This window comes from Dipodomys merriami, unplaced genomic scaffold, assembly GCF_024711535.1.
Source record: "Dipodomys merriami isolate MVZ:Mamm:240054 unplaced genomic scaffold, mDipMer1.0.p SCAF_39, whole genome shotgun sequence".
Lineage (NCBI taxonomy): Eukaryota > Metazoa > Chordata > Mammalia > Rodentia > Heteromyidae > Dipodomys > Dipodomys merriami.
Window position 1 is genome coordinate 1,400,492 of NW_027205492.1, and position 107,421 is coordinate 1,507,912.

Consider the following 107,421-nt stretch of genomic DNA (forward strand, 5'->3'; position numbering starts at 1 on the left):
CACACACACACACACACACACACACACACACACACACACACACACACACACACACACACACACACACACACACACACACACAGAGCATGGTTTGTACTGAATATACCCCAGGATGTAGAGCACAGAAACAGAAAATGCAAATTAGGAGGCTCCTGCCATTAACCAGGTGGAAACAATGGAGATTCAGAATAATGTGGAAACAAAGAGAAGGTAAGAAATAGTTAGCATCTGGGTAGCTGAAGGTGGGATTCAGAGGATAGACTGAATACAAGGAGTGGGCAGGTGAGATAAAGAGTCAAGGATGATGCTAGGTTTCAGACTTAGCCATTATTAAAGCTATAATGGAGAAGATGAAAGGAGGAACAGGTCTGGGAGGAAAAGACAGAAATTTTATTTGAGGCCCATTATGTTGAAGAAGCCTCTTGGAAAACTAAATAGAGATGCTAGATTAGCAGCTGAGTGTGCAAGTCTGAGGCCTATGGGTGGGGTACTGGTTTCAGATAGAAACTTAAGACTTTTCAGTATATAATTGGCATCTAAACCTACAAGAGCAATCAGGTAGTGAACAAACTTAGGACTTCTCAGTATATAATTAGTATTTAAACCTATAAGAGTGAATAAGGTAGAAGAAGAAGAAGAGGAAGTCTGAAGTTCTCTCCAAATATCTAGTAATGTTGGCCTCCTGTGCTTTTGAGGGTACCAAGACTAAACCTGGACATTCTGAAAAGATTTGGGCAAATTATTTCCCAATGTTCTATCTCCCCACTCTGAACACAAATGCCCACTAAGGAATAGAAAAAGTCTGCAGAAAAATGTTTAAATAGATGTGTTGCCATTTTTCAAAAAATCATTACAATTAAAAAATAATTTTTTTAAGTCATGTGCAGAGTCTTTCAGGGTTGGTGTGAGGATTTTGGGTGTTAGCATTTTCTTCCTTCCATCAAGTCCTTCAGGCTGGATTCCATGGAAGAGTCTTCCTGGCTGCCTGACCATGAGAGCTCTCTCATAAAATTCCAGAACCCTATTGCAACAACTGAATTACTTTGTCTATCTCTTCCACACGCTTTAGCTGCCCACCCCCCTCCCCACCCCCAGGTGGAGGGAGACCATGCTGACATCATCAGAGTAATACTAGCCGGGCCTAGTGTGAATTAGGCATCAGGAAATGTTAGTAGAACTTAACTGTATTTCAGCAGCTGACAAGGAACAACTGTTTTCATGAGTTATGAGTATCTTTTTCCAGCTTTAACTCCAAAGCTGGTATCTGTGCTACCAGATCTCATTCTTGGTATTCACAGTTGAGTCCTGGAAAAGTAAAGACCTCCCCTGTTAGGCCTCTACACTTCCCTTGAAGGAGGAGGAGAGCCTAAGGGGTTTGAAGAATGAGCCATCCAGAAAAACTAGTTCTTTTGAGTCAGTCTTCAAGTGGTTTCCCATGGAAAAATGATCCAGAACCTTGAAAGTGAGAATGAAAGCAGCGTGTGGCCTCCGAGAAGCAAAAAAACAAAAACAAAAACAAAAAACATTGTCTCTACCAAAAGGACCTGTCTCTTTGTCCAACCCAGTCCATCAACAGTACTGGCAATTTTAAGGGCTTGAGGATAAACCAATAGCCCTGACATAGAAATCAATAGGGCCTCTTATTAGACATAAATGGGTCTTGTTCATCAGAAAGCAAAGACAAACCATCTCTTAGCCCCCAAACTACTCCAATTTCTATCATACATTCCCTTCCCTGTCCTTAGCTAAACATTCTGAACAACTTGTCTAAACCTGCCTCCTTCACTTCCTCATCTTCCATTCACTTCCTAACCCAGGGCTATCCCCCAAATAAGAATGTTCTTTATTACAGGCTTATGCCTGTAATCTTAGCTATTCAGGAGGCTGAGATCTGAGGAGCACTAGCTTGGGCAGGAAAGTCCACTAACTCTAACCACCAAAAAGCCAGAAGTAACTGAAGCTGTGGCTAAGAGTTAGAGCAACCAGCTAAAGGGCAGCAACCAGACCCTAAGTTCAAGCCCTAGTACTGGCACAATAAATAAATAAATAAATAAATAAATAAATAAATAAATAAATAAATAAGTAAGTAAGTAAGTAAAGCTCTTCTTTCAGGCTCCTCCAAATTACCTCAGCTAGTTAATTACTTCCAGTACCTACTACCTAAATGATCACAACTTCCAATCCTGCCGTGAATGTCAAAATCATATGCCCAGCTACCTACTTAGACATCCTGACTCAGCTAACCAATAGACACTTCAGACTCAACATAAGCAGAGTTGCGTTCATTATCTTTCTCCTTTGCCAGTTCAGCCCCCTATTTTTTTATTTATTAATTTTTTGTTGTTGTTGGTTGTAGGTCTTGGAACTCTGGTCCTGGGTGTTGTCCCTCAGCTCAAGGCTAGCATTCTATACCACTTTTGGTTTCCTGAGTGGTTTATTGGAGATAAGAGTCTCACAGACTTTCCTGCCTGGGCTGTTTTCGAACAGCGATCCTCAGATCTCAGCCTCCAGAGTAGCTAGGATTATAGGCATGAGCCACTGACATCCAGCCAGGTAATGTTTTCTAACATACATGTTGATATGTTCTTCCATTACTTAAAATTCACAGTGACTCCCCACTGCTCTGAGGGTAAATTTCAAACTCCCTGACTCATTTCAAGAGCTACTGCATGATTTGAGCTTTACTTACTCTGTCAGCCTTATCCATTTTTCTATGCTAATATAACTGGATACCAGAGACAGAGTCAGTTATAGGCCATCACAAAAGGGGCTGCCTCTGGTGATGTCTGATAGAGTCTAGATTATCATATAGCAAGGAATGGGAAGTGTATGGATATGGACATTTGTGTGTGTGTGTGTGTGTGTGCCTGTCCCATGTGGGTATGTCTTTGTGTGTGTGTGAGAGAGAAGAGCGAGGAGGGGGAAGGAAGGAGGGAGGGAGGGGGAGAGAATGTGTGCTGGGAGAAAATGAGGGAGGAGGTGACATTGTTCAAAAAAAAAATGTACTCATTACCTGACTTACGTAACTATAACCCCTCTGTACATCACTCTTAAAATAAAAATAAAAATAAAAATAAGTATGTATGTGTGTTGGGGGGGGAATTCCTCTGGTCTCTATTTCTTTTTATAAAGCCACAAAGATTTATGATTTTAATCCTAATCCTTTCCCAAAGACCACACCTCTGAACACCTTGATCAGATTAAATTTTCACTCTCTTTACACCTCACAGTAAGGATTGAGTTTCAACAAGTGAAGCCTGAGCCTCGAAGCCTTGACATGAAGCCTCAGGGACCTTCAAACCACAACCTTCAGCATACCTCATCTTTCATGACTCCTCTTCATGATACCCTCTCAACTACACCATACAGAGTTATCAGGAGTTCCTCTGTTCTGCCAGTCCTCTTGTCCTCTACTGCTCCTGCTCTCACTTGCTTCATCTTGTCTGCCCTTTCTGAGTTTTACCTGCTAACTTCTGGTTTCACCCTTAAGCTTGTGTTTATTTATTTATTGTCAGTCTTGGGGCTTGAACTCAGGGCCTAGGCACTGTCGCTGAGCTTCTTAGCAATTCTACCACTTGAGTGCCACTTCTGGCTTTTTCTGTGTATGTGGGTACTCACATACACAGAATGGAACCCAGGGCTTCATGCATGTTAGGTAAGCACTCTACTACTAAGCCACATTCCTAGCCCCTTGTATTTTTTAAAATTTTTATTCTTTTAATTAAATTTGTTTTATTATTTTTAAATAGTTGCACAAGGGGTTTCAGGTCAACATGTCAATTTATGACTACAACACATCTTGATTAGTGTCACCCTTATCAGGCTTGAGTTTAAATGTTGCTTCCACTGGGGAGAAAAGTGTTGCCTGACTGTAGTTCTAGATATCAGCTCATCTAATGGGCTCCTACAGTGAGCATATGTCATAGTCACTTATACCTTTGTCTCATCCACCAGGACTGAACTCTTGAGAACAGAGATCTCATCTAGCTCATAGCTAAATTCCTAGTTTGAGGTGAAGTACCTGGGTCATAAGGGCACACACACATGAACGTGTGTGTGTGTGTGTGTGTGTGTGTGTGTGTGTGTGTGTGTGTGTCTTTGTGAGAGAGAGAGAAAAATACATAAGGACAGATACATAGGAAAACTAGTGAAGAGGCAGAATGAAGTGAAAATCTGAGAAAGGTCTTGGATAGATTCCATGAGGCAGTAGCTGTTAATGGGATGTAGAGGACAGAATCAAGAATTTACCTAAAAGAATCCTAGATTTTGAGCTCAAATAACTAGAAGGGGTATTGCTTCACATTATACATGGCCCAGAGACGGGAAGGGAAAGTTTAGGGTGAAAGTTGAACTCAGGACCTAAGGACTGTGGGGAGTAAACTAGTGGACACATGTAGTAGGCACAGGATAAATATTTCAGTAGGCCTAAAAAGAAATCATCATCATCATCATCATCATCATCATCATCATCATCATCATCATCATCATCATCATCATCATCATTGTGAGTCATGGGGCTTGAACTCAGGGACTGGGCACTGTTCCTGAGCTCTTTTTGTTCCAGGATAGCACTCTACCACTTTATTTTTTTTTTCATTCTACCACTTTAAACCACAGCTTCAGTTCCCATTTTTAGACAGTTAATTGGAGATAAAAGTCTCATAAATTTTCTGGCCTAGGCTGACTTCAAACTGATCCTCAGATCTCAGCCTCCTAAATAGCTAGGATTACAGTAATGAGCCACTGGAGCCCAGCTTTTGGGTTGTGTTTTGTTTGTTTTTGTAGGTTGTGGGTCTTTTTTTTTTTTTTTTTTTTTTTTTTTTGTCGGCCGTGGGGCTTGAACTCTGGGCCTGGGCGCTGTCCCTCAGCTCTTCAGCTCAAGGCGAGCGCTCTACCACTTGAGCTACAGCGCCACTTCCGGTTTTCTGGTGGTTTATTGGAGATAGGAGTCTCACGGTCTCTCCTGCCCGGGCTGGCTTTGAACGGCGATCCTCAGCTCTCAGCCTCCTGAGTAGCTAGGATTACAGGCGTGAGCCACCAGCGCCCGGCAGGTTGTGGGTCTTGAACTCAGGGCTTAGGTGCTTTTCCTACACTCTTTTGCTCAAGGTTAGCACTATATCCCTTTGAACTGTGGCTCAAATTGGAAATAATTGGAAATAAGAGTCTTATGGGGACTTTTCTGCCCGATCTGGCCTTGAACCGCGATCCTCAGAGCTTACCCTCCTGAGTAGCTAGGATTACAGGCTTGAGTCACCAGTGCCTGGCAAAGTTATCATTACTACTATTATTACTATTATTAGTGTTGTTATTATTGTGAGAGGGTTGGGCTTTTTTTGCACTCGGGATTGAACTCAGGGCCTAATGCTTATTAGGCAAGTGCTTTATAAATAAGTCACAACCCAGTCCTTTTTTTATACTTTACTTTCCAGATGAGACATTCATGTTTTTATCCAAATCAGCTTCTGATAGTGATTCTCTTATCTCTGCCTCTCAATTAGTTGATGTTAAGGTATGTATAACCATGCTCTACCTGAGATTACTTTCAACAAGGTCAAAGAAAGCTGAAAGAGAGGAACGAGTGGAGAAGTTGTCTTGTAGAAAGGAGAGATGCTTGGAGGAGCCAGGCTCTTGAGAGATGGAAGGTATGGGGATGAGCAGACTGAGCTTTTCAAACCTTGACCTTGGCTAAGCTGTCACATGCTGGTTATTGAATGAGGCTGTTACTTCTGTTACATTTTCTTGGGGAGTGATGCTGAATCATCTTGGCATTTCTCTCACTCCTAGGATCTTCCAGTACTGAGAGCCCTGGTTTCTGGCTCTCCAGCTCTTACTACCTGCCAGTTCTTCAGCTGAAGACAGCTGGACTTAATCAGCAGCAAGATGCCCCAGTAGTACACCCTGTGTGTGAGAGTCAGAGACAGTGGCTGCCATAACTTCTCCTTGGGCTACACCTTAAATATGGTCCCCAAACTGCCATCTCTCTTCATAATTTACATTTCTAGTCATCCCAAATGAACTGCCTGGTTTAACAATGGTTACAAAATGCTGTGAATGATCTCAGTGGACTTCCTAGTTCACCTTCCTGGTTCCACCGAACCTGCCCCATTCTATTTTCTCTACTCTGCTGCCTATGGATGTTCTATCTGTTGAAAACAGTATCATAGCTCTCATCCCACAGTAGCTCCATCCTTCCTGGAAGGGCTTCCCAGACTTATTCTCTGGAATATCTTCCCATTTACCTTCTGCTTCATCCTGGCCAAAGTTATTCATGCTCGCAATCCTCTCCCTTTGCACATGATGCTCTTCTTGTTGTAGTTTCCCTTTTCTTCCACAAGCCTCTCTTCATCTTTCAAGAATGATGTGCAGCTGTGGCTCACACCTATATTCCTAGTTACTCAGGAGGTTGAGATTTAAGGATCAAGGTTCAAAGCCAGCCTGGGTGGATAAATCTGAGCACCTCCTATCTCCACTTAACCAGCAAAAAAAAATTGGACGTAGGGGTATGGCTTAAGTGGTAAGAGTGCCAGCCTTGAACAACAACAACAAAAATAAAAACAACAAAAGCACTAAACAAGAGTGAGGCCTTGAATTCAAGTCCCCATATGGGCATGAAAAAAAAAAGGCAGGCAATTAGAAGCCTCTCCTGGTATTGTTTTATCACCATCACTACCAGTAAGTTGGACATGCCTCTCTCATCCCGTAGTTCCCAATGTAGCTAGTAGCTGGCACTTCCATATTATTCCTTGTACCTTAAAGTAACAGTTAGAGAATATGCCTTGCATGCATGAGGCCCTGGGTTCGATTCCTCAGCACCACATAAGAAGAAAAGGCCGGAAATGGCACTGTGGCTCAAGTGGTAGAGTGCTAGCCTTGAGCTGAAGAGCTGAGGGACAGCGCCCAGGCATAGAGTTCAGGCCCCACGACCAAAAAAAAAAAAAAAAAAAAAAGAGAGAGTATGTCATTATTAGCTTAGGAATTCTCTCAAAAAGAAGATTAGGCCTTTTTTGTTTCTTTTTTAGCTTTTTTTTTTTTGTCAGCCATGGGGCCTGAACTCTATGCCTGGGCGCTGTCCCTCAGCTCTTCAGCTCAAGGCTAGCACTCTACCACTTGAGCCACAGTGCCACTTCCGGCTTTTTCTTCTTATGTGGTGCTGAGGAATTTAACCCAGGGCATCATACACAAGGCAAGCACTCTACCACTGAGCCACCTTCCCAGCTCAGTTGTATTTTTTGCGTTTTCTTTTTTGGTACTGGGGATCGAACCCAGGACATTGCACTTGCTAGGCAAGCACTTTGCTACATCCCAGCAATGATAGGTCTTATTAACATCTGTATTCATAGGGCTTGGCACTAGACTAGATCTTTGCACCTCATCCATATCTATTATACTCTCACTTCTCAGAGAATATTGGTTGAATGAATAACTACCCTCTGTCTTTCTGGCCAGAGGACAATGAAGGTACAAAGTTGATTCCCTTCCTCACACTGAGCCACTTAGCCAGGGTTTCAGGGCTTACAGAGGTTTTGAAGACACATCATACCATGTCCCTCAGAAGCCAGATATGGCTTATGCCTGTAATCCTATTCAAAAGGCTGAGATCAAGAGGATCCTGGTTGCAGAGGAGCCCAGGCAAAATGTTTTTGAGATCTCTTTTCAACCAGTAGCTGTGCACAGTGATGTAAATTTTTTTTTCTGGTTCTGGGGCTTGAACTGTGGGCCTGTGCACTATCCCTGAGTTTCTTTTGCTTGAGGCAAGCACTCAACCACTTAAGCCACACTCCCAGCTTTTCTGAGTTTATTAGAGATAAGAATCTCTTGGACCTGGTGCAGTGGCTCACACCTGTAATCCTAGCTACTCAGGAGGCTGAGATCTGAGGATTCTGGTTCAAAGCCAGCCTAGGCAGGGAAGTCTGTAAGATTCTTATCTCCAATTAGCAACCAAAAAACTGGAAGTGGCACTGTAGCTCAAGTGGGAAAGCACTAGCCTTGAGCTGAAGAATTGAGGGACATTGCCCAGGCCCAAAATTCAATCCCCATGACTGACCAAAAAAATAAATAAAGAAAGAAAGAAACTCATGGAGTTTTCTTCCTGGGCTGGCTTTGAACCACGGTTCTCTGATCTCAGCCTCCTGAGTAGCTAGGATTACAGGCGTGAGCCATCAGTGCCCAGCTTTGATGTAATCTTTAATTAAAGTGATATTCAAGGCTGAGGAGGATCTCAGGTCCAGGACAACTGGAACAAAAATGTTTATAAGACTCTATCTCAACAGGAAGATGCTAGGACTGATGGTTCATGTTTGTAATCCTAGTTTTAGCAGGAAATGTGAAATAGGAGAATCACAGTTCAGTCATGAGGATGAGCAAAAATTGAAAAAAGACTCTATCTCAAAATAACCAGGGCAGAAAAAGAGATGGAGATGTAGCTCAGTCCTAGAGTGCCTGCCTAGCATATACATGGTCCCAAGCCAAAAAGAAAAAAAAAGTGTCACAAGTATTAGCATACTAAAAACTTCAAACAGTTCTCTGGGAAAAGACCAGTTTAACTTTAAATCATAATGATATATTTATTACTGGAGCATCTATAAATCAATCACCTTTTACAAAGCATGCTTTGGAGGTAGGCCTTCACCAGCTTCAGCAGCTGGTTATTTTTATGGAGGCTGGGATGGTCCATGAGGCAGCAGTCTTGACTTAATACAGTGTCCCCAAACCAAATTCATTGCCTTTGCCCTTCCTGGAGCATGTCTTTTGTTTCCTCTCTGTGCTATTTCTGGCTGTTTTAACTTAAACCAATCATCATGGTTTTTTTTTTTTAATAGCCACATTCTAAATAGTTATAAGCACAGATTTGATATGGTGGTTAAATTTTTTTCATGTAAATTAAAATATGTAACTTGAAATTCAAAGCTTTGTCCACCTATTACCAATATTTCTCTCAGGTTCTAGGACCTTATGTTTAATCTTTGGCTTGAAGTGCCATACATAAGTCAAGAGAGCTTCTGTGTAGGTTTGCATACACCAATCAACCCCTAAGCACTGTCAGCCATACATGCTGACAGAGAGGTTCAGTCAGAGATGAGATGTTTAGATAGCTGAGTGTGTGCACCTGGGGACCACTCTTGATTTGCTATTCTGGGGTTGGAGCTCTGTTTCTATACTTACCTGATCTTTCCTGGAAGAACTTGGAAGGTAAATGTAGATTATCTCCGGCTACCAGGAGTTAGGGGTAAAGTAATAATAAGCAGCACCATTATTCTTGAAGTAGAATTATCTTGGCCCAAGTGCAGCATTTTAGATGGGTGCCCATTGTTTCACAGGTCAGCCTGGTATTGCTAAGAGCCAGGCAAAACTGACTGGTTGGGGCCGGGCGCTGGTGGCTCACGCCTGTAATCCTAGCTACTCAGGAGGCTGAGATCTGAGGATCGCGGTTCAAAGCCAGCCCGGGCAGGAGAGACCGTGAGACTCCTATCTCCAATAAACCACCAGAAAACCGGAAGTGGCGCTGTAGCTCAAGTGGTAGAGCGCTCGCCTTGAGCTGAAGAGCTGAGGGACAGCGCCCAGGCCCAGAGTTCAAGCCCCACGACCGACAAAAAAAAAAAAAAACTGACTGGTTGGGGAGCTTCAGAAAAACAGCATAGCTTTGAGGTCAGACAAACCTGAATTTGAATACATGACTCCCCATTACTAGCTGCATGCCTTGAACAACTCTTTTTTTTTTTTTTTGGTCCAGTTGTGGGGCCTGAACTCTGGGCCTAGGCGCTGCCCCTCAGCTCTTCAGCTCAAGGCTAGCACTCTACCACTTGAGCCACAGCGCCACTTCCGGCTTTTTTCTCTTTGCTTATGTGGTGCTGAGGAATCGAACCCAGGGCCTCAGGCATGCAAGGCAAGCGCTCTACCACTGAGCCACCTTCCCAGCCCTCTTTTATTTTTTTTTGGTAGTATACTAAGGATTGAGTGCTAAACAAGATGATTGAGTTCTGGCTCTCAAGAGATCTTGCTTCCTTATAGAGGAGATAGATGTTAAACGACCGATTTATCCTGTTAGTAACTCAACACTTGTGATTACGGTTAAACAGGAGAAAGGCAGCCTATGAAGGGCACTGGATTTGCTGTGAAAGTAAGGTCAGAGTGAGTGCGCGCGTGTGTGCGTGCACGTGTGTGTGTTGGGGGGGGCATGCCCACTTTGACAAAGTGGTATTTTAATTCTCTGGTGGCTCACACCTGCAAGCCACACTTCTCAAGAGGTTTTGAGATCTGAGGATTGAGGTTCAAGCCAGCTGGAACTTAAATCTCTAGGGCACCATGTCTTGTCTTCTCCAACTAACCAGCAAAAAAAGCAGTGGCTGAAGTGGTAGAGCGCCAACATTAAGTAAAGAAATAAGGTAACGGGCAGCGTCCAGGCCATGGGGTTCAAGCCCCAGGAACAGCCCTCTCCCCCCAAATAAAAAAGAAGTGGGTGCGAATAACCCATTAGTGAGGGGCTTGGACAAAGGCAGTGGAGGTGACCTCCCGAGCCCCAAGCCTCAGGGCTGGCACGTTAGAGATGCAGGTGAGAACTGTAAAGTTAGGATCGTGGGGTTATTTGCAGCTTCCAGCATCCCCAGTACCGCCAGGATGCGGAAGTGGGACTCTACGCCGGCCTAGGCCAGGCCGGGTCCCGCCGCGGCCTTTAAAGGCCCACCACGTGGCCGCGCTGGCTGCGCTGGTCCGGAGGAGGCGTCCTGGCTGCGCCTGCGCGACGCCCAGCACGCGAGTTCTGGATTCCGAGAAAAGTCGCCCGGCTGAGAGGATCGGAAGGTCCTGGGGGTGGGTGGCAGGGGAGGAGTTGGCTCTTTATGCAAATCGCAGAGGTGCGCGTGGGACGGGGGGGCGGGGCTTACGATGCAAAGCCGGCTCAGCCATCAGAGCCCGGAGGGGACGGGCCGCAACCTTCGCTCTTTTCCGCGAGCTCTGACGTCACCGACGTCCCATTTAAAAGCGGCCGCGCAGGCGCAGTGAGCCGAAATGCGAACTTAGGCTGTTACACAACTGCTGTGGTCTGTTCTCGTCGCCCGCCCGGCAGTCTGTCAGCGTCGCCTTCGCCGCCGCCGCCGCCGCCGCCGTCGCCGTCTCAGCTGTTTCAGGAGTCTCAGGCTCGTGGCTGCAGCTGTCGCCGCTTACCCGCGTCTCCGGGAGCCGCTGGGATTCCCGGACTGCCCGAGGAGGCCGACCTGACCGTCCGCGTCTCCCCTGCGCCGCCTCGCCGCCCGCAGCGCTCGCCGCCTCGGCCGACATGAGCGGGGACCATCTCCACAACGATTCCCAGGTACGGCCCGCTCGCCCCGGCGCCCGCCCGCGTCCTCCCGCCCCCGGCCCGGCCCCGCGGCCCCGGCCCGGCTGCTTTGACAGACCGCTGTCCCCGGCGTGGGGCCGCCCTCCGGCGGAGGTCAGCCTGCCAGGCCCCCGGGGCCCAGACGCCGAGGTGGAGCTCAGGAGTGGGGAGGTGGCAGCTCCAGGAGGCCGTTCTCGGGGTCCCTGATTCAGGGGGCGCGGGGTGGGACCGGGCCCCGGCCCCGGCACGCTCGCTCACCCGCCCGCCCGCCCGTCCGCCGCCCGGGGGCTTCGCGGGCCTGTTGTTTCATCTTCCTTCCTTTTCTTTCCCCAGATCGATGCGGATTTCCGATTGAATGGTGAGTGTGTCCCCCCCCCATCCTCCCCCCCCCCAGTCGCCGGTAGCCTCCCCCGCGCCCGCCCGGAGCCGGGCAGAGGACAGACATGGCGTCCCAGAGACTAAGTCCCAGCTCCTCGCTCACCGGCCCCATTGTTCCCATCGGGCCTCCTCTAGACCCCCTTTCCGGGGGACCCAGCTCCCCCAGACCGCGGTCTTTCCAAGAGGGGGTAACGGAGAGCCAGCATCACCTGCCTCCCGGCCTCGGGTGGCCTTTCCTGGCCTGGATTCCTCCCGGGAAAGTCGCCTTGTCGACGGTCGGGACTTAGTCTCTGCGCCATTTTCTTTTTCTCTTTCCTCTCCTTTCTGTGCCTGTCTGTGTCTTTCTCTCCCTCCCTAGGCTCCTTTCTTGAGCTGCCCAGAAAGAGCTTTCTGCCGTGCAAAGGCGTATAAATCACAGACCTCACCATTGAGAGAAAGCTTGGAGATGAAATTGTCTTTTTTTTTTTTCATTTCTCAATTGAACTTTATTTTGGAGGTTAATCGCTTTCTGTTACATGTTTGCTTCCTTTTCTGCTTCCAGAATGAAAGATTCCCTTAGGCAACTGTTGATTTTTTGTGTGTGTGTATGTGTGTGTGTTTTAGATGTTTGATATAGCAATCGTGGCTCCACAACTAAGGACATCTTTTGTGGAGTTCTTCTTATTTCAAGTTTGTTTTTCCCAAGTTGTGTTCTTTGCAGAAGTACCTCCCTTAAGAAAGTTTGCAAGTTCCCTGTGTCTCACCTAGTGTGAATGTTGGGAGTTACGGTATATTGATTAAAAAAATTAGTAATTTAAGTGACAGTGACAACTTTTCATTGTGGCTGAGGTTCCATAGGCAGGGTTTGTGGTGGTGTTGTGTTGTTTTGTTTTTAAAGAGACATGGTTCAGTGTACTTGTTGTCTGGGAAGATTGTTAGCATCTCAACTGGTTCTAGTGTATTGGCCTTTTCTGTGGGGCTGTAGGAAGTAAAAGAAGATTGTATTTATTGAAACAAAGAGCACCCACTTCAGCTTCCTGTTCATTCTTTTCAGGAATCATAAACTATCTAGCTTTTCCCACATCTTTCTGATTTTAAATTCTTTACAGCCAACCAGATCATTTTTGTATTTCCATTTCAGTTACCCAGGGAAGGGAAAGAAAAGGAGTTCCCCACAATGTAAAAGCTCACCTTGGAAGACTTTCAAACAATAATGGTGAAGAAGATAACCTCTGTAGTGTCCTAGGAATTCCCACTGGTAATCCTGCTCAATTTGAGTTTGAGTTCCAGGAATTTCTCCAATGAGAGTAGGTTTTCTGATGTTTTAATCACTATTCCATCGTTTTAGCCTGCTCTTCTGGGAGCAGCCCTAGGTTTAAATTCAGAAGAGGGTTATCCATAGAGATGGTGGTGAGCCAAAAGAGAATCTGGGGAAAACATTGTTTCTTGAGCACCTAATATGTGCCAAGCATTGTGCTTAGTGCTGGAACTGGCCCTGTGTCCACATAGCTGCTCTTGCTCTCGTTAGGGGGGGACATAGTTAATTATAAGGTAGATGCTGGGACGTATGTGTACCCAAAATGCTTTGGGAGCATGGAGGACTTAATTTTATCTGGGGGTGGGGAAATTTTTCAGCGGTGACTTTGAGCAGGGTGTTGTGCAAGACTAGATGCTGAGCATTGTCAGGAGTTGGATTGTTTAAGTACATTTGTGCTCTGTTGGGCTTCTCTGATAGGGAGATGAGGCCCCTACAGTAGAAAATTACCAAGAGATTAGGTTTTTGAGGGGGATAGGAGCAAAGGATGTAGCAGTTGAGGTGTAAAAAGTCACTTTGATCTCTCTTGAGGGAGTAAAGGATCTTACCAGAAAAAAATTCTTTTGGCTAGACTTCTAACAAAGTGTAACTCTTTTTCTTACAAGAAACTTAGCTACTATAGTTCTCACCTAAATTATACATTGTACAAAGGAACTATTGCATGTGTCAATGTTTGTGTGCTGGATAGGTTATGAGATCTAATAAATGTATATATGACTTTTAGAATGTATTCACATTTTCTTTCAATAATAGCTAATTTTTAAAAATTATTTCCTCTGATCAGTTAATCCTTGGAAGGACCCTTAGGAGTTAGTACTATTGTGTCTGTTTTGTAGATTGGGGAAACTGAGACTTCGATGTGTTTAATAGCTTGCCCAAAGGCAATGAATTGTGAACTCCAAAGCCCATAAGCTTAACCATTACATCTTCTGAATGATAGTGGGAAAAAAAGAGTTACACATGACTGTTACACAGTTAAAAATAAAAGAGTGGGAAGAGTTAGATAATTTGTCATTTGCTTTTTATCTAAGTCTTCAAGAGAAAAACACTTAACTGTATCATACAATCCAAGGCTAGAATAACTATGTAAATATTGTCCAGAAAAATGTAGTATTAGTATTAGTAATTCTTTTCTTGCTCTATCAAGTAATATACTGCTAACTAGTGATTGATTTATGTAATTGAAAGGTTTTTAAAAATAAAAATCTGTATTTAAACTCAGTCCTTTATTGATCTTTGTAGTTAGTTTTCTTAACTATGAGTTTAAGTAGGCTTGATCTGTCTTATAGATTATCTGTACAAGTACATAGCACATATATTAAAATCACGTTTCTAATGTTGCTTGCTCTCATCCCCTAAGATGAAAGACATTTTCTTCCCTTTGGAGTCTCATTCTTTACTTAAAGTTGTAGTTTTTAGGGAATTTCGAACATTCTGGGCCATTTGTGAAATTTTTTTTTGTTTAAATATTGACAATGAGCTAGAATGCTATATAACCTTTCTTTTACTTAATAGAAAAGGTTTTCTTCCTGTTACTATCACTAAGGTGAGATGAACCATTATTACAGTATTGTACAGGATGCCTAGGTGCCTGTAAAGTTGATAATGACATCAAGTTAGGTTGTTAGTGATGGTTTTTCTGCTTTAGGAACTCGAAGTTACTGTCTTACTACTCAAGTTGCAGGGTTCTTTCCCCTCCTTCTTCAGCAAGATAGAATACTTGATTATCTTGTGGCTTGATTTGTTGTGTTGATTTTGGGTAGCTTAATGAAATCAAATTGGATAGAGCAGTTAAATATGAAATATTTCTGATTTGAAGAGATAGGTGTACTTTTGGGCTATTTGGTTTGAGTTGAGGTGATAGGTTGATAATGTGGCTTTCTTTTAGAACTGATCATTGGGATTGAGGGCTTGACTCAAGTGAGAAAACGTTTGCCTAGTAAGTGCAAGGTCCTGAGTTTGGACTCCAGCATCACACCTATTCCCCTCTTGCAAAAAATCTAAAACTGACAGTGGATGGTATCTCAGATGAAATCTAGAACATCTTAGACTTAATCCCAATATACTTAAGTATTAGGCTCTGATGTTGTCTTTACTTAGGATGCAGCTAGACTCTTTGACGTGCCTTTTTAGAATTTGAAAACTGCTAAAATCTTGTGGCATATCACATCTCACAAATTTTAGGCTCCAGTGTTATAGTTAAACAGGAAAATACAAGACTAACAAATCACATTATTTGAAAAGCAAAAAAAAAGGGGCTGAGAAGGTGGCTCAGTGGTAGAGTGCTTGCCTTGCATGTATGAGGCCCTGGGTTTGATTCCCCAGCACTACATAAGCAAAAAGAAAAAAAGCCAGAAATGGCACTGTGGCTCAAGTGGTAGAGCGCTAGCCTTGAGCTGAGGAGTTGAGGGACAGCGCCCAGGCCCAGAGTCAGGCCCCACAACCTGACCCAAAAAAAAAAATTGCTATTTTTAACTGCTGTTTTTCTTTGGTAAGTAGATAGAATAAAATGGAAAATAACCCACAGTCAATCCCCAAATCTCATTTTGTCCAATAGCAGCAAAACAAGAGAGAACCAAGTCTGACTTTTCCTCATTTGTCTGCATAAAAATGTGAGAGGTAGAAATTTTATTGTAGGCCACAGTTAATTAATACTTATTTGTTTGAGTGTTAGGAGTTCTTAACATGCTTTAAAGCTTATATTTCAAAACTAGGTTGTATAATTTTTGTGTGTGGGGGACGGGCAAAAAGTTTGCCTTTCAGTCTGAAAGATGTTAGAAAAAACTTAGTGTCATATGCTATAGTAAATGTTGAATTCTGTTGTTGTAGTATGGTAATGATTTTGTCATCTTTCTGGATCCTTTTGGGAAACTTCAGAGTGTTTTGAAATTGTAATTTCATATTAGTTGGATATGAACCATCTTGAAAGAACAGTAAAATAAAGGGTCAGATGTCTCTAATCCCAGTTATTGGGAAGGTGGAGGCAAGAGGACTGAGAATTTGAAACTAGCCTGGGCAAAAACAGTACAGCTGGGCATCATGGTTCAATCCTGTAATCATGGCTACTTGGGAGGTGGAGATGTGGAGTGGGAGTACAGGGAGCCAGGAGAAGTTGTAGTTTGAGGTCAGCCTGGAAGGAAAAAAAAGGGACCCAACCAGTAGCTGGGGTAGCAAGCACAATAGCTAGGATTGGTGGTGCTTGCCGGTCATCCCAGAAATAAAAGGGAGGACAAATTGAAAGATCCAAGTCAGGCCAGTCAGGGCTTAAGTTGAAAGTAACCAACACACACACATGCACACATGCACATGCACACTCACACACGCAGCTGGAGGGAGTGGGTTTTGGGATATTTTTGGGTGGTGGGGGCTTGAGCTTAGGCCCTGTGCCCTGTCTTTGAGCTTTTTGTGTTCAATGCTAGTGCTCTACCACTTGAGCCACAGCTCCACTTCTGACTTTTTTGATGTTTAATTGGAGATAAGAGTCTTAACACAGTTTCCTTCCTTGGCTGGCTTCAAACTGTGACCTTCAAATCTCAGCCTCCTCAGTGGCTAGGATTACAGGCATGAGTTACTCTAGCTTTTTAAGTGCCTGCCTAACAAATTAGAGGCTCTGGGTTCAAACATTACCATTCTCCTGCTCCCTGTCTCCAAAACAGTAGGAACATAAGGTCTAGAGATGTGGTAAGACTGGCCTTGGATTAAATCCGAGTAGTTGTGTGCGTGTGCATGCGACAAAAAAAAAAAACCCAACTACATATTAAAAGTATGGTAGATTCATTGCATTTGCAAGTAGACAGGAGTCCCTGAGTGAATTGTTTGGGTCCATTAATTTTGAATAATAAAGAACATTTGGGTATGAAAGAATTCTGGGTCTTGGGGCTGGGAAGGTGGCTCAGTGGTAGAGCTCTTGCCTTGCATGCCTGAGGCCCTGGGTTCGATTCCTCAGCACCACATAAGCAAAAAGAAAAAAGCCAGAAGTGGCGCTGTGGCTCAAGTGGTAGAGCGCTAGCCTTGAGCTGAGGAGCTGAGGGACAGCGCCCAGGCCCAGAGTTCAGACCCCACGACCGGACCCCCCCCCCAAAAAAAAAGAATTCTGGGTCTTAGGGTGAAGAGTTTATTTAGATAAGAGGAGATACAAACTGGCCCATAGTAAATTTAGTATTGTATTTAGGGACATTTTCAAATAGTCTTTTAACTTGACAGTGGAGTGCCTGAAAAGTCTTTTCTCCTTATTTTCAGTGCTTTATAAATCTGAAGTTTGGAGAAGCAGCATTCCATTCCCATGGCTCCAGGCCAATAACAAAGTAGGAAATCTAAAATTCAGGCTATCAGTTTGGAGTAATTAGCAATTTCCCCCAAATTTCATGGTTTTCCATCACCTCTCTGTCTAGGTGCTGGCAATATGCCTTGGAAGGGGATGAAGGGTGGAGGGTAGCATGGTAGCTCAAGGCTTGATCAGGTAGGAAAAGCTTTACAGAATCCATTATAGATATTAGTAGTGTTTTGGTAGCATTGTGGGAAATGGACAATAGTTGGCTGAAATGATTTAATAGAAAATAGTTGAACATGATTTCTGTTCTCTATGTTTAAGAAAGCTCTTATACGTGTATTTTTCAAACAAGTGGCATTGTTGATACCTGCAATATTGATTGCAGTATATTCAACCATGAGTTTAAAGAAAATCTCTTAGGGAGATAGGCAACTTAAGTTTTAATTTCCTTTTGGTAGGTATTTTGTAATTTGTTGTGTAACATTTTAGTTCCACTTACCAATCTTAGTATATCTATCTACCAGATTTGAAGTTATGGGAGGAGTGCATCCCCAACTGTCCATTGTAAGTCCCCTAATTCTTTAAATCCACAGAAACAAAATTGTTTATTTAAAAGAACCCAGCAACTCAGTTGATTTGCATTTCTGAAGTACATCTAGATAAGCTCCAAGGAAAGTGTGAAAGCATGATCTGGGATTTTAATTGCCAGTCTTTGTTATGTATATGAATAATGGTGTTGAGAACAAATTTTACTGATCTTTAAAAATTCTGACATTTTCTCCTGCCTTAGGGCAAAATTTAGCTCTCAGTTGGTTACTACTCCAATTTCTTTTCCTACCACAGGTATTACTTATATTGTTTCTCTTAGCACAGGCTAGCAAAATGTGGTTAAGTTTTCTAATCAGAGCTGCTCTAGTGTCTTTAAAGCTTAAAGCTTCAGCTCTTTTAATTTTACCTCTACTTTGAGACAGTTCTCAAAAAAAAAAAATCTCTCAACTGCTGGGATTGAGTGTGTGCCTTCACACCTTGCCTACACTAGAAAAGTTTATCTTTTGCTACTTAGTACTAATAAGTGTGTTGTTGGTGGTGGTCGTTGTAGGGCTTCAATTCAGGGTCTGGGCATTATTCCCTGAGTTTTTTTGCTTAAGGCTAGCATTCTACCACTTTGAGCCACAGTTCTACTTCTGATTTTCTGGTGGTTAATTGGAGGTAAGAGTCTCAGACTTTTCCTGCCCAGTTGGCTTTGAACTGCAATCTTAAATCTCAGCCTCCTGAGGAGCTAGAATTACAGGCATGAGGCATCAGCTCCTGGTTATATGTGCAGATTTTGGTTTTTTTTTTTTTGGGTCCGGTAGTGGGGCCTGAACTCTGGGCCTGGGCGCTGTCCCTCAGCTCTTCAGCTCAAGGCTAGCGCTCTACCACTTGAGCCACAGTGCCACTTCCGGCTTTTTTTCTTTTTGCTTATGTGGTGCTGAGGAATCGAACCCAGGGCCTCAGGCATGCAAGGCAAGCACTCTACCACTGAGCCACCTTCCCAGCCCTATATGTGCAGATTTTAATATTGTTGCCATTTATTAATGCCCAGATTTACGGAAACTTTATTAGGTATATTACTGCTTGGTCGGGAAACTGAGCTAGCAGGTTTCAAGATCTGTGGAACCATTTGTGGATTTCATTGCCTATGATCCTTTAATTTACCCAACATATTTTTGGTAGCCCCTGTATAGCAAGCACTTTACTAGGGTTTGACAATAGGACAAATGAGAAGGGAATTAATTTTGAGACCTTATGAGTTAATGTTATTAACTAATTCTGAATTGAAATAGGGATAGCAGAAAGAGCATATGCTTTTTGGGGGAACCAGAGAACAGAAAAGGAAACTTTTTCTTTTTGTTTCCTCTTCTCATTTCACCGTTTTGGTATCAAATGGCTTTGATGCAGATTCCAGAAACTCCACTTAGGCTCTAATCTGTTAGAGATCTCTGTTACGGATATCACAGTCAGCACTTGATTATCTATGGGTACAGATAGCCTGGACCCTGTGTACCTAAAATGTTAGATCTATGAGTGATGCTTTGGTATTAAGGTTGGAACCAGAGTGATAGTGAAGGATACAGATAATGAAGAGGCGGGAAGCTGAGGTAAGCAGACTCCTAATTAAGCAGCTGTATGGAAATTAGAAACCAAGTGTGTTGGTTGGCACATGCCATTAATTCCATTCCTCAGGAAGCTGAGGAAAGATCTGTTTGAGGATTTTTCAAAACACATAGTCAAACCGTACCTCAATTTTAAAAAAAGAAGAGGAAAAAATGGAAATTGGAGTCAAATTCAGAAAAAAGTAAGTAAATACTTAGTACAAAATTTGGCCTGGTTCTTGAAACTTGTTTTCTCATCTTAAATTTTTTAAAAAAAATTATAAGTATTATTTATGGTTTTGGTGGTAACGTGTTTGAACTCAAGGCCTCCTCTGCTTGCTAAGTAGAACTACCATATACCCAGCACCTTTTTGTTATACTTATTTTGTGTGTGTCCTTGCTTGCTCTTACTAGGGCTTCGATCTTTTTTTTATTAGTTATGCAAAGGGGTTTCAATTCAACATGTCAGTTTATGAGTACAATGTGTCTTGTTGTCTCCCAGACTCACCCATTCCCTCGAGTTGTCTGGTTCCATTTTTTACATAATGTATATTGATTATTATGATGATTAATCCAACTTTTCTCTCTCCATAGTCTACCTTCTTGTCCCTTGACCCTCTCTCTGCCTCCCAACCATAGTTTCATGGTATCCATTTGGTTAAATTCTAAGTTGGTTCAACTGAGTTAACACCATTGGAATACTCCACTGCATATAGCATACTTTATATATAGCCTAAATTTGTTTGAGCATACAGTGTATGAATTTTAGAAAAACAGTTTTTAAGTTCCTTGATCAGGTAGATTGTCAGAGTGGACATATATGCTCACATTCTGTGCTAACTGAATTGCCAGAAATAAATAATTTGAAAGCACTATTTTTCACTAAAATCTTAGTGATTAGACTTAGTGTATTTACAGATTTGGAAAATTAACAACAAAATATTGTAAATATATTTACTGTTGCCTTCCTAATCCATAAAATACCTTTATATGAGTAGGCTCTAAAGTTGTTAAATTCCTCAGAAGATAGTGCAGAGAGCACAGCTATAACAGTAGTCTCCTTTGTATGGGATTTATTTTCTGTTGTTTCTTATTCACCACTTGAAAATGGAAAATTCCAGAAGTAACATGCATGTGAAGTAACTTTTATTACAGTATATTTTCTGTAATCTGTTTTTATTCTTAAATCACTCATGTGCCTAATTAATAAGTAAAACTTTTATCAAAGACATAAGAATTGGGACAACATCGTATATATTGGGTTTAGTTTCAGGCATCCCATGAACATCTTGGAAATACCCCATGCAGCTAAGGAAGAATCTCTATTCTTAAGTGTTTCACTGTACTTCAGAGATTTGAGTCTTAGGAAAGTTACTAAGACTGTTAGATTTACTATGTCTTTCTGGGGTGAGAAGAACAAGGGAGGTTGAACACAGGATCTGATACTAGCTAGGCAGACACTCCTAACACTTGAGGCATATATCTCTAGGCTCTCCCCTCCGTTTTTTGTTTTTTGCCAGTCCTGGGGCTTAAACTTTGGGTTTGGACGCTGTCCAGGGGAGCATTCTACCACTTGAGCTATAGCACAATCCCTAGCTTTTTTGAGTAGTTTATTAGAGATAAGTGTCTCATTGACTTTTCTGCCTGGGCTGGCTTTGAACCACAATCCTCAGATCTCAGCCTCCTTAGTAGCTAGGATTACAGGCGTGAGCCACCAACACCCTGCTCCTCTAGCCCTTTTGAGTAGTTTTGCTTTTGTGCAGACTGGGCTGTGGTCCTCCTGTTTGTTTCCCCAAGTAGCGGGGGTAATAGACATGTACCCCTGAGTAGCTAGCATTATAGGTGTGAACTACCACACTCAGCCTATGCCTTATTTATTTATTTATTTTGTCAGTTGTGGGGCTTGATCTCTGGAGGCCAGGGTGCTGTCCCTCAACTCTTCAGCTCAAGGCTAGCACGCTACCACTTGAGCGAGCCACAGTGTTACTTCCAGTTTTCTAGTGGTTAATTGGAGATAAGAGTCTTACAGACTTTCCTGCCCTGGCTGGAAAATCTGAGATCCTCAGATTTTGGCTTCCTGAGTAGCTAGGATTCTAGGCGGGAGCCACCAGTACCTGGCTTGCCTTTTTTGCCGTTGTACACAATATCTTGCTATTTAACATCAAAAGTAGAGAAATAACCTTCCTGGGTATTTTGTAGTTTTTCTTGCTTTTATTTAACCAGATGAGTGGAAACCAGTGGTCGGAAAAAAGCGTGAGTTCTGTGTGACTGCTAGCACACTTGGTTTTTCAAGCACAAAATTCTCCAGGGATGGCTCCAAGAATGTCTCTCTAAGAAGTACATTTTTTTGACGATTTGATTTTTTAGAAACAGGTCTTGTTCAGCACCTGTCTCTGTATTTTATATAAATGAGATACTTGTGCTCTCTTCTCCCTCAGCTCTTCATGTTAGGTCCTGTTGACATTTCCTTTTACCATGGAATATCTTTAGCCTTTAATTTAGAATTTGATAAGATTTTGATAGATAATTATGGCCAGTACTTCTCTTTTGTATTTTAAAAGACACTAAGTATTATAAACTTCTAAAAGGGTTAGGAACATCTTAGCCTGTTTCAGTTTTCAGGCATAGTCACAGATAACTGTGTTTCCTTTTCCAGAGAAGTCTGCCTGCATTCCCACCTTAACCTTGAGCCAAAAACAACTGCTTTTTTCTGGCCAAAGCTTTTTTCTGACTTAGACTCTGAGTTCTTGTTATCCTCAGTTCTAGTCTTTTGGAATTTGTAGCTTTTTTGTTGGTTTTGTTATTTTTGGAATTATGGGGCTGAATTTCACAAAGTAGCCCAGGAAGACCATGAATTTTCCATCCTTCTGCTGTGATCTCCCCACTGCTGGGATTATAGGTATGTTATATTACCCTATCACACCCAACTTGAAATTTGTTTTGCTTACTTAAAAGAAGTAGACTTGAGGGCTGGGAAGGTGGCTCAGTGGTAGAGCACTTGCCTTGCATGCATGAGGCCCTGGGTTCGATTCCTCAGCACCACATAAGCAAAAAGAAAAAAGCCAGAAGTGGCGCTGTGGCTCGAGTGGTAGAGTGCTAGCCTTGAGCTGAAGAGCTGAGGGACAGTGCCCAGGCCCAGAGTTTAGGCCCCCCAGTCCTCTCCCCCCCCAAAAAAAAGTAGACTTGAGCACTGTCTTGTATGGTAAATACAGATGATTTTAACAAATGTATAAGATGTGAAATACGAGTCCCTCTCTCCCCTAGCTTACCAGCTGGTTGACAATCAAGTGAGAAATATTGTAAGCTTTATGGTAAGTTTTAATTGTTGTTTTCAAGCTAATAATGTATAAGAATCACCTAGAAGCTCTTGATAGAAATACATAATTTTTATGCAAAGGTCTTATGAGCCAATAAAACTATCTCATAGTAAAAAAAAAAACGAATACATAATTTTATTCCTACATCTACATTTTGTATTGGAGTATACTGAGAATCTAGTTTCTAGTTTATATCCAACAGTTCCAAAATGATATGATTAATGCCGGTGACTCATAAATACCTTTGGAAAAACAGATTTTTCTGTGTGGACTTTACTACACTTGTTTAGCTTAGATGTGCATTTTACTTCATTCAGTTAATACTCAAGCTCTGAAACTTACGTGATCTCCCTTCTTCCTTTTTTTTTTTTTTTTTTTTTGTGCTATCCCTGGGGCTTATACTCAGTAGTTGGGTGCTGTTCCTAAGCTTTTTTGTTCAAGGCTTTATAGTGCTCTGCAGTTTGAGCTATAGCTTCACTTCCAGCTTTTTGGAGATGAAAGTCTAACAGACTTTCCTGCCCAGGCTAGATCCTCAGACCTTAGCCTCCTGAGTAGCTAGGATTATAGGCATGAGCTACCAGTGCCTGGCACTTATGCAATATTTTTATTTTTTTATGCAATATTTTTAAAGGACAACATAGTTGGTTTTGTTCGTTTGTTTTGCCCATTGTGAGGCTTGACCTCTGCCTGGCACTGTCCCTGAGCTTTTCAGCTCTAGGTGAGCACTCTACCACTTTAGCCACAGTACATACAGTGTCCAGTTTTCTGGTGGTTAATTGGAGATAAGAGTTTCTCAGCCTGGTGCTGGTGGCTCACATCTATAATCTAGCTACTCAGAAGGCTGAGATCTGAGGATGATGGTTCAAAGACAGCCTGGACTGGAAAGTCCATTAGACGTTTATCTCCAATTAACCACCAGAAAAATGGGAAATGCCACTGTGGCTTAAAGTGGTAGAGCACTGACCTTGAGCTGAAGAGCTAGACAGCACCCGGGCACAGAGTTCAACGCACAACTGACCAAAAAAAAAAAAACAAACAAACAAACTCACAGACTTTCCTGCCCAGGCTGGCTTTGAACTGTGATCCTCAGATCTCAATCTCCTGAGTAGCTAGGATTACAGGTGTGAGCACTGGCCCCAGCATTTGAAATAAATGTTCATGAAAGCTTGATGCTTATCTCATTTTAAACAGATACCTTCTACTTTTCAGTGAACACTTACACCTAAATAGCAGAGATAATTAGGTACCTCATCAGACATAGCTGCCTTGCTATGTCTGGTCCTTTCTCTTGCTTCCAAGTTTCACAAGCTCTTTAATTCTGATGTCATCTTTTTGGATGGGTGACCGTGGAGCTCTTTGAGTGAGAGATTGTTTTATTCAGTATTTTAGGATGGTTAAGGCAGGGCTTTCGAAGGTATTATAGTTAAGTGGAATTACTGAAGCTGCAGTCTGTGAATGTCACTACCTTTAGCTTAAATTAGTTGAGGTGTTTAGCTACTGACCGTGCTGATTGAAGTAGGAAATTATGAATAGAGAAATGGTTTTCAGAAGTGGTTTTTCTGATCAGCATCATCAGCATTGGCTGATAATTTGTTGGAAATAAAAATTCTTTACCTCACACAGTCCTATTGACTCTTTAAACTCTGATATAGGCTTAGCCCATTTCTTTGTTTTTTGTTAGTTCTGATAGGGCTTACACTAGGCTTTCTTGCTAGGCTTTTTCTCTATCACTTGAGCCACACTTCCAGTTTAGCATTTTAATGGGTAATTGGAAATGAAATCTCTCAGACTTTACTGTGTGGGCTGGCTTTGAACCATGATCCTCCAGGTCTCAGCCTCTTGAGTAGCTAGCATTATAAGCATGAGTCATGAGCATCCAGGCCCATTTCAGTTTTAAGGAGTTCTAGCAGGTGATTTTTTTTTTTTTTCTGGTCCTGAAGCTTGAATTCCGGGCCTGGGTGCTGTCCCTGAGCTGCTTTTGCTTAAGGCTATTATTGCTCTACCACTTGAGCCACAGCATCACCTCTGGCTTTTTCTGAGTAGTTTATTGGAGATAAGAGTCTCACACTTTGCTAGCTGGGCTGGCTTGGAATCATGACCTTCAGATCTCAGCTTCATGGGTAGCTAGGATTACAAGGATGAGCCACCGGTGCCCAGCTCCATCAGGTAATCTTAGTACACTGAAGTTCAAGAACCTACTGATCTACAGCAGGACTTGAAGTTCAATGTCTCTTGTTAACCTCACATTTTTAGGAAAAAAAAAAAGTTAACAAAACTCCACATGCTCCCCATGAAACAGACTTTGGAGTTGGATAAATTTAGGTCAGCTCTTGTTAGCTAAGTGGCCTTCAGCAAGTCACAACTGATACTAGTATAAAAGTTGCACCCTCAGAGTCATAAAGCACTTACACCTGTAATTACAGCATTTGGGAAATAGAGGCAGGAGGATAGCAAGTTTGAGCCCAACCTGGGCTATGTAACTAGACCCTGTCTCCAAAAACCCAAAATCACCTAATAATAATACCTAGTACTGCTTCTTCCTTTGTTATATTAAAAATAATTGATCCCAATACATTTTTGGTCAGTTTTTCCATAGTCATGACATTTGTATGAAGTGTAAAACTAGTTTTGTAGTAATTTAATCTCTTAGGCACTGTCTCTTGTTGGTTTTCAGTATCCTTCCCCACACACAGAGAAGGCACATGGCTCAACTCCTGACTTAACAGGAAACCTGTGATACCTTATAGTTGTAATATTGAAGTAGTTGATAATTGGTAGAGGGACCTCAGGGGAATAAAAGTTTTAGAAGCCTGTTACACCAGTGAAACTTTTTCCTGGGCACTGGTGGGTCATGCCTGTAATCCTAGCTACTCAGGAGGCTGAGAGCTAAGGATCGTGGTTCAAAGCCAGCCTGGGCAGGAAAATCCCTGAGACTCTTATCTCCAATTAACCACCATTTAAAAAAAAAAAAAAAAAAGGAAGTGGCACTGTGGCTCAAGTGGTGGAGGGCTAGCCTTGAATTGAGCTCAGGAACAGTGCCCAGGCCCAGAGATTTAAAAAAAAAAAAAAAAAAGAATATATATTAGCTCAATAGGAGAGATGGTGTTAAAGCTTAGTCTTTCTACAGCTAGTGGCCCAGATAATAGTCTTAGCATTTTAAGTAAGTAAATAGCAATACTTGGCCTTTTCCTTGAGTTGGTAGTAAAGGTATACTTGTAGCAATTCATGAACAAACCCAAGGTATAGACTTGGAAGCATTTTGAATGCCCTAACTATTGGGAACAAAGGTGGTTAAGGCTGAGCTATGGATTCCTCTGTAGGAAGACAGGATTGTAGTCACTCTTACAACTTGCCAGGCAATAAGTGTTCACTTAATGGAAGCAAAGGAGGACAAGCCTACAGGATTGGGCTTGTCCTAATTGAGCTACCCTGAGAAGAAACATTTTCAGGTTAGACAAGTCCCTTTTCCCTTTTAAGTTCTAGTTCTACCTCTTAGGAAGGAGAAGCATTTTCAGTTTATAGGAATGTTCTTGTGAAAATGTCTTACTGCAGAGAAGTATTGAGGGCCAAAGAAAACTTTTTAAGTTTTGTATTTAGAGGATTAAGTTGTTAGTAAAAAAAAAAAAAATGGGTTTCTTTGCCTTGCTCTTGAAATAGGTTAATATTTAAATTGCAATATTCTTTGTGCACACTCTTGAGCTGGTAAATGTGGGGGGAGGGAAGGTAAAGGGAAAATTGAATCTAGGGATTCTGTTATAAAGAGTTAACCATCAGACTAAGGGCGGTCTGTGATGGATCCTTAACAGATCAACACTGGACTCTGCTGCACTTGTAAAAGGGCAGTGATCCTATTCCTGTGAAGGAATAATTGCCTGCCTGTACAACAAAGACCTCTAAATAGATTTTAGAGAGAGTGTGTGTGTGTGTGTGTGTGTGTGTGTGTGTGTGTGTGTGTGTGTGTGTGTGTGTGTGTGTGTGTGTGTGTGTGTGTGTGTGTGTACATATATGCTGGTATCGGGACTTGAACTCAGGGCCTCTTCTCAGCTTTTTTGCTGATGACTGGTACTCTCCACAAGAGCCATGTCTCCTGCTGGCTTTTTGGTAGTTAACTGGAGACAAGAGACTCCTGGGGGACTGGGAAGGTGGTTCAGTGGTAGAGTGCTTGCCTTGCATGCATGAGGCCCTGGGTTCGATTCCTCAGCACCACATAAGCAAAAAAGAAAAAAGCCCGAAGTGGCGCTATGGCTCAAGTGGTAGAGCGTTAGCCTTGAGCTGAAGAGCTGAGGGACAGCGCCCAGGCCCAGAGTTCAGGCCCCAGGACTGGACCCCCCCACCTCCCCCCCCCCCAAAAAAAAAGACTCCTGGATCTGTCTGCCAGGACAGCTTGTAACAGTGGTGCTCAGATCTCAGTTAGAATTAACAATATGAGGCACTGATGTCTGGCATGATTTTTTTTTTCTAGCAGTTCATTTTGTATTTGATATTCCAGAAATGAATAAAACCTACTTACCAGAGTATTCAAGAAAAAGTTCTTTTTTTTTTTTTTTTTTGTTAATGAGGCTTAGCTAGAAACTTCTTTATTGCAGAAGCACCCCTGAAGTCAGCTTATTCACTAAGGAATTCATCTGAGATGTTTAACACGTGAGCAACTATGAGCTTCCTACTTCAAGGAGAAAAATAAAACAAATTTCACTATTTTGCTGCTTAAAAAGCAGAATTAACAGTGGGTCCACTGTGTGGCTCAGTGGTAAGAGCACTTGTCTACCAAGTTTGAGAACCTTAAGTTCAAACCCTAGAGCTGCCAAAAATAAAACAAAAAAACAGTAGGCCTGGCATTGGCCTTTTCTTCAGAGTTCTCATTCATATGACTTATTTTGTCTACTTTTTCACAGCAGGGTAGTTTTTAATAACTTTCAAATCAAGTTGATTAATGGCCATTCATACATTGTTTAAAGGAAAGAGAGCTGGGACAAGGCTTAGCATGACCATCAGTAGTTGTTAGTAAAGCATAGATGGGGAAATAGTTTGCATTTCTCACACACTGGGCTCAAGAAAGATATCTTTTCCGTGGATAGCATTGGGAGTTTCTAGACACTATTGTGCAGTGTCCCGCGTACTACATCTACTTTTATATGGCCACAAACCAAGATTTTTTTAATGTTTTTTAATAGTTGAAGAAAAAAGGAAAATATTTCAATGACAGAAGAAAATTATGTAAAAGTCAAATTTTGGGTTTTATTGGGATGTGGCCATATTTATTATGTGGCTATTTCTGTACTCTAATGGCACAGTTGAATACTTTCATCAGAAACCGAATAGGCCACAAGACTGAGTAACCTTACTAACTGGCCATGTCCAGAAGAGAGTTTTCTGAACTGAGTGTGCTGTGTGTACATATGGAGTTTCCAGGACTCTGTATAAGCTAAATGCCAAGAGTTTACTCTGATTTTGTAGCTTTGCAAGCCAGACATCCTCTTGTTCACCTCCCCAATACTGAGATTACAGGCCTGTACTATCATGGCCTGGCCTTCATTAAGTTTTAATCCATTTTTTTCCCCTAGTCATTGATTTTTCTCAACAGAGTCTCAATTTCTATCTTTCTCTAAGTTTGGTTTGTTCATGCTTGTCCAAACTTCAAAGTTTGTCTTTTGAAAGACTGATTATCACTTGCCCATGGGCAAGTTTTCAGGTACCAGAGCGAAGACACAGCTGATAAGAGGTGTCTAGATGATGTACACAAATTACTTGTGCATGTGACCCTGGGAGAGCCTGTGTATAGGATGAAAGACTTAATGGAGATGAGTCTTGCTGCTTAACCATTTTCATGTGTAAGAATGAAAGAATTTGGATTACATGATCTCTCCTTAACAGGATTATTTTTTTCATTGGTCCTAAAATCTAATGGTATTTATGAGTCAAACCATTTGTTGTGCCTGCTATTTATGAATTTTGACAGTGTTATAAAGTTGAACACTAAAATAAATTCATTTAAAATTTGCTTTAAAAAATCTGGACACAAGTGGATCACACTTTATAATCTCCAGATTATGTTTTGTAATCCTCCAGATTATGTTTTGTAATCTTAGCTACTGCTGAGACCCAGAGGATCTTGTTTTTGAAGCATGACCAAACAGGAAAGTCCATGAGATTCTATCTCCAATTAACCAGCAAAACAGCTTGACTACCCCCATCTTTTTATTTAAGTTAGGATATTGTTGTCACTCCTTAGGTAGCTCTTCTTTTTCTTGGATAGAAATTGTAAAGTAGTAGATGAGAACCTCTTTCTTCTCCAATTGTAGAGACTCAGTAGTCTTGGCTGTAAAAGAAAAGAAATCCCTAGGGACTGACTCATTTCCTTATGGCTGCCTTTTAAAGGGATAGAGGGACTCCATTAAAGCCAAAACAGAAAATACAATTGGTAGCATGTCCACTTTTACAATGGCTGTTATTTTGAAATTAATTATTGTTCAGAGGACTTGAAAAATAAGAAATAATAAGGTAGAAAATTTCAAAACATGACCTGGGCAATCTGTAACATAGTTACCTAGTCTGTGTTTAAATACATGTATCTGATAGTAAGTCCAGATTGCAGAGCTCATACACTGGAAGGTTGGAGAAATACTGCTTTCAAGCATCTATAATTTGGTTTTTGTTTTTAAATTTCATCTGTGTCCATTTGAACCCAAACAATTTTTGTTATGTTTCTGCTGATCCTGGGACTCTGGGCACTGTCCCTGAGCTTTAATATTCAAGACTAGTACTCTACCACTTGAGCCACAGCTCAATTTTTGGCATTTTTGGTAGTTTAGTGGAGATAAAAGAGTCACAAACCCAGGGCTGGCTTTGAACTGCAATCCTCAGATCTCAGCCTCCTGAGTAGCTAGGATTGTGTGTGAGCCATCAGCACCCAATTTTAGACCAAAATAATTTTTAAAATTAATAGTTTTTCCTTCTGGAAGTGTAAAGGATTAATAGTTTAGAAAACTGAGACCCAGAACCAAGAAATAAGTTACCTAAAACCCACCTCGACATTGCATTAAGGGACTCTTAGTTGCTCTAAGAGTGCCTTACTGTTAAATTTAGTAGGCTGAGGCAAGAGAATCTTCAGGGTTCAAGGCCAGCCTGGACTACATAGTGAGTTCATAGGCTGGACTGCATAGTGAGACCCTGTCTAAAAAAAAAGTCTTTTATTAGAAACTGGAATTGACTTTCTAAAATCTGTTAATGTAATTGTTGGCATAGTAATGGAACAGTGATATAACTGTTACAGTAATATAACTAGAATTTCAGTAATGAACAGGGGTGCAACAGAAGGTCTTTGTATTGAAAGACACACTTGATGAGAACAGCTGATATATGGACTTTTAAGAATTGGAAATGTTTTGCAATCTTTCATCCTTCTTAGGTTTTTAAGGGTATATATGTAAGGGTTGAACCCAGGGCCTCACCCCACATACTAGTAGGCAAGTCCTCTACCACTGAACCACATCTTCAGCTCAGGATTTTCTTCTTCTTCTTCTTCTTTTTTTTTTTGGGTCCGGTTGTGGGGCCTGAACTCTGGGCCTGGGCGCTGTCCCTTAGCTCTTCAGCTCAAGGCTAGCGCTCTACCACTTGAGCCACAGCACCACTTCTGGCTTTTTTCTCTTTGCTTATGTGGTGCTGAGGAATCGAACCCAGGGCCTCATACATGCAAGGCAAGTGCTCTACCACTGAGGCACTTTCCCAGCCCCCAGCTCAGGATTTTCTTAACAGCTGAATCCTTAAAGATTTTTCTCTCTTTAATCATAGAACTCTTTGAGCTTTTAGTCAGGAACTGCCTCTGACTTCTGGCTTTGATAGACTATTAATTGGGCCCTAGAATTTTGGAAATGTTATTATTGAGAATTGTTATAAAATAGTGATAAAGACACTTCTACATTCAGAGAAGTCAGAACCATTAGGCTGGATCACAGACTAGATTTCCTGGATGGGACTTGGAACAACATAGAAAAGTATGAATTTAGAGTCCCTTTGTGGCAGGGAAAATTGTTTTCTTGCTTTTCAACTTTTTTAACAGCAGCAAGCTTTCAATCTTCGCTTGACTGCTCTTAGTTTGGCCCTAAGTTCCTGGGGAGACATGCAGTATACCCCTGATACTGACCACACTCCAGATGACATTCTTTATCACCAGAGAGCAGCCTTTTATCTGTCCTAAACAAAACCAGTCTTCCTTAAAATATTAGAAAATACTGCTAAATATGTTCATTTGTTTCAGCTTCAGCCTTGGGGATGTAATGTCTAGGGATTATCTCACTAGAAGAATTTTAATAATGAAGCAATGAATACTTAATAATTATTGGAAATGGAGATGTGGCTCAAGTGATAGAGTGCTACCTTTGAGCAGAAAAGCTCAGGATAGCTCCCACTCCCTGAGTTGAAACCCCAGGACCAGCATCCCTTCCCCCTCCAAAAAATTAAAAAAAAAAATACACACTTTTGACTGCCTGCTATCTTCCCAACTGGAGATGGCTTTTGTTTTACTTGAATACCAGGTTGCAGGGAAACACTATTAATTTTAATAATGACAAAAGGTCTTTATTCAGACTACACTTAAGGAGAACAAAAACAGTAATTTGGATTTTTTTTTTTGGGGGGGGGGGTCCGGTCGTGGGGCCTGAACTCTGGGCCTGGGCGTTGTCCCTCAGCTCTTCAGCTCAAGGCTAGCGCTCTACCACTTGAGCCACCTTCCCAGCCCAGGAATTTGGATTTTTTTAAACTGGAAATTTTATTGGAGGAGTGGCTCAGCAGTACAGTGCCTGCTTGACAAGGACAAAGCCTTGATTTATAGTAACCACCCTCAAAAAAAAATAAATTGTTTCTACTTTCTTCCCTTACTCTTTGATTTTTAATAGCATTCATTCATTCAGCAATGTTGAGGATTGAATTTGGGGCATTGTGTATGCTAGGCAAGTGCTTTCCTACTATATTACATCCTCAGCTTTTGGGTTTATGAGTCAGGGTCTTGCTGTGTACCCCATCCTGGCCTAAAACTTGAAATCTGCCTTCCTACAACTTTCAAGTGCTGATTACAGATAGGTACCATCACATCCTAGTTCTAATGTTCACTTTGTTAGTAAACTGCTTATATATGTATTTGTATATCAGATAGGGCAGAGAATTATCTTTGACAAAAGTTGTACACTCAGTGGACCTTCTTGAGGAAGGTCAACTTTTGATTGTATAACTCCCCCACCTATACTTGATGACTTTTTAAGATAGGAGCCTTTTATATTATACCACCATTTTAATAAAATCTGCTAAAAACCTATCATTGTATATCAGTGTAAAAGATTCTGGCTCAAAACATTACAAGGAGCCCCCTTTCTACTCAAAAGCTTTCTGCCCCCCAACCCCATTTTTTTTAATTTTTATTTTTTGGTCAGTTGTGGGGCTTGAACTCTGGGTCTGGGCACTGTCCCTGAGCTCTTCAGTTCAAGGCAAGTACTCTACAACTTGAGACACAGCACCACTTCTGGTTTTCTAGTAGTTAGTTGGAGATAAGAATCTTACAGACAGACTTTCCTGATCAGGCTGCCTTTGAACCGTGATCCTCAGATCTCAGCCTTCTGAGCCTCTAGGACTACAGGTATGAGCCACTGCCGCCTGGCCTATTTGTTTTTTGTTTTGTTTTTTTCTTTTAAAATGGAAGCAAAGGACTCTTCTCTCATACCTTGATCTGATCATTACAATCTGCTATCATTTTTTAATAATGACTAGTATTCTTGTTGGATTCTTGAGCCCTTTTCTCCCTTCTCCATCTAGGGATCTAACCCAAACTCCAAGTACTATACCACTGAGCCTAGCCACATCCTCAATTTCTTGCTTAAGAAAATATAAATGTTTATGGTTGGGTTGGCCTTTGACTTCATTAGAGACCCTTAGTTTAATAATCTTTGCTATCTATTACTGACAGCAGCTAAGCTAACGTTAGAATGTACTCATCTGGGGATGTTTGCTACTATTATCAGTGCATTCTCTGAAAACCTGGAAATTCTTCAGGTTTTGGAGGATTGGGTTATTAGAGTACACTGAAGTTTTACTATTTTTGTTCCTAAGTTCTAGATCTGAGTATAAGAAAGAATTTTTTTTTTTTTTTTTGGGGTCCGGTCATGGGGCCTGAACTCTGGGCCTGAGCGCTGTCCCTCAGCTCTTCAGCTCAAGGCTAGCGCTCTACCACTTGAGCCACAGCACCACTTACGGCTTTTTTTTTTCTTTTTGCTTATGTGGTGCTGAGGAATCAAACCCAGGGCCTCTGGCATGCAAGGCATGCGCTCTACCACTGAGCCACCTTCCCAGCCCCATAAAAAAGAATTTTACAAGCTTTTATCACATTGTTTCCTGTTTGAAACAAGGTAAATGGGGTATGATTGATTGCTGTTTTGAAAACATAGACCCTAAACTCTTTAAGTTGTATGAAATGAGTAGGTAAATACAGTTATTCTGTATTAAATTAATTGTGAGAAGGTTAAGTAATGATTATCTCATTGACAGGTGTATGTAATTTCTTAGAAATTAACCAGGGATTCTATTAAAACTTATACACATGATTGACTTTAAAAATGAAAAAAATTGAAGATCTCTTCTGAGCCCCAGAGCTTTAATCTATACTTGGGAAAGGTTAATTCTGACAAGGACATAGGTATCAAGTAGATAATGAACAGAAATTTGAACGTTAAGACCTCAAGTATGCTACCTTCTTATAAATATAATGAATTTGCTTTTACCTAAGCTTACACATTAAGTGATAGAACAGGATTTGAATCAGATGTATCTTGTGAATTTGACTTCCTTTTCATTCAATTTGTATCTGTGTATGTATTTTTTTTTTTGTCTTTTGTCTGTCCGATTTGACACTACTTTATCTACTTGAGACTGACTACTTGGTTTCCAAATAGTTGGATTGAATTTTGCTGGACTAGATACTGAATTTTCTTATTTCTGGATATTTTATTAATGTACCTTTATGAGCATTTCTGTAATCTTTTATTCCTTTAAGAAACCACTTTGGGGAGATAAATTACATTAAATAACCTGGATTTAATTGAATTCATTACATAAGTAATTTATGGTACTGGAAATAGAATCTAGGGTCTTGGGCATAAAATTTTATTTTTGTTTATTGAGGCTTGGACTCAGGCCCTTGAACCCTCCCTTGACTTTAACTCTCCCACTTGAGCCATGCCTCCATTTTCTGGCCTTTTGCTGGTTAGTTGGAGATAAGAACATCAAAGATTTGTCTGCCTAGGCTAGCTTTGAACTAAAATCCTCAGGTTTCTGCCTCTTGAGAAACTAGGATTATAGGCATGAGCTACCAGCAGGCAACTAGATTTTACTTTTTATTGTGTTTTCTTTCTTCTTTCCCCTCCCCTCCCCTCCCCTCCCCTCTCCTCCCCTCCCCTCCCCTCCCCTCCTTCCCTCCCCTTGTCGTGGGGCCTGAACTCAGGGCCTGGGCCCTGTCCCTCAGCTCTTCAGCTCAAGGCTAGCACTTTACCACCTAAGTCACAGTGCCACTTCCAGCTTTTTCTGCTTAGGTGGTGCTGAGGAATCGAACCCAGGGCCTCAGGCATGCAAGGCAAGTGCTCTACCACTGAGCCACCTTCCCAGCCCCTCGTGCTTTCTTTTTTTTTTTTTAATTTTTATTTATTTATTTATTTTTGCTTATGTGGTGCTGGGGAATCGAACCCAGGGCCTCATGCATGCAAGGCAAGTGCTCTACCACTGAGCCACCTTCCCAGCCCCCCCTCGTGCTTTCTTGATAAGAATCAACCCTCCTATGTTCTGTCTTTCAGGAAGTATATCTCATTTAATTTTGTTTAATTGTTAGAGAATCTATTTTTCAGTAGTAGGTAAATTTATTGTTCCTTTTCCCTCCTCTCTCCCTTCTCTCCCCTCTCTCTCCCCTCTTTCCCCTCACTTCCCTCCTCTCTTAACTCTTCTCCTCCCCATCTCTCCCCCCTCCCCTCTTTTCTCTCTCTCCTCTCTTTTGGTGCAGGTCCTGGGGCTTGAATTAAGGACCTGGGCTCTGTCCCTAGCTTTTTTTTGCTCAAGGCTACCACTTTGAGCCATGGCTCTACTTCTGGCTTTTGGGTAGTTTATTGGTGTTAAGATTCTCAGACTTTCCTTCCTGGGCTGGCTTCAAACTTGAATTGTCAGATCTCAGACGCCTTCTGAGTAACTAGGCTTACAAGCATGAGCCACTGGCAGGCACCCAGCTTCTTTCTTTTGTTGGTACTAAGGTTTGAACTTGGCCTCGTGCTTGCTAGGTGGTCAGTCTAACCTGAGCCATGGTTCTTAGTCTTACTACTTTTTTACTGAAGCTCATTTACCAACAATGCCTTGAAGCTGACATCTGACTCCTTATTTTCTCTCATGGTCCAAAGTCTTTATTTCATCTTATTCTTTTGTGGAACCAAGTTTTTTCAATTTAAAGAAAGGAAGCGATAGTTAACATAGATCTTCTCTATATTATTCACAAGACTTTCTTTTGAAAAGGCCCCTAACATAAGCAATTTTAGTGTCTTACTCCATTGACTAAAAAATCATCAAGACATAAAGAAAAATAGGAAAACTGGCCATTATTTGAAAGTGAAATAGCCAGGTGCTGGTAGCTCACTCCTATAATCCTAGCAACTCAGGCGGCTAGGATCTGAGGATCACAGGTTGAAGCCAGCCCAGAAAGGAAAGTCTGTGAGACTCTTTAACTCTACTTTACCACCAAAACGCTGAAAGTGGAGCTGTACCTCAGTCAATTAGTCTAGTGTCAGACATTTGGCATTTGAGATTTTGAGTTAGGAAAGAAATTTTAATCTACTTCTGCAAGACTAAAATGGTTCTTCCCTGCTTTGTTTTCTTGATATATATATAATATTGTTTTGCTTGAGATGTACTCTGTGTATGTAGCCCAGGCTGGCCTTGAATTTGGGATGCTTCTGCCTCAGCTACCCAAGTATGGGATTACAGATGTATACCACTATGTCAGGCAGATTTCTACCTTTTTATTTTAAAGTAGTGCCTATTTAAGACCCTTTTCCAGTTAATACCATTAGAATAAGTAAGTGGAAAGTTGACAGAGAAATTGTTAGAATACTTCAAAATTATCTCTTTGCTTAAAACTTTTCCTCAGTCCTTTTGTTATTCTTTTAATCTGCCTTTTTGCCTTCTAACTTTTTTCTGTCACATATTTCCTCTTTGTCACCATCCATTTACTCCTCATAAATACCTTGAGGTATGTCTTTAGGCTAAGTCCCAGATGTGAGATTACTGGGTCAAAAGGGAGAGAACGGGTGAGTTAATGTTTCCAGACATTGCCAAATTCCCTCTCACAGAAAATACACCAGCTAGACACACTTTGTTTTCAGAGATGTTAAATGAGGCAGAATGTGTCTTAGAATTGATGAAATAGATACGTCCAGAGTTATGAGAATTTGAGTATGTGTGTGTGTACAGTAGCTGCTACTAGCTGGTGAAATGGAACGTTTTCCTTTTCATAAGACAGTAAAAAAATTGAACAAGACATTGTGGTAGAGCCAGACATTGTCGTACCCCCCATGGTGTTAGCAAGTGAAGTAGTTAGTGCCCCTCCTTTCTCACACACCTGGGGCTACAGCTGTTTGGATTCATATCTTAAGTAACTTATTGGGTTGTAAATTCTTTGAGGGCAGAGTTCTTAGCTGAGTGCTTTGGACTTACTTAAAAAACTGTTAGATGGTTGCAAATTGAATTATCCCTCAATCTTGAAGCTAAGTTGTAAAAGGATCCTTTTAGCACAGGATCATCTAATCCTTGTATAATTGCTAGCCAGCAACTATTCTTACAATGGGAAAAGAAACAGAGCCTTGCGGGGCACCAGTGGCTCACATCTGTAATCCTACCTACTCACGAGGTTGAGATCTGAGTATCGTGGATCAAAGCCAGCCCCTGCAGGAAAGACTGAGACTCTTACCTCCAATAAACGACCAGAAAACCAGAAGTGGTGCTGTGGCTCAGTTGGTAGAGAACACTTGCCTTGAGCTGAGCTGAAGAGTGCAGAGACAGTGTCCAAGCCCGGAGTTCAAGCCCCACTACCTACAAAACAAACAACCACGGAGCCTTTACTTTTGTCTTTGGAAGTGTTTTACTTAGAAGCTTTTTTTTTTTTTTTTTAAATCTCAGGGAATACTTTGGATATAGCAAAAATACCGATTCTTAGTAATTGTGTTTATTAGTTATCTCTCTGCAGAGAACTTGAGTTAGGTTATAGTAGAAGGAGGCGGTTACGAATTGTACATATTTTCAAGGCAGCTTCAGAGGTCTCCTCCCAGGTCTTTATCTAGAGTTTTCAAATGCAGGGAATTGAAACAGTTATTATCAAGAGCTATTAAATGACATGAATTCACAGTGACCTAGGTTTTCTTATGATTTAATATGCAGTAGTATATGGGGATTTTTTTGTCTTTGTTTTTCTTTTTCTTTTCTTATTGTATGTTTTATTAATCGGGCAGGTTCAACAATTCTTTTTGCATTTAACAGATGCTTGAATTGACAGCATTCTTTCTCCAAGTCATTGTAGCAGTTCTATACTTAGATAAATTCCAATTCAGGGCAGAGGATATGTACTACCTTTTATGTTCAAGGACATGAAAGTTCACAGTATGCTCTTTATAAACATATAGAACTTGGCTTTAGTTTTTCACTGTCTTCCTTTTCTCACCAGCATCTTCAGCCAGACATCCCACCATTACTTTAAATAACAAATGACTTCAGTAAGCACATTGTTCCTCTAATTTTTTTTCTTTTTCCACATCTTTATTTGTTCTGCATAGTTTTCTTGTTTTTTGTCAAGGCCTCTTGTCCCCCCAGTTACCAGGATTCAGAAATCTGCATTATCTTTGACTCTTCCCCTGCATTCATTGCACATAACAGTGAATTTCTGGAATTGGATTCAGTTTGTTTTCTTGAACATGCTTACACATTTTTTCCCTTAGTTCTTAGTCCCTTTGCTGTCACTGTCTTCTAGGTTGATTAAAGAACAGCTAGTATTTATTTTACTTGAACTCTTCTATGCACACTTTCAACAGATCTTTCTTAAATATGGCTTTTACTTTCCTCCTTTTTCTGCTTGAAGTGGCTCCTTATCTTTAGTAGAGAACCCTGACCTTGAGTTAATTTTATCTATTAAACTTCATCTCTGGGTGCTTGGTATGATGGGGCATGTCTGTAATCTCTCAACACTCAAGAGGTGGAGGCAGGAGGATTACATGTTCTACTTAGTTTGGAGATGGCTTGAAGCCACATAACAAGACCCTGACTCCAGAAAATAAGGCTTGACTATGTAGCCTCCCTGTAGAATGTTTACATGTGCAAGGCTCTGCCTGGTTTGATCCCTAGTACTTAGAAAAAAAAAACTTAACCGGGCACCAGTGGCTCACATCTGAAATCCTACCTACTCAGGAGGTTGAGATCTGAGGATCGAGGTTCAAAGCCAGCCCCAACAGGAAAGACTGTGAGACTCTTCAATAAACGACCAGAAAACTGGAAGTGGCGCTGTGGCTCAAGTGGTAGAGAGCACTGGCCTTGAGCTAAACAGCTGAGGGACAGCGCTCAGGCCCAGAGTTCAAGCCCCACGACTGACCAAAAAAAAAAAAAAAAAAGAAAAAGAAAAAAACTTGACAATTGCTGCTTTTAAATTTTTTCTTTTATTATCTATAAGTAGTTATACACAAGAGGTGCCATTTAACAAAGCTTTTATTGGGGAGGGAAGGGGTTGGTCATGGGGCTTGAACTCTAGGCCTGGGTGCTCTCTCTCAGCTCTTCAGCTTAAGGCTAGTGCTCTACCACTTGAGCCACAGCGCCACTTCCAGCTTTTTCTGCATATGTGGTGCTGAGGAATCAAACCCAGGGCCTCATGCATGCAAGGCAAGCACTCTACCACTGAGCCACCTTCCTTGAATACAATGCATCTTGATCGATGTTACCCTCTTGAACATTATCACCCCCACCCTCTTGACTCACCCCTTCCCTTACTTTTCTTAATTCTTGATATATACAATGAATTCTTGGCTGTTTTCTCCCCCCCCCCCCCACATACCCTTTTCTTAAATCATCACAGACCTAGCTTGTCTATTTATTTTGAAGCATTTCACGTGTATAGACAAGCATATAAGAGAGCAGAATATGTGTTCCCATGTATCTACCACCCAATTTCAATAACGAACACCTTTGTCAAAGTTATTTTGTCCATCCCTTTGTTTTCTGACTCCTTCCCCCACATTTTAAATCATATTAATAATCTGCACCTAATTTACTTTAGGGGGTCACTTAACTTGCATATCTACTTATCAACTTGAAAATCATCTATGTAGTTTAACCAATTGGCATTTTTTTTTTTTTTTTGGTTGGTCGTGGGGCTTGAACTCTGGGCCTGGGTGCTGTCCTTCAGCTCAAGGCTAGTGCTCTACCACTTTGAGCCACAGCGCCACTTCCAATTTTCTGGTGGTTAATTGGAGGTAAGAGTCTCATGGACTTTGCTGCCTGGGCTGGCTTTGAACCATGATCCTCAGATCTCAGCATCCTGAGTAGCTAGGATTACAGGCATGAGCCACCTGCTCCAGGGAGTCAATTTCTTTAAGTGCACTTGGCACTCAAAAGACACCCACTTTTGTAGTCATACTTTTGCACCAACTCCAATCTGTTTCCTTGTTACTTCTCTTCAGAAATCCAAGTCTACCATGCGGAATTATATTAAATAAATTTATATAATGACAATAGCCATTCAAATATCTTTTAAGAAAGTGCTATATGTTATACTTTTTGGTATCTGTCACAGCCTGCATAGCACAATTTGGACATATGGTAGACATGTAGTAACTTCTTTTTAAATTAGGGATACTTGAGATTCAGATCATTGACTGAAGTCTTAACTATGTTGGTGAGAGTATTCAGGTACAGCCCTAAGTTTTTCACCATACATTTACTTCTACATTTTAGAGCAATTTCTTTAAAAGGGTTAGAGACCTGGCTTTAAAATCAGTTTTGAAGTTTTATGCACTTAAAAAAAGAGTTTTTGGCTGATTACCTGAAACCTACTTGGAACTACTTTCAATTTGTCTTTTACCCAGTTTCTTATCACCCTAAAATAACTACATTGATTGACTAATTTTAATGAATGAATTGGTACATGTTTTGTAGGTGTTTATGGATTTGTGTTATCTACAGACCATGTTTTTGTTGTTTTAAATATTATACTCCTGCCATACTCTTGGGCAATAACAATAAATCTTGATATTCTGAAGCTTCTTTGTTAAAACCTTGGACTACAAATACAGTCAAACTACACAATCTTTATTTCAGGTTGTAGTGACTTGCATATATAGTCATTATGACTTAGGACAGATATAATGGGCAAGTTCCCTAGTGAAGAGAAGTCACCAACTTTTTGTTGGTTAACTCACCATTTTCAATGGTGGATTTCAGACTGTTAGAAGTTGGATGACTCTATATGCTGCATAGAAAATTGTATTGGAGCCCTACTTCTGAGACTGTATGTTTTATTTTTCTCATTTCTGAGATGGGAAATTCTCATAGCCAGGGGGTCAATTGTACAAGTTTCTCTTTCCTGGCATAGAATAGTTGCTCAGTGGATTATGCCAAATAACTTCCTTTGTTGTGAGCTAGCAATGGGCTGATCATATACATAGTCTGCAGGTTCATAATGTATTAATATTAAACATATTACCTCAGAATTCAGTAGTTTAAGCTGAATGTAGTCTCTTATAGTCCCAACTATTCAGAAACCAAGATGGGAGAATCCCAAGTTTGAGGCTAGTCTAGGTAACTAGTAAGACTGTTTAAAATATTTTGTTATACAGTAGCTTAAAACAATAAACGTTTTCTCTCATAATTCCTGTGAGTCCAAATCCAGGAGAATTTATCTGAGTAGTTTGGCACAGGATATCTCATACAATTGTTGTCAGCATGTCAGCCAGGGCTGAAGTGATCTGAAGGCTTAGTTGAGGCCAGAGAATCCACTTCCAAGATGGGTTATCCATGTGGCTGTTGGCAGAAAGCTTCAGTTCCCCACCACCTGGGCTTTTCTATGAGACCATTGAGTATTCTAATAGTGTGACAGCTGGTTTCTCCTAGAGCAAAGAGAGAGCAAGAAGGGAGATCTCTTTTATAACCTGGTGTTGGATGTTGCATTTTGACATTTCTATCCCCACCCCCACCCCATTAAGGGCTAGGGTTGTACCTCAGTGGAAGAGCACTTGTCTAGTGTACTGAAAGGCTTTGAGTTGGACCCTCCAGTGTAGCTTAAACAAAAAAGAAACTCAGACAAAAAGGAGTGGATCACCAAAGAGAAAGGAACTAGGCTATACTTCTTGAAATCGAGTATAAAAAAATCCATTGTACACATTTTGAAACCACCCTTAGTATGTTGGGCAAGGTATATTAGACACAGTTAATATCAAGGATCTGACAATTTTGATATCTACAAAAGTTTGAGATCTGTACCTATTCTTGTATCAAAAGATACAGTATCTTTTATTTATTGGTTTATATTAGTTATTCAGGGGAGAAGGGATTTCATTGTGACATTCCACAGGATTCAATATCATTTTACTGTCATTTTTATTTGTCCTATGAACACAAAACTCTTATCTGGCTGTTTTTGTTTGTTTGTTTGTTTTGCCACAGGGCTTCTAGTTGGCCTGGGCATTGTCCCTGAGCTTTTTTGCTCAAAGCTAGTGCTCTATCACACCACAGCACTACTTCTGGTATTCTGGTTTTTTTTTTGGCGGGGGGGGGGGGGGGGGAATCCGGTCGTGGGGCCTGAACTCTGGGCCTGGGCACCATCCCTCAGCTCTTCAGCTCAAGGCTAGCGCTCTACCACTTGAGCCACAGCGCCACTTCCAGCTTTTTTTCTTTTTGCTTATGTGGTGCTGAGGAATCGAACCCAGGGCCTCAGGCATGCAAGGCAAGCGTTCTACCACTGAGCCACCTTCCCAGCCCTACTTCTGGTATTCTGATGGTTAAGTGGAGATGAGTCTCCCTTGTTGCTTGGGCCGGCTTTGAATTACAATGCTCAGATCTCAGCTTCCTGAGTAGTTAGGATTACAGATGTAAGCTACTCCCAGCCCCCTTTTTAAAACTTCTTTTTGGGAGGGAAATTGACAAACAATATCTAAAATTCACCCAGAAATCCAAAACACATAAAAGGCCAAAATAAAACAACAAACTTAAGGTATTATATAATACTTACTTAAGACCTTACAGGGAAGCTACAGTAATCAAGATAATGTGTATGTAGGATTAGAATAGAAGGCCCAGAAATAGATTATATGGTTACTTGATATTTAGTAAAGAGGCCAAGGTAATTCAGTGGAGAAAGAACCAACTTTTCAAATATGGAGCTAGAATAGCTAGAAACCTTTTTTATTTTATTTTTTGTCAGTCGTGGGGCTTGAACTCTGGGCCTGGACGCTGTCCCTCAGCTCTTAAGCTCAAGGCGAGTGCTCTACCGCTTGAGCCACAGCACCACTTCTAGTAGTTTATTGGGGATAAGAGTCTCACAAACTTTCCTGTCGGGGCTGGCTTTGAACTGAGATCCTCAGATCTCAGCCTCCTAAGTAGCTAGGATTACAGGTGTGAGCCACCAGCCCCCGGCTAGAAATCTTTATTACCAAAAAAATGAACACTTAACTGGGCACCGGTGGCTCATGCCTGTAATCCTAGCTACTCAGGAGGTTGAGATCTGAGGAACACTGTTCAAAGCCAGCTCAGGCGGGAACATCTGTGAGACTCTTATCTCTAGTTAACCACCAGAAAACTGGAAGTGGCTCTGTGGCTTAAGTGGTAGAGCTGAGGGACAGCGCCCAGGCCCAGAGTTCAAGACCCACACCTACAACCAAAAAAACCCCATTTATATTCTGTGAATGGAAATGTAAATTAGTGCAGCCAACCATTACAATCACTAGGGGTTCCTCAGAAATCTAAAACTACCATATCATCCATCTGCACTTAGTATGTATTTGCGGTAAATGTAAGTACTAATTAATTAATTTTGTTGGTAGTGGGGCCTGAACTCTGGGCCTGGGTGCTGTCCCTCAGCTCTTCAGCTCAAGGCTGGTGCTCTACCACTTGAGCCACAGCGCCACTTCTGGCACATAAATATGAGTACATATTTAAAGGACTCAGGTGCACAGCTATCTTTATTCTTACACTGTTAACAATAGCCAAGTCATGGAATTAATCCAGGTTCCTATCAATTAATGAATGGGTTGTTTTAAAAGCATATGTACATAATGGAGTATTCAACCATTAAGAATGTATTGACTGCAGGACAATGGATAGAACTGGAGATTTTTAATAAGAAAACAAAAATTGGAGAAAAATTTGAGCAGATATTTGACCAAAAAGGGGGTGTGAAAAAGCTCATGAAAATGTTTTTCATTAAGCATTTATCATCAACTACAGTGAGGTACCACCACATATCTACTATAGTAGCTAAAATTATAGGCCAGATTTTGATGGGAATTAGAATACCAATCATATATAACAATGTAGCTATTTAAAATACAGTTTGGCAGTTTCCTGTAAATACATATTTTTATATGACCCAGCAATCTCCCGTCTAAATGGGTGCCAAGAGTAATAAGTATATAGAAGGATGTGCATATAAATGTTCACTGCAGACTTATTCGTGATAACCAATACCTGGAAACAAATGTCCATCAAAAAGTGAAGGTATAATTTTCAGTATATTTGTTTAAGGGGCTACCACTCAGGACTAAAATGGAACCAGAAAGATGGTCAATGTTCAATGGTAAAATACTTCCTTAGAATTCCTCAGGCAACCCCATCTCCGTCTACTCAATAAAGAAACCAGCTAAATGATGAATATTAAAGATGTATGGAACAGCCAGGTGCTCCACAGGTCAGCCTAGCTACTCAGGAGGCTGAGATAGGAGCATCGCAGTTTGAAACCAGCCCAGGCAGGAAACTCCATGAGACCTATCTCCAATAAACTATTTTTAAAAAGGGAAAAAGGCACTGTGGCACTTTTCAAGTGGTAGTTTTGAGACCTATCTCCAATAAACTATTTTTTTTAATTTAATTTAATTTAATTTGTGAACATACTGTACAGAGGAGTTACAATTACATGGGCAGGATAATGCGTACATTTCTTACCAAGCATTGCAGCCTCCTCCTTTGTTTACCCTTCACATCCCTTCCCAGCCTCCCCCCCAATCCCAATCCTTGTCCCCCCCCCCCCCCCCCCCCCCCGCACCGAGGTTGTAAAGCTCGTTTTGGACATGACAACTTGTACTTCTCATTGTTGCAACAGGTCCACCTGTATCCTTAAACAACTGGTTTTTCCCCATCTCCTCCACAAGTTATACTGACATCAAATATAGTGAAAGCAGGGGTTATACTGTGGGGGAGGGACATACAAAGCAACAAAGAGATAATCTTATAAATGCGTTAGAAACACATGCATGAAAGAAAAAAACATTAAAATACACATCTAAGGGTTCATTTTCCTGACATCACATTATCTGACCTTTTCCGCTTGACTCATACATATACTAGATATTGCAAATAAGGGAAACCATGGGACCTATGTTTCTTTGGGCCTGGCTTACTTCACTTAATATAATTTTTTCCAAGTTTTTCCATTTCCTAACAAATGGGGCAATGTCATTCTTTCTGATGGAGGCATAGAATTCCATTGTGTATATATACCACATTTTCTTGATCCATTCATCTATTGAGGGGCATCTGGGTTGGTTCCATATCTTTTTTTTTTTTTTGGGTCCGGTCGTGGGGCTGGGCCTGGGCGCTGTCCCTCAGCTCTTTTAGCTCAAGGCTAGCGCTCTACCACTTGAGCCACAGTGCCACTTCCTGCTTTTTTCGTTTTGCTTATGTGGTGCTGGGGAATCGAACCCAGAGCCTCATGCATGCAAGGCAAGCGCTCTACCACTGAGCCACCTCCCCAGCTCCTGGTTCCATATCTTAGCTATGGTAAATAATGCTGCAATAAACATAGTTGTGCTGGTAGCTTTAGTGTGGTCTTGTTTGTAAACATTTGGGTAAATGCCCAAAAGTAGGATTGCTGGGTCATAGGGGAGTTCTATGTGAAGTCTTTTGAGGAACCTCCATACTGCTTTTCAAAGTGGTTGAACAAGTTTACATTCCCACCAACAATGAAGTAAGGTTCCTTTCTGTCCACATCCCCTCCAGCATCTGTTGTTGTTAGAGTTCTTGATTTTTGCCGTTCTAACTGGAGTGAGGTGATATCTCAATGTTGTTTTGATTTGCATTTCTTTTATGGCTAGGGATGTTGAACATTTCTTCATGTGTCTAAAAAATGATGGTTAGATGCCACGAAGTAGGTGGCAATGCCTTAACCGTATGCGTGTTGTCAGGCCCAAGGCCTTTTCCATCCTTGTCAAGGGGAGTGCTAACCTTCTCTCCTTTCATACAACACTCCAATAAACTATTTTTATCTGTCCTTTTTTTTTGTTTGTTTGTTTGTCAGTCGTGAGGCTTGAACTCTGAGCCTAGGCACTGTCCCTGAGCTTTTCAGCTCAAGGCAAGCAAGCACTCTACCACTTGAGCACAGCGCCACTTCCCAATAAACTATTTTTTAAAAGGGGGGAAAAAGGCACTGTGGCTCAAGTGGTAGTTTGCTTGCCTTGAGCAAAAGAGGCTCCGGAACAGTGCCCAGGCCCAGAGTTCAAGTCTCAGGGCTGGCAAAAAACAACAAAGAAAGCACCTGTAGAGCAAAATAAGTGAGAGGCAAAAAGAATAAATCCTATATCATTTTCTTTATTCTTGTGAACTTTAGAACCTAATCTCCATAAATTGAATCCATAATCCTATCAGATCTGTACTTTATACTGAGGAATAGAAGGTGGAGATTTATCAGAAGAAGGAGGATTTATGGGAAAGTTTTTAGACTGATGGATTTGTTGTAAATCTTGTTTGTGATGGACATCATGTCTGTGTATATGTTAAGACTTATACTGAGTCTTTAAGAAAGCAAAAAATAGCTAGAACGTGGTTCAAGCCATAGAGGACCTACTTAAACTCAAACCCTATAAGAAGGAAACAAACATTTATGCTTTTATATCACTTAGCTGTTTAGCTTAAGTAGTACTTGATTTAGGAAGAAGAACGCTAACTCTTTTTTTTCTCAAAGTTAAATCCTTTTTCCTCACCTCCACCCCTCCCCACTGGTCTTGGTTTTGGAGGAAGGGTAAGGGGTGCCCGTCTTCCCTCCAGTGGCATATGCCATTTCGGCTACTTTGCCATTTTAACCCTGTACTTCTTAATGGCTTGACTTGTTATGGTAAGCAGGTAGAAGACAGCTCATGTTTCCTCTTAACTAACTCATCTCTTATGATTCTAGATTCGCATAAACACAAAGATAAACATAAAGATCGAGAGCACCGACATAAAGAGCACAAGAAGGACAAGGAAAAGGACAGGGAGAAATCCAAGCATAGCAACAGGTAAGGGTTGTACCAACAAATCTCTCATTTGGTGTGGTTTAGTTTTGCTGACCTCCCTGGAATAGGTACTGACTTGGTCCAAGGTTAATAACATGGGTAGCTAAAGTAAACAAAGACTGTTTTTGATTCTGGAATTGCTAAGAGGATGCCTTGATAACTCAAACCTCATTGGGGATGCCATTGTTGAAATCAAGATGTATAAGCAAATAAAGTAAACCTTCCATGTATACTTAATTTAAAACAGTGTTTTTTTTTTTAAACTAAATCAAGTATGGACTCATTGTAGCATAGGATTGCATTAATAATGCTGAAAATTTGCCTTGATTAAGAAGTGCTTGGATTTAGATTTTTTCCCCCCGTACCTTAAAAAGGGTGGGCATTAAAACCTTTTAATTAGTCTTTCCGTCCTCTAAGGAGGGCCAGCAGCCTTTATCTCTCAAGGTGTAGACCTCAGTCCTCAGAATGTTTTATCTGGTTCATTTGTTTCCTCTTTATTGACTTCACTCAAGGTGAAAAACAAAGGAGCAGATATTGAAGATCATTCTTTTGGTTTTCTCTTTGTGTGAGTAAGACTCTGAAGTCATGTGTGCAAAAGTCACACAGAAAGGTGTAGTAGCTGAATAAAGAGAGATTGGGCTTCTGAGTCTCCACTACATTATTCCTTCCAGGGGATAAAAACAAACCAAAACAAACTCTCAATAAGAAAAAGTGAATTGTGTGGCCAAACTATCTTTCCAGGTGTAAGTACTGCTCCCTTGTTTGTGTTGGAGGCATCTTAGGTTTTTAAAAATCAAATAAATGCTGGAGGCATATCTCTTGAGTCAAACCCCAGCATAGAAACAGATTTTAAAAAGCTGGGTGTGGAGGCTCGTGCCTTTTATCCCAACTACTTGGGTGGTAGAGATCAGGAAGATGTGGTTTGAGGCTAGCCTGAGCAAAAAAATTAGGGAGGCCCCCATCCTATCTCTACCAATAAGGTGAGTCTCCTGTAATCCCAGCTATGGAGGGAGGAGGCATAAGTGGGTAGATCAGGTCTGAAGTTGGCCCTGGCAAAACCTTAGATTCTATCTGGAAAAAAAAAAAAAAAGCTGGGCGCCACTGGCTCTCGCTACTAGCTACTCAGGAGGCTGAGATCTGAAGATTGCAGTTCAAAGCAGCCTGGGCAGAAAAGTCCATGAGACTCTTATCTCCAATAAACCACCAGGAAAACTGGCTCAAATGGTAGAGGGCTTGCCTTGAGCCGAAGAGCTCAGGGACAGTGCCCAAGCCCAGAGTTCAAGCCCCATGACTAACAAATAAATAAAGCAAAGAGGGCTGGTATATGAGTCTCAAATGGTAGAGCACCTAGTCTTACCTGCCTGCCTAGCAAGTGTGAGGTTCAGAGCTCAAATTCTTCTTCCTTCTGTGTATAAAAAAGCAATGGAAATAATTTGTCAGTCATATAGACATGGATCATTTATACAGTGAGTGTGAGAAAAATCTCAGTCAGGACACTTCTGCTTTACCTTCATAAGTTTCAGATCCTGAATTGAAAAAATGTAGAATTTTTGGATCATGCACTTCAACTAGGCATCCAGTTTTTTTTCTAAAGCAAATGTAAAGCAATATATTCTAAAGTAATGTAAAGGATGTTTACGAAATGAGAAAACTTGAAACTGCTGCAGGTCGTGTGGGAGTGAGATACTTGAAAGCAAGCATATTGAAATAGAAGTTGAAAGGCCAAATTCTGTCATTTACAACCTATTTCTTTGGGTCTCATTTTCTTTTTTGATTAACTGTTGATAACAATACCTGCCTTGGCAAGCTTTCAGATTTGTTTAGGTACATGATAGCTCATCAGAAACGGTAGCAGACCAGATAATTAAGATAATGATGGTGCTAATAATGATGATTACCACAAAACCTAATAGAACATTAAGTAGATAAATTGGACCTGTCAGTTTGGGTAGTTGAATCCAGTTTAATAGTTAATTATCCACTTTGGAACATTGATGTTTTCAGTTATTTCTAGTCTTTTTTGTAATGATTTACAGTCTTTTTTTTTGTTGTTGTTAAGATATAACATTTGAGCTAACCATTAAAAGTAGTTAAGAATTTGGCTGGGTGCTGCTTGGTTTATACCTGTAATTTGGCTACTTGAGAGGCTGATTGATAGGATCATAATTTGAGACCAGCTGGGGCAGAAAAGTTTATAAGACCTCTTCTCAGTGGAAAGCTGGACATAGTACCTTGAGCCTATGATCCCAGCTTTGATGGGAGGTCTAACATGGGTAGACTGTACCCAGGCTTATGACTAGGTAAGAAGTAAGAGCTTATCTTAAAATTACCCAGTAGAAAACAGGGCTTAAGGTGTGGCTCAGCAGTAAGAGGAATTTGTAAGGCTCTCAATTCAAACTCTTAATTCTACCCCCCCCCCCAAAAAAATACAAGTGAAGTGGTTATAATCTTGACAAGAGAAGATAATGACTATGAATAGGAGCACTACTGCTGGGGCATGGTGATACAAGTCTGTAATCCCATCACTTGGGAGGCCAAGACAGAAAGAAGATTAATAGTTGAAGGCTAGCTTGGGCTATATAGTGACCCTCTCCCAGAAACAGAACAAAAAAAGAAGGGCACACAGCTAGGAGCATAGCACAAGTGGGAGAACACTTGTCTAGCATATGCAAGGTTCTAGGTTCAATCCCTAGGTTTGCTTTAGGAGGAATCCAGCTAGATGGATGCCTGAATTACATAAAGCTGGTAGTGTGAAACATGAAGCCCCAAACAATGGATGGAGAGATACTAAAAGATGTTTAAAGAAGTTGAGATTTAGCCAGGGACCAGTGGCTCATCCCTATAATTCTAGCTACCTAGTAGGCTAAGATCTGAGGATCACAGTTCTAAGCCAGCCCGGGCCAGAAAGTCCATGAGTCTCTCCAATAAATTACTAAAAAAAAAAAAGCTGGAAGTGGTGCCATGGCTCAAGTGGTAGAGCACTTGCCTTGAGCAAAAGAAGCTCAGGGACAATGCCCAGGCCTAGAGTTCGAGCCTCAGATTGGCAAAAAAGGAGGAGAAAGAGGAGTGGGGAGGGAGAAGGGGGGGGGGGGGGAGGAGGTGAGGTTTGAATCTGAAGAGGGAAAGAGGCCATTGGAAATGGTTGAGAAAATCAATCACTTTTATATGGTACACAAATAGAATTCTTAGATAATTGGGTGGCTCTTTACCCTGTTAATAAAGACGAGGAACATAGAGCAGGTATGGGGTTGCTTTATGTGAATTTTTTTGTTTTGTTTTGTTTTGTTTTGGGTCCGGTTGTGGGGCCTGAACTCTGGGCCTGGGCGCTGTCCCTCAGCTCTTCAGCTCCAGGCTAGCACTCTACCACTTGAGCCACAGCGCCACTTCCGGCTTTTTTTCCCCTGCTTAAGTGCTGCTGAGGAATCGAACCAAGGGCCTCAGGCATGCAAGGCAAGCGCTCTACCATTGAGCCACCTTCCCAGCCCCTGTGAATTGTTTTCTCTGATACAACCGTTTATCCTCTCCAGCTTGAAAATAAGGATTAAATAATTTTTCAGATTCCAGTCTACTTGAAGTTCCAATAATTCTATATAGTGTTTCTTTTTATTCATAGTTTCCTCCTTTATCTGAAGCACAAAGTATATTAAATGGAAACTTCTAGAAATAAAAAAATAATGGGGTTTAAATTGTATGCCATTCTGAATCTCACAATGAAGTCTAGTGCCAGGACTTGGATCTAAGTCCTGGATCCATCCCATGTCATTTGTGTACACTGCCACCTGGTAGTCACTTAGTGGTGGCCACAGTCTTCCTCAGACCTCCGGTGACCATATCCCATGCATGCACTCATATAACCCTTACTTACTTGGTAATATCCTGAAATTTTTTTTTTGGTCAGTTGTGGTGCCTGAACTCTGAGCCTGGGCACTGTCCCTCTCAGCTCTTCAGCTGTAGACTAGTGCTCTACCACTTGAGCCTCAGCCCCACTTCCAGCTTTTTCTGCTTATGTGGTGCTGAGGAATCGAACCGAAGGCCTCCTGCATGCAAGGCAAGCACTCTACCACTGAGCCACCTTCCCAGCCCCCTGAAATCTTGAGAGTAGTGATGCTGGCCGTCAGGATATGCCAGAGGCACCATAAAGGTCTTGTAAAGAAAGGAAAAAATTTGGATGCTGGGATCTATAGTAAATTATTGTTAATCTCTTACCATATCTGATTTATAAATTAAACTTTGTCATAGATACCTTTTTTTGCTTTTGAGGCTTGAGCCTCAGGGCCTGGGCTCTGCCCCTGAGCTTCTTTTGCTCAAGGCTAAGCACTCTACCACTTGAGCCACAACACCACTTCCAGCTTTTTTCTGTTTATGTGGTACGGAGGAATCAAACCCAGGGCTTCATGCATGCATGTTAGGCAAGTACTCTACCTACCACTAAGCCACATTCCCAACCCTGTCATAGGTATTCTTATATATTAGATAGGAGAAAACATGGTCTATATAGGGTTCAGTACCGTCTCACATATCTACCAAGCTCCTGGAACATATCTAGGAGGGGACTACTTTAATTAAAACAGTCCTTGTAATTTTGTATAGTGACCGATAATGATGGAGGATGTTAAGAAACATTCATTTGGAAGGTTTTGGAAACTGGCTGTGGTACTTTGTCCAGAGACAACTTTGAAGGTACCTGGGATTTTTTTTCTTTTTTTAAAAAAATACTAAACTTTAGCCGGGTGCTGGTGGCTCACGCCTGTAATCCTAGCTACTCAGGAGGCTGAGATCTGAGGATCGCGGTTCAAAACCAGCCCGGGCAGGTTATCTCCAATAAACCACCAGAAAACCGGAAGTGGTGCTGTAGCTCAAGTGGTAGAGCGCTCGCCTTGAGCTGAAGAGCTGAGGGACAGCGCCCAGGCCCAGAGTTCAAGCCCCACGACCGAAAAAAAAAAAAAATACTAAACTTTATTCTGTTTCCTTGAAAGAGCCATTAATTTCCTTCCTAATGCAACTTTTGGAGTTCACTCAGCTATCTCCCAGGGATACCCTGTGATCCACTTGGCTTGACCTGAAAGGGTGTGCTGCCTTTGAGGAGTGGCAGTAGTTAAATCTTACTCTCAAAAGATAAAGAGGCTTTTGTTTCCCCTAATAATGCTTCAGTTTTACCTTGTTTGGGAAGTAATAGAACAGTCAAATACATGACTTAGGACTGCCTGAGTTTAAATCTTCATTTTTGGTTGGAAAGTATAGCCCAAGTAGTATAGCAGCTAGCTAGCAAAGTACAACCCCCGCCCCCCTTCCTTCCAAAAAAGAAAATATGGTGTCCCCTAAACATCATTCTTGGTTCCTAGAATATCAGATTTTTTCCTAAAGAATTACTTTTTTTTTTAATGCAGAAGAGAAATACTTTTCCTTCCTGTTTTTTTGCTTTTGTTTTTTAATATTGCTAAGCTCTATTTACTCTTTCTCCCACATTTCTCCTGCTTAAATTTAAGCCTTAGACAAATGCCTATCATCCTGCTGTCTGCTTGTCCAAGAGAGTCACTCCTTAGAGACAGACCAGCAGTCTCTCCATTGTCACTTTAAAATAGTGGAATACTTTTTCCTATTATTATTGTTAGTAGAATTTAGTTATTTAATGCATATGATGGATATGAACATTCTAGAGTGGTAACTTTGAATCTTCATTTGTTCTCTTTAGCACTGACTTACTTATCCAGTCTCTGTTGTGGAATATTATTCCTAAACAGACAGGATCCCTGAGCCAAGGGATCAGCACTCTGTGCTTAGCTAGTCATTAGATGTTTTGGGTTTCCCTCCCTCCCTCCCTCCCTCCCTCCCTCCCTCCCTCCCTCCCTTCCTTCCTTCCTTCCTTCCTTCCCCCACCCTACTCTCCTCCTTCCTCTTCTCCTTCCCTCCTCCTGTGGTTGATGTTAAATCTTTCTTCTGCTGCTTTCTATTTAGTCCCATGTAAGTTTGTTCAGTATATAGTCAACTTTTCTGTAGCCTTCAATTTTATTTGGAATTGGTTTTGGGACTTGGCTATATTGTACCTATTGTGTACGGGAAAAGTAGGATCTATATTGATTTATAAAGAAAAGATTGATATCACTTAAAACAGGCAATTAGCATGTGAACTTCTTCAACATTAGTCAGATTTTACTATTTTATGACCAGCAGACTGGTGTAGCTCTTCAAGTCACCATGAAAGACAATCTAGTCTCAAGCCTTTTGGAAAAAGATATCCATTTTTTGTTGTTCTTTGTTTTGTTTTTTAAAACTATTGTAGTATATGATTATAATCAAACCCAGCACTAGGGAGGCAGAGGTAGGAGGATTATGAATTCCAGACCAGCCTGGATTATACATAGCAGGTCCTGCCACCAAAAGATAAAAGGAAGTGGAGAAGGGAAGGAAGAAAGAAGTGTCAGCTTGATACTTTGTTGGCTTCACTTCCTACCACTTTCCAAATCCTACTTTTGACTTTGTGGCTAAGCCTTAGATGCACTTGTGTTTCATAGGATTTGGTTCCTCAGTGCTTTTGCTACTTATTTCAGATAGGTTCTTAGGAAAGAATAGTGCGGGGGTGGGGGGGTGAGTAGACACGTTTTGCCAGCATTCCTGTGACTGTGGATAGATAACCCACTGGTCATCTGGTAGATGGCCAGTTGAGCCCCTCAATATTTGGTCACTGTTCTGGAGGTAGGTAGGGACAGGACAGCATCTGAGAAGTAGAGGTAGAACTGAGTTCCAAGGCCTAGTAGAGCTAATTAATCACAAATTTCCAAAGCATTTTCCCAGTGGAGATGCCTTGTAACACAAGCTGTCCTTACCTAGATCATCTGAACTCAGCTAGTATGAATATTAAATTTGGGACTAGAAGAGATTAAGTTCCTTTGGAAATTCAGGTTGATTGTAGGTCTTTGTGATTATGACCAACAAAAGAAAGTCACTACTCTAGCAGATGTTAATACTCTAGAGGTATTCTTGAACCATGGATTTCCCTCTGGTTTATCAGACGAAGAATCAACTGACTTTTTGAGTTAGCTTGGCTGGTTTTCAGGACTGGCTTAGAAACTGTCTTTATTGCCTTGTAACTCATAGATTCCCTTTACTTGGCCACAATGAATAGTAATGCTGAAAACCAGAGGAATGTGTACATCTCAGAGGTGCCCATGTTCTGTTGCCAGTTTTCCAGTGACTCAGATTAATATTCTAAGAATTGCTTTCTAAAATGAAAGAGAATCAAGGCCTGATGTGATGGCCCATATCCTATACTTGGGATATTGTGGTAAGAAGATCACAAATGCTAAGCCAGTCTAGGCAGAATTAGTGAGACTTTATCTCAAAAGCAGTAATACAAATAAAAGGGCTGGGAACATGTCTCAACTGATAGAGCCTTTGCCTAGAGGCCCTGGGTTCTTTCTTAGTACTATATTCCACCTCCCCACCCCCATACACACAAAAGAAGAGAAAGGGGACAGAGGCAGGAGAGGGAATGTAAAAAAAGACGGAAGATCCTAGAGATAGATGTTTCTGAACTTAGTTATCTGAGTCAATTATTTATATTAAATATTTAAGACCTCTATAGGATTTGGTTTTGTGGGTTTTTTTTTTTTTTGTCCTGTCTTTTGCTTTGGTACTGGGGTTTGAACTCAGTCTTGTGCTTACTAGGTAAGCACTCTACCACTTAAACCATATGAAAATAGCATTAGGAATCTCAGTGAAAGCTGTTGATTAATTGAGGGGTGGGAAAAGAGAAAGCAATAGAAAGTTATTCTGAACAAAATGTAATGTATCCATGTCTGAAATATCATGGTGAAACCTCTTGGCACACTAAAACGTCCCAAAACAACAACAAAAATGAATGACAGGAAAGTAAAATAGACTCTGTAGGAGAGAGGAAGGTCTAGCCAAGAGATAAATGAGAATGGATATGAGAATAAAAACAGAATAGTGAAATCCGTCCAAATTGTTTTAAGGGGGAGTTAGGGTAAAGTAGAATAATAGAGTGGAGATAGTTTGTTGGATACATTGTATACATGTGTGGAAATGTGGGAAGGAAGCCCTCCTTATATAATTAATGAAACAACTATAGTGCTTTTATGATGACTAGTGAGCCCAAACATTGTTGGTATTATCAAAACACGGTGTATTTAGGATTGTATGTGTGTAAATACCTCAAGAATTAGTTCAGTTCTCAGAATTCTGGAGAAGTTCATAAAACTGTTAAGAATGGTGATTCAATGGGATTTATTTTTTTTAAACTAAGTATAGGAAATTTTTTTAAATAAAAAGTTCTACTTTAGCAAAACACTTGTTATAAGAACACATTCAGCTGGGTGCTAGTGGCTCATACCTGTAATCCTAGTTACTCTGTAGGCCTGAGATCTGAGAATCAAGGTCCAAAGCCAGCCCAGGCAAATAACCACCAGAAAAGTCAGAAGTGGAGCTGTGGCTCATATGGTAGTCTTGAGCAAAAGACTCTGAGGTATAGTGCCCAGCTCCTGAGTTCAAGCCCCCAGAACCAACATGCATGCTGCGCGTGTGCACATGTGCACGTGCACATACACACAAAACAAATTGAGTAGAATGCTTTACTGGTGCCATGAACAGTCTAGAAGAACCTTGGTTACCTCATGCCACCAGCACGCTGCCCGCCCAACCAAGAGGTAGAGAAGTTTGCTCTTGTAGATACTTATACCAATGTATGTCATCCACTACTAAGAGCAATAGAGGGAGGAGTGTGTGTACACAGGTAAGGGGACTAGTCTCCCTGCCTTCTAACTGCACATCATCATTTATTTGTCCTGTTTTGATCCTCTGGATAGACAAGTTTTTGTTTTTGTTTTTGTTTTTGTTTTTTCTGTTCTTAGGGCTAGGACACTGACTCTGAGCTGCTGCTTTTTTTTTTTTTTTCTTTTGTTGGTTGTGGGGCTTGAACTCTGGGCCTGAGTACTGTCCCTCAGCTCTTCAGCTCAAGACTAGCACTCTACCACTTGAGCTACAGTGCCACTTCGGTTTTTTGGTGGTTTATTGGAGATAAGAGTTTCACGGACTTTCCTGCCCAGGCTGGCTTTGAACCACGATCCTCAAATCTCAGGCTCCTAAATAGCTAGTATTACAGTATTACAGGTATGAGCCACCAAATACCCAGCTACTTGCATGTTTTTTTAAAGTTGCAATTGTTCTATATACTTTTTTCATTTTTGCCACAAATATTTTCCATGTATTTGAGGTACTCAAATTATAGCACAATAGTTACATAATTTGATTAAAAACACAGTTTCCCTTTATTAATCATTTAGGTTATATCCAATTCCTTAGAGTTTTATTTATGTGTTTATTTTCCCTTTTGGTTATTATAGTAAGTACCAGAACAAACATCTTTATATGTAATGTTGTTTCCCTAAGAGAAATTTTCAAACAATAAAACTTAGCATGAAAGGGTATATTTAATGGCTCTTGCCTTACATATTTTTTTTCCTAAGGGAGCAATGCTTTCTTTATACTGCTACTGGTATGACCAGATAACCTCCTTAAAAGCAAAACTTTCAACCTTTAATATAGAATTTGTCCTTGTTTCAGATGGATCTTTTCTTCTTCAAGCCCCTTCTAGAAGTGATTGACATTTCCCTCTTAAGGAGATTTGCTCTTTTTAAAGTTTGAAGGAAACATCAACTGTTGGATTGCTTACTTCACAAGGCCTGGCTTGTGTATATGTATCTCAAGATAGAGTCCCAAGTACATTTTTGTTGCGTTTTTAAGTCCCTTATATCAAATATGAATAACAAAAATGAAGCTTTCATTATGTTTTGTTTTGTTTTGTTTCCTGGTCTGGGTCTGGGAGCTGTCCCTCAGCTCTTCAGCTCAAGGCTAGCACTCTACCACTTGAGCATCAGTCCCACTTCTGGCTTTTTCTGCTTATGTGGTGCTGAGGAATCGAACCCAGGGCCTCATGCATGCAAGGCAAGCACTCTACCACTGAGCCACCTTCTCAGACCTCATTATGTTTTTTGTAGGTAGAATGTTGTAAAAATAATATGAAGCTTGATATATTCTTTTTTCCTTTTTTCTTATGATAGTACCAGAGTTTGAACTTAAGGGCTTTGTACTTAGTTGGTTTGCTTGCTTAACTTTTATTTACCACTTGAGCCATGACCTCAGCCAGAGTTTTTGTTGGTTATTTTGGAAATGAAGTCTTAGAACTTGTTGCCCTACCTGGTTTCAAATTAATTACAAGCACATAACACTGATGCCTGGCTTGCTATATATATACAGTATCCTAATGTGCTTAAAATGACTATTTTCTTTGGTTCCTTTGTCTCTTAATAAAAATAAAAATATTCAACAAGGTAAAGAGAATATGAGGTGGAAGGGAACAAGGAGGAGAGAAGGGAAGAAGTCTGACCCTTTACTTGAATCTTTTTAACAGAATTTTTTCTTTTTAAACACTTATTAAGGTATATGATAGAAACAGTTTTCACTGTGACATCTGTGTTCATGCACATAAGGCACTTTAATTATATTCATCCCTTAGATTACTCTTTATTTCCCCCCTCATTTTTTTTAGTTTTCAGTGGTTTTTTTACTGCATTTTCATACATATCTATAGTATATTTTGATCATATGTACCTACAAAAACTGTCCTTAAGTTTCCATAGTTAATGTTACCTTATGTATGTATGTCTAGGAGCTGAACTTGTGATCTTTAGGTTGACCAAATTTTGTGTCTTGTTTTCACAGTGAACATAAAGATTCTGAAAAGAAACACAAGGAGAAGGAGAAAACCAAACACAAAGATGGAAGTTCAGAAAAGCATAAAGACAAACACAAAGATAGAGACAAGGAAAAGCGAAAGGAGGAAAAGGTATAGAGTTTTCCAGTAGAGGAAAAAGGGATGTGACGTGTACTTTCATTTTTGCTTACTTTGTAAAGTGGGTGGTAGAATTACCTATGTTTCATAGGTAGAACTCTTGGCCTTAGAATGCATAAAGAGCCGGTTACCACAGGTTTTCTCACAGTACATATCTATCCAATGTTACTGTATTTATTTACTCTGTGTTACCAGTAGGTAAGTGGAGAATATAGGGAAAAATAAACTCTGGTTTTGGAAGATGATCTAAAGCTTTGTTAATTTTCACTTTTTGAAAAAGCAATGTTGGTAACAGCTAAATTCAGATGTTATGAAATAGGCAAAAAGATGAAGATATCTCCTCTTTTTATCCCTGATTTCCTGTCTCCCATCCTTCCCTGAAATAACTACTATATTATATTTTGAATCTTCCAAAAGTATGTGTATAGATTTTTGAAAGACCTAGAGTGTCTCACAAGACTAAAAATGGAGGTTTGGAGGAGAGGAAAAGTGCCTAACTCAAAGAAGGCAGGGAAGTAGATTATTATGTTTGATTTTAGCTTCCTTTCCTTTTTTTTCCTTTTTCCTTTTCCTCCTTTCCTTTCCTTTCCTTTCCTTTCCTTTCCTTTCCTTTCCTTTCCTTTCCTTTCCTTTCCTTTCCTTTCCTTTCCTTTCCTTTCCTTTCCTTTCCTTTCCTTTCCTTTCCTCTTTCCTCTTTCCTCTTTCCTCTTTCCTCTTTCCTCTTTCCTCTTTCCTCTTTCCTCTTTCCTCCTTCCCCTTCCCCTTCCCCTTCCCCTTCCCCTTCCCCTTCCCCTTCCCCTTCCCTTTCCTTTTTTTCCAGGGCCACAGGCAGATTCTTGGGGAATGTATCTGTTGAGGAAATGGGTGCTACTACTAAAGATAAAAAAATTGATATTTTGAAGAAAAGTATTTCTTAGTCAATTGGACAATTTTGCCTAAAAGAATTATCTAGCCAGGCATCTGAGGGTCACAGTTCAAAGCTAGCTCTTGTCAGGAAAGTTGGTAAGACTCTTATCTCCAATTAACCACCAGAAAACTGGAAGTGGCGCTGTGACTCAAAGTGGTAGAGTGCTAGTAGCTAGCTTTGAGTGAAAAAGCTCAGGGACAGAGTTCAAGCCCCACAACGGAATAATAATAATAATAATAATAATAATAATAATAATAATAATAATAAATGAGACTTAAAAAGATATTAAATTCCTTAGTTATTCATGTTTAATCATTTCTGAAATGTACTAATCAGTTTCTGTTGTTTCACCTTTCAGATTAGAGCCTCTGGGGATGCAAAAATAAAGAAGGAGAAGGAAAATGGCTTCTCTAGGTAACACTCTTCTGCTATGTTGGCTTTTCTCTGGGTACCCAGCAGGCCAGATGTCAATACAGCTGGTGTTTTCTGAGCTCAACCCAAATACTTAACCTGGTCAACTTAATGGTTCCTAGGAAGTCAGCAGTGTCAAGACTGAGTCTTGCTAGAATGCCAGTTAATGAGACGATCCAGCACTCCTTCTTTCCTTCCTTCCTTCCTTCCTTCCTTCCTTCCTTCCTTCCTTCCTTCCTTCCTTCCTTCCTTCCTTCCTTCCTCCCTCCCTCCCTCCCTCCCTCCCTCCCTCCTTCCTTCCCTTCCTTCCTTCCTTTCTGGCCAGTCGTGGGCCTGAACTCTGAGCCTGGGCGCTGTCCCTCAGCTCTTCACCTCAAGGCCACTTCTGGCTTTTTTTTTCCTGCTTAAGTGGTGCTGAGGAATCAAACCCAGGGCCTCAGGCATGCAAGGCAACGCTCTGCCACTGAGCCACCTTCCCAACCCTGTCCAGCACACTTTCTAGAGGATTATTTTTGAATTGGAAAAGGTTGACATTAAGAGAATTTTTTTCTTTTTTTTTTCTTTATTTTTTGCTGGTCCTGGGGCTTGAACTCTGGGCCTCGGTACTGACCCTGAGCTTCTTTTGATCACGGGGAATGCTCTACCACTTGAGCCACAGCACCACTTCTGGCTTTTTTGAGTAGTTTATTAGATATAAGAATCTCACATCACTGGCTCATACCTATAATCCTAGCTATTCAGGAGGCTGAGATCTGAGGATCACAGTTCAAAGACAGCCTGGGCAGGAAAGTCCATGAAACTGGAAGTGACTCATGTAGTAGAGCACTAGCCTTGAGGTAAAGAACTGAGGAACAGCACCCAGGCCCAGAGTTCAAGTCCTATAACTGACAAAAATAAAAACAATAATAATAAAAAATAATCTCATGGAGTTTCCTGCCCAGACTTTGAACTGTGATCCTCAGATCTCAGCCTCCTGAGTAGCTAGGATTACAGGTGTGAGTCACCAGTGCCTGGCTATGTAATATTCATACCACAAAATTTGCCCTTTTTTTCTCCTTAATGCTGGTACTGGGGCTTGAAGTCAGGGCTTACAGGCTCTGTCCTTAAGCTCTTTTGCTCAAGGCTAGCACTAATCCACTTGAACCACAACTCTACTTCTGGCTTTTTTGGTGGTTAATTGGACTTAAGAGTCTCAGTGGCTTTGAACCATGATCCTCAGATCTCAGTCTCCTGAGTAGCTAGGATTATAGGCATGGGCCACTGACGCATGCAAAAATAACCTTTTAAAGTATTTATTGTGCCAGGCACTGGTGGCTTGAAGATCTTAGTTCAAAGCCAGCTCAGTCAGAAAGTCCATTAAACTTCTCCAATTAACCAGCAAAATGCCAGACTGGAGATGAAGCTATAATGATAGAGTATCAGCCTTGAACAAACTTGAGCTGAGTGAGACTACCAAGGTTCTAAGTTCAAGCCCTAGAACTAGCAAAAAATAAAAGATTACACTGATTTTTAATATTTTCACAAGGCAGCTTTTTTACATTGGATTCCAGAATATTACCTAATCTGATTTCTTTCTTGTAGAACTTTTCTTGACTTAAAATTTAGGAATGGGTATAGATTTAGGTAGAAATATATAATGTCTGTTTTCTTGAAGTGGAAAATGCACACAATCCTAAGGCCACCTTTTCTGTATTAGTTTTACTTTATTTTCTTCATCAGCTCCCTAATAAGCCCTATCTATGTCCTTTTCTAGATTAAAAAACCCTACATTTTTTGCACCATATGTTCTCACTTCACTTTCTTACAGAATGGGAGTGGAGTTTTGCTAGGACTTATTGAAAATGTTTTCATTAGTGACTAGGGCTGAGTGTCTTGAGAGCTTTGCTTCCTTGAGACTTTGAACTTTCAGTTTTGCTTGATAAAATTTATGAAAATTGTTACCTGTCCTGCACGTCTTTCAGAGTAGGAGAAGCAGATGCCCTCTGCAGGCGTATTTTGTAATTGGTCTAGGAATGCAGAGAGATAAAATTCAGGAAGCATTCCAGCTGCAAACTACCCTAGGAATTCTGATTTCTTAGATAAAGTGACTAAGGTTCAGGACAGCTAATTTCTGCCAGGAGGCACCTAAGATGTTTGTTTCCTAAGTTAAGATATAAATATATTCTTTAGACTTAGGAATATACTCATGAGTTCATTTGCAGACTTGCTGGGTTAGAAGGTTAGGAAGCACCCTTCTTTTATGCATTGGTCTCTGATTCACTTTGTTATACTTCTTTGCTAGCTTGTGTATGTCTTTCTAGAGAATCCAGATGCTTCACTTCTGGTAAACTGTTATTTCTTCCTTTAGGCCTAGTAAGTAACTCTTTCTACACGTTTTTAACTTCACTTGTGACAATTCTAGGTCTAGGATTTACTTTAGTTGGATAAATGTCAGTGCTTATTTCTTTCTGGACCCTCATGGTTTTGTTAGTGATTTGAGGTGAGAGGAGGGGAAGCTGAAGAAGGACTTGGTTGTTTTTGTTTTTGTTTTTTAATTTGTTTTTGAATGGTACTGGGGGTTGAACTAATTTTACAGATAATTCTGTAATAGTATTCTGTAATATTAATAATTTTACAGATAAGTCTCATGCTTTTGCTTTAGGCAGACCTCAGACTTGTGATGTTCTTTACGAATCCCTGAGTGGCACCTGGGCCTGGTTTTTATTGTTGTTGAACTTGTTTGTTTCTTTCCTTTTATGTTCCAAGATAGTCATCTAGCTAGATCATCTTCTTATATTCAGAAGTTAAAAATCTAAAAAAAATAGTAAAGTGCTTTCTGTAAATAAGTAAGGAAACCTAATCAGGAAGATTACTTATGAAAGGCCGACTACATTAGACATAGAATAACTTCAGTTTGCTCTAGGCATTCTTATTTAGCATTTCACCTTGATTTTTGTTGCAACTTTGTTAGCTTGTCTACTTTTCTAAATAATTGAATATACATGTTCATTGTGGCCAGATTTTTAGAATTTTAAATTGATCAACTCCTTATTTGTTGTATTTTAGTTTTAGAGTATTAGAACTGTTAGATGAGACTATTTGTGAAGTTTACTATATAGTGGATCACTTCTCTAAGTCAAATTCAAGAAAATAATGCAGGCTTATCTCTCTGGTGGCTTGGGTTCTAAAATATAGTGGGAAAGATTTCTGACTTGGAATAAGGAGCTTTCATCCCTAGTTCTTACATTAACTGTTGATCTGTAAAGTAAGGACAGTATTACCTTCTTCAGAAGAAATGCTCATGGAAAAAAATATATTATGTACATATGATTATTTTGTATTTAATATAACTAGCTATTTGTTTTTCTTATTAGCCCACCACGAATTAAAGATGAACCTGAAGATGATGGCTATTTTGCTCCTCCTAAAGAGGATATTAAGCCATTAAAGAGACCTCGAGATGAGGATGAGTGAGTAATTATTCATATTTGACTTTTGAAAACAAAAAGTAATCCTTAAAGTATGCATGTGATGTATATCTCCATAGCATACAGAGAAATCACATTAATTGGAGTTCACATATTTGGTGTTTGTGATTAGTGGACTAGGTGTCTGATTTGATTTTTAATTATGAGAAATGGGATTTGCTAAGCAGATAAGTATTCCTGAAGTTTATGTGGAATCCAAGTTTTTTTCCTTTTTACAAGACAGTATTTATTGTAGAAATTTCAAATAATAAAGAATTCATGACAGATTTTTAAGTCACCCTAAATTCATTGTCACCTCCCTGCCACATACAAATTAAAGATTTCTTAGGATCTGTTTCATCCTAACTGAAATTTCAGTGTGTAAAGTTAATAATGCTCCTTCATTAAAGGATTGCATGTAACTTTCCCAGAATTACCTAGTGAAATTAAATTGTATTTGTTATATCAGTCTTGTATAGTTGGTTATACTCCAGGAATCGGCAATAGATTTATGACAGAAAGTAGGTGGAAAGGGAAAGGAGAATTTCTTTCCAGCAAATTACTTCTGGATGGTAGGCATTGTGCTGTGCCTTTGTTTCCCAGGCTTCCATTTGTGGAAATCTTTCATAGTGAGGTCTATTTTCTATTTGTGATGTACAAACCCATTTCCCTCCCAGGCCTGTGTTTGGGAGTACAAGTTGTTTTACTCTTATAGTTGAACTATTACTATTCCCTTTGTCTGGATTTTTTTTGCTTTCTTTTGTCCAGCCAAAAATAACAGCAGTCATACTTGACATGAAGGTTTCCAAGAGTTTGGAGATCCTGATCCTTTGGGTCAGAATTCTTGAGTCATAATTGCATTAACTCCATACTTATGTTCCTCTTTCTAGTGCTGATTATAAACCTAAGAAAATTAAAACAGAAGATATCAAGAAGGAGAAGAAACGAAAACTAGAGGGAGAAGAGGTTAGTAAAAAGACTTAGGTTTTGAGGTCTTAAGTTTGGAAGTAGGAGTTTCATATAAAACAACTTTTGAAGATAAATCCATTTTAAGAATATGGCTTAGTGAGAAAATACTGGTATTGTTTGTTTTGAGATCTCTTTGAGCTAGGTGCCAGTGACTCGTGTCTATAATCATAGCTACACAGGAGCCTGAGATCCAGAGGATTGAGCTTCAAAATTTTATATACAAGATAACAAGTAAAAACCCAAACAAGTTCATCTCAACCAGAAGTGATTCTGCTCTTTGCCTTTCTGGTGTAAGAAATGCCATAAAAGAGAAAATATTAACCACATTTTGGCTTATAACCATGACGATTTTTCTCTAATAATTTTTTTTAGTGTTTTCTTCTATATAGCAAAGGATATTCTTCATTGAGCAGCCATTCCTTTTTAATGAGTGCCTACTTAGACATAGAGGGAAATCCAAACTCTTAATCTTGTCTCCTTTCAATGTCTCCTTTCAATCTGGCCCTGTATCTTGGTGCTTCTCTTCATCTTGTTCCTCTTGAGCTCACCTTGTTCTAACACATTGGTCTCCTTTGTTTCCCATTACAAACTCTTCTGTGCTTCAGAGCTTGATGTAGCATATACTATTCTTTCTGAAACACACATTCTTCCCTCTCTTCTTTGTTTCTGGCTTATAAACTTCCTTAAAAGAATCTTAGTTTAGTTCAAATACTTTCCTAAGGATTCTGTTTGATGTTTGTATAGATTTAAAGTATAGAATAATATGATTATTCCATTTGATACTTTTGATTTCTTGTACTAATACATCAAGAGATTCAAGAAAAGACATCAGAAATGCAGTGCTGTGAATTCATAGGTACTTCTAAGAGAAGAAGGGTTTGGAGGTTAGCCATTGTTGTGATCAAAATGGGCTCACCAGTACAGCTTGAAGTACAAGCAGTGAAGATAGGGTTAGTAAGGGCAAGGAGTCTTTTATCAGTATAATTTAAGGTGGTTCATACCTACAAACTCACTGTTAGGGACTCTGAGATAGGATTGTGAGTTCAAGGACAGACAGCCTGGGTTACACATACAGATCCTGTCTTTAAAAAAAAAAAGTATCATTTATTATAGCAGTACTAAGAATAATATTAATATTTCCTGTGTTCTAAATACTGTTCTATATGTTTAATATATGTATCATTTTTAAATGAATATCCCTGTGACGTTCCTACTATTATCCTCATTTGGCAGATGCAAAAACAGTATAAAGAGATGACAATTTGTTCAATAGCTTGTCAGTCATAGAGCTGCCAAGTTGTATTGCCAGGATTTGGTCCTTTAAGTCCACAAGGGAAGAGAAAAAGGTTCACTAATGAAATACTAGTTAAAATGTTGATGAATAAAGTAACTCAGAGAGAAACAGAGATAATCAGATACTGAAGTTAGAAAATTGTGTAGTTTTTGATAATCTATTCTAAGCAGAAGTTCAAGTTAAGGAGAGCGAATCCATGGAGTTGAAAGTGAACTATTGAGTAGTGATTATGGTTCCTAGTCATTCCGCATTCATAAAGATCATCAGTACAGACCAGTAACAGTTTACATTTCAGCTCTTGATGTGTTTATTGCTTTTATGTTTTTAATGCATTTATGTAATAATACTACTTTTACTTTTGAATTCATTAAACCATTTGGAAAAGAGAACTGTTGAGTTTTGTTTTCCTATTTATCAACCTTAACCTCTTGGGTGATGGGAGGGATCAACAAAAAGACAATTAAAAGTCTGAACTAAGATAGTCTTACTGTGACAGGAACCCCAGATGGTAGAATATGTCATGAAACCTTGTTTGCTGGCTATGGTTTTTTTGTTTCTGGGAATGGTTCTGAAGACTCTCAGTGACTGATTATAACAGTTGGAGGCTTGGAAGCATACAGTATAATCTATAATTTCTTGATGGGACTATCTGTATGTCTGTTTACAAGCTGATGAGGGAATGTCTTAACTGGAAAACATTTCTCTTTGCTGTAGTATATTTCAGCCTAAATAGTAAACATTACCTGAATTAAAACAACCCTCTATTACCTTCTCCCCAGAGAAAGTACAAATGTATTATTTATTCCATTTAAATCAGTTTATAACTGATAATATAAAGATACGAAAATTGAAATAATTTGATATTTTGTTACATGTTCTTCTATTTACATGTTTATATTCTTCATTCCAATTTCTAAGTATGTGTGGCACTGTTAGCTTTCTCCTTCTACCCTAAGTCATTTGCTTATAGACTTTGAGTTTTTCTCTATTTTTATTGCCATAATATCATGTATTCCAAAAATGTTTGCCCAGTCATTCTCATGAGTCACATTCTGTGTGTGTGTGTGTGTGTGTGTGTGTGTGTGTGTGTGTGTGTGTGTGTGTGTGTGTGTGTCTGTGTGTGTCTGTGTGTGTCTGTGTGTGTCTGTGTGTGTGTGTCTGTGTGTGTGTGTCACATATAAGCTCTCATCATGGTCAGTACCAGCTATGTAACTAGCAATGTGACAAATATATTTCAGTGGTTTCTTGCTTGTAATCAGAAGAGTCCAAACCAAATTGTCCAGACAATTTTTTTCCAGTTCTATTATTTTGCATTTGATTTTAATGTAGTTCAAAACCACCTTCCATTGCTTCCATTTTTGAGTAGAGATTTGTTATTTTGCAGGACTGAAGGAAAAAAAATATAGTTCAGATGCTGTTGAGTGGAACTTCTTGTTGATTGTTAGATTTTTGTCAGGGTATATGTGTTGCAATTTATTTTTCTATACTGATAATTGTGCTTGTTTAGGTTTGATAGCCTTTTATTGTGCCTTCATGATCAGCTTATATATATATATTCACAGGAATCAGTATTTATTTTGGGGCCTCCTAAATATTTTTACCACTTTGTATCTTTATATATACAAACAGTGGTAGGAGTTCTCCCTCATTGACTAAGGAATTTACAGTTGAATTCTAAAGATCTAATGAGTGGCCTACTTGTGCCCATTATTTGATAATAATTGCAGTGATTTAAAGATTAGTAGACTTTAATGTAGGTAAGGAAAATATACTGGGATCACTTGCTATAGCAGTGCTTTTCACTCTTGTAGCACGTTCCTCACCCTTTGCCTGAATAATCATTCATCAGAATTGGGGGTGGGGGGAGATACTACTCTGTTGTAAAGTACCTGTAAATTTTTATTCATCTGTCAAATGAGAGGATTGCATATACTTAAGATTTTCTTTATTTCTAATATTTTTATGATTATATTTTTTCTTCTTAATTGCTCCCCCAAACTGCTTTGAGTGTGATCAGTCCTTATTTGTTTTTTCACCATGTTTCTTTGTAGGATGGTAAATTGAAAAAGCCCAAGAATAAAGATAAAGATAAAAAAGCTCCTGAGCCAGAAAACAAGAAAAAGAAGCCCAAGAAAGAAGAGGAGCAAAAGTGGAAATGGTAACATACCAGCACTGGGTTAAAATGTCTACACTTTGATTCCACAACTAATACAGCTAGAAAGTTGAATTGTCAAGATTAATAACCTGACATGTTAGGGAAAATTTCCAGGGTAGTATTTGAAATACAGTGTTCTCAGTCCTAATGAAATCATTTACTACTTCTATACCTATTGGATCTCAGTATTTGATTATATCCATTAAGCAAAATAAACTAGAGAAGTAGCATATTTATAAAAGGCAATTTAGCATATGAAGAAAGTGCAGATGTATTTATTTAACTTACTTTTAACTGATACACAGAGACATAAAAATTGTACCTGTTAGTGGGGTAATGTGATATTTTGGCTTATATATATATATTATATTTAAATCAAGTTAAACAGCTACCTCATCAATAATTTCTTTGTGATGAGAACTTCGATTATACTTTTAGCTTTTTTAAATGTACAGTTTGCATTTAATGTGACAAAAGGATTCTATAAGTCATATTGGGAAACTGCCTTTTATTAAAACAACAACAAAACTCTATAAGAACTTGGTAAATATCTATAAAATTGTAGACTAGTAAAGTGAGTTTTTGTTTTTTATTGTTGTTTGGTGTTTCTTTTCTACTTATTACTTGCCAGGCAGATGTTCTACCACTTGAACCACACACACCTTCAATCATAGTGAAGATCCTTTTTTGATACTGGGGTTTTCAAATTAGAGCCTTGTTCTTGTTAGGTCCTCTACCACTTGAGCCATGCCTCCATTATTTCTCAAGGAGTTTCTCATTTATTTTGCCCAAGCTAGCCTGGGCTATGGTCCTCCTATTTATGCTTCCTTGTGGCTAGGGTGTTGGTGTCATGACTCAGTGTTCACCCTCAGTTAGAAAACAAAAGAACATGTGGTTTTTGTTCTCCTAGTCATTTTTATTTTAGAACCAACTAGTAGTTTCCAGTGAAGTTTCCCTGAATTTTATCAGAAAGCAGGGAAAGGCTTTTATGATGTTCAATAATCAGTGTTTTAAGATGAAATGATTGTGTAAAGGAAGGGTTATTATTGGGAACCCTAAGAATAATGTTAGTAATTACCAGTCCTCTTGCATCTTTTGGAGTCTGTGCTGGGTGCTCAGTAAGGGTGTGTTTCCTTGTCTTCAGGCTCTCTATTGGCCTCCTCCTTTGTTCAGAGACCAAGGGAGATGAACTTCTCTTCCTGGCCCAGCTTGTATGTGTAGATTTGGTGCCTCATAACTAATTTTGTTTTTGTGATTGGAATCCTTACTAAATGTTATCCTCAATGTTATCACATTAATTCTGAGAGAATATGGAATTTGGTTTTTCTTATTTTGGTTTAAAGGGAAACTAGCTGCTCTTTAAACATAGTTTGTTGGAGGGATTATTTGTTATAGTTTCAAATGCATGCTTTTTCTAGTCTGATTGTTGAACTTTGTGATTTCTTCTCAAACATAGTGCTTGATGACACACTGAGTTTTTAGAAATGGGGACTAGGAATGTACAGGTTTCTAATCAATAGTTACTGGCTTCTGTTTGTGTACTGAGGTCATTTCTAACTCCCACTAGAGGCCTAGTTGGGAACTTTACTACCACCCTTGTTATAGCCCATTAAAAGAATTATACACAGCTAGGCGCCAGTGGCTCACGCCTGTAATCCTAGCTACTCAGGAGGGTAAGATCTGAGGATCAAGGTTCAAAGCCAGCCTGAGCAGGAAAGACCATCCGACTCTTTATCTCCAATAAACTACCAGAAAACCAGAAGTGGTGCTGTGGCTCAAGTGGTAGAGTACTAGCCTTGAGCTGAAGAGCTGAGGGACAGCACCTAGGCCCAGAGTTCAAGCCCCATGACCAACAACAAAAAAAAAGAATTGCACACTTTACCAACAAGTCAATAGATAAATTTGTTCCCCCAAAATATAACTTTTATCCTTACTTCCCTCTCTTTGGTAATTGTGTGAATGGGGAACTATTCTTGTCCCTTTGTTTTTCTTCACTAGATCACATTTTCCTCATAGGAACAATGGTGCTTAGTCTGAACTATGACAATCTGTTTAACCCAGATGGACCTATTTTCAACTGTTACCTATTGTAAGCTGCATAGTTTCAGCTTAGTGTTGGGTTAAGTATACATGTGTGTATGTGTATGTGTGTATTGGAAGAAGTTAGGAGTATAATGTTATAAGGAATTAATTTTGAAAAATCAGGACTACTGGAGTCTATCAGTGGTAATGATTTTTTTTTTTTTTTTTGGTGTGTGTGTGGGGGACAGTCCTAGGGCTTGAACTCTGGGCCTGGGCACTGTCCTAAAACTCTTCGGCTCAAGGCTAGTGTTCTACCATTTGGAGCCACAGCACTACTTCCAGTTTTCTGGTGGTTTATTGGAGATATGAGTCTCACGGACTTTCCTGCTCGGGATGGCTTTGAACTGTGATCCTTATATCTCAGCCTCCTTAGTATAGCTACGTTTACAGGTGTGAGCCACTGGCACCCAACTAATTTTTTTTTTAACTTAAATGTGAATTGTTGACAGTCCTCAAATTAGACAATTTATATGTGGCCTTTATTTTTCACCTCTCCCTTTTTTGGTGGTATAGAGTTGCGTGCTTATTAGGGAAGTATTCTGCCACTTATGGCATCCCTCTAGCCCTTTTTGCTTTGGTTATTTTTCAAATAGGGTCTCTCAGTTTTCTTCCTATGTCACTTCCCTCCATTGTTCCCTCTGCAATACAGAGACAATCTGTATTGTAGTACTTCCATTTTTGCCACCTACCTAACTAGGATGGCAGGCATGTGCCACTAAGCTTAATTTATTGATTGAGATGGAATCTTGTTGTCTCCTTCTGGTCTCTACTTCCCAAGTAGCTGAGATTACAGGTGTAAGCCACCATACCTTGACCTTTGACTTTTATTTTTGAACTTTTATAGTAGAAATAGTATATTGTGTGGGTTTGTTAACTCCAAGGAAACTCAGTTTCAAAGCAGTATGCAGAATGTATATTCCTAATATTCCCTTACAGTTTTTGCCTTCCTCTTTCAAGCAAGTCTTATTATAAAATTTCTGCATAACTTGAATTAAATTTAGCCCACCATAGATAAATCATTTTGATGTCTAAATACATGCTTTTCTTCACGTGTGTTGTGGAGAAAAGCATTGATGAGAGAGGCCTAAGAATCTAACACTATATAAATAATTCTTCTCAGACAAGAATAACTTGATCCAGCGACATGAACTTACCAAAAGATACGTTCTTTTTGTTTCTAGGTTTAGTGTACAATAATTCATCAGATCTTCCTCCCTACCCCCACAAAACTGTACTTGTGATTGAACTTGGGGCTATGCATTTGCTAGACAAGTGCTCTACCATTTGAACCGTGACTCCAGGCATTGATTCAGATAGGGTCTAACAAACATTTTTCCATGGGCTGGTCTTGAACTGAAATTTCTTAATTGCATCAGGGACTCTGATTACAGACTTGACTACCATGCCAGCATGGCTATGTGTTTCTCTAGTACTAGTGCTTAAATTCAGACCTTCATATTCTTGTTCAGTTTTTTTCCATTCAGGGCTGGTGGTGCTCTACCATTTGAGCCAGGCCTCAACTTCTGCCTTTTTGCTAGTTAATTGGAGCGGTGTCTTGGATTTGTCTATTTGGACTGGCCCTGAACCTTGATCCTCAGATATTAGCCTCTTCAGTAGCCAGTAGTGCTCAGCTTGGCTAGTTATTTTTAAGACCATAATGTGTGTATTTTAGGCTTCTGTACTAGCTGGGATGACAGGTGAGTACCACTGCATCCAACCCTCTCCATGGAGATGGAATCTTACATTCTTTACTGCACCCTCTGGCCTGAACCTCAGTCTTCCAACTTTAGGCCTTCCATATAGTCTAGCGTGATAATACCATTGTGCCCAGCTATAGGATAATAGGGGATCCCCTGAGCCAACCTCAAATTGCAGTCTACCCATTCTCAGCCTCCCAAGTAGCTAGGATCACAGGCAAGAGCCACTGGCACCTAGTTCAGATCTCCTAATTTGTTTAAATGGTAAGGGACTTCCCTGAAGATAAACCATGTTGAAGTTGGAAGAATTGTAGAAACAGTTTCATATCTTAATTAGAAATCCTGGGATGATGAAAAGAATGGAACCAAAAGCTAGCATTAAGGAAAACAGTATTCTCGATTCCTTGTAATTAGTGTGTGATTGCTACAGCAGATGAACTCCTTGCAGAGGCTTTAACATGCATTCATACACTTGAGAGTTACAGACTGGGCCTGAGTTCCTGCATCTCGGCCTTTGTCAGCAGTGAGTGAGGAGATCCTGCCAATTGCTATCTGTAAAGTAGTAGGTTCATTGTAGAAAAACTGTAATGTCCCTTCCAGATCTAAGATTTTATAAAATCTTTACTATTTAGAAGATACTATTTACATGTTTATTTTTAGAAAGTTTAAGTGTGTATTTAAATTATACATAAAATCGCCATCTTAAATATAAATGTATATAGTTAGGTAGTATTACTATTCTAACTATATCTAAATGTATAGTTAGTGTTAAGTTCGTATTGTTTTGTTACCATGACCACTTACAGACTTCTTTCATCTAGAACACCTAAAATGGTGTAGTCCTGAAACACTAACTCCCAGTTCCCCTCGTTGCCCCAGAGTCTTACCACCAATGTTCTTTCTATGAGTTGACTATGGGAGTTACCCACTTGTATTTTGTGAGTTTTTTGTTTTGGTTTGATGATGATGATGATTATTATTTGTCATGGGACTTTGTCTCTGGGCCTGGGCACTGTCCCACTGTCCCTGAGCTCTTCAGCTCGAGGCAAGCAGTCTACTACTTGAGCCACAGCCCCACTTCCAGTTTTCTTGTGGTTTATTGGAGATAAGAGTCTCATGGGCTGGGTGCCCGTGGCTCACGCCTGTAATCCTAGCTACTCAGGACGCTGAGATCTGAGGATCACAGTTCAAAGCTAGCCTGGGCAGGAAAGTCTGTGAAACTCTTTATCTCCAATAAACCACCAGAAAACTGGAAGTGGCGCTGTAGCTCTAGTGGTGGAGCACTCACCTTGAGCTGAAGAGCTGAGGGACAGCACGCAGGCCCATAGTTCAAGCCCTACGACCACCAAAAAAAAAAAAAGTCTCAGGGCTGGGAAGGTGGCTCAGTGGTAGAGCACTTGCCTTGCATGCCTGAGGCCCTGGGTTCGATTCCTCAGCACCACATAAGCAAAAAAGAAAAAAGCTGGAAGTGGCCCTGTGGCTCAAGTGGTAGAGCACTAGCCTTGAGCTGAAGAGCTGAGGGACAGCGCCCAGGCCCATAGTTCAAGCCCCACGACCACCAAAAAAAAAAAAAAGTCTCAGGGCTGGGAAGGTGGCTCAGTGGTAGAGCACTTGCCTTGCATGCCTGAGGCCCTGGGTTCGATTCCTCAGCACCACATAAGCAAAAAAGAAAAAAGCTGGAAGTGGCCCTGTGGCTCAAGTGGTAGAGCACTAGCCTTGAGCTGAAGAGCTGAGGGACAGCGCCCAGGCCCAGAGTTCAGGCCCCACGACCGGACCACCCCCACGACCGGACCCCCTGTCCCAAAAAAAAATAAAAAGTCTCATGGACTTCCTGCCTGCTAGCTTCCAACCACGATTCTCAGATCTCAGCCTCCTGTCTCCTGTGTAGGGTTACAGGCATGAGCCACTGGCACTCATCTACCCACATGTATTTATACATTTGTGACTGGTATTTTACTTTAAATGTTCAAAAACTTTATCCGTATTATAGCATGTGCCCGAATTTCTTTCCTGCTTATGCCTGAATATTTCATTGTACAGACATAATACATTTTATTTATCTGTCCATAGACACTTGGATTTTTTTTCTCCCTTTCGACTTTTGGAAATAGTGTTACAAGTATGTGATTGACTCTGTTTTCTTGGTGAGGCTTAAATTTCTAGGAATGGTATTGCTCTGTCTTATGGTAATCCTTTATCTTAACAAAAGTGTATAGGCAGTCCCATTTCTGTTTCCCCACCAGTGCTTATTCTTTCCTGTTTTTGTCATCCTAATGGATGTGGGTGGTATGTCATTTAAGTGTAAGAGATGTTTGTGTGTGTGTTTTGTTTTGAAATTGGGTCTCACTATGTAGCTGAAGATTTCTTTGAACTTTCTACCTGCCTCAGCCTCCCCAGTGCTGGGATTACAAGTGTATACCTCTTTGCCCACAGAATGTTTGGTGTGTGTGTGTGTTTAAGAAAGTGTCTCCCTATATTGCCTGTCCTATACTTGAACTCTGAGCGTAAGTGTTTCTCCTGCCTTTGCCTCCAAGTAGCTGGGACTATAGACATGAACTACTCTACCTACAGGTTCTTTCTATATTCTAGGCATTAACCTTTTATTAGATGCATAATTTTCAAATATTATCTTCCATTCTGTCAGTTTCCTTTTAGTTTTTTGAATATTTTCTTTGATGCCAGAATTTTTTTGTTGTTGTTGTTGGTTGTGGGGCTTGAACTCAGGGTGAGCGCTCTACTGCTTGAGCCACAGCACTACTTCCAGTTTTCTAGTGCTTTATTGGAGATAAAAGTCTCACCGACTTTCCTGCCCGGGAACCATGATCCTCAGTTCTCAGCCTCCTGAGGTAGCTAGAATTACAGGCATGAATCACTGGCGCCTGGCTATATATAGAATATTGATACCCTAACTTTAGGGTTGAAAAGAGTATCCTTTCTTCCTTGAATGATGGTACAAAATTATTTAACCATTTAACCATAAAGGCTTACCTTTATGGTTATAGAATTATTACAGCATATTTTTATGTGTGTCTGTGTGTATGTGTGAGAGGGAGAGGGAGAAAGACAGAGAGAGAGAGAGAGAGAGAGAGAGAGAGAGAGTTGTGGAGCTTGAACTCTGGGCCTGGGCACTGTCCCTGCACTCTTCAGCTCAAGGATAGCATTTTACCACTTGAGCCACAGCACCACTTCCAGTTTTGTTTTTTGTCTTGTCTTTTTTGGTACTGGGATCAAACCCAGGACATTGCACTTTCTAGGCAAGTGCTTTGCTACTGAGCTACATCCCAGCCCCTACTTCCAGTTTTGAAGATAAGAGTCTCACGGACTTTCTTGCCCAGGCTGGCTTTGAACCATAATCCTCAGCTTTCAGGCTTCTGGGTAGTTAGGATTACAGGTGTGATCCGCTAGTGCCCAGCTACATGTAATTTTTATGTTTGCAGTTTCTGAACTTGGACCTGTAAAGAATTCATCAAAATGATAAAATATGTATCATTAGCCTACAGAAAGATTTTAAAATGTGTGAGTGGTGAGACTGTCCTAAACAAAAACAGAGGTTGGAGACATATCCCATCAATTGCAGTTAATTAGATCCTAGTCTATAAAATGTACTTGGGACATCATTGGGATCATTGGGATCTTTATAGTCATACCAAATATTGGAATGCTACTAGAAATCTTTATTAGATGTGATTATAGTATATACTTGTGTGTGTGTATACATGATAGTATATATATACATGTAGTGTATACATGTTACAGTTTACGGGAAGTGTGTGAGTGCGTGTGTTGGTCCTGAACTCAAGGCCTAGGCACTGTTCCTGAGCTTTTTTGCTCAGGATTAGCAGTCTTCCACTTGGGCCACAGCTTAATTGTGGCTTTTTGGAGATAAGAGTTCCAGGAGTTTTCCTGCCCAGGCTGGCTTCAAACCACAATCCTCAAATCTCAGCCTCTTGCATAGGATTACAGACAGGCGTGAGCCACTGGAGCCTGAAATTATCATTTTTATAGAGCTGCTTGCTGAAATATTTTCTGAAGTTTCATCTACAGTGAGCTTTAAAATGATTCAGACAAATAGGTGTAGCAAGATGTTAGCACTTGCATCTCACTGCTTTTCTATATTTTGAAACATTATTTTAATATACACATATATTCAAAATGTTGTAAATCATTTGTATCTACTATATAGTTCTAGGTAATCTGAAGTTACCTTAACTTGGTATGCCCACTTGAAACTATTGTTTTCCTGATGATTTTTTTACAAACACACTTTTCCCTAAGATTGTTTTTCCCCTATATCTTTGGGAGAGTCATTTTGTACATATTAGTGGCTTCTGCCATGTATATCGTTGTGTTGTACTGTCACATCATTCTGGAAGAATAACTCTTTGCATTTCCATATTCCCCATTCATTTCTGAGCTCCTTGAGTGAAGATCTTTAGTGTCTTTGAACATTGGAATGTAATTTCCTCCATTCACCTGAGTTTTCATTCCTGCTCGAGATTGCTGTGTTTTGTTTTCCTTTTTTCAAAGTAGAAGATGCTGTTCATTTTGATCAAGACTTTGATGAGTACCAGTCAGTTGTGCAGATAATTATTTTGCCATTTAATAGGAAATAATCACTGTATTAGACAAGGTAATCACTAAATGAGATTGTGCCTTGTCTTTGAAAGGTGGGAAGAAGAACGTTATCCTGAAGGCATCAAGTGGAAATTCCTAGAACATAAAGGTCCTGTATTTGCTCCACCATATGAACCTCTTCCGGACAGTGTCAAGTTTTATTATGATGGTGAGTTGTTTCAAGGTTATCTGATCCTTGGCCAAGAAAAGAGTGTGTTTCAGTTAGGAATAGAAAATGAAGAAGGATCCTATACTGGATAGTCCTTTCTATTTATTTCATTTTGTTTTTTTTTATCATTGTATGGCTTCAGAAAATAGCCATCAAGTGTGTATGTAACTCTTCTGCTGAAAAATGTACTATGAGAAAGAAACATTCATTTCTTGACCTAGCTAGACCAGCCCATGGTCCACAAGTTGAAGGTTTTTTCTCTGAACTTTTTTTTTTAGGCAGCTGTTCTCCTCAATGGAGTTGCTAGAAAAAACTTTACTTGAATGTGTAGTGTTACATTTTAATGATGATAATGCAAGCCAGTAAGCTGCTATCATGAAAAATAATATTTGGCTGTGCATTAATTAGTCCACTTCTAAATAAGGCTAATAGGATCTATCACTCTATGTAGTACAGCACATACCTTTGATAGATGAGCTGCTTAAAGAAGTGCCTGCCAGGGTCTCTTAGAAAGCTTAGAATTGCCCACCATCAGCATTTCTGTTCTTGAGTTGACGAGTTTGAGAGTAGTCTTTGATAGGTTTTCTGTTAGGGAGTATAGTAGTACCATACACAGTAATGTTTGGCTGGTTTCCCTTATTCCAAGAGTTCTGTCTAGAAATGACTACAGAGCATTGTTCCTCAAATACTTATGTGCTTAAAATTCACCACAGAGGATCTTTTAATAGGTTGGTAGGGTTGAGTGCTCCTGAACCACGTAGTATACTGACCAACACTAACAAACTGGGCAGCAAAAGTGCTGGAAAGTATCAGAGGAAGCACTAGGAGGGCTCTGTTGCATCTCTGTCTACAAGCAGTGGCTTCAGGGCCACAGTTGCTTATGGATTTAGGTAATACAGGCTGTAGTTTATACTAAAGGGCTGGTTTCATAAGTGAGGGAGCCAGGATTTGTTTTGACTATGGCTGTATTGTTCAGATACCAAAATCTAGAAGTAGATACTTGCTGACATAATTCCACTGTGGCTCAAGTGGTAGTGCGCTAGCCTTGAGCTGAAGAGCTGAGGGACAACGCCCTGGCCCAGAGTTCAAGCCTGGTGATCAACTCCCTTCCCCCCCCCCAAAAAAAAAAAAAAAAAAGCAGCAGCAATATCACCTCTGTTAGCCAGAGAGCATAGTCCCTTGCCACATCATTCCTTGAGACTTTTAAATAGACTTAAAGCCAAAACTCTTGATGAAAGCAAAGAATGTAAGACCTAGAGTAAGACTAGAGTAAGTGCAGATACTCTGTAGCTCTAGTCTGAGCTTACTGAGAGCTTCAGAAAGCTCAATTGGAAAAGGTTTGAAGTGATTGGAGGGATAGCTAGATGACCTAGACTATGGGTTTCTCTTTCTAAGATGTGAGACCAAAGCCTGTAGTAGTTACTGGTGCCTATGATCCCTCCCCCTGTCCCTTCCACTATAGGAGCTCTAGGGCTCTAGCATTTTCTTACTTGGCCTTCCCTCTGGAATATTTTTTTTTCTGTTTTATTATATTAAACTCTCACTCTACAGTAAGTCAGGACTGATAGTGTAAATGCTGCCCAGGCTGCTGGAGAATTCTCTTGCTGTGGAGGTGGGGCCTGTGCTGGCTGGAGCACAGAATTGCTGTCTCCTCTGCTATAAGGACCTTCAGTTTCAGCTCTGACTCAGCATTTTCCATTTCCTGGATCTCAACCTATTCCACAAAGTGCTGTCATTGCCAGGAACCTTCAAGTTGTCCTCCCACCACTGCTGTGAAAAGCTGTTACTTCATTTTTGACGGCTCATTTAAAACAAGATCCATCACAATAGCTTTCTCTATTAGAACAGAATTTAGCCAAGTGTCTGTTTGTTTGTTTTAAGTACTGTTCATATTTAGTTTATACCAAATATTCCAGAGAACTGCTTATATTCTTGCCATCCAAATATTTATGGCCAGACACTAATGACTCACTCACACCTGTATTCCTAGCTACTCAGGAAGTTGAGACTTGAGGATCGATGTTCAAAGTCAGTCCAGGCAGCAAAGTTCTGAGACTCTTTTGGGGTGGGGGGTAGGATGGGGGGGGGGTCCGGTCATGGGGCCTGAACTCTGGGCCTGGGCGCTGCAGCTCTTCAGCTCAAGGCTAGCATTCTACCACTTGAGCCACAGCGCCACTTCTGGCTTTTTTTTTCCTGCTTATGTGGTGCTGAGGAATCGAACCCAGGGCCTCATGCATGCAAGACAAGCACTCTACCACTGAGCCACCTTCCCAGCCCCTGAGACTCTTATTTCCAATTAACCACCAAAAAGCTGGAATTAGAGCTGTGGCCAAGTGGTAAATTTCCATCCTTGAGCAAAAAACTCAGGGACAGTACCCAGGGCCTGAGTTCAAGCCCCCAAACAAAACAAAAAATTTGTTTTCATTATTTTATTTTGTTCTTTACTTTTACTTTTATTTTTTTTTACACAGAGTCTCACTTTGTAACCCACCTGGCCTCAAACATGATCCTTCTGCCTCACCCTCCCAAGTAACTGGTATCATAGGCAGTACCACCTCATCTGGATTAATATTTTCCTTATGAGGTGTGTTACAATTTTACTGGCAACTCTGGCTTAGGCCTCAGTTCGATAGTTCTGGAAAGAGCAAGAAGCCTCTAATTTTAGCTTCAAGCCTGGCTCTCCAACCCCTTTTGCTTGCTTACATGTATATGTGCTCTCATGCTCGATTTTTTTTTTCTCTGTGTCTCTTTCCTCTCTCTCTCCCTCTCTCCCCCCCATATGCTTTCTCTCTCCCCCTCTCTCTCCCTGTCTCCCTCTCCTATCTGTCTACCAACCCACTCCTCTCCCCTCCACTCTCTCACTTGCTCATTTTCCTTTCCTCTCTCCCTCACTATTCTTTTCCTGGTATGGGGCTTGAACTTAGGGCCTTAAGCTCTTGATCAGCTTTTCTTGCTCTTGGTTGGGTTGGTGCTCTACCACCTGAACCACATACCCCCATTCTGTTATTTTGCTAGTTATTTTTTATTTTGGAGAGAGTCTCAGGGACTTTTCAGCTGGGCCTGGCTTCAAATCAAACCATGATCATCAAATCTCAATCTACTAAGTAGTTAGGAGTACAGGAATGAGCCACTGACACCCAGTGTTTATGTTGGGACCTGTCTGGGCTGTGCTCCTCCTATATAGGAGGAATAACAGGTGTGCACATTCCACTGTAGGCAGCCCTTTTTATTGATTTGGATTAAATCATTTGGACTTTTGTTTGGGCTGGCCTCTGACCTTTATCCTCCTGATATCAAGTACTAGAAGAATTATAGTAGTGAGCTATGCCTTGCTGTGTCTAGTTTTTTATTCTAAAGCAGAAACTTGAGAGGGGAAGCTACGCCACCTGTTGGCCTCTTAAATTATGGCTTCCAAGCAGATTTCCATCAACTGAGTTTTTTTGTGTGTGTGAATGATAACTTTCAACCTTCATGAGTTGAAACATATTCATATTTTTCAGTGGATAGATTTTGGCTAAGTTTTAAGTTTCTGTAACAAATATGCAGTCCTTTAATTGAATTAAAATTAATACTTATATAATAGTAAATAGGTCTATATTGAACTTCATTTAACATATAACCAAGTGCTATTATTATGTATAGGTTAATTCCAGGTGGTGTTGCAAAGTTGAATTTTCAAGAAAAACAAATGGAAACTGGTCCTAAGTTTTAAAGTATTGGTTTACAAAGTAGGCTAGAGCTGGATGGAAGCATGACTCGAGCAGTAGAGTACCTATAACAAGCATGAAGCCTTAAACCCCAGCACTACCATAAATAGACAAACAATTAAACAATCAAATATTTCCATTTCCCTGTATTATTATCTAATAAAAACCACAGGCTCCATCAAGATTTTACCAGTTAGCTCATTGTGAAACACAAGGGCTCCTTTAGAGCAGCTTTTACATAAATACTTGCATATTACTAGGAACTCCAGCTATCTTTTTTTACTACAAGTGAATTCTGTTTTTCTGAAGAAGGCAGCCTTGTAGTACCTGTGCTCCATAGTATCTGGAAAACAGGTATTCTGAGCAGAACTAAAGGAGCAGTGCATTGCCAACTCAACTGTGCAAATGGTCATTATAAAAATACAATTTCTGATTCAGTTGGTTTAGGATTGGGGCCCAATATTCCATGTAGTCTGTGAGCCACACTCTTGAGTGCAAGGTTCTAGAGGAAAGACTTATTTAGGCTTCTCATATGGGAAATCTGGGCTTGCCTGCTATGGATATTTTTTTTTTCATTCATATTCCACCCACCTAACTTTTGAAGAAGAAAGATGCCTATTTCTTTTCCCCACAATTCCTTTCTTCCACTCCCTGCCCTCTCCCTTCCTCCCCTTCTTGAACAGAGGCTGCTTAGCTTAGCAGTGGCAGGAGTCCCTCTGAGGATTTCATTTTTAAAAACCATTGAAGAGGTGTAAAGGACCCTGCTTGCAGAAAGGAAAAGGAAGAATGGCCTTCCCCAGGTCATCCCTGTCCTGAGCAGGCACCTGGGAACAATTAACTGACATAGTCTCCAGACAATGACCCAGGTAAATATCTACTAAAGACAAGCAGAATCTATACTAGTAGATATAAATCAGTATGTCGTCTTTGTTGTTGTTGTCGTTGTTGTAACTGTGTCACCAGATCTTTGTTACCTTGGAAAGGTAAACTACAGAAGTCTCCAGCACTCAGTATTTATACTTGGAATATGAGGACTATACCTTACTTTTTGGAACCACTTTTTCCTCTAGGTAAAGTCATGAAGCTGAGCCCCAAAGCAGAAGAAGTAGCTACATTCTTTGCAAAAATGCTCGACCATGAATATACTACTAAGGAAATATTTAGGAAAAATTTCTTTAAAGACTGGAGAAAGGTATTGTATGTGGCCCATATATTAATATAGTAGCTGGCAAAAATGTTGATTGTATGTCAAATATGAAGAGGTTTTAACAAATCTCTGGTATAAAATCTGAGCTTTATGAACTATGAACTTTTTATTCTACTGAAAGTTCAGGTTTTGTTTTTTTTGGTTTTTTTTGGTTTTTTTGTTTTTTAGTTTTTTGTTTTAGTCTCACTATATTAATGAGGTTTCTGGACAATTAGATACTATTTCTTTCCTCTCAACTCTCATGTGGCTACAGGAAGGGGGTTATCAGATTAGGTCAAACTGAAAAACCTCAATTCCAGTTGAGCAATGGAAAGTTTACCCCTATAGGACTGTCCTGTCTTCTGTTGAAAAGGGAGATAGGAATCTGTTATCCCAATCTGTCTTGATTCTTGGTTATCTGTTTTTTTTATATATTTTCTGCTTTTGAAACCACAGAGACTAATTTGGGCTAGGTAGTTATTTATTTTTTTAAGTTTTTTGGTGCCAGTCTCAGGGCTTGAACTCAGGGTTTGGTTACTGTCCCTCCCATTTTTGTGTGTAAGGCTAGCATTCTAAATGAGCCACAGCTCCACTTTGGGCTTATAAAAAGTTTACTATTATTATTATTGTTGTTGTTGTTGTTGTTATTATCATTTAAAGTTGATGTACAGAGGGGTTACCATTTCATAAATCAGGTAACTAGTATATTTTGTAGTTAATTGGAGAGAAGAATCTCACAGCCTTCCTGCCTGAGCTGGTTCAAACTGTGATCCTCAGATCTCAACCCCATGAGCAACTAGGATTACAGGAATGAGCCATCAGCTCTCGACCTGGCCTTGGTAATTTTTAAACCCCACTAATGTTGGTTTGAGTACTGTGGATCAAGACTGAACTGAAGTTTACCTCCTGAACTAACTCTGAAGTCAATAGTTCATGGAGAAGAAAGTGTATGAAAATATTTCCTTAATTACTAAAATAATTGATACATATTCATGCTTCTTAAACTGATACTCATATGCCCAGGACTTGGGCCAATTTAAAGGAACTACATGAGTTCTCTGACTCACTTACAAGTTATTTAAAATATTTTTTATACCAGATTAGTATTTTACAACAGAACAAAATAGCAAAATATATTTTTCAAATTTTACTAAAGTCAGGCACAGTGGCTCATGCCTGTAATCCTAATTGGGAGGCTAAGATTGGAGTTACCATTCAAAAAAAATGAAATCCTGTCTCAACCAATGAAATTGCTAGACATGGTATACCCATCATCCCAGCTTTGGGGGAGCACCACATAAGAAGATGGTAGTTCGATCTGGGCTAGTAGTAGAGTGACTACCTAGCAAATGTCAAGGCCTTGATTAAAACCAGAATCTAAAAAAATGAAATTGATGTTATCACCAATCAATATTACCTACCTCTCCAGTCATCCTATGTTGGTTTGTTTTTTAAAGTGCTTTACTTTAATAAAGAAACCAAAGGACATATTAGTATATTTACATTCTTTTATCTCCTCCTTTTTGTTAAACTAGGAAATGACTAATGATGAGAAGAATACTATCACCAACCTAAGCAAATGTGATTTTACCCAGATGAGCCAATATTTCAAAGCCCAGTCGGAAGCCCGGAAACAGATGAGCAAGGAAGAAAAATTGGTACTACAGAATTTATTAAGTCTCTGGGCAATTATGGAATAGTGAATTGCTCATCTAAGTTTCTTCTTAGATTGTTGTGACACAGCGTTAACTTCAGTAATTTCACATTACTCTATGCTAAAGATTTAAGATTCTCAGCCTGATAAATACTAAACTTTCTTAAGATTTAAGATTCTCAGCCTGATAAATACTAAACTTTCTTAAGGATTTTACTTAGACTAAAAATTGTGAATGAGCACTTTCATTACATTAGCTCAGAACCCTAGTGTTCCATTGACTCAAACAGCAGCAGTCAGTAGCTTCACTAGTATGATATTTAAAGATGGGGAAACCTGTCCTACCAAGGCCTCTTGATCCTCTTGAGACAGGTGAAATAATGCTGGCCACGAGCCTCTGTTTTTTTTGTGCTGGAATCTAGTGCCATACCGATCCATCTGCATTTCACAGTCTTGGCCATTATCATTGCTAAAGGATTTTTCCAGTATCTACCTCATTTTCTTCTACAGGCTGCCTGTTTTTATACAGATATATCTACTTATATTCTATTCCCTCTGGCTCCTTTTTATGCAGCAGTGTCAGAGACTAGTAGTTGCAGTTGTATGGCCCTCAAGCCTAGAATACTCTATCTAGAAAATGTTGCCAAGCCCTGACCTAGAGAAATCCAGACTTGGGTTTTATTTTTTCCAAGGAGTTATGGATATTAAGTTATTCTTTGTTCTTTAAGGCCCTGTAGATTCATTATTTTAAAAGACTTGTATGTCTACATATAATTTAGGCCATTGAATATTCTTTTAGTCCTTAGATTAAAAATTATTGAATTAGTATAAGAATGATAATTGTTTCAGACTTAGGTTAGGTTTAAATGGTGTTTTTAAACTTAAAAGCTTTGTTTTTGGAATACTTATCCATGTATACAGAGAGTTTTGTTTGAACCCATAACTGAAATCTTATTCTAGGTAGATTGGCTGGGGGGGGGGGGGGTTGTTGTAAATTAGAAAAATCCACTAGAACTTTTCCTTTGAATTATTTCTTAGTGATTTTTAGACTTTATATTGACCTTTCTCCTATAAGTGAGTAAGAGCAGTAATTTTGAACACCCATTAAATACTTCCTTACTATATTCCAGAAAATCAAAGAAGAAAATGAAAAATTACTGAAAGAATATGGCTTCTGTATTATGGATAACCACAAAGAGAGGATTGCCAACTTCAAGATAGAACCTCCTGGGCTTTTCCGTGGCCGTGGTAACCACCCTAAGATGGGCATGCTGAAAAGAAGGATCATGCCTGAGGACATAATCATCAACTGTAGCAAGTGAGCACAAAGTTCATCAAACTCTGTGGCCAGAAATTAGGTGGAAGGCTTTCTTCATTGCCAGTGCTTTGGACTGGAAACACTTAAGAACAGCATGTTCTATTTCCATGGCTAGGTCTCCAAGTATTTTACAGGATTGACTTGTAAGGAGGAAACTTGGACATAAATATTTAGTAGCTGACCTCCACTTAAACTATGAAAGGTGAAATTGTTTCTCACTTTGATTTCACTGTCTACTTGTTTGGTTATTTCCACAGAGATGCCAAGGTTCCATCTCCTCCCCCAGGCCATAAGTGGAAAGAGGTCCGACATGATAACAAGGTTACTTGGTTGGTTTCCTGGACAGAGAATATCCAGGGTTCCATTAAATACATCATGTTGAATCCCAGTTCACGAATCAAGGTAAGAGGGAAGCTAAGGCTGTACCAGTGGGAAGCTGATAATCTTCTTATTGAAATGTAATGTTCTTGTCATCTAGACTTAGACAGAAACACTCTGCACTAAAAGGAGGCAAATACTTTTAAGGTTAGCATTATCTAAATACCTGTCTAAGATGGGATCCATTTTTTGTGTACATTGTAATCTTATCAAGTCACAAATACTGAAATCCCAGTATTTGCCAGGCACAGAGTGCTTGGTGCTTGAATTGTGTTGTTTAACATTTCAGGTGCAGTCCTTGCCTTCCCAGTCCCTGCTTGCTGTCCCTTGAGCACAGTATGATTGAAGATTGTTATGAACATCCTTTTGTTGTTGTTATTGTTTGGGTTTTGGTGTGAGTATTGGGCTTGAACTTAGTGCCTTGCGCTCTCGGTTTGCATGCTCATGGCAGATATTCTACCACTTGAGCCATGCCTTCATTCTTGCATTTTATTAGTTAATTCAAGATGCAATCTTACAGATTGTACTTCTGGCTGTCTTTGAACTGCAGTTTTCCAGATCTCAACCTCCTGATTAGCTAGCACTACAGGCAGGAGCCACTGATGCCCAGTTCCTCTTCTCATTTTTATTGGCACTTAGGATGAGAATTTTTCTCTAAATCTAGAGAAAAGATGTTAAATCTAGAGTCTTATATACTCTTCTGACTTTTTTTTCTTTTTTGTTGATTGTGGGGCTTGACCTCTGAGCCCGGGCGCTGTCCCTCAGCTCTTCAGCTCAAGGCTAGTGCTCTGCCACTTGAGCCACAGCACCACTTCTGGTTTTCTGGTTTATTAGAGATAAGAGTTTCATGGACTTTCCTGCCCGGGTTGGCTTTGAACCATGATCCTCAGCCTCCTGAGTAGCTAGGGTTACAGGCGTGAGCCACCAGGGCCCAGCTCTCTTCTGACTTTTTTGTCTTAGCCAGGTGGGTTCTCCCAGGACCAGATGGGTTGATACATGTGAAAACCACCATAAATTATGTTATATACATGTGTGGTGGGGTTTATTGACAAGTAATTGAAAAGCAAAACTGTGTTGGGATCTTGTTTGTCAGCTTGCTGTACCTGCTTTGGCTATTTCTAGTAACTTTCCTTTGACATACTGTAATCCTTTTTTTTTTTGGTCAGTCATGGGGCCTGAACTCTGGACTGGGGCGCTGTCCCTCAGCTCTCCAGCTCAAGGCTCTACCACTTGAGCCATGTGCCACTTATGGCTTTTTCTGCTTATGTGGTGCTGAGGAATCAAACTTGGGGTCTTATGCATGCAAGGCAAGCACTCTACCACTGGAGCCACCTTCCCAGCCCAGACACACTATAATCTTGAACAGTGATCTTAAAAAAAGATAGGGATGTAAAAGAGGTAACAAAATTATCAACTAGCTGGGTGCTGGTGGTTCCACACCTGTAATCCTAGCTATTCAGGAGGCTGACATCTGAGGATCTGGTGTTGTGGCTCAAGTGGTAGAGCTCTTGCCTTGAGCTGAAGAGCTCCCAGACAGTGCCCAGGCCCAGAGTTCAAGCCCCTACTGACCCCTCCCCTTCCCCCCCCAAAATTATCAACTAGTAAAACATCATGAATGTACTAATGTTACTAGTGCTAAGATTTATGTATATTTTATACCATAATAAATTATCAAGTTAATGAATATTGCATTACTATTAAAAATTATCTTTATATAAGTTGACATCTGATTCTTTTTTGGTGGTGGTGGTGGTCATGGTGCTTGAAGTCAGCCTGGGCACTGTCCCTGAGCTCTTCTGCTCAAGGCTAGCATTCTACTACTTGTAGCCCCCCCCCCCCCCCCCTCCTCTCCACTTCTGGTTTTTGAGTAGTTAATTGGAGATAAGATTCTCAAGGACTTTTCTTCCTGGGCTGGCTTTGAACCACGATCCTCATATCTCTGCCTCCTGAACAGCTAGAATTACATGCATGAGCCACTGGCCCCCAGTGACATTTGATTCTCTAACCAGTATATACTTGTTATATACTTACTTCTTCGCCATTCTGTAGATGAATAAACTTAACCTGTAGGAGTTAAACAAAAACTTACCCAAGATCTGATATCTGGTAACAGTGACTTTGATCTTCTTAGACTCTAAGCTCTTTAGTTTCCTTATGCTTTCCTGCTATCTTGCTGCCAAACTGCGGCCAGCCAAGATTTATAGGCTTGGCGTAAACACATTCTCTTTATAAATTGTCCATAAATGTTGCAAAGCAGATGCTAAAGGTACCATTTGAGAATATACTAGACTTGGTTGCTTGTCATCTGGGGTGCATGAAAAGCTGTCTTGAGGTAAATAAGAATTGAATAAGAAAGAGTTAGAAGAGTTTTCCAGTGAAATCCCCGAGGTGAGAAAAAGCTTGGTAGTTTTGAGGACATAAAGAAAGCAGCATTGTTGTAGATAACATATGGTGAGCAAAAAGAGTGTAAGAAGAGGCTGTGGGGGGGATGGGGGGGTTTGAGCCAGATCTTTAGCTCTTACTAAGTCCAAAAGGAAGCCACTTAACCTAGATTTTAAAGAGGTAAATAATATCAGACTCGTAACATAATTGATTGTTCAGACTGCTATGTTGTAGAGACCAGTTTGAACACAAACAAGAAGTTGGGAAACCAATAGAAGGTAGTTGCAGTCCCTGCAAAAAAGATGATGACCTAGGTAGACCATGGCAGTGGGGATGGAGAGAAGTGAACAGATCATACATATGGTGTATGCCGCTCAGAAAATTGTGATCCTTGTTTGGTGGGTCAGGTGGAACATCTCAAGAGTAGAAAGCCCAGACAGTTTTATCCATACAACACTGCTCTACACAGTAAATATTTGTGCAAGTTTCTAGGTGTTGATTATGGTAGGAAACTTAGAAGTCACCTAGAGGTAGTAGGCCCTACTCGGAATTACTACCCAAGATAGTATGTCTGACTTTAAAAGCCAACTGGGATGGATCTCAAGAGGAGTCATTACAGACCTCCAGGGGTGATAGCATTGTGCGTATGACCTCTTGAACTCTCAATCTTCTCTTAGACTGTCTTCTGCTCAGTGTAACAATGACATATTCAAAGGTTGGAATTTGACAACACACTGAATAGTTTTTAACTTTGCATTACCATCCAGAGATATCAGTCCTTTAGATAAACATAAGATACAAGAATTAGGGGTTTTGGGCTGGGAAAAGTTACTAGTTTTGGTGTCAGAGATTCTTAAATTCTTCCTTATGATTATGCCATGTAGTAATCTTACAATACTCTCTGCCTCCCTGAGATTTCTTGAAAATTTTCCCCTTTCCTTGTCTTTCTTACTCAACATTTTTATTATCTTTGCTTATGAGTCTGTTCCCATTCAACATACTAACAAAAATATTTGCTCTGTTGCTTAGTTTTTTTTTTCCATACGTTTTAGTCTTTCATTAGCTTTAGAATCAAAATTTCAAGCTTATACCAAAAGTTTTCGCATTTTCTTTAAAAAGGGTGGTGGGGGCTGGCAATGTGGCTTAGTGGTAGAGTGCTTGCTTGCCTGGCATGCATGAAGCCCTGGGTTTGATTCCTCAGTACCACATAAACAAAAAAAGCCAGAAGTGGTGCTGTGGCTTAAGTGGTAGAGTCCTAGCCTTGGGCAAAAGAAGCTCATGGACAGTGTCCAGGTCCTGAGTTTAAGCCCGCCCCATGACTGGCCAAAAAAAAAATAAAAGTCTTCCCAGAGACATTGTTTCTCTCAATTTTATCAAGGAACACTTGTAAATGCGTAAGCAAAATATGGTATTTGTTGTGCTCCTTGTAATTACATGTTTTAGTCTTTGGTTCTGTATCTTTGACAGCTCTATCAAACTGAATGGTTGTCTTAAACTTAATGGAATTGAGAATTAGAAGAAAACTACAGTTGGTCACAGATGGGCAATGGACTTATACTGCTGATATGGGAGCAATGTTGATGCCCTTTGTGTTGACAGAAGTCAGTTCTGGGATGTGCTTTCTGTGCTCTTCCCAAGAGATGAGCATTTTACAGGATGATAGTCAAAAAGCTTTCTTTGCAATTTGACAGGACTAGTTGTGCTCGACAGTGAAAATGGGGCAGAATGTGTTCTCCATGGGTTAGTGCCCTAGACTTTCTCTTCAGCTCTGCCTTTTCAACCATGCTTAAGTTCAAGTTCTTGCTGTTTGTTTCAGAGCTCTAAACTTGAATATTCAAAATTATTTGTACTCATTTGTCCTAAAGTAATCCACCTTTGGGGTTGGGTCTTTGCAGGGTGAGAAAGACTGGCAGAAATATGAGACTGCTAGACGGCTGAAAAAGTGTGTGGACAAAATCCGAAACCAGTACCGAGAAGACTGGAAATCCAAAGAGATGAAAGTCCGGCAGAGAGCTGTAGCACTCTACTTCATTGACAAGGTACCCACAATAAAAATAATACTCTTTTATATCACAACCCAGTGCATGCGTGCGCGTGCGCGCGCGCGCACACACACACACACGCGCACGCGCGCGCGCATGTGTATGTAACTGAATCAAAAGTTACACAAACCATTGCTTAGTTTTACTATGAGCAGTGAGACATTTCTACTTTATTTCATTCTTTTAGGAAAGTTGATGTTTATAATTCATAACCAACTACTAATTTATCACAACTACTATTTGAAAGACAATCCTATAATCATCTTTTTTTTTTTTTGGTTGGATTTGGGGCTTGAACTCAGGGCCTGGGTGCTGTCCCTGAGTGCTTTCACTCAAGGCTAATCTCTATCACTTTGAACCACAGCTCCACTTCTGGTTTTTTGGTGGTTAATTGGAGTTCAGAATTTCCTGTCTGGGCTGGCTTTGAACCATAGTCCTCAGATCTCAGCCTCCTGACCCAACAGTGCTGTAGATCTCTAATTTATTAGTACTGTTAATTTTTGCATTGCTTGTATTTTGGCACAAATTCTGAATTATAGCAGAATTAAGACATTAGGTTTTTTGTTTATTTCTTGCCAGTTATGTGGCTTGAACTCAAGGCTTTGCACTTGATTAATGAGCTCATAGCTGTCACTTGACACTTTAGCCATGACTCCAATCTAGCAGTTTGCTAGTTAATTGGAAATGAGATTTTACTGTCTGTGTTAACTTTGAATTTTTTTTCCCTCATCATCTTACTCTTCTGAGTTGTTAGGATTAAAGGTATGAGCCACTAACAGCTAACCAAAGACTAGGTGTTTTTGTTTTTTAGTGTAATTGCCTTGAATAGAAATAGTCCCTCATTATTTTAAGTGTTATTTCCCTTTTTGTTTAGTTTTCTTCCTCTGTTTCCATTTCTGAGAGTAGAGAAGCTTGGATCTTTGAATATAGTACCCTTCTGGATTTCATAAAAGTCATACTGCAGAAGCTAAAGTTTCCAGGCCATGCAGACTGATGCACTCTGTCCTTGAGAAGAATTAGGATTTTCTAGACAGCTTGTGAGGTACACTGGCTCGCATCTTTCATGCTAACCTTTTTTTTTCCCCCCTCTCCCTTGGACAGCTTGCTCTGAGAGCAGGCAATGAGAAAGAAGAAGGAGAAACAGCAGATACTGTGGGTTGCTGTTCACTTCGTGTGGAGCACATCAATCTGCATCCAGAATTGGATGGTCAGGAATATGTGGTAGAGTTTGACTTCCTTGGGAAGGACTCAATCAGATACTATAACAAGGTCCCAGTTGAGAAACGAGTAAGTGAAGGTGGCTCTGTGCTTCCTAGACTACCTTTTCATTTCTTTGTCCATTTAAATATTTTTTGTGTGCTCTGCACTTTGCTTGGAACTAACCTGCAAGAATGACATGAAAGAGAGAGAAAAAGTATTTGGTTTGCTGTGCATCCTTTAAGTTAGTCCTTCTTCCCATTCCTGTGATACTTTCTCTGGGAATGATAGGTAGCCTTAGAGCAGTATTCAGTATTCAACAAAGTCTGAAGCAGAAAGTTGCCCTTGAAGCACACTCAATGTGTGACTGGCCTCCACTATTTTTTGTTTTAATGATTTAGTCATGTTGTAGCATCAGCCGGTTATCTTGCACATTTTTTACCTTGTGTCTTTGCTCAGCTTCGCCCCACGTCCTTAGTAAAAAAAAAAAAGCAACATTTTAGTCTCCAAGTCTAGCCTCATCACAGTAGAGGTTTCTGTAGCTCCACAGTCCCATCCCAATCTTTGAACCAACAGAGAACTAGAGCCCATTAGATAACATGTATATCAATATTAAACGTATTCAACTGCTAAGTATGATGTGACTTCATTCTTGGGAAGCACACAGTAAAGTGTCTAGGATTAAAAGTTATACAATATGCACCTACAAATGACTTGGAACAGATAATTGTGTATGTACATACCTAATACACGTGACTAAGTAAAGGATGTATGGGTAGTCCTTGTGCCTTTTCTCTTTTTTGAAAGTGTTTGTGAGTCTGAAATATATTTCTAAAGTAAAGCTTGCAAAGAGATTATTGATTAGATTTCACTTACTTCTTTTAGGTTTTTAAGAACTTGCAACTATTTATGGAGAACAAGCAGCCCGAGGATGATCTTTTTGATAGACTCAATGTGAGTGGACACCGCACAGAGCTAGAAGAAGTCCAAGTTGGGCTTGGGCCCTTTCTCCTGTCGTATGGCATTTTAATGTACTCTTTGTCCCTTTGGGCATACAGCAGATCTCTTGCCTGTTTCAGATCACTGCTTAAGCCTCCAGGCAAGGACTAGATGAGCCCTGCCTTGTATCCTCCCTTGTTCCCTGCAGAGCCTTCCCTGAGCTGGTTGCCCAGCCACCTCTGCTGTAGACCCAGGACTCTCCTCTGATACCTTAATTGGGAAGTTCTTAATAGGGGAGGATAAATTTGCTTTATTAACAGATTAAAGTACTTTTATCTTAGAATATAGGATGTTCTCCTTTTTCTAACTTCCTACTTGAAGGGAGTAAACTTGACAAGATTGTGACATGTACCTCAATCCCAATATCTTAACATCTTGTCTCCTGCAGACTGGTATCCTAAATAAACATCTTCAGGATCTCATGGAAGGCTTGACAGCTAAGGTATTCCGCACGTACAATGCCTCTATCACACTACAGCAGCAGCTAAAAGAACTGACAGCCCGTAAGTATGCTTGGCCACCCAGGCTGTCTACACCTCTGCTGGTAGAGTGAGTATCCTTGCTTAATTAGCTAAGTCCCATATTAGATCTTCTTTTTCTCCTCATTATTGTGAACATAAACTTTTCTCCCCCTGGCTTCTAATAGAGAGCTAAAGCTTAGTTATATAAACATTGAATCAGGGGATGGAGGCATGACTTAGTTATTAGAGTGCTAGTCAATAAGTGAAAATGGCAGGTGCCAAGGTTTGGAGTACCACTGGTCTTGGACCTAAAAAAAAAATTAAAAGAAATAACCATTGTTGCTGAGCGCTGGTGACTTATACCTATAATCTTAGCTACTCAGAAGGCTGAGATCTGAGGATCGAAGTTCAAACCCAGCCTGTGCAGGAAAGTCCCGTGAGAGTCTTATCTCCAATAAACCACCAGGAAACCGGAAGTGGTGCTGTGGCTCAAGTGGTAGCACTAGCCTTGAGCTGAAGAGCTGAGGGGCAGCACCCAGGCCCAAAGTTCAAGGCTCACGTCCAACAAAGAAAGGAAGGAAGGGAGGGAGGGAAGGAGGGAAGAAGAGAAAGAGGGAAAGGAAAGAAGAATGGAACCATTGAATTGTGGCTTTTCCTTCCCCATTCTGACTTACAGATTAAATTCAAGGAATGTGAACAGGAGCTTTCCATCTGCTTTGAAAGCTCACAGGGTGAAGACAGTGCTATAATGCCCTGTTACATTGGAGAATAAAGTTGTCATGGTTACCACAAAAATCTTTCCTAAGGATTCTGTTCATCTCCCCATCTTTCCATAAGAATAAGCAGTGTTTTTTAAATATCCTCAGGCTCCTTGCCATGAACTCTTGGGTTCAGTCACCACTGAATTTCTAAGTTCTTTTGGAAATTTGTCTAATGGTCTTTAGACTATACAGAAAATATAAGATCCATGTTGAGGTTCAGAATTGTAGGGTAGGAATGTAAGGAATGCTACATAGCACAAGTAAAAATTTGTTTTGGATGACATAATTTTTCTTTCTAAAACATAAAGGCACTGATGGCTCCTACCTCTAATTCTAGCTATTGAGGAAGCTGAGATCTTAGGATTGCAGTTCAAAGCCAGCCTGGGCAAGAAAGTATCTGAGACTCTTTTATCTCCAATTCACCCAAAAATTGGAAGTAGAGCTATGGTTCAAAGTGGTAGAGCACTAACTGCGGGCAAAAAAGTTCAAGATAGTGCCCAGGCTGAGTTCAAGCCCGCAACTGACAAAAAATAATAAAGTAGCTGGGCACCCTGTAATCCTAGCTACTTAGGAGGCTGAGATCTGAGGATCGTGGTTCAAAGCCAGCCCAGGCAGGAAATTCGGTGAAACTCTTAATCTCTAGTAAACCACCAGAAAACCAGAAGTGGCACTGTAGTTCAAGTGGTAGCGTGCTAGCCTTGAGCTAAAATGCTGAGGGACAGCGCTCAAGGCCCAGAATTCAAGCCCCACGACTGACAAAAGAAAAAATAATAATAATAACATATACTGTCTTCTGTCTTTAAAATGTAAAATTTTAAGGTCCTCTCATTTTACTCTCTATCAACTTCCCCAGTTACATACATGTTCCTGCTCTGAAGTAATGGGGATAGAATCAGAGCATCAAAACGGTCTACCACTTGATCCATGGCTCCAATCCTTTTTGTTTGTATTTTGTTTTTGAGACTAGGATCTCACTAATTTTGCACAGGCTGGTCTTGAACTCATGATCCTTCACCCTCCATTACCTGAGATTGTATATATGCACTATCAGGCTCAGCCCCTATTCTACATTTCCTTTATAGGCTACATTAGGTGGTTAAGTAAATGACCAAACTCCTGGAGTAAAAGAAGTTGCATATTTCATTGTACTGTTAAAAAGACAAGCCAAGCTATGGCTCAAGTGGAAAATCAGAGCCTTGAGCTGAATTGTTCAGGAACAGCTCCCAGGCCTAGAGCTCAAGCCCCACGACTGACCAAAAAAAAAAAGAAAGAAAGAAAGAAAGGGAGATCTTTCATGTGATTGTTTCTAACATATTTATAAGATTATGTCTTTGTTGCCTTGTATGTCCCTCCCCCATGGTATAACCCCTGCTTTCACTATATATGATGTTGGTATATGTGGAGGGGAAGGGAAAAAAACAAATTGTTAAAACAGGGATACAGGAGGACCCATTGCAACAATGAGATGTATAAGTCGTTATGTCGAAAAACGAACTTTACAACTTTGGTGGGGGGGACGGGCGTGGGGGAGGATACGAAGGGATGGGAAGGGGAAACAAAGCAGGAGGCTACAATGCTTGATAAGAAATGTGTTCATTATCTTACCCATGTAATTGTAACCCCTCTGTCCAGTATTTTCACAATAAAAATATATTTAAAAAAATAAATAAAGAGGGGGCTGGGAAGGTGGCTCAGTGGTAGAGCGCTTGCCTTGCATGCATGAGGCCCTGGGTTCGATTCCTCAGCACCACATAAGCAAAAAAGAAAAAAGCCGGAAGTGGCGCTGTGGCTCAAGTGGTAGAGCGCTAGCCTTGAGCTGAAGAGCTGAGGGACAGCACCCAGGCCCAGAGTTCAGGCCCCACGACCGGACCCAAAATAAATAAATAAATAAATAAATAAATAAATAAATAAATAAATAAATAAATAAATAAATAAATAAATAGACAAGACAAGTGCAATGGGACTCTTAACATTCCTAGTTACTTGAATAGCTGAGGCAGAATTGTTGGGGGCCAATCTGGGCTATACAGTAGACCAGGTCTCAAAGAAATATATTACAGAGGTCCAGAATTGTTCTTGTGATAGAAATTCATCTGGCTTACATGGAAACTTCTTGCTGTCCTTTTTTTATGACCATTGACTCATGCTTTGGAAGAAATTTGAGTAAGATAAAAGCCAATAGTATTTTGTAGATAAATTCCTGAGGAAGATAGTCATGTACACACTCTTAGTATACAAACTGACCCTTTTACTATCATGTTTTCTTTACAGCGGATGAGAACATCCCAGCAAAGATTCTTTCTTATAACCGTGCCAATCGAGCTGTTGCAATTCTTTGTAACCATCAAAGGGCACCACCAAAAACTTTTGAGAAGTCTATGATGAACTTGCAGTCTAAGGTATCTCATGTTTGAATGGTGGGGTAGCAAATCTTGTGGGCTCTGGGATGATCAGCTGAACATGAGAGGCTTTTATAATCTGGCTTCTGGGATGGGAAAACAATATGAGAAAGGTCCATGTTAAAGATAAATAAAGGGTCATAATGATACTAGTGTTGAATATCAGGGTATAGGTCGTTCTGGAAGTCTTTGTGCTGAGAACACAAGTTCTGTTTTACAATGCTCATTTTGATGCTTTTTTTTTTTTTTTTTTTTTTTTTTTTTTGCCAGTCTTGGGGCTTGAACTTAGGGCCTGGGCATTGCCCCTGAGCTGCTTTTTACTTAAGCTAGCACCCCAGCTCTTGAGCCATGGCTTTTTCTGTTTAATATGGTATGGAGAAATCGAATGTAGGGCTTCATGCATGCTAGGCAAGCATTCTACCACTAAGCCACATTCCCAGCCCTTGATAGACATTTTTTTTTTTTGTCGGTTGTGGGGCTTGAACTCTGGGCCTCAGTGCTGTCTGTCCCTCAGCTCTTCAGCTCAAGGCTAGTGCTCTACTACTTGAACTATAGTGCCACTTCCGTTTTTCTGTTGGTTTATTGGAGATAAGAGTTTCACGGACTTTGCTGCCTGGGCTGGCTTTGAATTGTGATCCTCAGATCTCAGCCTCCTGAGTAGCTAGGATTACAGGTGTGAGCCACCGGCTTCCGGCTTTTGATGCACTTTTTAACTACTAATTTTTCCCCTTATTTTACATGAGAAAAATACATTGTCTGGGCTGGGATATAGCTCAGTGAAAGAGAATTTGCCTGGTATGTGTAAGGCCCTGGATTACATCCCCAGTACTACAAAAATATGTAGTAATTTTTTTAAATCATGTTACCAGTGTCCCAAATACAACATTTCTCAGTCATAGAGCCTACCTTGTACAGTTTGCACAAGGCCCTGTGGGTTCCATCCTCAGTGCTGCAGAGACAAGGGAGGGGTGGGTTACTTTTCTAAATTAAGTTGGTTCAAAATAAAAAGATGGTGAAACAGTGATATTTAAGTCCTCCATATTCCTAGCAGTGTTTTTATTTTTATGCATTGCACATGAATCATGTTTTTATATAGTTCATCAAACATCTGTTGATACTGGCTGTGTGTACCCTGTGGGGAGAGACTGATGTTCAAACAAGTCTGTTTCTACTTTCATGTAACTTTCTTCTCTCTTCATTCTGCCTGGCATTGAGCATTTCCCTCCTAAGTCTGTGGTGATTCTAATAATTACTGCAAATTTTGAGGTAATAATGGACATAAATGATACCCTAAGAACTCTGCAACTATAATGTATGACAGTATCATATTGGTGATAGTCAGAGGTGCTTAGCGTTCTATGGTGTGTTTCCCTCATTTATAATTGAAGAAGAAATACTAAATGACAATTACGATTAATTAAAGTATAGATGTAATTTTTTTCCTGTTTATAGAATTCTTTACTGGGATGAGGAGTTTTTACTATATAAGTAGATGATTTTAGGCTTAGAATATTTTCCTTCTGCAGAAATGTTAAGATAAATACCCAGGAGATCAAAGGCACACGCACACACCATAGTTTATGCTATAGATGCCTTCTGGCTTTTCTGAAGAAGGGATGGCTGTATGAACAAGGAGTGGCCATACCTCTACAGACCTCTTGAATCCCTGACCACAGCATTAGCCATCCTACAAACCACTCATTCTAACAGTTGCCCTTTGCTGCCACTATGTTAAAGGGCAGTCATCAGGTATTGTTTACTTTCCTCTTGTTATCATTCCACACCAGAATTCAAAGCACACATGTTCAGGTGCTGTTTATCCAATTCAAGAGATCCTCCCTAGAGCATGTGGAGGTCATTTGTTGTTCTCACTCTGGAACCACTGTTTGGGCAGCTCAGGCTGCCTGCCAGACGAGTCCTCCAAGCCCAGGAACCTTCTACTATGTACCCACAAAGCAAACACACACCCATTTGCCAAGTGAATCAATGGAGTCTTTGATGCTTGAGTGAATTAGACATACCCTGCCAATTTAGCATTCATAGAAATGGTTAAAAGATTGAGGTTTGCTGCATTTCTAGCCTAAGAAGAATCTGCCTCATGGTGTTTGTGATGCTTTTGTGTATAGAATCAGTTCCTTTAACTTTGCTTTGGATTTCAACATAGATGTTGGAAGTAAGCCACTCATAGGAAAACATACTTAACACAATGGTAGTCTCTGTTTCTCTTCTTGGGCTGTGTGTGTGTCTGTGTGTATCTAATGAAAAAAAAAAAAGCTCCATGAACAGCAGGCCAATGTGTATGAGGCAAGCATGTATTTACTCTAGGATGCCCTCTTGACTATAGGTCAGCGGGGTGACCACAGGGAGGCTGTTCTCCTGCCCTGTCAGTACAAGCTCACTGACTTATACTCTAGCCCCAAGGTATTACCTGCTGGTATCTCTAAGCAAACTCTTAAGAGGAATTTATTTTCCAGGGGGGGCTTTAAGGAGTTCCAATAAGCATGGAAGGAGGCGGTCTCTCTCTCTCCCCCTCTCCTCTCTTTCTCCCTCCCCCCCCTCTCTCGTTGGTCATGGAGCTTGAACTCGGCCTGGGCACTGTCCCTGAGCTCTTCAGTTCAGGGCGAGCACTCTTACCACTTGAGCCTCAGCACCACTTCTAGTTTTCTGGTGGCTAATTGGAAGTAAGAGGCTCACAGACTTTCCTGCCCAGGCTGACTTAGAATGGCGATCCTCAGGTCTCAGCCTCCTGAGTAGCTAGGTTTACAGGTGTGAGTCACCAGCTCCTGGCTCTCTTCTGTTATATAGATGAATTCTGTAAGGTTTCCTTTGGGAAAAACACTCCCCATCTAAAAATGTTTTTTACACCTCTGCTTTTGAGAGATACTGAATGTCCTCACCTCAGTCTTCTCTCTTTAATCTTTTAATTTTCATTGTTCTCTGTTTTTTAGTTTCCTGGACATTCTCTTCAGTGTATCTTTTTTTCCTTTCTCTTCTTTAAGTTGGCAACTCTTTCTCAAACCGCTGGCAGAAAATAAGGAATGAGAAGGGCTCATTCATCCTTAAGAGTTTCTCCTATAATGTTCTTGTAACTTAGTATAAAACCTGGCATTGGGCTGGGACGGAGCTCAGTGGCAAAGTGCTTGCCTAGCAAGTGCAACGTCCTGGGTTCGATCCCCAGTACCAAAAAAAAGAAAAGACAAAAAAAAAACAGTTAAAAAAACAAAACAAAACCTGGCATAGGATCCACTTGATGAACAGCTCCTTTCAGGTGTGCAGAATCAAATACTCTGGAAAACTAGCACCCAGATTTCCAGGTTACTGTCCTTATAGACTATTTTGATTTTGATTTTGATTTTTTGAAGGGCCACTGAAGAATATAACTGAGCAAATAGCAATTCATCAATCACTATTTGCCTCTTCTCTTCTCTCATAATTTTTTAATACCTTAAGTGTTCTTACCTAGAAAACCACTGACAGAAATAACCTAGTGGAGACAACTCCTAGGTTTCTCCTTGAATGGAGCCCTTCTTTTTTGTCCTTGGCTCATTTTGCTCTTAACTTTACTCTGTTCTTGCCCACCTAGATTGATGCCAAGAAAGACCAGCTAGCAGATGCTCGGAGGGACCTGAAAAGTGCTAAGGCTGATGCCAAAGTCATGAAGGATGCAAAGACCAAGAAGTATGTATCTGGCATTGTTCCAAATAGAGGTGGTTGGGAGAAAAGTTAGATCACTTAGAGGCCCTGGCATCCCAGCCATTCTAAGGTGCTTTATTTTTCCTTGAAGATAAGGTCCCACTGTGTGGCTCAGACTAGCTTCAAACTAATTATCTTGCCTGAGCCTCCTGAGTGTTATGTTTTCTGTCTTACTGCTGTCTTCTGGAATGCTTTTAAATGACAAGGTTTGCCTGCCTGTACTCTAGGGGGCAGGTTTGAGTTTGTTTTGTTTTTGTGCTAATGCAAGGACTTGAAGTCAGAGCCTTGTACTCTCCTTTGGCTTTTTGTTCAAGGCTGGTGCTCTACTACTTGAGCAATTTTTTGCTATTTGAATCTCACGGACTTTTATGTCCTGGCTGGCTTTGAACCATGATCCTCGGTTTCAGCCTCCTAAACAGCTAGAATTACAAGTATGAGCCACATCAGTGCTCAGTGTTTTTGTTTTTCCATTATTAGGGATTGAACTCAAGGTCCTATTACTTAAGCCACTCTGGCAGCCCCTTTTCTATGGGTTATTTTCAAAATAGGGTCTGTCTATATGCCCTTGTGATTCTCCTACTTGTTTTTCCCTGTATCACTGAGGATGACAAAGTGCAGTCTCATGAATGTTTTGTGCCTGGGCCAGACTTGAACCATGATTTTCCAATCTCTTTCTCCCTAATAGTTAGGATCACAGATTTAAGCCACCATGCCCAGCCAAACTTGATTCTTGATAACTGCCATTATTCCAGGGTAGTAGAATCAAAGAAGAAGGCTGTACAGAGACTGGAGGAGCAGTTGATGAAGCTGGAAGTTCAGGCCACAGATCGGGAGGAGAATAAACAAATTGCCTTGGGAACCTCCAAACTCAATTATCTGGACCCTAGGATCTCAGTGGCTTGGTAAGCACTTACCCTTTCTAGAGCTCTGGAGAAAGTAGAGGGGCTTATTTAGCACCAAGCTGCTTGCTTCTCATCCTAGGAAACCTCTGGCTTCTGCAGTAAACAGAGCCCTATTGCTGAGCCCTATCTCCAAGTACAGTGGAACATCCTAGATGGCCCTAAGGAGTCCGTTTTGTAACCTCAGTTTAGGTTAAAGGTGCAGTTAGGACAGGAATGGAAACTCGTAGCTAGCTAGCCCTTACTGAGGAAAAACAAGAGTCTGTTCATCTGCACTGTGACTGAACTTTTCAGTGAAGTTTTTGTGAGTCAAAGAAGTAGAATGAAAGAGAAAAGAGAATATAAATATGAGCAATTTACACAAAGAAGTATGATTAACAAAGGGACATCAATTTTGATATGTGCACATACTCAGATATATCATCTCACTATTATATAGTTGTAGAATATCATACAAAATAGTTTGATGGCTTATTGTTTTGGAAGGTATTTAATTAGCTTGAGTTGTTCAATTCTAGGCATATGTGGTAATATCTTCCCCAATAGTATCATCTCCTATATGGGCCACAGGTACCTTCTACTCGGGTGGTGCTAGAGGTTGAATTAATCCTTGGAGAGACACAGTGGTTTTAAATATGGGTTATGGGGGCTTGGGAAGGTGGCTCAGTGGTAGAGTGCTTGCCTTGCATGCATGAAGCCCTCGGTTCGATTCCTCAGCACCACATAAGCAGAAAAAGCTGGAAGTGACGCTGTGGCTCAGGTGGTAGAGCGCTAACCTTGAGCTGAAGAGCTGAGGGACAGCACCCAGGCCCAGAGTTCAGGCCCACACCGACAAAAAAATAAAAACAAAAAGGAAGTATGGGTTATGGAGGCAAACTTCTTAAGTTAACTTCTTAAGCTCCACTCCTAACTCGCTATTCAAGGACATCATTACTTTTAAATTCCTTCATTTCATCTGTACCTTCATTCGTACAATCTATAGTAGCACCTACTTTAGAGATCAATGGCAAGACTAAATGAAATATCTTAAGCCCTTAGAATATGCTTAATGCATTATTCATTCATACCCTTACCAGTCACATGTGAAAAAGGGAGTCCATTCTTGGTCTGGGAAATAAGGGAGTATATAGAAACTCCCCAGTGCCATACCCAAAGTTTAGTACTGATAGTGTTCATTGAGCAAGACATAATCAAATGTATTTGGAAGACAGGTTTTTGAAAAGTTTTCCACAAGTTCTTGTCAGAAGTAGAAGGTTGCTTGCTGCTGTGTTTGCTTGTGTGCTAGGCCACTGATCAGGATGACAAGAATGAAGATTACTGCGTAAATTAGAACATCAGATTCCAGAAGCTGCCTCCCATATGGAATGAAGAGTTTTCCCTGCACTCATTGGTTGGTTGGAAGAGGGTGTGGTCTGTGATAGCACTCTATTGCTTTCTGAGTCACACTAATTTCCTTTCTGTCTCCTTTGTTTGCAGGTGCAAGAAGTGGGGTGTCCCAATTGAGAAAATTTACAACAAAACCCAGCGGGAGAAGTTCGCCTGGGCCATCGACATGGCTGATGAGGACTATGAATTTTAGCCAGTCTCAAGGGTCAGGGTTCTGTGAAAAAGAACAGTATGGTTTGGGGAAGATGGATAAACTGTGAGCCTCACTTGCCCTCCACCTGAGGAAGAGAGGCAGCAAGTCTTAACAAACCAACATCTTTGTGAAAAGATAAACCTGGAGATATTATAAGGGAGAGCTGAGCCAGTTGTCCTATGGACAACTTATTTAAAAATATTTCAGATATCAAAATTCTAGCTGTATGATTTGTTTTGAATTTTGTTTTTATTTTCAAGAGGGTAAGTGGATGGGAATTTGTCAGCATTCTGTCAGGCAAATTCAGTTTCACTGAAACATTGGGATTCTCTTAGCTACTGTATGCGAAGTCCGATTATATTGGTGCGTTTTTACAGTTAGGGTTTTGCAATAACTTCTATATTTTAATAGAAACGAATTCCTAAACTCCCTCCCCACTCCCCCATTTCAGGAATTTAAAATTAAGTAGAACAAAAACCCAGCGCACCTGTTAAGAGTTGTCACTCTATTGTCATGGGAATCAGTTTTCATTAAACTTGAAGCAGTTGTGACATGGCAGTGTTTTGGTTCAGACACCTGTTCACAGAAAAGCATGATGGGAAAATATTTCCTGACTTGAGTGTTCCTTTTTAAATGTGAATTTTTATTTCTTTTTAATTATTTTAAAATATTTAAGCCTTTTTCTTGATCTTAAAGATCGTGTAGATTGGGGTTGGGGAGGGATGAAGGGCGAGTGAGTCTAAAGATAATGAAATAATCAGTGACTGAAACCATTTTCCCATCATCCTTTGTTCTGAGCATTCTCTGTACCCTTTATGATATCCATCTTTTTCTTTTTAAAAACAAGACATTCACTTGAGAAATTTTATTGTATAAAAAGTTCCACAGGTCAGTAAATTTAGAGGAAAATGAGTATTTGGTCCCCTCTAAAAAGGAAGAATAATCAAGATTTTAGGGCTTTTATTTTTTTTTCTTTTGTAATTGTGTAAAAAATGGAGAAAAAAAACCATAAAAAGCAGAATTTTAATGTGAAGACATTTTTTGCTATAATCATTAGTTTTAGAGACATTGTTAGTTTAGTGTGTGTGCAGAGTCCATTTCCCACATCTTTCCTCAAGTATCTTCTATTTTTATCATGAATTCCCTTTTAATCAACTGTAGGTTATTTAAAATAAATTCCTACAACTTAACGAAAATTTAGCGTCTGAGTCTTTGTTACTGAGGGCTCTAGGCCAGATTTAGAGCTCTGGGCTGGCATTTAGTGTGGATGTAGTCCAACCAACTCAGGTGAGCAGGAGTATGGAAAAGATGGGACTGGGCCTAGTCTGGAAGGGGTACATCTGTCCTACTGCTATTGATACAGGGTAAAGATGTGAAGATTATGCTAGGTAAAGAAAACCTCAGAAAGGGACTGTGCAGAAACCCATAAGAGTTCTATCTAAAGCCAAGTCTGGGTAGTGTTTATGAACAGGCAGTATCAAGTGTATTTGGGAGGCAGATACTTGGAGTTTTCCATGTATACTGGCCAGAAGCAAAAGGTTGCTTCTTTTTTGTGTGTCTGGTTATTGTGTGTGTGTGTGCGTGCATGTGCGCATGCCACTCCTAGGACTTGAACTCTGGGCAGGGTGCTGTCCCTGAGTTTCATTTTCACAAGGCTAGTGCTTTGCCACTTGAACCACTGCACCACTTCCAGCTTTTTCTGAGTATTTGAGATAAGAGTCTCCGGGACTTTCCTGGCGGCACTCGAACCACAATCCTCAGATCTCAGTCTCTTGGGTAGCTAGGATTACAGGCGTGAGCCACGAGTGCCTGGCAGAAGGTTCTTTATTTTTAGATTTACTTGTGTGGCTAAGCTGCCAATAGGGATGGAAAGAAAGAAGATTACTAAATAAATTAGAGTGTCAGATCTCAGAAGCCACCTCCATGTGGAATGAAGACTTCTCCCTGTACCCACTGGTCTATAACCCATAAGTCTATAACTCCAAAAGTATACTCGAGAGCAAGAAGGTCAAAGAGCACTGAGCCCGCTAGCTTGTTGGCTTCAGCAGGTATTTTTAGGTAACAAAGCCATCTCATTGGTAGTCTTAAGTTCCATAGCACACACCCCAGGGAATGAAGATTGTGTGACCATCATTGCTTTGGAACAAGAGATTGAGCTAGGTATGTCTGAATTGTTAGCCAGACCAAAAGCATGGATTATGTATATGCCTGAACCTACACCTGGTGGCCATGTGATAAGAATGTGGCTTTTGGATTTGGGACTTGAGTAGGAGACAAACTTGACCACAACTAGAAATCAAGTACAAAAGGCAAAAGACCCTCCCTGTACAGGAATTAATTCCTGCCTCTAGCAAGGACCTCCCTGAAATCAACAGCAGGCACAGGGTAACCAGATGACTGGTCAAGACAACTGTGGAGGACAGTCAGTGCCAGCAGGCAGACCAAGGAGAGCAAGGCCAGTGCAATAAGCTGAATTGATGACTGGGGACAAAATAAGGACCTTGAGAGACACTTGAACCCAAAGGTAGACTACTGCCTTGCATAACCACACAATAGGTCTTAATTCCAGTCATATCTTAGATATTCCTTAAAGTCAGGCCTTTTTGTGATGCCAGAGTCTAGATGTGGGAAGAGGGATAATTTCTCTGTGCTGACCAAGCCAAACATCTTACCTCCACATCTGACCAAATCTGTCCATCACTACTACTGAAGTTGTGAGATTTATCTCAGGCCTCTTCCTATTAAAAAAAAAAAAAAAAAAAGAGGAAGTGGGTGCTGTGGCTCAAGTGGTAGAGCTCTAGCCTTGAGTTGAATTGCTGAGGGACAGTGCCCAGGCCCAGAGTTCAGGCCCCACAACCAACAAAAATAAATAAATGAAAAAAATAAAAAAATAAAAAAAAAGAGCCAAGCAGGGCTGGGAAGGTGGCTCAGTGGTAGACTTGCCTTGCATGCCTGAGGCCCTGGGTTCGATTCCTCCACACCACATAAGCAAAAAGAAAAAAGCCAGAAGTGGCGCTGTGGCTCAAGTGGTAGAGCACTAGCCTTGAGCTGAAGAGCTGAGGGACAGTGCCCAGGCCCAGAGTTCAAGCCCCACAACCGGACCCTCCCCCCCCCCCCCCCAAAAAAAAAGAGCCAAGCATTGGTGGGACATGCCTTTAATCCTACTCAGGAGAATCTAAGGATCTAGGTTTAAAGCCTGGGCAAAAACTGCCATGAGACTGTTAGCTCCAGTTAACCACCAAAAAACCCCTAAGTGGAACTGTGGCTCAAGGAGTAGAGAGCCAGCCTTGAGCAAAAAAATGCTTAGGAACAGCATCCAAGCCCTGAATTCATCCCAGCCCCAGTCCTTCCCAGACACCATCTCTCTCCTTCATTTCACAAACAGGCACCTGCCATGAGTCATGCACACCACTCAGTCTTTTCCCACCCACTGCATCTGCCTCATCCCCCCTGTACTCTGACCACAGTTGCCAAACCAGTACATGACTCTTCATCCTGCCTATTGTACGAGCTCTTCATGGCACTGTTGATCATTGTATTTTTTTTGTTGAGGATCTTTTCTTTTTGTAATTACATTCAGTTTCGAATGTCATAAAGCAAGCATTCCAAGGATGCAGTGGTTTTTAATACCTACTGGCTGGTGCATCCTATTACTGCCCATCAGGTTAATATTCTTATCCTCAGTAAAGATCCCTTATGTCCTGTTCATCTGTCTTCACACACCTATCGTCCTCTGAGAAGTCTCCATAAACTTGACCTATCCTACACTGTAGCCATTCCCTTCTAAAAGCACCTCTGGTTCCCACAGTATCATCTTCCCCTGGTTCCACTCCTTGTCAGGCTCCATCAGGTCTTAGGTACCAGGGTTTTCATCTCACTTAAGTGCCTTAGTCCAGTCATACCCACAAGGGTATCTCCTCTCAGCCCAGGCCTTCCCCTGAGCTTTGTACACATGCCAACCACACCTGTTCAGGGGCAGGCCCACAGGCAGCTCCTGAAGGGAGCTCAAAATCAGACAGACTCCAAGCCTGTCAGACCTGGTTTCCACTCTCAGTGAAAGGTTCCACATCTGTCTGTCTCCAACCTGGACATGCAAGACAACACAGCCTCATCCTGTACTCTTTCTGCTGTTCCCACATACAGTAAATTTCCAACTTTAAAATCACTTCCTAAATAATACATTCACTGAATTACAGGCTCTTACCCCTGCAGGAAAGGAAAAAAAAAATTGTTTCAACGTTTTCTTCTGAGAGAAATGACTTATTACATTACATTTCAGTCCTTACAAATTCCCTCATATAATCAGATACTCTTAACTTGTTTTGAACCAAAAGGCCCCTTTTGGAGAAAACATTATCCTGAAATGACCTCAGTCAAGCTAGTTTTGGATGCTTATAAGTAGTCCCCTGACAAAAATCAGTAAACAAAGAAGCAAAGAAATTTAACACAGACTTAGCAATTATTTCTCACAATCCCAAGTATTCCACGTAAACAAGACTAAAGATCACTAAATAGCAACACAGTTGATTTTTTTTTTTAGTGTTGGAAATTAAGCTGTACGTGTGTATGTGAAAATGACAATATTTTTTTTAAATCTCCCAGAAAAAGAATAGTGATGAGTTGAGATTTATGGCAAAATAACATGGGAGAGATTTAGTGGGTTCATAACTGCTGAAGCTAGGGCTGGAGTATGAAAACTCTGTGGCAGACCCTTGCCTAACGAGGCCCTGCGTTCTAACTCAACCATCATAACAGCAACAAGAATTGTTGAAGCTGAATGACAGAAGCATCTCACTCTACTGTTTTGCTTACACTTTTTCAGGTTTTCCATAAAATGAATAAAATGACATTATTCTGAAGATCACTGATACTTAGGGAAGAAATGGGGGGGGCCTGTTTTAACATTACACTAGCAGGTAATTAGGATAGATTGAAATTCCCAGTGATATCACATTGCCTCTCTGCAAAAATGGATGACTCTCAAAACCCCACTGATGCTGAATGTAGGCATGAGTTCCTCTTCCTCCTCCTCTTCCTCTTCCCCTCCTCCCCCCCTCCTCCCCCCTTCCCCCCTCCTCCCTCCCCTTCTCCTCCTCCTCCTCCTCACCTAGACACTGTCCTTGAGCGCCTCTATGCTCAAGGCTAGCACTCTACCACTTGAGCCACAGCGCCGCTTTTAGCCTTTTCTGCTGATGTGTTACTAAGGAATTGAACCCAGGGCTTGATGTGTGCTAGGCAAGCACTCTACCCCTAAGCCACATTCACAGCCTGAGTACATACTCTTAAGATTCCACTAATATGAAATTTTAGAACAAACTCACCTTTGGTGACCAAGTAAATTGGATGAGGGTGATAGTACATTGGCTGATTCAAAAAGTGGGTCTCACTGGGTGCCAGTAGCTCACACCTGTAATCCTAATCAGGAGGCTGAGATCTGAGAATCACAGTTTGAAGCCAGCCCAACCAGTGAAGTCCTTATAAGACTCTTATCTCTAATTAACCACTCAAAAACCAGAAGTGGAGCTGGGGCTCAAAGTGGTAGAGCCACTAGCCTTGAGCAAAAGAGCCCAGGAACATTTTCATCGTGCATCTCCAAAAATTCTAGTTTTTCAGTTAGAAAAGTCTTCCAACAAAACATCTTGTGAAAACCAATATTCATGTCATATCTTGAGAGGATGAATCTTCAGTTGTATATCTCTCACTTTGTTCTTAAAGCCACTGGTGAGAAGAGGTAAGGTCATTCTCTGTTCCTAGGGCCCGTTACCAAATCTGCATGGGATATTGGCACTTTTATCCTTACTCCTGTGATCTGATTCAGCCTTGCTGTACGTTAGAGCACTAGAGGCAGCATCAGGATGTTTGCTGAGAAAAAGGAAGAAGTTTCCCCTTCTCGTTCTTCAGTGCTGCCTGGACCTTAGTGATGCAATCATAGTATACTCTCCCAAGGTGGAGAGAGCATCTCTGGGGCCAATCAACAGGGAGGTAGCAAAGGTCTGTGAGAGAGCAGAGCCCATGGGAGTGGCTGGGCCAGATGTGATTTTACCTGGGGTGAGAAAACATAAGGCTCTAGAGGAACTGATTACCACAAGTGAGGAGGCAAGCAGGAAGACATGAACTCTGAGTGTGAGGCCCAGTGACTAAGTTAGAGCCATAGACCTATTTGGGGGCCAGAAGCCAGGTGCCTAAATGGCAGGTTGGGGTGGAGTTCAAGGTACCTTGAGGTAAACAGTTAGGAAATACTGGCTGTGAGCTGAGGAGCTGCTCAGACAGGTAATACGACAGACTAAGGAGAAAACAGCAATGTTTAAAAAAAAAAGGGGGATACTGCAAGTCTACAAATAAGACTTTCTGATTGTTCCTCACTGAATTATGGTTTTAAATGAAAACTATGTTAGCATGTATTATTAATCTGTTGACAACATTCTCTGTTAACCTAGGTGAGAGAAATTCTCTAATCCTCCAGAAGATTTTCTATAAGTGATCAGTTTTCAGAATAGAAAGTTATTGCTTTGCTACCTGGAAACTCAGTACATGTGATTCTCAATCTCAGCAGCTACATAAACCCATAGGGGCCATATTATTATGGTCTTCTTTGTATAATTTCATTCCATTTCTGCAGTACAGTATGTTTGTCTTTGTTTTTAGTTACTCTGAATTTTCTTTAAAGGGCTGGGGGGGAAATACATTTATGCTAAACAAGAGCAATGTGGCACACCTAATTCCTCATTCAAGAAAGGACTTCTCCCCCAACTGTTGGTAGAACTATCAACAGAAAACCTTTCGCTAGTTGTCCTCCCTTCCTTCCTCCTGACTCTCCCACCCCTACCCTCCCTCCCACCTCTATACAGCTCAACCTCATCTGTAAAGGCTGAGCTTTTAACCAGAACAATCCATATCCATTTCAAGCCAGAGAGTTCCCCGAGGATTTGGCTGAGTTGGTCATCTGCCTGCATTATAGATGAAATCTCCTGTGCCCACTCCTCATTTCCTTCCTGTCATCCTGTCCACAGCGCTGGGTCTCAGGAGTACTCCAGAACAGACATACTGCCCACCCATCCACAGTCTGTGTCCCAAAGAATCCAACCTTGACAGCACAAGAACAGAAAAACTCAAAACAGGAAACACATTAGGTTAGAGGTATGTCAGAAAGGAGTGAGGATATGGAATAAAGGGTTCATACATACATAGGGGGCAATGTAGCATGGACTGCAGCAGACTGATGTATTTAAATCCTGTCTCTGTCACCTATTAACTGTGTGACCTTAATACATCTCGTTTTCATTTGTTTCTAGAAACTGGATCTACCTATGTAGCCCCATACTGGCCTGGAACTCTCCATCTTCCTCAGGCTACCGAGTGCTGGGAGTAGAGTCAAGTGCCAGTATGCTCGGCAGGGCCTTAGTATCACTTCACTTAGGTGAGAATAATAGAGAATACTTATAGAGCTGTAATGAGGAAGAAATAAGCCGATGTGGATAAAGCAGTTATATCATCATTGCAGTATGCCAGCCACTGCTCTAAGAAATTATTAAACATAGAGCCAGGCACCAGGGGCTCACACCTGTAATCCTCAGGAGGCTGAGATCTGAGCATCCCAGTTCAAAGCCAGCCCAGGCAGGAAAGTCCGTGAGACTCTTAATCTCCAATAAACCACCAGAAAACCGGAAGTGGCCCTGTGGCTCAAGTGGTAGAGCACTAGCCTCAAGCTGAAGAGCTGAGGGACAGCGTTCAGGCCCAGAGTTCAAGCCCTATGACCAACCCCCCCCCCCACCAAAAAAAAGTTATTAAACAGGCCAGAGTGGTTGGCAAGTTGGGCTGAGCTAGGCACAGGCATGGTATAAGCTAGGGCATGCTAAAGCAGGAATGTTCCCAGAAATAGGCCCAAGCAGGGCTAGCCTGGGCGATGTGACTGGTGTAGACCT

At 40.6% G+C, this 107,421-nt stretch overlaps 1 protein-coding gene and 1 non-coding gene across 2 annotated transcripts; one reads left to right on the plus strand and one right to left on the minus strand.

Moving 5' to 3' along the window:
• The first annotated feature begins 10,911 nt into the window (after positions 1-10,911).
• Positions 10,912-100,695, plus strand: Top1 (DNA topoisomerase I). The gene is made up of 21 exons (XM_069989753.1): positions 10,912-11,305; positions 11,645-11,669; positions 46,134-46,236; positions 56,971-57,094; positions 58,366-58,421; positions 61,772-61,867; positions 62,755-62,830; positions 66,179-66,285; positions 74,729-74,844; positions 79,622-79,743; positions 81,273-81,395; positions 82,522-82,709; positions 82,967-83,111; positions 87,365-87,508; positions 88,613-88,798; positions 89,594-89,662; positions 90,096-90,210; positions 93,201-93,328; positions 96,912-97,006; positions 97,774-97,923; positions 99,397-100,695. The coding sequence occupies exons 1-21, from the start codon at positions 11,273-11,275 to the stop codon at positions 99,497-99,499; spliced, it is 2,304 nt and encodes a 767-aa protein (XP_069845854.1). The 5' UTR covers positions 10,912-11,272; the 3' UTR covers positions 99,500-100,695.
• Positions 45,085-45,209, minus strand: LOC138805368 (U6atac minor spliceosomal RNA). The gene has a single exon (XR_011365514.1). It is a non-coding gene; the product is annotated as a U6atac minor spliceosomal RNA (small nuclear RNA).
• Positions 100,696-107,421: the final 6,726 nt, after the last annotated feature.

Coding starts and splice junctions, on each gene's coding strand:
- Top1 (XM_069989753.1), top strand. CDS start 11,273: ATGAGCGGGGACCATCTCCACAACGATTCCCAG. Junction 61,868..62,754: donor AGACCTCGAGATGAGGATGA/GTGAGTAATTAT, acceptor TCCTCTTTCTAG/TGCTGATTATAAACCTAAGA. Junction 90,211..93,200: donor GCTAAAAGAACTGACAGCCC/GTAAGTATGCTT, acceptor TTTTCTTTACAG/CGGATGAGAACATCCCAGCA.